Raw genomic sequence first — 144,179 nt, forward strand, 5'->3', positions numbered from 1 at the left:
TGCTTAAATTAGTGAATGGGCTTTACTTATTTTGTATTTATACACTAGAATATACATTGTTTTTAACAAATTTCTTCACATTCAAAATTTTAAAAAATAATAATTCATACTTATTTACACGTTTGTTTATATATATACTTTTTTTCTTAACACCATTCTTCTTTTGGCCCATTATATTTTAGTTATATAATGCCTTGGATTGTGGACTCATATTGAGTTTTGGGATTCATTGATTGCATACATTTATATTGTCTTTCTTTGCAGGTTTTACCTTTATCCCGACTTACCATTTCTCACAAACGTCCTCGATCATCTTCCTCTCGTGCTAAGCCACCTCTCAATCCTCTGTCAAATCCTCCATCAAATCCTCTTCTCATTCCAAATGAAACGACCATCGTGAATTCATTTTTTAATGAACCAAATCGTCACAATCTCTATTCACGATATCCCAACCATTTCGAATCTTATGCTCTTAGGGGTGAGCGTTTTCCTTCAATTTCGGCAATGAACGCCATAAATTTTAAATACCTACCCCTTCTCAAAGCTTGGAAATTTGACAGCACGTTCAAAGTCAAACACGTTGTCTATCACCAACTCATCCGTATTTTCTATTCTAATGCGGTTTGTGTCCAAAACGAAGCTCGTACTCACACAAAAAGTATTCGTTCCTATCTCTTGGGCGAATACATTACTCTTGATTCTGGCTCTATTGCCCGTGCTTTTGGTCTATAAAAGATCGGGATTGATAACGAGCGAGACACAATCCCTTCATCTTTAGAAGTAGGGAAGAGCACAAGCGTCATTAACTTTCATGAGAGGTTCATTCACTTGATTATCTCTTGGTGGTTTCGACCATCCGGAGGCAAGTATTCATCTTTCTAAAGCATTACCATATGGTGGATCCATTATTTTCAATAAAATAAAAGAATTAATCTTGCTCAAATCATCTTCGATGAACTAGTGAACACTATGAATCATATTCCTTCTAAGAGGGTTGAATATTTGATTTATGGTTATCTTTTTAGTATTTTCTTTATAAAATCCGGTCTTAATGTCGATCTTGATGCTGCTATCCACTTGGGTACCCCAGTCGATCTTACCTCTCTCCGCAAGTCAGGATGGGCTCGAGTTGGAGAAAATTGGGAAATGAAACCAAAAGAGACACTTGGTGCTAGTTCATCTCGAGCAATTCCAGCTCTAACTCCACCTCGGGAGGATGATTTTTTACATGATGTTGATGATCCCGTAAATCGAGTCCCCGACGAGCCTCCTAGCGCTGGTAGTGTGATGCCTCCCTATTTTCAATTCATGATGAAGACATTAGATTTAAGGTTTGCATTTATGGACTCCCACTTTTCTACCTTGGGGACTCAGGTGTTCGAGATGCAAGCAATGCATATGGATTCCCGATGCATCATCCAAGAATGATTGGACACGGTGATGGATAGGCTCGATGCTCTTTCTCGAGACTTTGCCTCTTTCTGTGCACCCCCTTTAGATCTTGATCCTTCGTCGGATGCTTGATGATTTTGCTTTGCTAGTTGCTTTTTCGTTGGTGTTGCAATGTTATACTTTGAACTTACATTTTTCTTTGAATTTCTTAGCCTTTGATATTTTGGACTTGGTAATACTTTTATGTTTTGGATGATCAGATTTATGTTTATCATATTTCACATTTTTTAGCCATGTTTCCACTTATTATGACCATGCCCACTATATTTTGGATATTAATTATGTTGACTGACCTATTTGATACATTTGTTCTTCTTATCTATATTCTATATCTTGATTATTCTTTATTGGATCTTTTTGATTTAACAAAAAGGGAGAGAAATGTTAAAGTAAAGGGAAGTATTTTTTCAAGTAAACTTGGGAGTATTTTTTTCAAGTAAATCTTAAAAGTTTTTAAATTTTTGTTATATCAAAAAGGGAGAGATTGTTGAAAACACTTTGATATTTTGATATACAAACAAAATTGTTAATTGGTTTTTACAAATTTTAAGATTATATTTGATTCAGTCATTCAAATATATAAAATTATTCTTTAAAGTTAAGATGTCAATTTTTACTCCCCACTATACTGAAAATTTGAGTCCTATACTGGAAATATTTTTGAAATAATTTTTACTAAGAGTTTCAAACTTTAATCGAGTCAAAAATGATTTTTAAGCATAGTAGTATTGATACTACTAGAACAATACCGATATTGTTCAAGAAGTATCGATACAGATATCGATGCTAAAGCGCAAAACAATGAAGTAGTATTCATACTGCTGAGGCAGTACCGATACTGTCAAAACATAATGCTAAAATGGTACCGATACCATATACGGTATTGATACTACTTAGTGTAGTAGTACTGATACTCTTAGTGATGGTACTGATACTCTTAGTGATGGTATCGATACTACCTTTTTGGTTTTGAGTCCGTTAAATTCCAGTTTACTAAAATGGTAATAATACTATGTACAATATCGATAATACTGAATATAATAGTACTAATACCCTTGTGACAGTATCGATACCGGAGGTTCCCAACGGTCAAACTTTTGTATTTAATGTAGGGAGTATCGATGCTGATAGACGGAGTACCGATACTACAAGCTTCTGGGCAGCATTTAATGCGGGAAACTGCCCCCAACGGCTCTATTCACTCCCACAACAACTCAAACGGTTGGAATTGATTGAGGGAGTATATAAACATGATCCCAAGTCATTTGTGAATATAAGAGACAAAAGAGAAAGTCATAAACAACAAATTTGAGCCAAATCAAGTCAACATTCTTGAATATTCTTTTTGCTTTCAAAGAACACTACCTGTACTCATTTGTATTCATTTCTCAAGTGTTCTTATTTGTTCTTGAATTGTGCAAACACATTCCTAGTGAGAATTTTATAAGTTTGCAATTTGTAATTTTCTCTTTAAGAAATTGTCTTAAGAATTTGGGGTATAATTCTTGAGGGAGTTGTAAGGTTACACCTTATCCTCAAAGGTAGATACAAGTTAGTGAATTTGTGGAAATCCTTAGTGTGGATAGCTAAGGTAGTGGATGTAGACTTTGGTTGATAAAGTCGAACCACTCTAAATTCTTGTATTCATTTGTTTAATTTTTTCTCTTAAGCTTCCACCAAATTTTTTTATTGCTAATTCATCCCCTCTTGGCTATTTCATCCTTTCGGTTGACTCAACACAATTTCTTAATTTGCCCAAAACTTCATACAAAATAATTTAATAAATCTAATTATTAAATACAAATAACCTCCTACATCGTACAAATAAGAACGCTAGAAAGTAAAAACAACAACAAATTTCATTAGCAGATTTGGAAGAAAATAATCTAATGAGAGGTTTTGAAAATAAGTTGTGTGAAATTTTTGAAAACAATATTGTTTAGTGCTTTAAAGAAAAATTCATGTGAAAATTCAACAATGGGAAGTTTGAAAATATCCTCATGGAGGTTTTAAAATATCACACGTGATGTTTTGAAAATATAAATGCGAATTCCTTAAATTTCTCCTTAACAAAAGTTTTAACCAATGGTGAAACAATGAGATTGATGGTAAAATCGGTGAGATTATCAATTTTCGATTCAATTAATTTAAGGGTTTAATAATTAATTAACTAAATTTATAAATATTGTAAATTTTATTTTCCAAAATATGGTTCAGCCATTTGATTCAAATAAGCCCAGAACAGAGAGGTTTGAATAAAATTCTCCTTTGGTGATATCATTAAAGCAGGCGAGAATATTCATAAAGACTAGTATTTCAGGTTTTGACCAATCACCCACCAAAATTCAAGTTCTTCCTTTCTAACAAATGATTAACAAAGAGAGATAACCAATCACCACCAAGGCTGGCATAGAAGGAAACATGAACTACTCCTAGAAAACCATGCCACATGCGCTTCACTGTGCTTCGCCCTACATATTGAAATCCATTGACCAGAAACAATAGCGCGTTGAGTCTCCTAAGCTGGATGGTTTCAAGAAATTTCTTGGATTAAAACAATTATTATAATTCTGACTACTTTTCTCCTCCTTCACTTGGAACATCTACTTTTCAAAAATGGGTTTGGAACGACGTCATCTACAGTTCTGCCGTGTCTTCCACGAACCAAACGCTCACTTTATTTTCTGACCTGGCTCACCATAAATACGTGTGTACCCTCCAATCGAAGTTGAAGCAATCAAGAGTTGCCTACACACTTCTTTGTTATTAATCACTCATTTCCATTCTCAAAGCTAGAAAATGAAGGTTAGATTTCCATCTTTGCCTTTCTCTTTGCTTTTCAACACGCACATAAACATAGAAAAGCATGAAAGCTAACGACAACTGGTTTTGTTTTTTTTGACAGAAAGTTGTGCTGAAATTGGATTTGCACGACAACAAATGCAGACAAAAGGCCATGAAAACAGCCTCTGGCCTTTCAGGTCTGTATATTCGGTCCTAGTTTCTTTCACTTAATATTTTTCAAAACTAACTTGCATACGCTTAATGTTGCAGGGGTTGAATCAGTTTCCTTCGACACGAAAGACCAAAAATTGACAGTGATAGGAGACATTGATCCAGTGAAGGCAGTGAGCAAATTAAGGAAGCTTTGTCATGCTGAGATAGTTTCGGTTGGACCAGCAAAAGAACCAGAGAAAAAGAAAGAAGAGCCAAAGAAAGAGGAGCCCAAGAAAGTAGAAGAAAGTAAGAAAGATGCCCCAAAAGCACCTTCAGCTTACCCCTATCCGATGGTATATCATCCTCAAATGCCCATATATAACTACGCTACAGTGCCCGATTACTACAGTGGCGGTAAATATGTTCAGGATGAACCAGCTGGTTGCGTTCTCTGCTAGAGGAAGATGATGAACAATATACTGATTGCCTTAACAGTGAGATGGGTATCTTTATAACATAAACATATCTTCATTTTATGTACCCTTAATTTGTAATTCTTATGTGCATTTACTCTTTTTAAGACAAATAGAATCAGAACATATTTTTTTGAACAAATTTATGAAGTTAAATTATGATTCTCAGTTCTCAAATGGATCACTATGAGAGCTACTTTTGTTAGTGTTTCAAAAAGCAATTCCCTAAGCAGATTCTTCTTAAGTGTACAAAAGGTTAAACCTCCTACAATATGTAGCGGAGATAAATACGTGTTGATCGTGTATAATTTTATACATAATCAATAAGTAAATAAATAAATTAGATGATTAAATATTGCTAATTTTATACATCATCAATAAATACGTGTTTTAAAGAACATAGGATGAGATCAATCAGGATTCAGATATTAATTGATAGCCAAGAGGTTGTTTCACAGACATACGCATCGATCCTAGCTGGTAAGCCGAGCCGCGTCTCTGAAAATGGTGAAGCCCAAGAGGAGGATGAAGAGGACATTGATATCACAAACGAAGACATCATAACTTGAACTCGTTTTGGGCTCCCATCTATCTAGTTCTCAGATCGAGCGTACAAGCAAATGGAAGCCAGTATGACCAGAATAGTTGTGCTGAAGCTTCCAGGATGAAATATTGGCTTGAATGCTCTTACAAATAAAGCTTATGCGCTCTCGCTCAACCATTTACGCTCATGGATCTCAAGAATGATTATTTCTTAGCAAGGTTTCAACTGGATGAAGACTAGAGAAAGGTTCTGGCTGAAGGACTTTGGATCATATATGGCCAATATCTGGCAGTCCAACCATGGACAATGGATTTTAGTACTTCCCAACCCTACCCCACTACGGTCATCGCTTGGATCCGATTTTCAAGACTCCCCGAGTATAAAAAATTAGCTGACTCTATTCCCATATGTAATGGGGTAAGGGGGAGGTAGGGTAATAGGCTGCTCCCCGAGTATAAGTATAAGAATTTAATTTTGATGGGCATTGGCAAGCTAGTGGGGTAGGTGGTGAAATTAGACTTCCATAAAAATACCTGCAATAGAAGACGATTTGCCCGATTGGTTGTGTACGTGAACTTGAAGCAACCCTTCGTGTCTCGAGTGGTCATTAGAAACAAAATCCAAATTATTGAATATGAAAACCTCCCACTCATTTGCTTTTCATGTTGGAGATTTGGTCATATGAAGGAAACTTGTTCCTTCTCCAGCCTAGAACAAAACGACAGAGATAACATGACTATAGACCAAAACTTGAATCCTCATGTTGCCAATTCCAGTAGAAGCATACAGACAAACTTGACCACTAACAACTCTAAACCGGTGAAGGAAGAATTGTACAGTCCTTGAATGATTGTTAAGAAATGACACCGGCAACCACTTGTTGGAACAGAGAAAAATGGAAACTAGCAAAGATACCACCAATTTCAGCTCCCGATTATAGGCGTCGAATGAGGATCTCACTTTCAAAGGAAAGTCAAAGCAATCTCCAAGAGAGAAAAAGCTAGGAGAGAATAGTGAAGATGTTGCTCTCATAATCTATTCTAAAAATAAAGAGATCCCCTATGAGCTAGCCGTACCTCCCCTTTCTATTGGTAAACCGACGACCAAAACCTGAGGCAAAAATCACGCTCACCCCAAGACCACAAATTGCTAACACAACTTACCATTCACAGAGACCAAGAGGCAAACAAATAAACCAACTCGTGAGGTAGGTCCCAAGAAAGTCCAAATAACAGGACATAGACCTGTGGAAAACCGTTCCCCATACTTAGGCCCACATGGAAATCCATGCATGTACTCGACGTTAATGTACCTCTTCAAGCTGCCACCTCCACGACTCTCTGGAAATGATCATACTGTACCTACTGAAAACTCTCTAGGTGTAAAAGGGCAGGTTCTTCAGACGACCCTTGATCCCAACTTACACAAGGTGGTTACTTCCCATTTGAGCTCCCTTTCGTCGGATACCCCCCTTGAACCATCAAACTTCTTTAGTGTTCACCGCGGGTGCAAAGCTAACAAGATTATCGTAAAGCTCTGTTTTGAGTTCTCTTCCAAGGTGAAGACCATTGGATTCTTAGGAGGAATCTGGATCTTTTGGAATTCTTCTATTTTGGTTAACGTTTTGGCAACTCATCCGCAATATATCCATACAAAAGTTACTGGTACAAATGGTCTTTCTCCCATTTTGGTAACCATTGTCTATGGTAGTCCTGACAGGTATAAACACAAAGCTCTTTGATGGGATCTTAGTGGCATTCAAATTGGTAACGGCATCCCCTGGATTTTAGGTGGGGACTTTAATGCCATTCTCTCAAGCTCAGACAAGGCAGGAGGTAATCGTAGAGGAATGAGGTGTAGACATTTTTCAAGAGTTCTTACACCAACACAATCTTATGAATCTTTTCTTTAAATGAAATCGTTTTACTTGGAATCGTGGAAGGACCTTTTAACGCTTGGACAGAATGGTCGCCAATGACAATCGGAACATAATAGCTCCTATTGCAACTGTTTATGATCTTCCCTGCTTAAAATCAGATCATAGACATATTCTACTTCGTTCCTCAAACATGTCGAACAGATCTGTGTCGAGACCGTTTCTTTTCTTGCAGGTTGGACAAAGCATCATAAGTTCAAATCCTTTGTCAGAGATAATTGGTATGCCGAGTGCAATATGCATATTGCTATTAATAATTTCACTGAGGCTCTTAGATATTGGAACAATGATGTCTTCGGCCATATTATTCAAGAGAAGAAAAAACTCAAAAAGGAAATAAAAAAACTCAAAGCAAATATCCTATGTTCAAGCGATGATGGACAAGAATGCTAATGAAAACCTTCAAGCTGTGGATATTGACTTGCAAACCAATTTGAAGGAAATCCTTGGTCGTAAAGAATTATTATGGAAACAGAAGTCAAGAAACACCTGGTTGGAAAAGGGTGACCGAAATACGAATTTTTGTTACAAACGTGCTCTCTCTAGGAAGAAAACTTGCAAAGAGTGTTTTTATCATTTCTCGACTATGTATTTTCAGCTCTTTAAAGCCAAAGTGTCTGATAAGAAAATCAAACGTGCTCCTTTTGATATCAATTTGCTCAAGTCTTCGGGTAAAGATGGACTCCATGCTCTTTTTATTCAAAGCCAGAGGGATACAATGGATAATTCGGTATGCAACTAGGTTAAGGATATCTTTGATGGTAAACCGATGAAGCCAGAGCTTAATAAGGCTATTTTGGTTCTGATCCCAAAAGTCAACAGTCCTAAATCTTTCTCTGACTTCAGGTCAATCAGTTTGTGTACTGTTCTTTACAAACTGGTGACGAAAGTTATAGCTAATAAGTTCAAAGGTATTTTTTTCTAAAATTCCGCCCTCATTCAATCTAGCTTTATTTCCAGTCAGAACACTACAAACAACATTTAAATAGTGCAGGAGGTCATTTACTCTATAAGAGAGAAGAAATTAGGGAAAACTAAATGGATGACTTTGGAAGTTAATCTTGGGAAGGCCTACGATGGAGTTGGGTACGGTTTCCTCTCTGATTACATTTCGGATATGGGGTATCCGAAGAATATTCATCGTATTCATGGACCCAGTCACTTATTTTTCTTTTTAAATTTTCTGGAATGACTCTCTCTCGGATCAATTCAACCCTAATAGAGGTACTCTCCAAGGGTGTCCACTCTCCGCTACCTCTTTGTTCTTTGCATAGAATGTCTGGGTCAAAGCTTTCACTGTGCCTGGGACGTCGACCTTTGGAAATCGATTATCCTCCCCTATGGGGGACCTCACTTATCCCATTTATTCTTTGCTGAAAACTTGATTCTTTTGTACAAAGCAACAAAAAGTTAAGCGAGCCATGTTGGGCAATCCTTGAAATGAACCCAAGTCGAGTTGGTAAATAATACAAGAAGTTTAAAACAAAAACAATAATTATAGTAAAATCATAAAATGCATAGAAACCTCCTTAGAGATAAAAATGACTAAAAAGCCTCGAGTGTTAAATGACTAAAATAGAGGAACTTAATGAACTAATAGATGTGAAAGACTAATAAACCCTTGCAACATTTTAGATTAGAGAATGAGTGCGATATTATCAGCTAGTGAGGGATGACCTCACTTAAGTGTGACGAGTTATGCTAGTGTGTAGCTAGGCTACCTTAGTTGTCCTAATGGGACATTGTTAGTGATGTGTGACCTTTGGGCACTTAGATATTCATATGTAGTTTTATCAATATAGTACAAAAAATATCCTTAAAGTTTGGCTTGATTACTATGTGAGGCCGAGCCAATGCTTCAGTTGAGAATGAATTATACCGAGGCTATGTGATTATCGGGTTTCTCTCTATGATATACTTGAATGTTTTGTGAGATTAAGAGATCGTTCAATAGCTTAATGGGAATTTTAATGATGTTATGTGATTACAGAGTTCCCTTAGTTATCTAGTATCTGATAGCTATATGAGATCGGATACTAGAAATGTATCATATGTGATTACCGATGTTTCCATTTGTGGAGCACCGTCGTCATAGGATTTTTAGTATCTCTTCTCGAGTATTATACTGTAACTTTTAGTGGGCATGGGTATTCATAGGACCCTTACTTATGTTTTTGGATTATCAAACTTTGAGTTGTATTACTTGATATAAACTATGTGTCACGGAGCTCCAATTTGTAAAAATGTTTTTATAACTATCATGCATGTCTATTTTGGTACCATATTGTACGTTTTAAAAAGAAATAAAAAAAAGTTTTTCTTAAATCAATGGTTGCCCTAGAAGCCCATATAGCGCTGTAGGCCTATTCAGGTTTAGGATGTTACATTTATTGGTATTAGAGCTTAGGTTGAGTCCGTCTTAGGATCTAGTGGTTGGGTATAGTGAGATGTCAGTGAATACATGGCCTTAGTACTGAAAGTACTTGTATAAGTTTGGAATCCTGATGGTTCTTCCTTTTTTATCTATGTTGTAGAAAATTACGATAGAGGATAGTTTCGAGCGTAGTCTCAATGATAGGATGAAGAGTTGTGCCTTTCATCCTGATAACGTCAGTGATGAGTTCTTGCCTAGGGCAAAAGATCATAGGGTCCTATTAGGTACGGGAGTTGCAGAGGCGACTTTCTTTAGAGGTTTAACATCCATTCATAAGAAAATAGTAGACGTTACTCCTAAAGCTCAGACTTTTTAGTCAGCCACCCAATGAGTATAGAGACTGAGGAGGTGTAAGACAGTTGACTTCTATGGTTCAGGCGATGATGATATGATTTTGGCCGATCAGTGGTTGAGAGAGCCCATGAGGACCTTGAGGCAGCTTCACCTTACCCCCGAGGGTAAGCTAGAGAATGTCACCACTTTACTAGTGAAAGATTATAGAGATGGCTTTACAACTAGAGGTGTCTACGTGGGATCAGTTCCTAAGCAAGTTTAAAGGCAAATATATTGTTGAGACACATATGGATGGATTAATAATGCAGTTCTCCTAGTTGGTTCAAGGAGATTGTTCAGTGTATGAGTACGAGAGAGATTTTCTTCGGTTGAGTCGTTATGCTCCAAAGCTGATTACGAATGAGTCCTTGAGGTGTGTTACTCGAGGGACTTCATAGTGAAATTGATGCTCAATTAGCAACAAGCTCTCCTAGAGTGTTTTTAGAGTTAATACGGTAGGCTAAGGTTGTGGAGAAGGTGCAGAGCATAAGAATGAGCTTGTCAGGTGAGACTAGCACTTTGAGTATGAGGACCTCAGTACTAGTATAATTGTCTTAGCTAGTGGCCAAGAGGGCCAGAGATTCTCGTGAGCAGAGGAGAGTGATGTCAAATCAGTCACTCCAACCGAGTCAAAGGTCAAACGTATGGTCATGTAGGAGACCGTTAGCTCCACAATCTATGGCGAGCTTTGGAAGCTCTGATAAAGTATTGTGATATTTAGAGTGAGAGCATTTTGGCAAGAAGCATCGAGGGAGATATTTTAGACTATCTAGGAAGTGTTATAGATGCAGATCTTTCGAGTATATGGTGAGGGATTGCCCTAGTTCGGATAGAAATGTCTCAACTTAACCTAGCGGAGTGATCCTAGTAGCTCAACATAGAATAGAGAATACACAGAGAGGTGTCAATGTTAAGCTTGGACAGAAGAGTGAGTGAGCATATCGACCTGTTTCTGGTTCGACTGTCCGTGATCCAATATGTCGTATCTTCGTAAGGCCTAGAGAGGATGCTGACAACGCGAATGGGATGTCAGGTATGTTTTTAACTATTTCAATTTTAGTGTTGCACTAGTACTCATGACTACGTGCATTGTTTTGGTGTCATGTGAGCTATATGGGAAGAATATTCACTTAAAGTATCTTGACGCGAGGATCTAAATGCCTAGTTGGTTGGCCTAAGTGGAATATACAAGGTTTACCTTAGATATTCTTTAAGGGCTTGGGTCAGGCTCGGTAGCTGACATAAGGGAAGTTGTTAGTATGAATGTTACTTTGACCTTGGGTTACGAGTCCATAGATACTTGAGAACCGTATGAGAATCGGTGATTATTCCTTGTTGAGTTGAATGTCAACTCTAAGAAAATGTTTAGTCGTAGAATACTCCACCCTTGCATATTCCCTAGAGGCACATCCATGTGGGTTGTCAAAATTAGATATGCGACTTTGTGGACACCCGAGTTTCTCTAGCTAGTATGAAAATCATCTTGTTTTTTTTGAAGTATTCATATATATCTTAGTTAGTGCCAAGGCACTTCAGTTGCTAGCCGGGCGCAAATGCCCTAAGTACTCACGAGGAGTAAGTTAGCTAGGTGTACATTCTAATGAAGTAGATCAGGATCTCACCCTATTTACTAAGGGTACTATAGGTATAAGAGTGGGGTGTAAGTCTCGATGGGCATTGAACCATCCGACTACATCGTGACGCCTTATTATGTGAACAATACATGGTTTAGCTATGTAAACCAAGCCTTATCTTTGGTGACTTTGTGTTGGCATGTGATCACGAGATATGTACAACACTTAATGGTATGTAGCGTCATGTAATACCATGGATTTTAGTGCTTGATACTAAAGGAGACTAAGTACTTAAAGTGTTGTTTGACTAGCGTTAATTGTCATCGAGTAGCGTAGTTGTGGTAAGCAATTGTGGGTACAAGATGTAGATTCATAGAATACTTAAGTTATAGTGTGTTGAGATAGTTCTCCACTCTGTGATGCATGCTTTCCAGGAGAGCTAGATGATGTTAGTTTCGCTAAGCAAGTAACTAATTTTCAGTTGTGATTACCTTAGATGCAAGATCTAGTGAGAAGCGCATTTGTAAACTGCAAGGAAAATGAGAATGGATTCATATTGAATTAGTGTTGTGTAGCGGAAACATATAGATTAATGTATAGAAAGTTAGGAATTGTCAACATATCTTCAGTAGAAGACATCGAGATTGTGTATGGAAAGTGTATGTTGGATCTCAGCATGTAGTATGATGAGTTACCTATGTTAAGTAAGTAAAAGAGGCTATAGAGTGGTTTAGTACTTTAACTAAATAAAGTAGAGTTATCCAGTGAAAGGTTTAGTGGGTGCAGACGTGTCGTGGAAAAGAGTTTGTCCTTATGAAATGTTCCGAGCGTTTAGTGTTAGACAACAAGAATAAGATTCTTTGGCTTTATGCGTCTCAAAGGTTTTAACTTAAACTTCGACATAGGTTATGTCCCTTGGAAAAATCGTAAATTGATTTTGTGATTTTTCGAGTTGCATGTCATATTACGGGGACTTCTTCCCTAAGGATCATATTCAATAAGGTTTAGGATCTTTGAGGCTTCTAAGTGTTTGACCTAATAGCAGTCCGTTATTCTATCCAAATAAAATTTAAGGAAGAAATTTCTTATAATATAACACCCTTAACTCGTATACATCCCCGAATATGAGTTAAAGATGTCACATTATATTTACAACATTCTACAGTTCAAAACCAATACAAATTTGAACCTTTAAAATTTCTCCAATTTATTCATTTCAATAAAATAATTTAAATCGTGTAACAACAAAATATAATATTTAAATATTCAAATCAACATTAGTTTTAGGTAGCAATTTGACAGTTTAATGTTATTTCATATTATAAATTAAACTGCATAATTTAAAATCCATTTTGATAGCATATAATTATAATTACTAAAATATTATTCATGCATTAAAATCCATTTGTACTAGGTCCATATTATTATTATTATTATTATTATTATAAAAAACAATTTAATCTACTATAATTAAATAATAAAACCAAAACACATAATATGCATGCCACTAATAAGTCAAAAGTAAGCATCAGAGGATTTTCATACTGATAGTGATGGTAGATCTGATTATGCTCGGTGATGCTTGCAATACTCTTTAACCCACTTGCTTATCCTTTTATTTACCTACTCTTGAAAATAATCACATGCTCGGAATAACTTAGTGAGACATTATAAACAACTAAGGTGTTATTAAATATATAAACTATAATATAAAACGAAACAATATAATTTATTCAAATAAAACACTTGAATTTCCAAACCGACTTAAATAAGCCATTTTCCTCATCAGTAAACCTGTAAAAATCAATATCTCATGATTTTTTAAAATCATGACAACTGAAGTCCAATCACAATAATTAAAATAAATATTCATTTCCATTCGATCACATATTCAGTATGTTGACACTTCAAATTTATAGCCCAATGTATATCTGAAGAGAATGCAAGATACGTGAGTCAGACGAGTGTGCACAATATGCACTTCAGGTGCCTCATCAATAAACTGTAATATGCACTCCAAGTGTAACACCCCAACCCGTATCTGAACCAGATACGAATTCGATGTGTCACATTGACTTTTCAAACTCTTTGTCTTTTTTAAAATACGATTAAAACATGAAAAGAAAAACAAAACTTAATAAATCATAGTTAAAATACATATAATAGCATCTATACTTTACATTTATGGTCATGCCAACAACATTTCTGTGACACTATAACATACTATTCACATTTCTCTTATCTGAAAATCTGCAAAGATATGTTGTCCTGCCAGTGCTTACTCGGCTTACTCCTCGCATACCCTTGAACCTACATGTAAAAACACTCACAAGCTAAGTCGTTGACTTAGTGAGGCATTATGAGTAATATAAAACAATAAAACATTTATATAAATTTACAAAAGAAATGTTTAATTTTACAAAACACCACAAGTCTTATAACTTATAACATCTCTTATTAAACACTTATAAATTTATACTCATTTTATTCTTGATTATACATTTCATATCATTAACAATATAGACTTTTAGACAATGTACACTTTGATAGTTATTTTTAATTTCATATAAACTATATATAACTTATACACTTTTCATTTAATATCCATTTGTTTAATTGGCCCAACATATATCATTGAGAACTCAAGGTATGTGAGTACATTGAGGTTTTACACTAATGTTGTCACCACAAGTCACATAATTTGCACCCAAGTGCCACATAATTTTGACCCTAAGGACCGCATAGAATATTTCTCGAAAGACCACGTAGAAATGTCCTGAAGGACCACATAGATTGTCCCGAACGACCTTGTAGAACCCTCGACTCATGGCATGCCAACTATGTCTCTAATTCTCATACATATACCTTGGGCTTTAACTTATAATTATTTTTTATTTTTACTATTTAAAGTATGTCTTATTCTCTTAGTGTTCGATCACAAAGGGTATCTTCGCGTAGAACTTTTTCACTTATCATATTCACGTAGAACCTTTTCACTTAGAACATTATCATATATATATATATATATAACATTTTCAAATATAACACTTTTCACGTAGAACAGTTTTATGAAACATTATCCAATTCTATCATTTATTCACATAGAACTTGTTCTCATAACATTTATTTTCTCATAGCATTTATTCAATATTTATCATATACTCATGGTTTGTACTTATTTCATATTACATATCATATTCTACTTATCAATTTAATCATATAAAGCATATTCATATTTAACATAATAACGTATACTCATAACATTTTTCTTTGGTCAAGAACATTTGAGATTGGCTCATCGCAAGCCATTCTCCAATCATAAATAGAATAAGTAAATAACACTCACCTTCGACTCACGTAAGTTCTAAAAAAAATCCGTTTCTTTCAATCCCATACTATGTTGATTTCTTCGGTACCGTTGTGATCTAAATCTACACATAGACATTTCCCATATCAATACCAATCTCTGCTAACATTTAACCTATTAACACTACATAAATGGAACAAAAGACTTTAGAATTTCAAGTTTCAAACTTAAAAGTATCAATACTTCTCTCTTATGAAACTTATATCCCCTTCAGTACCGATACCATTTTGGCATTCTGTAATTTCGATTTCAAATACAATATCGATACCTTCCTCTTGGTATCGATATCACCACCTCAGTATCGATATTGATTGAATCAGTATTGATATTGTTCATTCGATTCATATTATTTCTTGCAATTTAACCTTATAGTATCAGTACTGTTCTTCCAGTACCGATACCCTTACCTAGAAACCACTTATTTAACTTCGAAAATTACCCAACTTCCACTTAAATCTCTTACCCTTTAACTCTATTTATAACTTCAAACTCATTTACACTTATTCCCACTAACTTATCTCCATTAAAACACCTTTAACATAAAAAATCTACCATATAACTCTTGGAACTAAAAAGCATATCAATTTTTCAATCATGTTTTTAATCCTTCCTAATACTTCTAATCCCTTAATTAAACCCTTGAAAAGTCAAATATATCTTTAAAAATCCAAATATAATCAATTTCAATAAATTCTCTTAAAAACTCATTTTACTAAATCACCATTAACTCCTCACTCCTTTAGCTTCTATTTATCTTTAAGCATCCTTAAGTTTCTATACCACCCAAGTATTAAAACCCAACTTAAAAATGAAAGAAAAACCAGCTTGAAAGGTAACTCACCTTAGCATGGAGTTTCACGGGGAAGAGGGGAAGAAGATAAGAGAAAGCTTCTAGACTTTTTCTTTCTTTCTTTTAATCTCATTTATAAAGCCAAAGACCATTATGCCCTTTTATTTTTCCATCTTTGAAAATAAATCCTACACAAAAATTCCCAAATCAGTCCTTGAACTTTTTAATTTATCAAAATTAAACCACTAAATTTTCAATCTTTACACTTTAGTCACTGACCCGATGTTTTGGATGTTACAATTCTTCCCCCTTAAAAAATTCGTCCTCGAATTTTCACTGTACAATAGATGAGAAAACTATCTTCTCAAATACTCTCGACTTTCCCCTGTTGCCTCTTCCACTTTGTAACCTCTCCAGAGAACTTTAACTAACAGAATCATCTTGTTGCTTAGTTATTTGACTTCATATACTAAAATTGGCACGGTTCTTCCTCATAGGTCATAACAGATAAAACTTTTAACTCTTCTGACACTATTATGTATTCTGGACCTTATTTATATATTATGATTATTGAATCATGAAAACACTAATGTTCTTAAATAATCCTAACATTTTCTCTGATTTTTTAGTTTATATTTGACCCCACTATTACTCAATCTTTTAATTCAAATCAATTTCATGATGTCCTACACTTTCTTCTACGAAAACTTCATATGAAGCTAACTTGATAACTTGTTAAACTTGCGGACATGTCACTCATTTAAAATCAACTCAATGAGAACTCTTTTTCATGTCATGCAACCATTCCACATACTTTAAATCTTTAATTTCTCCTTTTTCTACTTATTCTATATTTGACAAACACTAAAATTTATCTTTCTTTTAAAGACAATCATATACTCAACACTTCTCAAAGTATAAATTATCTTATAACTTTGTCATACCCATTATCATATTAACCTGCCATGTTGCAACTAATAAACACTTCATCAATCTCCAGATAATTAATCCACTTTCTGTCTTTACACTCATTCACATACATTTGACTTTTGAGATCCATATAGATATAATATCATTCATTACGTATATAGGGGTTCCATTACAACAAAATCTGCAAGTACTACTAATTCAAGATTGTAATTCAGATATTTTCTTACTTAATTCTCTAATTGCTTTGCAGCAAAACTAGAACTTTTCCAAATTCTAATCGTACTAACCTTGGAACTTATGTCAATATTCCGTGTACATCTTAACATTTTCGTGATACTTATCCATTCAATTAAATAATATATCCGTCCTCAATAATGTTTTCAAAGAAAATATAAGTATTGACTATATTCTTATCATTCTTTAGAATTCATTCGACTGTTTTTCGAACTTCTTTACTATACATATTCTTATCCTCTTAACAGAGTCTACATGGCAAAGAAATGCAACCTTAAAGAATCCACACTTATGCTTGATCAACTTAGTATACAATTTTTCTCCTGATCCTTTAAGCTTGATCACACATGACTTAACATAAATTTTAAAAGTTGAATAACTTGATCAGACCAACCAACTACCCGCAGATGGACAATTGCGCCAAAATTTGATTAAATTAGTAGACCTTGCTCAAATAATTCCAAAACCTTGAGGTAAACCTTAATCCCCTCAGATACAATTAATACTGGCACTCTATGTAGTCTAATTGTCTCCATAAAAAAAATTAGTTCAAATAGGAATGTAATGTGTAGTCTTTGTTACCTGCTCCATAATTACCCAGATTGAATCTTTTTATTCGATGACAAAAGTAACTCAGTTATGAAATCCATCGAAACTCTTTCTCATTCTACGAAGAACTGAAATTTGTTTACTTTCATTCCAAATTTATTTAACACCTTATTTCCAACATGTCAAGCTTATCAGTTACACCTCTATAAAATCCTTTATCACACTTGCCTCTCTAAACCGTTCACTTATATTCCTTATGTCTTTATCTCTTTACAGAGTGAAAATATTTCTTATTTCTTTATTATCTTAACATAACCTATACTCTTAAATTTTCCTTGATTTTCTTATCTTATCCTGAATATGTACTTATATATTCATCCTTTATTCTAAAAAAATCTTGAACTTTCCTCTGCCTTTATTGTACTATCTTTTTCTTCCAACAGACAACCAACGTTTAACATAATATATCACTTTCCATATCTTTCTTATTAACGCTAAAAGTCTTAACCTTTTTCTTTGTCTTACTTTTGACTTTGTAATTTGACCACTTCAGGTTCTCTTATTTAACTCCAATGTAGTCACTCCAATGCTTTTACCATCGTCTTCAAGCAAGTACAATATTTGCTAACTTTTACTCATAACTCAAAAACTTTCCTTCTTTATTTAAAAAAACTTACTTGTAACATAGATCATCTTTTTTCTTATACCTCAATATTCTTTTCATATCAATAGGAGAAACGAAATCTTAATACTTGTACTCATTACTACTTGCCTAATTTATTGCACCTACTTAACTTTGATAGTTTACCCTACTTGTATAGACACTATTATTTATTAATCCTTACATTTCTCTACTTGAATCTTAAAGAACTAGATTCAAATATGCACCTAATCATTTAAGATACTCTTTCTACTTCAATTTGTACAATTTCTAATGAGTCTTCTAATCCAGTTTATAGAATTTACATTTAAATCGGACTTCTTATTGATTAACAATTTCTAACTTGTTATTCCTTTAAAATCGTTTTCAATTGTCCTCTATAACACTACAATTACTTTTACTACAGATCTTATTATTACTTATCCTGCATTTCCTTGTTTCTTGCAATCCAAACGACTATTTCCTTTCCTACTAATAACTTGCTTAATGGGGAGGAATCTTAGAGAATTTTTCCATGAATATTTTGAATAATCAAAGAACTCCAACATATTTTGAATTCAAAATAATTTTTTCACTTCCAGCCAATCATAACTCGTACTTATTTTATATTTTCTACCATTTCAACATTAACTTGTTTCTGAAGTTTAATCATTAATTAAGATTCTACTTCATGTATTTATTTTATCTTACCAATCTATTTGGCTTAACAACCAAATATATCTAATATGCCACCATAATTATTTTAAATCCCCAGAAGAGGATACTTGTTCTTCTCTGCTACTTTACTTTATGGACTATAATCCATCCATAATTTCATATCTTATCTTTCTTTCTACTTCTTAACCTAGAGATAATTCATATAACCCTTATAGATACACAATTAGATACTCACTAGCAGTGAAAATATCTTTTAACTTAACTATGAAAGTTTGAGTATCCTCCTTATCCCTTAAGAAGACTTAACAATCCTATAACCATAACTTCATAATAGTTACTTTTAAAAATTCTCGTAGGGAGCCTCTTTACTCTTTTTATCACATATAATATATCATACACATGCTTGACCTCTTAGCAATGAGTCCACTCCATCCAACTTATTTGTTCCAGAACAGTGAAGACTATTCAACCAAATTTTCTCGTCATTAACCAAAGTTCGGCAAAAATAGAACCTTCTTCAGCTTCATCATTAAACTCAAATACTCCTAAACTTTTAACTCTTTAACAACATTTATTCTAGTAACTTAAAGAATTAAACGATTGAAATTGCTTCAAAATCACATTCATCATTCGAGAAGTACTCTCTAAGGCGCTTGTTATTCACTTTATTGTATTACTACTTCTCTTATTAACTTTAATTCTCGCTTCACTTCGGAAGACCTCTTAGTCTTACATCTCTTAATATCTAATCACTGAACTATACTAGCAAGGACATCATACTTATTACACTATCAGATCAGAGATACTTATTATTTCGTTGACATGTATAAACTAAACATTTTTTACAGTCGATCAATTGGTTTTCAAAAACTTGACTCAACCTAGGCTCTGATATCATTAAATGTAACACCCCAACCCGTATCTGACCAGATACGAATCCGAGGTATTACATTGACTTTTCAAACTCTTTGTCTCTTTTAAAATACAATTAAAATATGAAAATGAAAACAAAACTTAATAAATCATAGTTAAAACATATATCAAAGCATCTATACTTTACATTTATGGTAGATGCCAACAATTTTTCTGTGACACTATCACATACTATTCACATTTCTCTAATCTGAAAATCTGTAAAGTTATGTTGCCCTGTCCGCGCTTATTCTGCTTACTCCTCGTATACCCTTGAACCTACGTGTGAAAACACTCACACGCTGAGTCATTGACTTTGTGAGGCATTATGAGTAATATAAAACAATAAAACATTTATATAAATTTACAAAAGAAATGTTTAATTTTTACAAAACACCACAAGTCTTATAACTTATAACATCTCTTATTAAACACTGATAAATTTAAACTTATTTTATTCTTGATTATACATTTCATATCATTAACAATATACACTTTTAGACAATATATACTTGCATAATCATTTTTACTTTCATATAAACTACATATAAATTATACATTTTTCATTTAATATCAAATTGTTTAATTGGCCCAACATATATCACTGAGAAATCATGGTATGTGAGTACATTGAGGTTGTGCACTAATGTTGTCATCACAGCTCACATAATTTGCACCGAAGTGCCACATAGTTTTTTCCCGAATGACCACGTATAATTTTTCCCGAATGACGATGTAGAAATGTCCCGCATGACCACATAGATTGTCCCGAAGGACAGCGTAGAACCCTCGACTCTTGGCATACCAACTATACCTCTAATTCTCATACATATACCTTCGGCTTTAACTTATAATTATTTTTTATTTTAACTATTTAAAGTGTCTTTTTCTCGTAGTGTTCGTTCACAAAGGGTATCTTCGCATAGAACTTTTTCACTTATCACATTCACGTAGAACCTTTTCACTTAGCACATTATCATATATATATATATATATATATAACATTTTCATATAGAACACTTTTCACTTAGCACATTATCATATATATATAAATATATATATATCATTTATTCACATAGAACTTGTTCTCATAACATTTAATTTCACATAGCATTTATTCAATATTTATCATATACTCATGGTTCGTACTTATTTCATATTACATATCATATTCCACTTATCAATTTAATCATATAAAGAATATTCACATATAACATAATAACATATACTCATAACATTTTACTTTGGTCAAGAACATTTGAGATTAGCTCATTGTAAGCCATTCTCCAATCATAAATAGAATAAGTAAATAGACTCACCTTTGCCTCACGTAAATTCTAAACGAAATCTTTTTCTTTCAATCTTTCGTACTATGTCGATTCCTTTAGTACCGTTGCGATCTAAATCTACAGATAGACATTTCCCATATCAAAACCAATCTCTGCTAACATTTAACCGATTAACACTACATAAATAAAACGAAAGACTTTAGAATTTTAAGTTTCAGAGTTAATAATATCGGTACCCCTTCTATAGTACCGATACTTATCTCTTATGGTACTGATACCCCCTCAGTATCGATACTTATCTCTTATGGTACTGATACCCCCTCAGTATCGATACCATTTTGGCATTATGGAATTTCGATTTCAGATACAATATCGATACCTTCCTCTTGGTATTGATATCACCACCTCAGTATCGATGTTGATTAAATCATTATTGATATTGTTCATTCGGTTTATATTATTTCTTGCAATTTAACCTTATAGTATCGGTATTGTTCTTCCAGTACCGATACCCTTACCCAGATTAACTTCAAAAATTACCCAACTTTCACTTAAATCTCTTACCCTTAACTCTATTTATAACTTCAAACTCATTTACACTTATTCCCACTAACTTATATCATTAAAACCCCTTTAACATAAAAAAAATCTACCATATAACTCTTGGAACTAAAAATCATATCAATTTTTCAAACATGTTTTTAATCCTTCCTAACACTTCTAATCCCTTAATTAAACCCTTGACAAGTCAAATATATCTTTAAAAATCCAAATACAATCAATTCATTTAAAAACCCATTTTACTAAATCACCATTAACTCATCATTCCTTTACCTTCTAATTATCTTTAAGCTTCCTTAAGTTTCTATACCACCCAAGTATTAAAACCCATCTCAAAAACGAAAGAAAAACCAGTTTGAAAGGTAACTCACCTTAGCATGGAGTTTCACATGGAAGAGGGGAAGAAGATAGGAGAAAGCTTCCACACTTTTCATTTCTTTCTTTTAATCTCATTTATAAAGCCTTAGTAAAAGATATTTTAAGATCCTTTATGCTAAAAGACAATTATGCCCTTGTATTTTTCCATCTTTAAAAATAAATCCTTCGTAAAAATTCCCAAATAAGTCCTTAAACTTTTTAATTTATCAAAATTAAACCACTAAATTTTCAATATTTACACTTTAGTCACTAACCCGAAGTTTGGGATGTTACACCAAGTACCTCATATAATTTGCACCAACGGTGCAATATATAATGTACACGAATATGCTATATCAAAATCAATTAACAGTGATCACTTTACCTCATGGCATGTTAATTGTACCTAGGGCTCTCTATGCAATATGCAATGTGCTTTACTATAAAACCATACCATTTGTATATCCAATATATCCAATCAGTAACATTTTCAAACACCATTTACCAAAAACAGTGCGTTGGACAGTTCATATCCTAAAGTATATCATAAATCATTTTAGTAAATATTATGGAAATATTTCATACTTTGATTCAAACCATTCTTTAAATAATCTGAGGTTGACTTATCGCAAATCTTCCTCAATCAGTATAATTAAATAAATAAAATGCATTCACCTTATTTGCCTCACTATCAAACCTTTACAATGATATTCTTTTTAATCACATACTTGATCCTTCACTTTTGACTCGACTCGATCACAAGACTTATCGCAGTCTAGATAAAATCAAGCACAAACCACAATATTCAAAATATATGTTAGTATTATACTAACATAATCCAAATCTAATGATATAATCCATAAAATATAATTTGATACTTATTCGATATAAAATCACTTCACTATTCCATAACAACTACAAGATTTCCAAAATGACACTTCAATTCACAATATTTTCATATTCATCAAGTCACTTAACTTTCACAAACCCTGCATTTTAATCACCATTTATGAATTCTTTTAGAATTCATACGAACCTTTTCCAATTAACTCAATATGGTCATTCACCATTTTACTTATTTCAAATCAAACACTAAAATTTCCATCATAAAAATAATATACTCAATCTAGTAATTTAACATTTACAAAGTTGCGTTTAAATTCCTAATTTCCTAATCCATTCGAATTAACCACCAAACTTCACCAACTTTTGCGTTTTGATCCAAAACAATATTCAAAATTAAAATTCAGCATCCAAGTAATAATTTCCAGCATTAAACACTCATAATTTTTTATTTACACATCAATGTCATGTAATTCTAAAAACTTGCAAAATGGTCCTTTTACTATCACAATGTTCCAAATTGATCCAAATCAACTTCCAAAGCATGTAGATTTCATCTAATATCAATTATATGCCCTAGGAAATTTTTTAATATTTCCCCCTTTTTTTAACCCTTTTGTCGAATCTTCATTAAGCAACAGGGCTTGATTTTCAATCAATTCCAAGTATGAATTCAAGCTCCTATGGTTATATTCATGCAATTACAATCATTCTAACATTAAATTCAATCAAAATTCAACCAATTTCCATGAACCCTAGCTATGGCTGAAACTTATACATGCAATTCTAGATATTTTAATCATCACACATGTTTGGAAATTAATCTACAACATCAATAACATAAAAATTATCCTTTAATTCTTCAAAATTCAATATGTTCTTCACCCTAATCATGAATTTCATCATCCAAGCATGTTTTCCATGAACTAATTATACGAAATGATAGAAAATTACAAGTAGATTAATTCTCTATCTAATAGCTTAATCCAAAAACCAACCATAGAAGTTTAAAAATAAAATTGAAACACTCTCTCTTACCTATAATGGATTTCATGGATGGATGAGGAGGAAGAATCTGAAATTTTATTTATTTTTCCACAAATATCTCATAATACACTTGGCTTTAATCTAATACAATAGAATTTAAAATTCAATAAATGTGAAATTATCATTTTGCCTTTAATGAAACATGATAAATTCAATTTGTCATTGAAGTAACTTTCATTTTAATATTCCAAATTCAAAGATGAACAAAAAAAAATGACTTTCCACCTTTCCTCATGCAATTTTTGAAAATTTGCAACTTAGTCACTAAATTCACAATTTTAGTTTTACATGGAAAATCGACCTTAATTCCACTTATACATGTTAAATTTCACTGTTATAAATTATGAAAATAATAGCTCCCATATTTTTTTATCATCTTTCAAAATTTCGTAAAATTCTGATTCAATCCGATTATCCGAATTCCTATTAGACTTTACTACTTTAGAGCTTTTACTACAAATCCCGAATCAAAATTTCGATTCTCATGAAAAATTCAATTTCTTAATAAAATATTCATTTACAGTCCAAAATATATAAATTTTAAAAATTATATTTTTGGTCCCTAAACTTCTACAAAGTTATACTTTAGCCATTAAACTTTTAAAACTTATATTTTGGTCACTAGCCAAAAATTTAGGGTATTACATTTAAGGAGAGGAGATTTGTAATAGCTCAAACTCCAAGCTAGTAGTTTTGGGTTGACTCAAGAGATATGTGGGCCTCGTAGAGTTTGTAATTTAAGTTGTTGGGTCAAGTGGTGCTTAAATTACTGTAAATTAGCTTCGATTGGCCATAAAAAAAGGATTTTTACATAGTAAAAAAATAAGGAGTGACCAAACGTGTATTTTTTTTTGAAAAGATGATAAACCTTTTATCTTCCTTCATTTTCTTCTCTTTATTTTCTTCTTTCTCATTTTCTTCTTTCTCATTTTCTTCTCTCTCGTTTCCCTTTCTAAGTGCCATAGCTAAGAGTAAGTTCCTTAAGCCTTTAATGCTTTTTTAAACTTAAGATGCATCCCTAATCCCTATAGAAATATTTTTTAAAGATACAAAACCTTGGATTTCTTATTTGCTAGAGAAAGTGTGTCACACCCCGATTTTAAATGAGAATTTAAACCATTTTTTTATTTCAATTAAATAACTAAATTGATATTTTTTTTTAAATTTATGGGTCAAAGTATGAATTATAGGAAGTTCAGGGACCTGAACTAAATTTTCCATTTTTATACCCAGTGGAAAATAAATTTTCCCCTCGTCGGTTAAAACCCCAAAATTTTCCTACAATTAGCTAAAATCCCTAAACCTCCAATTCCCTTCCTTATTGACTCCTTTACCGGCCAAATCCACCACCATCTGGCCACTCCAACTCGAGCCACCACCACCAATAGACTCATCATTGAACGATGATCATAACCCGACCCCTAGCCCGTTGTATATCGTTGCCGTTCGCCGTGGAGGAGCCAAGAAAAGCCCATCAATAACCCCGTCGTCGAGTGAATCTTCCACGATTTCGGCTGCCTTTGGCGTTGTCTTGCCTCACTGCTTGCACCATTAGATTCACAATCATCGTGCGCTCAAAACCCAATCGGTTTTGTTCACTGTTGAAGCGCCATCGCCGCTCACCGGTGTGGGTAAGTTACCAATCAATTTTTGGTAAAGTTGGTATGGTTTGATGGTAATATTGGATTAGTTTTGGGTGTAATTGAAGCCTTGGTTGTGTTGGGAGTGATCGACAGGTGGAATTGGACCCTGTCACCGCTACACGCGTCGTCATGCCCGGCAGTCCGCGTGGGGGTCTTCGCTCGGTCCAAAATATTTCTGGAACCGGTCCAAGCAGAACCGACCTGCCTGCCCAACCCGAACCGCTTTGACCCGACTCATTGACATTGGTCAGAGTTGACCGTTGACCGGTCAGACCATTGACTTTTTCTAATCTGACCATTGACCGTTCACTTTGACCAAAAAAAGCCAAAATTTTTGAAAAGCCTTATTTTATGTTTTTTGACGTTCTGAGTCCGAATCTGAAGTCTGTTTTTACCAAATTCAAACCCGAAAGCCTTCGAATTAACCCGTAAACCCGAAAAAGTGCATATTTATTTAAGTGATTTTATTCAATTAATTTAATCGAAGGGTCAAGGACTAATTATTGTTATGGTATGTTAAAAGTACTCGAGGATCTCCTGACCATTCGACTGCTCAACCTGATTCCTCCTGATCCGTTCGTCCGCGAGAGCCCGTGAATATTTGTATAGTTTTGTAACCCTGTTAATTATTCAGGTTAGAAAATTATTCCAAATATGACCCCGTCTAGTCGAAGAGCCTAGTGAAGTTGATGCTTGATAATTTTTTCATGACTAATTTCTTTTTGCGAGGTGTGTTCCTTGTGTGCAATATAACTGTTTTAAATATCTATTTGAAATTTCATGTGCACATGATTGTTTTCTCTTATTTGAAATATAATGTTTGATATGATTTGACTACTGTATAATTTGCCTGATTTGAAACTTGATTCCTAATTTACTGAAATGTAAAGCATGATTGCCTGACTTATGATTTCTGGTTACTATTTTACTTAACTGATTATTTGTTTGAACTTTGATTTACTGTTACCACTAGTTACTATCTGAAAAATGTTTTTATTCGGGGTACTCTGAGATCTGGTATGAATACTCTGCAGGTTCATTCGTTGTTGGTAATTCCTTGTATAGGTTCAACCCCGACTAGTAATTCTTTATGGATCTAAAGCGACACTTGGGTAAACTTTGCGGCCCCGAGATTTTTCTTGGGTAGGCCTCCGTGGCCTTGAGAACTTTCTTGGGTAGGCTCTCTGGCCCCAAGGTACTCCCTTAGGTTATGCAGTTCTGGGAATTAAATATGGTGTACAGTTGGAGGGTGATTATGAAATTTTAAACTAAAAAGGTTTTTGATGTTTTAATAAATGTGATCTGCACTGATTTTAAAATCTTAAATGTATGTTTTATTTCTGCACTGTTGGGACACACTGAGCCCCTAGCTCACTTTTCAAACTGTTTTACCCCCTTTCAGATACTCTTGGATAGGCGCTTCGTACCAGGCACTTAGAGGGTCGACATATTTAGTACAAATCATTTTATTGTAGTGTTTCTATCTTCTGAACTGCATTCAATTACGGTGACATGTGCCTTTATTTTGAATTATTTATCTTTTTATAATATTTATTGCTTTTGCTACTGATATTCGATTTATTGTGCTTCAGATTTATTACATGTTTTATTTTACTTAGTCGATTTTAGTTTTATACTTACGAGTTGGTTTTTTATTGTTATTTATTATACTTTTATAAATGTCATTTGTAATAAGATTTTAAATTATTGAATAACGTTTTTGGAAAATGTTTAAATTTTTTTTAATATAATCCGTTAGACTTAGTCGAAACGCATAGGCTGGGTCTAGGGTGTTACATTTTAATGGTATCAAAGCTTTTGGTTTTTAAAACATCGGACTATGAATGGGTTTAAACTGAAAATACGATTTTGAAATGTTTTACAAAACAAGTCACAAAGGCCATGTCACCAAATTTTTACGAGTTTAATTATGTTCGGGACTCCAAGTGCCAATCTAACCTTAGGCTTTATCTTCTGTAGTAAACTCGAGATACACCAAGATGAGAGTTAGACGTAGTTTTCGACCTGGCCATGGGCAAGGTCAAGCGACTAGATTTGCAGACCCGGTAGATCTCATGTCTTCGATAGATGAGTGTCTAGATCCCCTACCTCCAATAGATGATCCTACTCATGTAACCCCGATGGATCTACCTCCTTCCTCTAGTATTGGCTTGACTACTCCGATTAGAAAAGAGACCATTACTGAGCCCGAGTCTACTAGAGTTGTATTAGATAAGAATCTTGGATGTTAGTTTCTCCAGTTGATTCAGGGATCGATTAGAGATGCACCGAGGTCCTCATCTCTCAGACTCTTATTACAAATGGAGTTAGGACATTTAGTGGCTCTACTAGTGGAGCCCCGACTAAGGTCGAGAATTGGCTCTGTGATATTGAGCGACGCATGGATCAACTAGGATTATATCCGCATCGATGTTATTTAGGAGCAATTTCTATGTTGGACGGGAATTCCTACACCTGGTAGGAGTCTGTGGTCAATAGTGTTTCGGTCAATCGTTTGACTTGGATTTCTTCAAGGAGCGATTTAGGAGCTGTTTTTTGGGAGAGTGTTATCTAACTCATAGATGACTGTAGTTTCAGGATCTGATTCAGGGAGATATGACCATTTTTGAGTACGAGATCGAGTTCTTGAAGTTGTTAAAGTATGGATTCAATCTGGATGATGTACTCGGTATTGTTGTCAAAAGAGCGAAATATAAGGAGGAAGTCGAGGATTCTGCATCTAATAGTGATAGGGTAGATCGAGATCGATCTAGGAGGCCTTCTGGTCAGTCTGATCCTATTACACGCCCTGATAAGAGGACTCGTACTGCCGCTTTTCAGAGGAGTCGTTATGGTTCAATGCATGCGTCATCTCCTCCTCTATCAGTTAGTCGAGTCGATTCATCAGGTTTCACTCTGATACTGAGTTGCGAGCACTGTGGAAATCGACGCGGGGAGAGTGTCGTAAGAATATGGGTATTTGTTTTCGTTGTGGATCCAGTAAGCACTTTCTAAGGAATTGTCCACATCCAACTCCTATCGATCAAACACATTCTCAGACTCATATGCATTCTCAAGCCTCTGTTCAGACTCCAGCTAGGAGACATAGTCAGGGTAAGAATTCCAGATTTGTTTCTAGGGTCGACAGTAGATCCCAATCGCAGAGTAGAGGACCAACTATTTCTAAGGCTCAACAGCCTGCCCTTGTTTATGTTACCCAAAATTTTGGTGATCGAGTTGAGCCCGAGACTTCTGCAGGTATATTTATTGTTAATTTTGTTTCCTGTCATACATGTCTTATAATACCCTTTCTAAGTTCGAGTTTCGTATCTTGAGACCCTTCAGACTTCTATTTTAAGGCATCAAGACCCTATTTTTGCTCTGAGTATAGTGAGATTATATGTTATCGTCAATAGAGTAATTAACCTTTGTCTTATGAAGAACCCTTAGAGACCCAGTTTCGAGTTCTGTTTGACTCTGGTGAATTTCGAGGACGAAATTCTTTAAAGGGGAGGAGAGTTGTCACACCTCAATTTTAAATGAGAATTTAAACCATTTTTATTTCAATTAAAGGACTAAATTAATAATTTTTGGAAATTTATGGGTTAAAGTCCAAATTATAGGAAGTTTAGGGACTTGGACTGAATTTTGCCATTTTTATACCTAGTGAAAAATAAATTTTCTTTTTCTCCCGATCGGTTAAAACCCTAAAAATTTCCCCCAATTAGACCAAATCCCTAAATCCCCAATTCATTTCCCTTTCGACTCCTTTACCGACTAAATCCACCGCCTTTCGGCCACCCCAACTCGAACCACCGCCACCAATAGACTCATCGTCGAATGGTTATCATAACCCGACCCCTAGACAATCGTGTATCACCGTCGTTCGCCATGGAGGAGCCAAGAAAAGCCCATCGAAAACCCCCGTCATCGAGTGAATCTTCGACGATTTTGGACGCTTTCGGCGTTGTCTTGCCTCACCGCCTGCACCATTGGATTCATCGTTGTCTTGCACTCAAAACTCAATCGGTTTTGTTCACCGTTGAAGCATCGTCGCCGATCGCCGGTGTGGGTAAGTTACCAATCGGTTTTTGGAAATTTTGGTATGGTTTGATGGTTATATTGGATTAGTTTTGGGTGTAATTGAAGCCTTGGTTGTGTTGGGAGTGATCGGTCGATGTAATTGGCCCCTGTCACCGCCGCACGCACCGTCATGCACCGATATTACGTGTGGGGGTCTCCGGCCAATCCAGGAATTTTCTTGAACCAGTCCAGGCATAACCGACCCGCCTGCCTGACCCGAACCGCTTTGACCCAACCCGTTAACTTTGGCCAGAGTTGACCATTGACTGGTTATACCATTGACTTTGATCGGTCTTTCGTTGACTGTTGACTTTGACCGAAAAAGTCAAAATTACTAAAAAGTCATATTTTATGTTTTTCGACGTCCTGAGTCATATTATGAAGTCCGTTTTTCCAAATTCAAACTCAAAAAACCTCCAAATTAACCCGTAAACCTGAATAATGCATATGTATTTAAGTGATTTTATTCAATTAATTTAATCAAAGTGTCAAAGAATAATTATTGTTATGGTATGTTAAAGGTACTCGAAGATCTCCTGACCGTTCGACTACTCGACCCAGTTTCTCCCGATCCGCTCGTCTGCAAGAGCCCACGAATACTCGTATAGTTCTATAACCCTGTTAATTATTTAGTTTAGAAAGTTATTTCAAATATGACCTTATTTTGATATGGCTTAGGTTCCAGTTCAGTCGAATAGCCTAGTGAATTCGGTGCTCGATAGATCTTCCAGACTGATTTCATTTTGCGAGGTGTGTTCCTTGGTGCAATATAACTGTTTTAAATATTTGTTTGAAATCTCATGTGCACATGATTATTTTCTCTGATTTGAAATATAATGTTTGATCAGATTTGACTATTGTATAATTTACCTGATTTGAAACCTGATTCTTAATTTACTGAAATGTAAAGCATGATTGCCCGACTTATGATTTATGGTTACTATTTTACTGAACTGATTATCTATCTGAACTCTGATTTACTATTACCACTAGTTACTATCTGAAAAATGTTTTTATTCGGGGTACTCTGGGATCTGGTATGAAGACTCTGCAGGTTCAGTCGCTGTTAGTAATTCCTTGTATAGGTTCAACACCGACTGGTGATTCCTTATGGACCTAAGGCGACCCTTGGGTAGGCTCCGCGGTCCCGAGATTTTCTTGGGTAGACCTCCGTAGACCCGATAACTTTCTTGGGTAGGCTCTCAGGCCCCAAGGTACTCCCTTAGTTTATGCAGTTCTGGGGAACTGCATAGGGTGTACGGTTGGAAGGCTATTCTGAAAATTTAAACCAAAAACTCTTATAATGTTTTAATAACTGTGATCTGCACTAATTTTAAAAACTTAACTGTATATTTTATTTTTGTATTGTTGGGACATTCTAAGCCCTTAGCACACTTTTCAAATTGTTTTACCCCCTTTCAGATACTCTTGGATAGGCATTTCGTACCAAGAACTTGGAGGAACGACATATTTAGTACAGATCATTTTGTTGTAGTGCTTCTATCTTCTGAACTACTTTCAATTATGGTGACATGTGCCTTTATTTTGAATTACTTATCTTTTTATAATATTACTTCTTTTGCTACTGGTATTCAATTTACTATGCTTCAGATTTATTACATGTTTTATTTTACTTAGTCGCTTTTAGTTTTATACTTATGAGTTGGGTTTTTATTTCTATTTATTATACTTTTATAAATTTTATTTGTAATATGATTTTAAATTATCGAATAACGTTTTTGGAAAATGTTTAATTTTTTTAATGTAATCCGTTAGACTTAGTCGAAATGCATAAGCTGGGTCTAAGGGGTTACAAAGTGGGGGTTCAACAATCAAGTCTTGGAGGAGAGTGGTAGGTAGGTAAAGAAGCTTTATTCTGTGTTTCTAGCATCAAGGTAGTTTATTTCTATTCCTTTGTGGTGTTAATGCTTTCATAATCATGAATATTTGTTGAGATTTTGGTATTTAAGCATTTTAAGGTTTTTATTTGAATCATGTCATAGATATTTTTTATTTCTTATATTGTGTTTTTAAGGTTCTAGATGACACCAAGTAACTTCCCTAAGCTTTAGAACATGATTTAGGACCAAACTAAGACCTTTGGAAAAATTTGAGTATTTTCCAAACTTAGATAAGATAGTTATAGGTTCGAGTATCGGTATTGGATGAGCAATATCAATAATGGATGAATTAGGATGATTTCTGGGGAGTATCAATACTTAGGGGATGAGTATCGATACTCAAGGGGGTATCTATACTTGACTAGGAGGTATCAATACTTCAAGTAGGGCATCAATACTACTTGTTTTGGATGGTTAAATTTGACTTCATTAAGGCCTGTAAGAGTTAAAGATGACCCGTAATGGTGGGCTTAGTCCGTGAGGAACATAAATGGTAAAAGGTTCCTTAAAACACTTTTAGGAGTTGGTTACGATCGAAGTAACATATTGACGTAATACTTCCAAATGTATTCAATTAAGAACATATCGAGTAATTAAGAATGAAGGATCACTATAGAGGATGTATCGATAAGTGGTATGATAAACTAATCAAATTATGTACTAGCAAAATCGGGTACCATGTGAATGTCAATGAATCGAGGACATATAAGTCGTCCATTCAATTCAAGGGTAAATCAAGGAAAAATGTGATATGAGCGACTAGAGTATCGCTACCTAGAAATAAACCCAAGTTAAGTATTGGGCTAGTAAATAATATAGAAAGTGAACAACAGAAATATTAATTATCATAAAATCATGAAACACATAAATACCTCCTTAGAGACAGAAATAACTAAAATAAATCGAGTGTTAAATGATCAAAATAAAACATCTTAATAAACTAACATATGTAAAAGACTAATAAACCCTTGCATAACGTTCTAGATGAGATAATGAGCGAGATATCAACTAGTGAGGGGATGACCTCACTTAATTGTGATGAGTTATGCTAGTGTGTAGCTAGGCTACCTTAGTTGCCCTAATAGGGCAATGTCAGTGATATGTGGCCTTTGGGCACTAATATTTGCTTGTGTAATTGCATCAATATAGTACATTAGATATCCTTAAAGCTTGGCTTAACAGTTATGTGAGATCGAGACAATGTTTTAGTAGAGCGTGAATTATACTGAGGCTGTGTGATTACCAGGTTCCCCTCCATGATCTACATGAATGCTTTGTGAGACCAGAAGATCATTTAACCAGTTAGTAGGAATTTTAATGACGTTATATGATTATAGGGTTCCCTCAATTGTCTAGTATTGGATATCTATATGAGAACAGATACTGATGGTGTGTCATGTGTTGTATTTAGAGAATGCACAATAGTCATAGATATTGAGGTTAGAGACCCAATAGAAGTATACTCATGGTGAGGCCCTTAGCAGTGGACTAAAGGAAGAATGAAACTCTTACTTTAGTAACAAAACAATTGAACCTTAAGTAGGTAGCACTTGATTATGATCATGCTTGTACCTATTGCTTATTAACATGCCTTCTAACATGCTTATGTTTATGAGACTCGTAATGTTGCTCTAGATTAGCGATTATACTACTATTATTTGTAAGCTTAGCGTTTTGATGTTTCTATTCACATGTCAGTAGTTGAGCCATTTTTGGAGCACCGACGCGGTAGGATTTCCAGCATCTCTTCCCGAGTATTGTACTATAGTTTTTAGTGGGCATGTGTATTCATAAGTAAGGATTATCAAACTTTGATTTGTGTTATTTGGCTTAAACTATGTTTCATGGAGCTCTAATTTATAAAAGCTTTTTTATAACTGTCATGTATGTCTACTTTGGTATCATATAGTATGTTTTAAATGGAAATGAAAATGGTTTTTTGAAAATAAGTGGTTGACCTAGTAACCTAGTGTAGCACTTTAGGCCCATTCAGGTTTAGGGTGTTACATGACTTATAATCATGATTGACCACTTAATTTAATGTCATATTTTATGATAACAATATACATTAAATATGTGCCCATAATAATGTATTTTAATCCAACACCTGGACCATAGCATCATTATGATGTGGATATTGGCCTTTAGGAACCGATGGTTCTCTCTCATAGTGGCCCATCTCTCTCTCATCTATATTTTGCTGATGATTTGGTTCTTTTTTGCGGGGTATATTTCAACCAGGCAAATCTTCTCAGAGCTACTTTGGATCAGTTTAGTAGATTTTTGGGACAGAGCTAATTTGAACAAAACAAAAACTTTTCGGTGAATATCAAGGATCAGCGGGTTAATGGGCTTTGTTCTTTACTCGAATTTCAACGATCTACTGTCTTAGGGAAATAATTATGCATGCCTCTCTTCCACTGACGAGTCACAGAAAACACCTTTCAATTCATTATTGGCAATGTTCAGAAAAAACTCAGTCGATGGGTAGCGAAAAAACTTTCCCTGGCCAAGAGAGTGACTCTGGATAAATAAACTCTTCTTGCAATTCCAAACTATTTTATGTAATTTGTCATGATTTCTAAGGGGTTTTTAATCCAATCGATCAAATAGCGTGACACTTTATTTGGGGGTGGTACACATGACACGCCTAAAGCCTCTCTTGTTAAACGGGGAACTTACTGCCAACCCACCAAGCACGGGGAGCTAGGAATCTGACCTTTGAGAGCCCAAAACGAGGGTTTTCTCGTTAAATCGGGTTATAATTTTCTTATGCACTCGGAATTAGGGTTTAACATTCGATCGAGTCGAGTAAAAAAATTTAAGTTATTCGAATTGACAAGTCGTATTTTTCAACTCGAACTTGAATTTTTTTTAATCGAGTTTAAGAAATTCCTGTATAGTTATTCGATTTTCTATACTAATTTTATTATAATTATTTATAGTATTATGGCTATTATTTGTTCCAATTTTTTGACTTTATATATATTCCATATTATATTATTATTTAATATATCAAATACAATATAAAATTATAAAATATATTTATTTGAAGAAAGTATTTTGAGAGTAAAACATTGATGAGAGTATAAAAGAGTCAATGAATTGAAGGGAATAAAAAATTCGCAAACAATTATAGTCAAAAGATTAAATTTAGTAAAACGCAAAGTTAAGGGACTAAAAAACGAGTACATTTTTAGTTAAAAAAATAAGAATTGAAGTTACATATGTATTCTTTTGTTGTATATTAGCATGCGGTTCAAATTTGATAAAAAAAAGACCTAAAATAAAGGATAAATTGAAGAAATAAGAAAATTATTAAAAATTGAGGAATTAAACTGAAAAATAGAAAATTTGTTATCAAAAATAGGAATTGAAAGTACATATGTATTTTATGATGATTTAGGAGCATGTGGTTCAAATTTGGTAAAAATGGACTTAAAATGAAGGAGAATTTAAAGAAATAATAAAATTAGGGACTAAATTGTAAAACTGTCAAAATACTTAGTCAAATTTTGGATTTTTTGAGTGATTCGAAAATTCAAAATTTCAACTCGACTCGAACTCGAAAACCGATTTGAACTCGAAAACCGATTTGATAATTCGAGTTGACTTGAATAACTCAAAATTGAAAAAATCAATTTTTCGAGGCGAGTCGAATTTTGTTCACCCCTACTCGGAATCCCCATCGGTTTGAATTGTTCACTCAAAATACAAGATCACGGAGATGCTGCTAAGACAAATTGAAGCTAAAATGGATCCTTCATCTGGAAGTCTCGCTCTCGTGTTTCGAAATGTATTTAAGACAATGTGCGTTGGTCCATAAGTGATGGAAGAGCAACCAACTTTTGGACAGACTCTTGGATACCGGGCGTTACTACCGTTACGGACTCTATCAGACCAGAGATTATCCTGAACATTCAGGCTAATGTTCGTGATTTTGTGACCAACGAAGGTAATTGGAACACAAATCTCATGCACAAAGTTTTAGAGGAAGAAACCGTTCAACGTATCCTAAGAGTCTCGATACCATCTGATAAGATGGGCCAAGACCAACCTACGTGGCGATGGGAACAATCGGGGATTTGCACGGTTAAATTAGCTTTCGTTCACCTTCAGCATGATAACTGGGATGCTGAAGACAACATATGGAGGCTGGTTTGGGATTATGATGGCCCAAAACGTATTAGGCAGTTCATTTGGTTAATTCCGCACAAGAAGCTAATGACGAATGTTGAACGTATGAAGCGCAACCTCTCTTCTGAGAATCACTGTCCAGTTTGTGGAACGAGAGAAGAGTCAGTCATACATGTGTTGCGTGATTTCTACCTTGCACATTCTATTTGGACTCAACTTATTCTCCAAATCTTCTACAGACAATTTTTTTTCCTTCCCTAATTCATGATTGGTTAATGTCCAACTTGGTTAAAAACGCAGGCCTTGATTGCAATGATTTTTATTAGAGACATATGTTTGGGACCTAATTATGGAAGATTTGGAAACAACAGAATAACTTTATCTTCAACGGCTAAATATGCTCATCGATGGAATGGACCCCTCATCGTTCATGAACTTTCAAACTTAACACAGATAACAGTGTTAACATAAGGACGATGGAGGCTACAGGTGGTGGTATCTTGTGGGATAATAATGGTAATTGGTTAAATGGTTTTTGCAGGAACATTGGTCGATGCTCCGTTCTTCAGGTTGAGATTGGGCTCTGTGCGATGACTTGGAAACATGGGGTGTGGAATCTAGCAGTTGAAGTGGACAACACGGAGACAGTTCGTATCCCTAATTCACAAGCAATGGGACATGAAGCTGCAATCATTAGAAGGGTTGGAAGCTACTTTAATTTGCAATGAAATATCACGGCGGTCCATGTGCCTCGCGAAGTCGATAAACTAGCTCATGTTATGGCTGAGTTTGGGCATTGTAAAACGTTGGGATTATTCGTTCTTCAGGATCGTCCTCGTGAAGTCCAAAGTATTCTAATGGTTGACGATGAGAAGACTGCCCGGAATATGTTGAAACAGTTTCCACCTCTTGTAACAAAAAATGTTTATTTTTAATCAAAATTAAAAAGTATTAGAATTTAATTCAATTAACAATTAAGAATTTAAAAAATACAAGTAATTCGATAATGCATATTCAATTCAATTATTAATCGAACTAATCATTTTTACACTCTAATTTTAATTTACTAGATGGATAAACTAAGCTGCAATTTCAGCTTCTTAACATCATTTTTTTTTCATTCTCTATCTTAAGCTGCAATTTCATTTAACAAATATATACAACAAATGTAGAAGTATGTTGTTTATTAGATGGAAAATGAATATAAAGTAAACAACATTTCATTTGCTGAGGCTCTTAATTTTCCCTAACAGGAAAAAAGAAAAGTTGAAGTTGGAGAGTTGAATTGTATTATGATGTATAACCGTTTAATTTAAGGTTTAGGAATGACAGAACATGAACGCAACAGAAAGTGTGATAAAAATACGATATTTTTAGTTGGACTAAACTTAAAATGTTTTCTTTTTTCTAACATTTTCTGGTGCGTTCATTTTCTTCCGTTCTTTAACTTTAAATTAAACGGTTGTACAGCAGAACTTCCCGCAATTCAACTCTCCAACTTCAAAAATATTTATGATTTTTATCACATTTTAATTCTGTTGCGTCTATTTTCTGTCATTCCTTAACTTTAAAATAAACGGTTGTACAACCGAACTTCCCGCAACTCAACTCCCCAATTTCAAAAATGTTTATAATTTTTATCACATTTTTTATTATGTCAATTTCTTGTTGTTTCTTAATTTTAAATCAGACAGTTGTTCCTCATATTTGTCCATTGAATTGCACATAAAAATCGTAACTATGATTTCTACCACAATCATCATAGATTTAAATAATGATATGCTATCATAATAATAATCGTTACATAATAAAAAAAATTCATTCAAAATCGTCGTACTACTTACAATAACTGTAAATTACACAACTATAAATATAATCTCAACCATAATTTAAATCCCCGATTACCGCTGCTCATTATTTTCCTCTTTCCACAGTTCAACCCAGTTGCGTTGAGCTTCTTCCAATCCCAGCAACGAATCCTTCCTCTCCGAGTCCCAACTGGAAGACAACGTCCCATAAGCAATCCCAAGCGTCGATGCCCCAAACGTTAAGAGTGTAGTCAAGAACGGCAGCCACAACGGCACGTCCCACAAGTTTCGGTCTTTGGCTTCGCCAAACAGGTGCAGTAAAGCCACACCAGTGGCCATCGGAACTCCCACTGATACCAAAATCCTGCTTATCATTCTCTCGAACACTACCTGGGGAATTTCATCGTCCTCACTGTTGTTGTTTGAGCTCTTCTCGGCTGCATTATCTTTGACTGGCGGTGGTGTGGCGGAAAATGCAGTTTCCATGGTGGGTTTTGTTTCTGGGTTTTGATGATTGCAGGGTGGATTGTTGCGGTTCTTGGATTCCGCAGAGATGGCTTTGGAAGGAGAAATTGTTGGGTTTCTGAAGAGAGTAAAGTATTCATTGTTTCTTTCAAGCTTCCTTCCAACCATTTGATTTTTAATCTTCTTATAACATAATAATCACCACCTCATCCAAAAAATTGAACGGTAGTGCTTTCTCTTATAGTTTTCATATCAGATATTTTGATTTTTGGTTCTATATTTGATGAGTAAAGTTTGTGAAACAGATGTCATTTAAATATAAAATTATATATGGAGTATGCTTTTTAAAAACAAAAAATTTATATCAATTCCAAAATTGCCTTAATAATGGACATGGGTGTTCACTCAACCCAGTGGTTCTGATTTGCTTCAATGTCCAAGAAAAAAAGAGATTATCACTTTTTTCTCTCTCTCAATAATTTGGTGATACAGATATATTTGCTTAAAAACAATGTTTTATATACAGTTAATATAATTAAGTTAAACATTAGCTCAAACTCTTTCTTGTTTCAGTTTTTCCAAAACAATACATTGTAAATCATTTAACGAATATATGAATTGAGTAGTGGTTTAGCAAGTTGGTACTATTTTTAGGACTTGAGGAATCTAAGACCTACACTCAAATTTTGTTGTTTTCTCAACCAGTTAGATAATGGCATGTGTTAGTCTTATATAATGATACATGACACTAGAAAATTAACCACGAGTAATAACAAAACAAAAACTTAAAAGTTTAATGACTAAAATGAAAATAAGAGGTAGGTTTGGAGACATGTTTGTAGTTTTATAATTTCGATTACGAGAGTGAACTCTTTATAATTAGGTGATAAACTTAGTTTACCCTGTATTATATTACACTTGATCAAGGAAAGAAGATCGAAGGAAAGAATACACCAACAATCCTTACCTAAATGAACAAGTTCCATTTGATGGAGAAAGAAAATAAAACATATACATTAGATGGCTGACAGCAAAGGTTTTTTTTTTTTTTTTGGTTTTTGTACTTTGAGCCTGCCATATACAAAAACCATGGAAGAACGGTAGACGAAATGACACAGAATTATGTTGTACAGGGAGACAACTTGAGCATTCATTTTGATGAGCCAGTTTTCAGTTTTTTTGGCCTCTGATGGCTCCTTGGGAACAACAAGTCGTTAAGTTGTCTCTCAGCACTATACTCTGAAGTGGCCTGCAAAACCCCAATTCAATTAAACCAAGGTGCCATACATTGAACAAGTTCCAACCACAAAAAAGGAAAGGTGTGTGCGTGTGACATACCCGGGCATTAAATGCGAATCTTAAGGTTTCAATTTGGGTTCCACGGCAAGATCTCAGCACAAACCCAAGGGAATCCACACTGATAATAGCTACCTCCTATAATTGTTTGCAAACAAAATGAGTATTAGCTAACCAAAAAAGAAATGATACTACGTATGCTAGATAGGTTCCTCGTATAACCCTACCTTCCAAGGAAAGATGGTGATGGATAGGGACGGACGAGTGATTTTATGTTCGACGAGCGAAAACAGATTATCAATAGAAAACACAAAGAACATACTTAAATTATATGAGACAGTCAGCCCCTCCGTCCATCCATGGTGATGGACAGACAGGTTATTGGGGGGGTATATTAAAAAAAGGGGGGGGTCAATTTTTATGCTCCAGAACCTTAAAATTTTCACACAACTTAGAAGAGTATAGTCGAGTCAAACATGGTAGCTATAGAAGAGCATCAAGATAGCAGACTTTAACAGCTCAGACGATTTCACAACCTTTGAATTATTTCTTTTTACCTCTACTTGAATACCCTTGCATCTCAAACAGAGTGATTTGAGTGCTTGTGTGGTCTTTTCTCCACCGGCTTTCAAGCGAGATATAATCTTGGAAGCTGCGTGTGCAATAGCATCAGGTTGAGCTTGCTTGAAGTCTTCTAATTCAACATCTGTCTGGAGAGTCAGCAGAAATCAATTATCATCCTGAAATCTTATATGGTGGAAAAAGCCTAAAAAGAAAATTAAATAAAAAAAAGTGAATATTACTAACGGCAATAGCAAAGGCATGTAGAAAAAAAGCATATGTTTTGTCACGTAAAAGTTGATGCAAAAAGTAATATGAATATAGCAGGCTGTATCATAGAGAACTTTTTTTTTTGATAAGTGGAGGCCTCGTTAAAAACCCCCTTCATGATTGAAGAAACACCAGATGTTCTTTTATCAGCGGAATTAGGAAAAGAGTGCCTCAAAATTCATTAATAACTGAAAATTTACATAATGTTTAAAACAGCAAGTCCCTCTTACAAAAATAACACGAAACACTCAAACAAAACATCCTAAACTCAACAACATAACTAACCAATACTAGTCTTAGCTAAGTTATCAGCCTCTAAATTAGCTGTTTTGTCAACCCATCTAATAACACCCTCCAATTCTCTTAACAAGACAGCAATAACCTTCACTAGATTTAGATAAACAACAGGACATCTATCTAAATTCTTTACCCATTCCACTGCTAGTTTACTATCAGATTCAACAATCCACCGATTCTTGAACCTCTGAAGAATAGAATCAAAGAAAATTAAACCCCTCTTAATGGCTAACAGCTCCATCAAAATAGAACCTGGACCCGCAGCCTCTTGGAAAGAACCCTTCATCTTACCAACCTCATTCCTTAGTAAACCACCTATACCACTCTTTCGCCAATCTCCACAAACAGCTGCATCCACATTCAATTTTAAAAAACCCTTTAGAGGAGGAACCCAAGACACGATTTTATGAATCGAATTTCTGGAAGAATAGCATAAATCTCCAATAGAGGGATCGCTAATGAGAGTCCTTAGAAATATAGAATCAAAGAAAATTAAACCCCTCTTAATGGCTAACAGCTCCATCAAAATAGGAGAACCTGGACCCGTAGCCTCTTGGAAAGAACCCTTCATCTTGCCAACCTCATTCCTTAATAAACCACTTATACCACTCTTTCGCCAATCTCCACAAACAGCTGCATCCACATTCAATTTTAAAAAACCCTTTGGAGGAGAAACCCAAGACACGATTTTATGAATCGAATTTCTGGAAGAATAGCATAAATCTCCAATAGAGGGATCGCTAATGAGAGAGTCCTTAGAAATAGCAACTTCCTTGAACTTAGCTAAGAACCAGGAAGCTAGTCTGAATCTAGCCATGAAAAAAAGCTCAATCTGATCTAAGCTCCTTCCTTCAAACACAATGGCATTTCTGAATTTCCAAATAGTCCAAAGAACTACTTCCGGAATAAAGGACCAAATAGAAGAATAGAGCACCAAATCATTCCAAGCTAGTAAAAAACTTTGAGCATTATCATGAAGAACCGAACTAAGTTTCCAAAAATTCAGAAACTTATTCCATAAGGACCACACCACCATGCAGGAGAAAAATAAATGGGAGGCAGATTCGATGTCTCTTTTACAGAAAGGACAAGAATTGTCAACAATCCCCGAAACCCCTCGTTTTTGTAATTCAATCTTTACTGCTAATTTTTTGTGCGCTACCTGCCACATAAATGTTTTCACTCTTGGAGGCACCAACCCCTCCAAATAAATTTCATCAAAAAATTCCCATCAGCCGAAACATGATAACAAAGCTTCATACAAGATTTTACAGAAAAAATACCTTCCCCATTCCCTCTCTATGTCAGACCATCTCTAGACTCTTGGGAAAGGCTAATATTATGAATGATAGCCAATAATTCTGAAAACTGAACCAGCTCCCAATCACACAGATTTCTTCTCAACTAAACATGCCAAGACCACCCTGCTGATCGAAACTCACCATACTCAATTAAGACTCCATACTTATTCAAAGAAAGAGCAAATAATCTCGAGAAAACAGCCTTCAAAGAAGAATCTAATGCCCAACTATCAAACCAGAAACGGATACAGTTCTCATTACCCACTTTGACTTGAAACAAGCTTCGAAACTTAACCCCAAACTGATCTTCTTTAAAATGGTTATTGACCACCGATTTCCAAAGCCAATAAGCATTTGTTGGATATTTGATATTGAAAAATAGAAGATTTGTGTTCAAATTATATTTGGTACAAATCATCTTCTTCCAAATAGAGAACCTTCAATGTTTCAAAAAAGGAGATAAGCCTATACCATATTGACAAAATCCTGGACTTAGTAGCACTTAAATTATTCCGAGAAATGATTGTTCTATGTCGAAAAGATGTATCAAGCAAACCATATATTTATAAAAGAATGTCTCTTGATTACAGCTATAAAAAATACACATCAATCACCAGCACGATTCCATTTGAGAAAAACGAGACCATAACCATTGCTAATATCTCACACACATAACATAGATGTTCATACGTTAATCAAACCAAATTTACAGGAGGAAAGGAATGAGAACCACTGAAAATAAAAGCCTTTTACAAACCTGATGTCCATGTGCTGTGATTAGCTGAATTTTAATCATCTCTAATTTGTAAAACGAAGACCTGTTTGTTGAGATTTCATTTTTCTCTGATTCTTCTGATGTTAAACTATCTTCTGATAATTCTGATTCATTTCTGCAACCATTAATTATGTCAAGATCTTCTACTTTGTATCCCTCAACTTTTGCATCCTGACTTGTAGCAGAATCATGAGACTGATTGGTAGACGTATGCTTCTGAATTTCAGAATGTTCTTCAGTGAAGGCAGGGCTTAGAAGACCTTGAATAACTAAACCATCCGAAGGCTGTTCCATCCAGTCTATAGGATCATCTGATGCAACCTACAAAACATAAATAAGAGAAAACCCATTAGGAAAATGTCATCAGCACAAACCATGCATAACAGATATTTTCTTCTAGATACATATGTAACCATGGGGTTAGGTACTTAAACTCAAACTTGATACATGTTAGTAAATGCTATATAGCTATGAACTTGGATTTTAATTCAAGTCGTCTTCCTAACACTTCTTCCAGACAAATTTGCATTTAGTATTAAACATGAGGTACTATTACCTCAGTCAACTTTTTGGCAAAGTACATAGGATGGGATGAACGCATTGTCTCCAATTTTGCCCAGTCTCCAAGCGTCCCATCAGAGTCATCTTCATCAGCTTCATCTTCAAAAGCAGCAATCCACTTCTACAAACAACAAATTAATATTTGAAACAAAAAGCTAAATTCATCTTCATATTCGACCGCTAAATCCATGCATAAGTTAATTTGAAAGGAAAAGCGATAAGAAGGGAATTGGTCAAACCTCATCATAATCTTCATCATCATCGTCATCATCATCATCATCTTCAATATCAATATCTTCATCGTCAATTTCCTCAATTCCAAAATCAACTTCTGCTGGACCTGACAACTCAATTTCCTTCATGATTTCTGTAGTGTCAAATCCTATAATGACTTGCTGCAACTCAACTCAAAATGATGCCCATTTGCAAGTTAGAATGATGTAGTAGTTAAAATGTTAGATGAAGGATATTAAATAGAATATGCAATACAAATCTCAATAATCGGTTATGAATTGGTTACATGGAAAAACAACACTAATGTCAAATTGGAAAAGCGAAAACTGCATGCAAGATCTAAATAGTCTTGAGACATGCAACCAAGTCATGCATTAGCAAAATTGCCCGAAAGAAAAATGTTGCATACCACAAAGTTATTTTCTACATTAAGACTTTGCAAAATATCTTCATGACTTTTCACGTGCAGGTATACATCTGCAAGGCATCAGAGAAAAACTTCAATTTGTCAATTGAGGCTGTCAAGCTCAAATACTTGAAACAGGAACAGTCAACTTACTTCCATGCTCATCGGTTGCAAAAGGCAAGTCTGGCCACATAATATTTTCATGAACTTCACCATTGATCATCCCCGAAAACATAACTGTTGCTTTATTATTCACCTGAAAATGACATAAAACGGCCAACATTAGCCATTCAAACATGCTGAATAGCAGGAATCAGAAGCATAAGAGCACATATTTCAAATGTTAACCAAAACAAAATGCATAAAAGACATCTAATTTACCATTCTTCAACAATAATAAACAAGAATACCATATACAAACATTTTATTTACATTAAAGCCATTCCTATGGAAGTTGATTCCATAATCAACAACGAATGCAATACCTCAATGATCGTCCTAGAGGTTTCTGCAGCTGTGAGTGTCGCATCATCACTATTTTTAGACTTAGACTCACCAATCTCCTCAAAAGGATGGAAATTTGACCTTCCATTCTGGTTGGCAGGATCAGATGCTGAACCTAAATGCTCTGCTGTTGCTCGAATGTTGTTCTTTACCCTTTTTGAAAGGGACGCACTATTTAGCCTTCCAAATCCATTACTGCAAAAATAACTCTTAGGTTGTGCTTGGCAAGATGGAAAGCTAATCGAAAAGATGGAGAGTTGAAGGAGTAAAAAAAGTAGAAGATGGAAAAAATATATTTTTCTTTCCATTGGTTGTTTGGCAGGAAAGATGGAAAAACTGAAAGAAAGAAAGAAAGAACGAATAAAAAACTTCATATTCACTGCATATCATGAAAAATGGTAATCTTTTCTATTTTTTCATACCTAACACTTAAAATTTTATTTTGTTTCTTCTTTTTCATTCTCTTCTTCAATCCTTCGATTTTTTTAACTCAACCAAGCGCATACTATAACTATTTTTCTTTATCTCCACACATTTTACAAAAACTTTTGAAAACCCTGAAGGAAAAAGGGGTAAAAAACTAATTTTCCCCTTACAGGAGACTGCAATCAATTTATGATATCTTGCAGAATTTGACAATTCTTTTCTTTTGCAGTCTAAAAATGAATTACTAGGGGAAAATTTAAAATCACAAGAGAGAAGAAAAATCTAACAAGTAATTACTAAAAAGGAAGACATAAATTAAACTTAGTACCAAGTCACGTTTAAGCCGCCACCGCAAAACAGCCGGCGAGAGGTGACGTTGCAACTAGTAACCTCACCAGAGCTGCAGGTAGGACGAGAATCTACCCAAACAGAAAATGCACAACATACACCAAAAAAAGGTTAAGTCTCTGTTTGGCAGCTAAGAAATTGCAAGAAAACTTAAATAAAAAGCTAAACATATTGCAACTCAGTTGAGTTGAGCTGAGCCGCTTCATTAAAAAGCTATCTTGAGAAGCCGTAAACAGTATAAAAACTTCATTACACAAAAATGTAAAAAAAAAAATAGAGGAGGTGAAGGATAGGGAGGAGAGTTACGGTGTAAGGCGGAGGAGTACAAGAAATTTGCAGCGGTGGGGAATCGGACGGCCATAGCTGATTCTATCATCATCATTTCAAAAAGGGAAATTAATTGGGTTCGTTGTGACTCGCTCTCCTGACATATGAGAGAGTCAGTGAGGGGCCTTTTTGTTTTGTGATGCACAAAGCGTTCCTTCCCCTTCGAAGATGAGGTATGAATGTGTGCAGCTCATCTGCGGCGAATGAGATTTTGTATTTTCCGCAACCTTACACGTGGGAAAATTTGATTGGATATTAAATTTTATATAAAGTTTATCTGCGAAGCGAAAAGACAAATAAGCCCAGAAACACTTAAATGACACCTTGTTTGGATAACAGAAAAATCAGAAGGAAAAAAAAACGGAACAAAGGGGAAAATTATCTTCTATCTACGACATTGAAGCTATCTCTTGGGACTTAAACATCGAACTCCTAAGCCGGTAAGCCTCTCCCAGTCTCCGTCTCTTTTGATTAATTGTTTTTGGTTGCTGAGAAAATGCTGGAATAATCTTTTTTGCTTTTTTTTTCAAACAAGAAAACTGCTTTGTTGACGGTAATTGATGTTATCGTAATTAATCAATGTTTCTTCTTATTCTTTCTGGTTTTGCGTTATGCCAGGATGCTTTGTTGCAGATATGCTCTGCCACTTATTACTAAAAGATTGGAATCAGTTAGAATAACCCAGAGACCTAGGAATACCGTGGTACGTTTTCAATTGAAACTTCAGTATTATATGAATGTGTGTATGCTATTTTTAAAATTTAATGGTCCTTATGATGAATCATTATATCTCAAATGATTTTCAGGTATGCGAGGCTAAAGGTCCAAGGCCTCGATATCCTCGGGTATGGAAATCAAGGAAGAGAGTTGGGACGGTCTCAAAATCAGCTAAACTTGTTGCTTGTGTAAGTTGTTCTTGCTTTTACTATCTTATGTAAGTTAGATATTAGCAAAACAAATATCTAGTTGGTTGCTGATTTGGGAATGAGTGAGTTAAGCTGAGTTTTTCATGGTAGAGTGAACTTGTACACGAAATGATCTTTGTGAATTTGATTCTTTCTATGGCAATCTTGAGATATAGTCATCTATTATTGGCCATCTTGAGATATAGTCATCTATTATTGGCCATACTTTTGTAGGTAAAGCAACTGTCAAATGTCAAGGAGGAATTTTACGGGGCTCTCGATTCCTTTATTGCGTGGGAACTAGAGTTCCCTCTAATTATAGTGAAGAAAGCATTGAAGATCCTTCAGAACGAGCAAGAGTGGAAGAGAATAATTCAGGTAACTACCTTTTCACTTCAGATTGTTTTTCAAATATCTCTTTAATTTTATCCTTGCTTTTGGCTTTCTACATTAAAAAGAGATTAGTCTAGGAAAGTGTACTTTCACTTGTAGGTTATAAAATGGATGCTAAGCAAAGGTCAAGGAAGAACGATGGGAACATATTTCACCTTACTGAATGCTTTGGTGGAGGATGGGAGACTTGAGGAGGCTGAAGAGCTCTGGGCCAAACTGTTTTCTGATAATTTAGAAAGCACCCCGCGCATTTTCTTTGATAAAATGATTTCAATTTATTACCACAAGGAAATGCATGATAAGATGTTTGAGGTATTGTATTGTATTGTCATCTCCTTCAAGACGCTTACTGTGATGATGTGCTTTATAATAATTTGAGTGTATAGGTTAGTGTTTTCTTTTATCTTCCATTTATTTCTCCGAGTAAGCAATGTACTGCATATAGTTTTGATCTGAAGTCTGGTTTTATATTCCCTTGAAACACCATATACAGAGTTGAGATGGTTTGTGAAAATGAAAATAGGTATTGGCACACCTTAGGGTAGAGACTCCTGTAATCCTGTAACTTCAAATCTGCCATCATTCTTTTTTCTTTTTCTTTTTCTTTTTTGTGTGTGCTTTTCCTTGTCAATATGATACATAGCAGTTATCATTTCCTCTTGTTTTAAATCTTCTACTGACCTAAAACTATAATCAGTTTGGTTTTAGGCACTAGTTAATTATGCATTTATAATTCCTGACTTGGTTTAGGCTCCATTCCATTGGTGCTTTTACTCTATGATATTTGTATTTTGTTGTAAGTTCAATTTTTTTTTTGGTTCCCGACTTTCTAATGGAAAGAACAAAAGGAAAAAGCATCAAACAAACAGAGCTTTAGTGATTTAAGTTTTTAAATATGTTATAACCCTATGAGTGAGTGATGGATGTTCTAAACTTCTTCATGCCTTCTAATCTATCCAGTGTGATACTTTTATAGGTATTTGCTGACATGGAAGAGCTTGGTGTCAAACCAAGTATATCAGTTGTTTCAATGATTGGAATTGTCTTCCAAAAGTTGGGCATGTTGGACAAGTATGACAAATTAAAGAAGAAATATCCACCTCCGAAATGGGAATATCGGTACATCAAAGGAAAGCGTGTCAGAATTCAAGTAAAGCAGCTACAGGAATTTGATAAAACTGCCAAAGGCATCACTGAGGACAAGGAAACTGAAGAGATTTCGAGTTTAGAGCATGAGGAAGTAGAAGCAAGTTCAAATAAAGTAAAGCAGCTACAGGAACTTGATAAAATTGCCAAAGGTGTCACTGAGGACAATGAAACTAAAAAGAATTCAAATTTAGAGAATGAGGAAGCAAGTTCAAATAAATTAAAGCAACTACAGGAAGTTGATAAAATTGCCAAAGGTGTCACTGAGGACAAGGAAACTGAAACGAATTTGAGTTTAAAACATGAGGAAGCTGAAGCAAGTTCAAATACATTCACCACTGAAGCTAATATATAACTTCTTGATTGATCGATAATCTTATATCCAGCAAGCCTTGGCCTTGACAGTTAAGTGCAGTACATTTGATCTCAGCAGCAAGAGAAGGGAAGGTATATGACAAGCCTTTCTCATATCATGTTATTTTGTATCAGCACTCTTTATCAGGTTAGGTTTGTCCAGGGCTTCATGTAAACATGCACAAGTTGTAGGAGGGTAAGAATTCTTTCTTCCTTTTCTCATACAGACAACTGAAAATTATTTGATGAAGCTGATGATTGAATTCGAGATACATAGTTGTGAATGGTGACTTAGCTTTCTTGTCGGTTATTCATGGTTGATACGGATGCCATATTTTATAACATCAAATTGAAGTGTAAAGAATACCATTGATTGAGTCTTAGTTTCCTTGATACATAAATTTATTTGTGGGGTGAAAATATTGTAATGGGTTGAGAGTTTAGTCAAGCATTTTACTTTAAGAAGTAAATATATTTGATATCCGTTGGAGTGTTAAAGGAGGCAAATCAGGGAAATAAGGCTGATTATTAGAATGTCGTACTTAAGTCGTGCTTCACCGTATTTCTAGTTCCTGCAGGGCGAGTTTTTGGTACAAATGTATTGTTGTGTTGCATGACTGACCCGCTATCGTCTTGCAACTACTTAGGTCTTTGATGCCTTAGTCATTGGAAAGGGTGATAGGATGCCCATGATTCCATGCTGCATGATTATTTTAGTACACAAATGGTAAAGCATTTACCCAGGTGAATATCAGCCTTTTTTTCTTTGTCTGTTCATTGAATCTCTGACAATTAAAGAGCAAATATGTTATAGCAGTTGCCACAAGTTAAATCGGTTCCTAAGATAAAAAATTGGAGTGGTAATGATATTTGTTACTTTAGTGATTAGATCAAGTATTGTAGTGGTTAGATTGCAAAAATGTGATAAAATGTATTTGAATTCAAAATTAGCGGAACTATAGGGGGAATGGAAAATGGTCATCAAATATATTAGATGTAATGTATAACATGATATGTATAGTTAAATTGTTTTATTTTTAAATAAAAGCATATTTAAATAAATAAAAAAATGTATAGGAACTCCTCTGATGTTTGATGAAAATTCTACTTATTTGCCTATAGTTAGAGGGATATGATCCGTTTACATTATGTAAAACGCTTTAATTTTACATTGATTTATGATCTTTGAATGGATATAAATGGAGGGTTGAGTTAAAACTTGGTAAATTCACACCATACACCTCTTTACTTTTATTAGGAAAAATCTTCACATTCATCTAATAATTTTAAATCAGTTTAAAACTAAAGAGTTTTATACAATATAAATAAATTTTAATTAGAGAAATAACTACTTATCCCAACAACGTGTTTGTGTTGAGGAATATAGGAAATGAAGGTTAAAGAAAGTGAATGAAATGACTTCTTTTCATTGTTTGTATATAATTTTTTATCCAACAAGGAAAAGCAATGTTCAATAACCTTCATTTTCTCTTGCTTTTCCTTATTTTTTGTGATAACCTTGTTAACAACTCTTTTATCACTAAATTGATCTCCAAGTAATACAACGCTATTAACAGTAGTTATGAATGTATCAGAATATTGTTTGGACTCACTTTCCTTCATCTTCAAGTTCATTGATAAGTTGTTACTATCTAGTCTACTGTGAACCTTAGAATTCTTCTTTCAGCTTGTCCGAAGCAGCGAGTCTCACAAGCCATGATCCTTGTGAAGATCACATTAGAAACTTCATTATGTATTTCTTGGCACGCTCTTCACTGTGTAAGATTGGCTCTCTTTAAGACTTCCCATAGGTCATTCTTGAAGATCACTATGAAGAAAGGCATTCTTATGTCTAAATGATATAAGAACTAGTTGTGAAGCAGGTAAATAGATGAAAAAAATGAACAAAACAAAAGTTTACCTATCCAAGTAAGTAATCTAGGCCATAAGTATGAGCATAGCCTTTTCAACAAGTGGGGATTTAAGTCTAGCCATTGAAACATCGGGATTTGTTTTTATGACAAAGACCTACTCGAATCCAACCATCTGTTTGCGTACAGTTAAATCTACCAAATCCTATGTGTGACTATCATCAAGAGCCTTAACCTATTCCATTGTAGCATCATACCAGGGATGCTTTAATTATATTAGGAGAGCCTAAGAAGGCACTTAAAGATATAGATGACAATGATAGGTGGTCATAGGAATTAGGAAACAAAGTTGAAAATGGAATAAGCATGTTGAGAAAGTGTGTAATACCCCGAAATCCAGGTCAGTAGTTTGGGTCAACCTGAGACCTTTAAGTCAAGCCAATTAGACATCCCAAGATAGTTGGACAAGTTATATAGGTATTGGGCTTAAGTAAGGCCCAAGAGTTAAGGGTAAATGATGGTTTTAAGTAGAGGTAAAAAGGAGATGGCCTAAAAATGTAGCTTACTCACTCTCTACTCTATGGTAGACATCATGGTGCAGCTGAGGGTTCTACATCTTCGGAACTCACACACCCCGCTAGTCTACCGAGAATGTGACCCCTGGAATCTCTGTATCGGACACCACACTCTCGACTAGCCCACTCCTTGAGTGTCGGACCTTGCGGCCAAACTAGTCAACTTTAAGTGCCTTGCGCACTACCTAAGGATATCCGAACGGATTATATATTTTCGTCTATGCTATCTTTTCTAAAGGAACTCGGGTTTCCTAGTCGTTTCCCGAGCATTCAAACAAGGCTAGTATTATTTGATCTTACTCTATTCTTGTTTCTACTTTGGAAAAAAATTCTTATCGTTCTCACTTGTAGTCTTATTTGATGATATAAAGAAATGTTGGGATACCTCGAGTCTAATTCCCTCAACAACTAACATTTTTTCCCAAAACATACTGAAAGTATCGATACTCCTGTAAAAGTTTTGATACTTTATATAAGTATCAATATTTTTAAACATTTTGTTATGTCCAGTTTCGAAACTTTGCCCCAAAGTTTCGATACTCTAGAAAGAGTATTGATACTCTTGCCTAGAACTAATTTGCCCAAAACGAAGAACAAGTATCAATACCATCTCTATAGTATCGATACTCTACCTGCAGAAGTCATAAAACAAGTACGAAAAATTCTACTTCTCAATCCCAAAGGCCTTAGTGAGGTCCCCAAACATGCTTAAAGTTTTATTTGATCAAAAGGGGTCATAATAGATGCTTATTAACATGCTCATAACATCAAAAGAACAATCTACCATGGAAATTGTTAAACATGCTTTAAACTTAACTTTCTTATACATCTTAACTTTCCATGACCTACACTTGGTATAAGAAAGCTATAAGTGTGTTACCTGGCCTTCTTGGTTGCTAAACCCCTCTTGAATCAATTAGGATTCACCTTATCTTCATCCTTTGCTTTGAAACTCTTTTTCACCTCTTTAACTAAACCAAGCAAGGAAATGGATTACTACTCAACTATAGGTTAGATTAAGCTTAAATACAACTCAAATATACCCAAAAACAAGCTTAAAACACTTGATTTCTCTCAATTCTCAAAAACCCATTTTCTAAAATCTTACCCAAAACTAAAGATTAAGGGCTTAGAATGAAGCTTAAGGGATAAGGAATATGATTCTTACCTTAGTTTCGTCAAATTAGGTTTGAGATTCAAGAAATTTCTATCTTTTTGTTTTCTCTTGGGAAAGAAGAAGAAATGAAAAGAGAACAGGAAAACTAAGAGATATTTTTTGTGGAAGGTTATAAACCCCCTTATTTAGATAGATTTAATGAGTACCTTCCACCAAAAATATCTATTATCTTTCCTCTTCTTTTCTCATTTCTTCTTCTTTCCCAAGAGAAAACAAAAAGATATAAGTTTCATGAATCTCAAACCTAGTTTGACGAAACTAAGGTAAGAATCATATTCTTCATCCCTTAAGCTTCATTTCAAGCTCTTAATCTTTAGTTTTGGGTAAGATTTTAGAAAATGGGTTTTTGAGAATTGAGAGAAATCAAGTGTTTTAAGCTTGTTTTTTGGTAGATTTGAGTTGTAGGAGTTGTATTTAAGCTTAATCTAACCTATAGTTGAGTAGTAATACATTTCCTTGCATGGTTTAGTTAAAGAGGTGAAAAAGAGTTTCAAAGAAAATGATGAAGGTAAGGTAAATCCTAGTTGATTCAATAGGAGTTTAGCAACCAAGAAGGCCAGGTAACACACTTATAGCTTTCTCATACCAAGTGTAGGTCATGAAAAGTTAAGATGTATTAGAAAGTTAAGTTTAAAGAATGCTTAGCAATTTCCATGGTAGATTGTCTTTTGATGTTATGAGCATGTTAATAAGCCTCTATTATGACCCCTGTTGATCAAATAAAACTTTAAGCATGTTTGGGTACCTCACTAAGGTCTTTGAGATTGAGAAGTATAATTTTTCGTACTTGTTTTATGACTTCTGCAGGTAAAGTATCGATACTATATATATGATATCGATACTTGCTCTTTCTAGAGTATCGATAATATTGAGAAGTAGAATTTTTGGGCAAATTCGTGAGTTTCTAGGAAAGAGTATCGATACTCTTTCTAGAGTATCGAAACTTTGGGTCAAAGTTTCAAAACTCCCATAAAGTTTAGAAACTGGGCAGAAAAAAATGTTTAAAAGTATCAAAACTTTTGCAGGAGTATCGATACTCTTGGGCTAGTATCGATACTTTCAGTCTATTTTGGGCAAAAGGTTAGTATTTGAGGGAATTAGACTCGAGGTACCCCAACATTTCTTTATATCATCAAATAAGACTACAAGTGAGAACGATAAGAATTTTTTTTTTCAAAAGTAGAAACAAGAATAGAGTAAGATCAAATAATACTAGTCTTGTTTGAATGCTCGAGAAATGACCAAGGCACCCGAGTTCCTTTAGAAAAGATAGCATAGACGAAAATATAGAATCAGTCCGGATATCCTTAGGTAGTGCACAAGGCACTTAAAGCTGACTAGTTTGGGCGCAAGGTCCGACACTCAAGGAGTGGGCTAGTCTAGAGTGTGGTGTCCGATACAGAGATTCCAGGGTCCACATTCTCAGTAGACTAGCGGGGTGTGTGAGCTCCGAAGATGCAGAACCCTCAGTCGCACCATGATGTCTACCATAGAGTAGAGAGTGAGTATATAAGTATACTCACTAAAGTAGAACATAGCATACCAATAGACCAGATAGCAGTAGACTTGATAGCTTGAGCATTTCAATGAATTGCAGTTAGTGTGTTTTAGTCGTTAGTATGACGCTGAGCTACAGATGTTTCCATGGGCAGGTTAGTAGATCAACCAGTTAGAGAAGAATTAGAGTGATCGAGTTCCAGATCCAGTGCAGAGCATAGTACGTCATACAGTTTCTTAAAGTCCATGTATATTCATAAACCTAGTTGTAATGTATTAAGTTATATAAAATTAGTTATGAGTGGGTCTGTATATTTTTTAAAAGTATTTATTTATTTTGATAGCTCTCTGCTGTAAAAAAGGTTTTATTATATCATTTTATGGTTGGTTTTATTAAAATGTTTGCCTTAAAGTCAGAGAAGTAGAAGAGAAAAAGTTGGTTAGTCAGTCCAGTGGTTTTGTGTGGCATCCGAATTGGGAGACTGTGTGTTGTATTGGTCTAGGGTGTTACAAAGTGTCCTTACCATTTGTCTTTACCAAGACTAATTTACAGGTCAAGATCATTCGGGGAAGAGATTCATGCCATGTATCAATAGTCCTCCCCCCCCCCCCCCACACACACAAAAACAAATAGACTCGAATAACCAATGGTTTTCTTAGAGCACAAGGAAAAACTTTTGAACCATTCACAGAATGATTACAAGAGAAAGTAGGAGATATGAGGTGATACACTAACCCCTCTTTGTCTGTCACTTCGTAACATACAATATTGAACACCATCTCAAACATCAGAACAAACTAATTCAATAGCAAATCCAACCCTTTTATATTAGCTCAACATGCTACGATGGTATTTCGTAAAACAATGAGACTAAAGAAAATTTACTAAATTGTTGACACCACTTGTTGAAAACATGTAAAGACAGATATCCCAATTGACGATGTGCTTTAAATGAAGAATCGATACTTGATAATGCAATTGGTCTTAGAATCCATGTATCAAGAATGTAGTAACAGTAAATTACATGTCGTTTACCAATTATCTCCTTTGAATGTAGATTCCTGTTTTGTATTTGTTTTTTATTTTTGGCAATAATGCTTCGTATGACCTGGTTCCTTGTAGTAGTAGAAAAAAATTTCATTGTTTCCAGTAGATTTTTCTCCCATTTTGTTTATGTGCACACAATTATTCCTCATCCATCGGAAACCAAACTATTAGGCTGTTGAACAACCACAAAAGTCTTAGCGTGAACATCCCAAAATCTGGATTAAATTTCTAAATAAATTTTTATCATACCTTTTGTGAATAAGAAACTGAATTTTAGGCTAAATCTAAAAAAAATATGAATCTAGGAGTGATGTTGGAAATTCTGAGGAGCTTGGAATGCTTTAAGACAAATTTGGAAATACAGAGATTAGTTTGTAAATTCTAACAAAATTAAGGATCAAGTTGAAAGGAATCAAAATTTAAGGGCGAAACCTAAAGTTGGGGGGGTCCAGTCCATGAACCCTAGTAATTTTCAACCCTACTAAACTATAATGTATCTTTGTCTTTGAAAAGTTATGACATAAACCAGATAAGTGGAAAAAGTAAGTACTTACTAAAAAGAGTTGAAAAATTAAATAATATATTCGGAAGACCTTTTTAGGAATATCGCATAAAGTTTAAATCATAGCATAGTAGCCCTTGTATTATATTTCAGATTGCGTTTTAATTAATATTATTATTTGTCATGAAATTAGGGTGAATGCAGATTATAAACCTCGAATATACATCATTCTAATTCATTATTCACTTTGCTTTATAATTTTTTCATTCAAATTACATTCGATCCACAAAAATGTTTGAAAGGTTATAGATAGGGTTGTTCATGGACAGTTAATCGTACTGTTTAGCCTAAATAGTCGGTTAACCGTTATTACAGTTATAAGATTTTTCTAACCGTAATCTAACCATTAAAAAACGATTAACCGCTAACAGTTAACAGTTATTAACGATTCGGTTACAGGTTAACCTACAGTTAACATATTACAATTATTTATCAATTTTTTTCATAATTCATACTACAAAAAGTATATAACTTAACACATACTTACATCGATGTAAGTGAATAAAATAAAAAAGTGTAGCACTTAAAACATACTTACACATATGTAATTATGTACATCTCCAAATTTCTTAGTACCTAATAATAAACACATAATTATATTGGTGCAAGTATTTTTCTATATTTTTAAAGAAATAAAAAATTAAAAATGATAAAAATATATATATATTAAATTATTTATATATAAATTTTATTATATATATATATATATATTATAAATAATAGAAAAATATTTTAAGTTATTTATGTAAAAATATAATAAATTAAAAATATAATTATAAATTTAATTTATTAACGGTTAACCGTTAGTTAACCATTTATCAAAATTTGTAATTGTTAATTATCATTTTTAACGGTTTGGTTAACTGAAATCGTTTAATATTAACGTTTTAGTTAATTAACTTTTAAATATAACAGTTATACCGGTTAATGGTTACGGTTAATGATTCTGGGTTTTTTGAACACCCCTAGGTATAAATAAGCTCATTGAGTAATATATATATATACTAAAAAATAAGGTAAACTATGCATATAGTATTTAAACTATCAATTTTGGTCTGTTTTAGTACTTAAACTTTCATTTTTTTCAAAATCATACCTAATGTTTAGTTTTTGTTTCATTTTAGTAATCCGCCATTAAAAACTTAACGCGTTTAATACCTAAACTATCAGTTTTGATATGTTTTAGTCCCTAAACTTACAATTTTTCAAAACTTAACATTAAGTTTTTAACTGGTACTAAAATGAAACAAAAACTAAACGTTATGAATGGTTTTGAAAAAAAATTAAAAGTTTAAATGCTAAAATGGATAAAAAACGATAGTTTAGATACTAAACGTATAGTTTACCCTAAAAATAAATCTGTTGATATAAGGACTGGGATTGGATGATATAAGAAAAGCATATGATAGTTTGTTACCAACTGAAATTAAAATAAATTGTGCCATCAATGTATATCAGCAAAACAGTATAGATTGAAGTTAGCGGGTGGTTTTGATAAAAATTTGCTCATTTTCTTTAAGCAAAGTTTCAGCAATGTTACTGCAACGGTTGCTGTCGAAAACTTTGGGTGGATCCTCTTCCTTTGCTTCATCAATGTCACCTAAGGGAATAACATCCTCTTCCTCTTCTTCATCAATGTCATTTAAGGGAACAAGATGCAATGTTAAACGACCATTGGATCGATGAGCCTTCAAATACTCACGCTTCTCTTTTCTAAGAATTAACCTCCCATCGTCAGTGTAATATCTTTTCAGAACCATTGGCATGCGAGATGCTCCGTTCTCGATGCGACAGAGCCACGATATCGGCGGAGGAAACTCTCTCTTCTTCACCCTCCTCGGACATGGCTGTTCCCTCTTGCCGCGGCTTTCTCCGCAAACCTGGTTGTCGCTATAGAAATCGAAGCAACTTTCCATGCCAATGTAATCACCAAGGATACAATTAGAAGCCGGTGATGGGGAAACAAAGCTTGAAGTCATCATGCAGAAATTGCAGTGCTTTTCGGTTTGGCTCTTCTTCGGACATATGGTTAAGGCTTCGATACCCAACTGCAATTCAATTTTAAAAAAATTAAATCAAATAAATACATATAATGAGCACAAACTAAACAACCTCATTAGTAGTTGAAGGATAGTTGTTATTCCTAGACAGGTTTTGGGTTCGAACACAACGTCTACAGAGAGTGCTTGAGCATTCATTGTCAAATGATTGAAATTCTTTTAAGCATGTATTATCATAAAATCATCCCATACTAATAAAAAAAATATTAAGAACGAGCAACGAAGCTCACAGAAATCAAAAGCTCAGTCATGGTAGTTTGGGCATCGCTGGAGGCAGCTGGGAATAGTTTTGTAGAAGCATCAGTATTCATAGAAGACTTCTCTTCCATGAGAAATATCAAAAGAAAAAATTGAACGTAGGGCTATAACAATGAAAAAGATTTAGAGATTTTTCTAAGTGTTTGTATTCATTGATAGAACAGTAAACATTTATACATTAGTTTGTTGTGAAACAAGAAAGATAAATTTCTGTTACTTCAGTTTCTTGTCGAACAAGAAATAAAACCCTAAATTACTTTTTTCACAAAAGGAAATATATTTATATTGCAGATCAGTTATGAATCTCGGGAATCAAAAGAGAGAGAGATATGTGATAAAGTCCTTTAATATCATCTAATCATCACTATGTAAAGAAAAAAATTTAATCATCTTTTAAAACTTGTATATTTATTAATTGAAAAAGTTCCACAACAAAACATTAAACTTATTTATCAACACATCTCTTTATTAATGTTATTAAAATAAGTTATTAATAAGGGCAAATTTGAGAAGGATTCTAGCAATGAAACAAAAAGTGATTTTCCTTTATGAACGAGTCAGTCAAACACTCAAAAGTTGGTTTAAAATAATAGTTAGAAAAATCAAGGAGATTTATTTAATTGGTAAGTAGCTTGATATCGTTTAAGCAATGTTTCAAGTTCGAATCCTTCTGTATACGGAACATCTCTGCTGGGAGAATCACCCACCAAAATCAGGCGTGCAATTCAGATCAGTCCAGATCAGTCAATACTAAACCTTAAAACTGGAAGACAAAAAAAAAGTAGTTGGAAAAGTAATTTTCAACCTAAACTCAAATTCCTAACTTTTTATTCTGGAAAATCACTTTTGGATGAAGTTATATTTTATTTTCAATTATTTAATTTTAATTTACAACATATAGTTTAAAAATGAATATTTTTATTTTTTCAAAGTTATTTTTAACAGTAATTCTAAACAACTAAATTTTAAATTATATTTTTTCAAAAATAAGTTTAAAATATTTTTCACAATAATTTTTGAAGTCACTTTTCACAAGCAGTATCAAATTGGATGACATTGTCTTTAGTGATATGCAATTTATTAGTTTAGTTTATATATACGCATAAGTTTATCTAAACTTTAAATCAAATACAAATATGAGTAAGCATATTTAGTCGGTTAGTCAAACTGTTTATCATATTTTCTTAAGTCGTTAATTCTGAACCAACTAAGAGCACATCTCTTCCTTCTCTTAGAATCCCTTTTCCCTTTCTCTCTTGGTAGGATTAGGATTAGATTTAGATTTTGTCAAAAAAATAAAATACAAATATTAACTTATAAGCATATTATAATGATTTAAAAAATTATTTATTTTGCATAAATCAAGCGACCACAATAGTAAAAGAATTGTTGTTATTCTTTGAGGTATCGAGTTCGAGCACTAAAATTATCAGGGGTATGAACATTCAATAACAAATGATTAAAAATTATTTTTAAATAGATATTATTTTGATCTTACCATATTAATAAAAATATTATTTATTTCATTATTTTTTTATATGATTCATTACTGGTTGACAATTCACCAAGGCTGTTTAAATAGTTAGGATTGAATATATAATTTTGGAGCATCGTAGTGTGTGATAAAAATACACCTAAATGTAGTATTTATGATTATTTTTTAAATCTATCAAATGCAATTTTTTTTGGTTAAAAAGGAAAGCTTATCAGCTAACAACGATGTAGTTCCCTCTTCCAGTACATACTGGCCAACCTGTGTGGTGATTCGTGGAGAAGATGCACTTCGAAATCCCCAGGGATGTTATCTTGTCTAGGATGTCTGCTACTTGGTTTTCTTTGCAGAGGACATGTCGATATTGAACAGTCCAACCTCTCTTTTCGATATTTCGGATATGTAACTTGATGGGTGGTGAGCCCTTGTGCCTGTCATTATTTATCAGTAGGTGGAAAGCTTCTTTGCTGTCCGTTTCAACTTCTAACTTTGAATTGCCTTTATCCCGGGTGTTCATCGTTCCTATGTAGACCTCTCAAAGTTCTGCTTCTACTATCGAGCATACCCCAATGTATTTGTAGAAACCAACAATCCATTTTCCAAGGGTTATGATCTCTTATAGCTCCTCTACATGTTGTGTTACCGTTTGTTGTGTTTCGCCATGCGTCTGTATTGGATTTGTACCATCCGACTCGTGGGTGTCCAAATCTGGGGACGTGATCTTTTGCTTTATGGGATGCATGTACAATTTTTGGTTTGTCTGCATGGCTTTACTCGTCCTCAGTTGGAGTCTTCGACTTCTATCTATGATATTTCCACTGTCTGCAGCTGCACACAGAGGGCATTTGTCATCATTTGAGAGGTGTCTACGCTTTCTATCCGCATTCTTCATGATTTTATTCGAGTAGATCAGTCACATGAATATTTTCACCCTTAGCATCCCTTTGTAATTTTGTATTGTTTTCCACAAGCTCTCGTTTTGTTCTACTGTTGGTCCTCGACGAATACCGTAAGCGTTTTTAATAGAGAATTGGTGGTCGCTGCTCGCTCTTCATCCTATTGAGTCATTTGTTAACTCTGGCATTGGCCCTTTTATTGCAGCCACTCGAAGCAATATGTGCATTGGAATGGGGTGCAGATATGATCTTTTGCTATGTAATTGCATCTCTTGTTTAGATGCTAATTGTTTGATTATTTCTGTTGTCTTTTGTTATTTTTGAACAAATAATTCCTGATGGGTGCAGATATGATGTTTTGTCAACCAAAATTGAGATTCGACTGCTGAAAGCTGAACCAATTCAATGGCAATCTCTTGAATTCAGCAGGGAAGTTGCTGTTCCCCAAAGGGTTAATGTATCTTCAGTTAAATTGATCTGTTTCATGTTGTCTTTATTACTAGATGTTAAACCATGAGACAACCAAATGTGACACCAATAAGGGATGAGCATTCGATCGAGTCGAGTCAAAAAAAATTCGCGTTACTCGAGTTGAAGAGTCGCATTTTATAACTCGGACTTAACTTAAAATTTTTCTAAGTCGAGTTGAGTTGTTCAAGTTTCTATATAAATTTAATTATAATTATTTATTTATAGTACGGATTTATTCTAATTTTTTGACTTTCTCTAACCATAAAAGATATATATATATATATTTCTTCATATTCTTTTCACATTACAACACAATGTTATTTAATATATCACATACAATCTAAAATTATAAAATAGATTTAAAATATTATATTCCAAAGAATGTATTTTGAGGATAAAATATTAATAGGAGTATAAAGGAGTCAAAGAATTTATGTGAAGAAAAAATTTATAAACAATTATAGTTAAAAGACTAAATTGAGTAAAATGCAAAGGTAAACGACTAAATTAAAAAATGAGAGTATAGTTTTAGTAAAAATAAGAATTAAAGTTACATAGGTATTTTATAGTGGTAGGCGAGCATGTAATTTAAATTTGATAAAAAAAATGTACTTAAAATGAAAGATGAATTGAAGAAATACGGGAATCATGCAAAATTGAGTGACTAATTTAAAAAAATAGAAAATTTGTTATCAAAATTGGAATTGAAAGTACATATGTATTCTATGATGATTTAGGAGGATGTAGTTCAAATTTGGTGAAAACTTGACTTAAAATGGAGGAGAATTGAAGGAATGAGAAATCATGGACAAAATCGCAAATATGTCAAAATATTCATCCAAAATTTTGTTTTCTCAAGTTACTCGAAATTTTGAAATCTCAATTCAATTCGAACTCAGAAATTGAATTGAGTTGACGGAAATTACTCGATTTGAATAACTCAAAATAAAAAAAAAATCAATTTTTTTAGTCGAGTCGAATTTTATCCACCCTTACCTCATGACAGCCGGCCAGTCGATGGCAACATTTTGTCGTTTGATATGTCGAATCTTAATAACCCACTCATGATCACAGAGCTCTCAAATTGCGTCAACCAAAGCATTGCCAGCTAAAGCCTCAGACAAGTTGTTCTAAATTTGTCACCTCGAAATTATAAGTTTTCAGAAACACTACTTCACCAACTAGACGATTACAACGCACAAGGACATCCTCTTTTTGCACATAGTCATGATAGAAAAGAACGCTTCACCAATACGTCTAAAGATGAATAGGCCAATCACTATTGGACAGTGAGAACATACCTTAAAGGCTTAAGTTCTGCAGGAACCAATCCTCAAAAGGAAGCGTAAGGAATTCCCGTAAACGTGCCGGTTGTATCACCCTTAGCTAAACGGACATCGCCATTTTGCAACCATGTACTGTATGGTCAACATCCTCTGCTCCTCTACCACAAATACGATAGATATCGATACTCGACAAACGGCGACGGGCCTTTCCACATTCGTTAGAAGGCGATCCTGAATTGCTAACCATAAGAAGATTCATACCCTTTGTGACACCTCAAGCCTCCAAATCACTTTCCAACTGAGCTGGTTATCTTCATTCCCCTTTTGTCCCAAAGACAAATAGGCTGATTTGGTTGTGAATCTCCTATCTATCTCTCACCGCCAACTATGAGAGTCAGCACCCAAATGATTAATTGGTGAGCCAGCGGCCACAACACGTTGCACAATGTGGCTTAGGAGGGCAGTTGAGATTTTATCCCAATCCCAGGCTCCTTGGGTGAGGCACATGTCACGGACAGAAGTTGGATTTGAGGAGTCCGAGCCAATGTAGGAGAACACAAGTCGGTCCTCATCATCTAACCAATAACCATACCCAAAATTTGTTGTTTGACCATTCTAAATGTTCCAGGAGATACTTTCATTAAAATCATTTCATGCGCATTGCAACCCCTCCAAAGCCATGAGCCACTCACATGACTTAAAGCGCTCCTCCCACTTGTATTTAGGACGAATAACCTATAACTATAATTTATCAGATCTAGATATCAGTTGAAAACCGACTTTCACCAAGAAGGCTCTACTTTAGCGATGCAAGTTTTGCAACCCCATTCCCCCATTCTCAATTGGCTTTTGTATTTCTCCTAAGAGACAAGAGGAATATCGCTATTTTAATTATTCGAACCCCAAATGAACGTCTAATAATTTTCTCCATCTCCCCACATAGACCTTTAGGAAGCCATGTATATTGCATGCCATACACCAATACAGCTTGCAGAACAACCTTTGCAAGCGTAATTATACCAGCAACGAAAGGGTTTTCGTCGCCCACCCTGAGACCGTTGATTCATCCCGTCAAATAAGTAAGAATAAGTAGTTTTTGTAACTCTACTATACAATAAAGGAACTCCAAGGTATATGCCCAAATCATTGACCACCTCAAAACCAAAGCTCTAAGCAATGTTATTTCCCATACTCGAAGCATAACACTTGGAAAAACATATTTGGGTTTTCGACATACTAATATGATTCCCATATTCTTCACAAAAATGATTAAGAACCTCCTTAATAACATCAACCTAATTAGAAGACGCCTCCACAAAAAGAGCTAAATCATCTGTAAAAGAAAAAAAAGGTGCGACACCAAGACCATCACGTTAAGAGGCAAACTTGTCCTCAATCTCTCATCTCCGTCTTATTCTCAATTGTCCGAGTTAATCTATCCAAAAAGATACAACGATAAGGGATCTCCCTATTCGGTCCATCTTGAAGGTTTAAAACAATTATTAAGTTCTCCATTCCAAACTAACTTGACACAGATCCAACACACGGCATGATCCGTTCAATGAATTTCACAGGTAATCCAACCACATAGAATGTATCTTCAATGTAATCTCATTTCAACCGGTCATACGCTTTCTCAAGGTCAACCTTGATAGCGATCCAACCTTTCCTGCCTATTTTCCTAGCAATCGAGTGAATTACCTCATGAGCAAAGATGATATTGTCTGTGATTTGTTTGCCCGGAACAAAACTCGCTTAGGTATTGGTCACCTATTTCAGAAGAAACGACTTTAACCGACAAACTAGAAGCTTGATAATAATCTTGTATAACATGTTGCACAAGCTAATTGGCCTGAATGGACTTAAAGTGGTACGATTATTAATCTTCAAAGTTGGTTAACCCACCATCTAGATCTCCATCGAAAAAAACGTTTAGTAAAATGGAAAACTAACCTTCCCACCATATGCCAATCCTTTTGAAAGAAAGCTGCTAGAAGACCATAACACCTAGGCCTTGAGGCATACTATACTTGAATCATCCACATTTCAACCTCACTATACTTGAAGAAATCGCACTCCCTACCCAAAACGTTAATGAATCGAGGCTCAGGAGTAAACAAAGTTTTAAAGAAGTCAACAACCAGTCTTAAGACGATTCGGATCACGACACCAGTTGTCATCTGGAAGCTTAATCAATCCTATCATGTTTTGCTTACGACGCATAACCGTAGAAGTGTGAAAGTAAAACACATGTTTATCCCCCTTCTAAATCCAAGTATTCCGAGCCTTTTGATGACAAAGGCTCTCCTCTTGAGTGAGAACTAGGTCCAATTCTCTTTTGAGCTCCACCTCCAATTCCACAAGGTTAGCATCCTCGTAGCTTTCAAGTGCCTTCTCAATACCTTTGATTCGAGCAATGAGTGGAGATTTTTGCCTCATAATATGCTCAAGAACCTGGAAGCTTGTCGGAAATTCAAATTGTTATCGTGGATTTTCCTTTCCTCCTTTCAAGTGCTAACCGATAGATTCTGAAAATCCAGATGATCACTCCAAGTCTCAAAATACCGATAAGGACGAGGTTGAAACTCACGCCGACTATTACCGAAATCAAGTAATATCGGATGAGGATTGCACCCAAGTTTCTAAAGATGAACAATCTCAGAGTGCTCAAACAACTCGTACCAGACATACACATCAGTCCAAGCGTTGAGAGAACATGCCACGTTTCTAGGTAAACTTTTGGCCTTTAAAACTCATATCGATTAAACTTGAATCAAATATGAACTCGCAGGACATTTAGCACACATCATTTCGTCTTTGAAAATAAAAAAAAGTGAAAAATATGAAAACATTCAGTATTTCATTAAAAAAAACATGATATTTAGATTTTTAATTTAACTTATACAAATTTAAATCATTCTAATAATAATTTTTTGATTTAGTGATATTTGAAATCCTCAAACTTTTGTAAAAAAATCAATATGGACCCTAAATTTTTTTTACACTCAATGTAGTCCTTAAATTAAAATTTTTAATAATTTAATTTTATAGTATTTTCATATTTAATGTAATGAGTATCTTTATAATTGTTTATATTTTATATTTTTAATCTAAATATTTTTTAAATTAAATAAGTCCTCAAACTTTTTAATAATCAATTAAGTCCATATAACACATCATCGTCCATCGAGTACTACCACAACAATATAGTTAACTGTCACATTAAAATTATAGGTTACCATGTAAGTTTATGAACTATCATATAAGCATAATGTTTGATTCTTCTATTTAAAGGATCAAATTAATTTTTTCTAAGTTTAAGAATCATATTTGGTGTAAAAAATATTCAGGGACTACACTAATTATTTTTCTCAAAAGTTTGAGGATCTCAATTACCGCTAAATATATTTTGTATGTTAATGACACTTTTTTCTGCTATTGTTTATAACAAAATTTTGTGTATTTTTTAAATTTAATTGATGTCCAATATGAATTGACATTATATTTTTATTATAAATTAAAATAAATTTTGTTTTATGAATTTTTTTTATCAATTGTATTGTTTTATATTTACATAATTCACATGTTAAATTTATGTAATGAATTTTTTAATAATTATAGTTTAATTTAATTATTTAATAGCTATTTGTTTATTTATATTTTAAAAAATAGATACAACATATATTTTTACTATTTAGTTTTTAATTAAAATTTTTATTTATATTAACCAAATATGCAAGAATCAAACGAACCCATATTATCTCAATTAAAATGAATCATGCCATCAATTTAATTGATAATTAATAAGATATGATTTATTTAATGTCACAATAAAAATTTAATAATTTAATTAATAAAAATTATATTTGAAAATAAAACCATATTAATTTAGCCTTATTATTGTTATTATTAAAATGTGACTTAATATAAAAAAAGTGATCAAATTATATTATTTTTCTCATTTATGTATTATATTGTTTTTCTCATTTATGTGTTTACATTATTTTTCGATCAATTTATATCTAACGTTAAAAACGTTATCATTTTAAGTACCCGATCATAGTGATCATTAAAAAATTATGTTAAATGAAAATTTTCACGTTCTAATAATTTAGAAAATTTTCATTTAAAGTAAAAAAACTCAAAAATATAATTTCTTTTGAAAAAACTCTAAAAAATTCAAAAATCTTAAAAGAGCCATAGAACTTTGAAAATCTTTATTCTAGTCCTTAACCCAAAGTCAATTGCCGTTGTGGGCCGTCCCACCGTCGGCAAACACCCACCCACCGTGGACAGAACACATTACCGGCCACCCATCCCTCACCTGTGCAAGACCAAACCATTTGATACTAAACCCATGTGCTCACAAATCGCAGCAAAACCTAGGGAAATTAATCACACCCCGCAGCAAATTCCAAACCCCGTCATTTAATCTCACATATGACTGATAAAGAGTTTATTATCTTAATCCTTTCTTTCTATAAAATTCATCGGTGGAGCAAAAAAAATTGCTTTCCATATCGAACCTTACTCTCCCATTAACTTTAATATTTTCTGTTTAGTTTTTGTATTTTCATTTGGTTTTAATATAATAATTTTTTAAGCTTTTTAAATAAAATATATAAAATTGTTAAAATATGACGTGTGTATTTGATGAAATCTTTTAACTGTCGTCAGGGGTGTGGCTGGACGGCGCAAACTGCGCGACCGTGCAGGGCTCCAAAAGGGCCTCAAAAAAGTATATATAGTGGCGTTTTTTCAATAAACGCCACTATAGATGGACCTATTGCGACATTTTTTTCAAAAAACGTCACTATTATTGTGCAGGCCCAAACAAGCCCAAAAAAAGTATATATATAGTGGCGTTTTTCCAATAAACACCACTATAGATTGACCTATTGCGTCGTTTTTTCAAAAAAAGCCACTATTGTTACCCCGAAATCGAATATATCTAAAAAATAGGGCTCTTTTATAAGAATTTGTACAGGACCCCCGAAAACCTAGCCACGACCCTGACTGTCGTCACAATTAAAACACTGAAAATGATAACCAAAAAATAATTTATGCACATAAATAAAAAAATGATAGGATTTGAATATGCCTCGTAATAATTATCTATCTTGTAATAATTATCTATCTTATTAATAATAATTATCTACCTTATTGTATTAACACTCTTTCGTAAAGTTTGGTAAGTGTAAATAGGGGTGCTTATCGAGCGAGTCGATTGTGAGTTGGGCAGTGCTCGTTAAAAAAATTTGCTATTTGACTCGTTACTCGTTAAGCTCGACTCGTTGCTCGTTAAGCTCGACTCGTTGATTGTTAAGCTCACTAAAAAATTTACCTTATTTTTTAACTAAAAAAAATTACTAATACTGTATGAGGATATTAGGGTTGGGTTTTTTTGGTATTAAAATAATGTTATTAGTTAATAATATTTTATTATTTATTAAAAAATAATAGATTAGTTAACTTATTATTTTTTATTATTTATTAATAAATCAATAATTATTATTTAGATTTATTTTTTAAATAAAATAATTTTAAAGTAATTACTAAAAATATATTTTAAAAAATTAATGAGAGTGAACTTATCGAGTTGAGTTTAAGCTACGAGCTGCTCAACTTAAGCACCCAGTGTAACTTTTTATTCGGCTGTTCCAATCTTCACTTCTACTTGGTAGGTCAAGTTTCGGATTGTTAGCTCTGAGACAAAGCATAGATTGATCATAGAATAGGATCATTGCAAAAGGAAAAAAAAAAGAATGCAGTTCTTTGGAGGATCCGATATCAGGCGGCGGGGAACAATTCCCACGTGATCTTCGTATTCAATCGAAAAGGAGTGTGCTTGCTTTACAGGGAGTGGAATCGCCCCCTCCACACTCTCAACCTTCAACAAGATCACAAGCTCATGTTCGGTCTCCTGTTCTCCCTCAAATCCCTTGCAGCCAAAATGGATCCCACCTGGTTTCTCTTTCTTTCATTCTTTCTTTTCCGCTTAACTTTTTCGAGTTCATAATTTTTGAATTGTTGATGATCCGCAGCGCCGATAAGGGATATTTAGGGGTCCCTCAGTTGCCAGGTCAAGGGTGTTCTTTTCATAGCTTCCGTACTAATACCTACAAGCTTAATTTCATGGAAACTCCTCCTCGTATTAAGGTCTGTTTTTTCTTCCTTTTTTCGCCTACTCCGTTATGGTGGTTCAACTAATATACGCTGGTTTTTTTTTTTCATTTGAATTTAACGAGAAAACTCTGGTTCGATCAGGGAATTTGAAATTCAAAATAGTGATGATGATGAGATTAAATAATGTAAAACCTAAAATCTGTGAGGGTTTTGCCCCAACATTTCTACCCTGTTGCACTAGCACTTAAGTTCAATACAAAATCTTCCAAGAATTCAGATCATATATACTAATATATATATGTATCTAAGTTCTTCTATAGGGTCATATCTCGTATGGCTGAACATTGTATTACTGTGCTTATTTCTCAAATCTTTAAGGCTAAAGCTGCTGTTTGATCAATTAAAATAATTCGATAGTAGCATCAAAACTACCCAGTATTTCGTTTTTTCTGTATGTTTCTTACAGCATTATTACTGTCGTAAACGGTTTTCGTCCGGGAACGAAATTTTTAATTTGGCGGGAAAAATAACACGAATAAATAAATGATTTTATTTTAAAAAATATTTTGGGAGTCGCTATTGACCTTTTGGGTCAGGTAGGTCAAATACCTAAAAACAATCTTTTAAATTAGTTTTGAATAAAACATAATTTAAAAGATAAAATTGATCTGCATATAACCAAAAAATTTTAATAAAAAATGATTCGTGGTCGATTACGTTTAGGGAAGGATTAGCACTCCTATAACGCCCAAAATTTGGTACTCATTAATTATAATTTGTCTCTATTATTATAAATTTAAATATTCAAAAATATATTTAATCTATAATTATGTCATTTCAAATTTACTAGTATAATTATAAGGAAATTTATTAATTTTTATATAAATAAGATATTTATTTATTTAGAAATATCAGAAAATAACTTCTAGGTGCTTTACGATAGCTCTTTTCTTCGATATTAAAAAATAAATATAAAAAAAATATTTCTTAAAAATAATATATTTTATAGGATAAAGACTTCTAAGTGCTTTAAGACAGTCCTTTTCTTTAATATTATTAAAATATGATTATTATTATTATTTTATATAAAAAATAATTCATATAAAGATTTAATAAAAAGAAAAATAAAATAAATAATTATTTATTATATATATATTTGTAATAATAATACTAATAATAATAATAATATATTACAAATAAACATATAAAATTAAATCAACAACTAAAATAAATGAAATTAAAACTATATAAAAATGATTAATAATTTAAAACTATTGACTAGATTAGAATATATTAAAAATAAATATCTAATTCGTAATTAATTATTTATAATTTCAGTGGCTAAACATGCTATTCTACCCCTTTTATTAATTTAGTGACTAGATTAAAATTATATTAAATTCGTATATCAAATTAAAAGAAATTAAAACATGTTATTCGGGGTTTAAAATATTAATTAATAAACTTATGAGGGCTAAATCGAATATTTTCCTAACATATATATATTTACTGTAAAGGACTAAACTAGTATAAATTAAAATGGGAAAACCAAATTATAATAAATAAAACATACTATAATGATCAAATTGCAAGTTTTTAAAGTTACAGTGGCTGCGGGAATAGTTTAGCCGTGCGTGAAATTACACAAAGGCCCTCACCAAAACTACGTCGTTTTGGTGAGGGTATTTAAACCCTGTTATAGCCGGCCCTAAGGGCCATTTTCTCATTTGTTCTTTCTTCTTCTCTCTCTAAACTGAGAGAGTTTAACATTCTCTCTCGCCTCTCTCTTTAAATCCCTCATCGGAGGGATTAGAGTTCCGGCCGGCAACCGTGCTCCGGTGCCGACCACCACCTCCGGTGGCCAGAAAAGAAAAAAACCCCTCAAAAGATAGATCGGTACTACCTAAAACCGATTTAGATATCCGTTTCCTTTAAATAGTCTCGGATTTACGTAGATCTTAAAAAACTACCTTCGATTTTTGATTTTCCGATGACGTTTAGAGTTATGCTCGGTGGTAAGTCTCTCGGTTTTTTTCTTTTCTCTCGGTTTGTATTTGCTCTCGGGTTTTTGCTTGCTTTCTGTCTGTTGATTGTTGTATGCTTGCTGGGTTGATGTCCTTCTCTTTGTTGCTGCGTTGGTTGTTCTCTCCGTCTCCTCTGTTGCTCTCTGTTTTTTTTCTTTTCGCAGGTATGGTGGCCATTTTTATAGGCCACCACGGTGATGGCTTTAGACTGGTTAAAGGAGTAAACTTTGGTGAGTCACCGAACTTGTGGTGACTCACGGAAGAATGGGTCGCGTGGACGGCTGGAATGACTCTTCTGGGGGCTTCGACAGGCGTCGTGGCAGCTGCTGAGGACGGCGGCGTTGTAGTTGAAGCACCTGGCAGTGGAAACGTTGGTAGCATCGGTTGGACCACCTGGCAGCAAAGGATAAAGCGGCTGCTCATCTTCCCAACGGCGGCTGGCAGCTTGGGGAAACCTTAGAAGGGTTAGGGTTTCTCAACCGGGTTGGGTTTGCATTTCTTTGGGCTTCAGGATTTGTAAATGGGCCTGTAAAAATGTAATAATAATAAATTATTTATTTAATAATAATAATATAATATAATAATAATATTAAAACAAAATAATAATAATAAATAAAACTAATGAAATAAAAAACTAGTGTCTTCAGCTGCCCCTCTTTGTTCATTCTTGTGTTAACGAGAATAGGGGAAAGACGAAAAGACAATAAGTTTTTTTTTTCATTTGACTTCACTTGATTATGATGGAAATGTTGAACAAGTTCTTCTTCTTTGGGATTAGTTATTCTCATTATGAACTTTTCCACTGGGGATAACAATTTATCTCATTCTATAATGCAATCTAGCAAAGAGTTGAACAAATTCTTCTCTTTCAGATGAGTTCTTCTCATTATGAACACTTCTGGTAATGTTGATGCTGATCTATCTCCTTCTGTGATAGAGTCAAACAAAGGTTGAACAAATTCTTCTTATTATGAACTTCTTCTTCCTCTTCAGATAAGTTCTTCTCATTATGAACTCTTCTCTGGAAAAGTTGATCCATCGAGTGATGAATTCAAACAAAAAGTTGAACAAATTCTTATCATTATGAATTTCTTCCTCTTTCTTCAGATGAGTTATTCTCATTATGAACTCTCTTTGGAAAAGTTAATCCATCAAGTGATGAATTCGAGCAAAAGGTTAAACAAGTTCTTCTCATTATGAACTTCTTCTTCCTTCTTCAGATGAGTTCTTCTCATTATGAACACTTTTGGAAATGTTGATCCATCAAGTGATGGATTTGAGCAAAAGGTTGAACAAGTTCTTCTCATTATGAACTTCCTCTTCCTTCTTTAGACGAGTTCTTCTCATTATGAACTTTTTCTGGCAATGTTAATCCATCGGGTGATGAATTAAAGCAAAAGGTTGAACAAATTCTTCTCATTATGAACTTCTTCTTCCTTCTTCAGATGAGTTCTTCTCATTATGAACTCTACCTGGCATGTTGATCCATTAAGTAATGGATTCAAATCTTTGCTAAAATCTTTGAAGTTCCTGTCAAATATTCAATATGGATAAAATGAATGAAAATGCACCTATTTTTGCAAATGCCTAAATATGATGCATGAATATTAAGTTCATCTTTATTTGATTTCAAAGTGGTGAACTCGGTCTTCCTTCACTTTGGTCAAAATGTCATTTCAAGCTGGCATTTCTGATTTGGAAGAGCCATCTTTGTGTCTTCATTGCTTTATTTGCATCAAAGTCTCAGAAGAAAATGTTTCATTTATGGAACTCTTGCCATAGTCAGAACTATAACCTTGATGCCTCATTTTGTCTTGGATAAAGCCAACTTTCTTTGCTTGGACTTGTGCAGAAATTCAATAAAGATTTCATCTTTAAAAAGAGAATCTATCATCTTTTAAGAGTATAGATGTAGATATGTCAAACTCTGCAGAGATTAATTAGGAGAATAGAGTCTGTTCTGATTTGACTCTTGAAACACATCACAAGAAGGATTTATCCTAATTCCTTTCATGTCTTCATATCTAATCAGATCTTGAATAAGGCAACTTGGACCATATCATGTCGAGATGTTTAACAACATCCTATCGTTCAACATTAGTTGGCTCCACTAGTTTCTTGTTGTTAAAATTTCTGCTTCCCTTCAATGGAAAGAAATATTCATCATGTCTCACTTCTGAACTTGGGGTTGAAGAAGACAAACTTCATATTGGATCCATAAATGGAAATACCATATGATTACAACATTGGTTCAGTACCAGAATAACTGGTTTGTAAAACATTTGACAACACATTCATCATCTCATGTGGTATCTGCTCAGATGTTTGTAAAGTATTTGACAAACATTCATCATTTCTTGTGACTTCTACACAGATTTCTGGTCAGTGAAGCTCTTTGCACAGTGTTCAAAGCTTTTTTATGATGTCACAAGACCTCTTGAAAATAAAACTTAGTGGGAATACAATTGGAATTCTGGTATGACCAAAAAATTGGTCCAATTCACAAGATATGCTAGTATCGAATTGAATAAGAGATACCAACTAATCTTGATATCATCTTGGGCAAGGGAAAGTGTAATACCGATCATGTTTTCTTCCATAATGAGTATTGTAAGAAATGAAAACACATCAGCTATAAGAGTGAAACGCCCATGATAAAACCAAAATAGATGAAAACTCCGTTCACCCTAGCTGGCAATGATAACACCAATAACAATGGGAGTAAGGGTAATGTAATCTGAGCCTCTTTATTCAATGTCATCAAGCAAACAACAACTGATGTGAAAAACAACTTCGTAACCTCAACATTATGGTTGAAACTAACTGTCAGGAATCTCAAAGAAATATTTTCAATCATCACCGACACACAAAATACAAAATTCAAAGCCTAGATTTTGAGGAATTGAACCCTGGATCGACTGGTTTGCCTGAGGACCATCTTTATTCATGCAACCATGATGTAGATTAACAAAGAACACGCTGTCATGTGATACATGGTTAAGAAGATTGGGTATTTCAAACCATACTTGCCGAGTAAATATTTGTTCAACAACAAGACCCTGATATAACTACCTGATGAACGAAGTAATTATGTATAGATAGCTTGACTGTCACTGTTTTACCCTTTTCATTCTTCATATCTTTCTGTATTATTGGAAATATTTTCTCAAATCAATGATCTTTAACACATGATGATATGGGCCTTCAACATGTCCTAACATTGCTGATACGAACGTTCAAAAAATGCATCAACAGTCCTAATTCTGATTGAAATGGGCTTTCAGCATGCCCCGATATTTGCTTCTTGTTAATCTGAGCCTTCAAAATGCCCCACATGGATCTGTCTGAAGGAACCTTTAAAATGGCCCAAAATTTGCTGATACAGATGATAAAAGTGTGCTCAACATTACTTCTTGTTGAGATGAGCCTCCAAGAATGCCCAAATATTCATATTGTTGTGAGCCTTCAAAATGCCCCAATATTATATTTCTGGTTGAAATGGGCCCTCAAGATGTCCCTCTAGATCTGTCTGATTCACTCTCAATGTCTGTTTGACTGAAATGTCATGATCCCCACGAGGTTCAATTTTGACAATGAACTGTTGTAGGTACTTGTAGCTTTATTCGTGCCCCAAATCTATTTATCTTGAATACTCTCATTCTGGTGTCACTAAACAGTAGTATTGTCAAGTAACTGGAGAAATTCTCTTCATATTGTCACAAACTTAAGAAGTACTCAATCATTCTGACACAAACGTCTGAGATATGTGTCTTCTGAATGAGGTGACCATTTTCTGTATCTGGAGGGATTTAGTCAGACAGAGCAGTATAAATAGCTTGGTAATTCATTCCAGGCTGACATAGTGAACCTTGTTTTCAATGAAGGCTATTTCTGGAATATACTTTTCTGTGGGAGAGAAACCAATTTATGTGAACAGTAATCTGATGCAATAACAAGACTACATATACAGTGGTACAGGCTTTTGAAAAATCTGCACCTATGCAACATGTTGATTCTGATAACTACTCATCTGATTATGAAGTGATCTTTCAAGATGATTTCAAAAATATTGATAGTTCTTCTGATACCGAGGAAATCCTGAATTCTGATTTTGATGAGGAGAATAAACTGTTATACTTGACGAAAATGGTGTACTCAGAGGCTGAGGCTTCAATAACCATGGAGAGATGTGGTCCAGATTCATCAATTGCAGAGTTGACAAATTTTATATGTGCTGCTCAAATGGCTAAGTCTGCTGACGCACTTCTTCCGGTAGAATATAGGAAACCATTATGCAATGACTCCAATTACAAGCAAAGGCGAAACTCGGCTGTGATTTTTGGAAAAGGAAGCAGCAGAGGAAGCTTTAAAAAGAAGCTTCTTAATGAAATCGATCATGCAGTTCATCTTCCAAATCCAATGATTGGTTTTGGGGTTTCTACTGAACCAGATCAGATAACTCAAATAATCACTTCCAGAAGATGCTATTGGGTCTCATTATTTCTACTATGAGAACATGAAACTTGCTCCAGTTGGTGTTTGGACCGAAATGTCACGGTACTCATACGATGCAGAGCCAAAATTTGTAGATTCAAAGTATTTTTGTGCTGCTGGAAAAGGGGCTACATTCATAATCTGCCAATTGAGAACATATTTCCTCTTATTCCACTTCTTCCACGCACCATACATGATTATTTTCCATTGAAAAAGAAATGGTGTCCTTCATGGGATCCAAGAACAAAGTTAAATTGTTTGCAAACATGTACATGAAGTGCCAAAATGACAGAAATGATTTGTAAGGTTCTTGAAGCATATGATGATGAACCACATTCGAGTATCCAGAAGTATGTTCTTGATGAGTGCCAAAAATGGAATCCGATATGGGTTGGAAGGAATAAATTTGCTCCACTTGAACATGATGAGGAGGAAATGCTTCTAGATTTCCCTAAAAACCATACACGAGGATCTGTATAGAGACATGCTCCATGGTGGTATCAATGTCATGTCTCTTTTCTCTGGGATCAGTGGTGTAGAGGTTTCCTTCTACCTGTCTTGGCATACCTTTGAAAATAGATGCGCAAGAACTGAATGGTGATCAGTTAGAGCAATTGATGAGTAGATTTGGCGGATTCGACCTGGTTTTCGGTGGCATTCATTGTAACAACCTTACTGGAAGAAATAAACATCATCGGGGTGAACTAGAAGATTTCTGTTGGTGCATTTTCTTGGAATGACTGCTACAGTGACTGTCTCTTTTGCTGTTTCAAGATATTCACTGCTATATCTCACTTTTCCCGAACCATGGAAGGGTTTAGTTGATGGTAAAACTGGTTATCTTTACTTTTGGAATCCTGTAACTAATGTTACCCAATATGAAAGACATACAAGTGTAGAATCTGTTCCAATGTCTTATTTAAGTTCAACAATCTTCTGAATGACATAATGGATGTAATCCTGACAAGGAAAATGATCTACATGGAAGAAGTAGCAATGATGTACCAAGACTTGAGAATAGTATCACAGTATAACCAGAGTGAAAGTGGTGACTTGTTCATTCCCATAATACACTTAATGGGACTTTTGACCCTGTGATTGGAGAATCTGCTAGAGACATGGATTGTTGGTTGGGGAAAATAATTAGTCTGGTCGCCTTTAACATGAGATAAGTGATAATATTTCTTGATGAATTGCTAATGATATCACATGAGAGCGTTACAAGTTCAATTCTCCAAACTTTCTGGCTTTTTGGACCACTTGCTTTCAAGAAAGTGCGATACTTCATCATCCTAGTCTCGTTTTTTTCTACAACAGAGGTAGAATAAACAACAACTTGCTTCAAAGACCTTCCTCATTTGAGACTGTCCTGTTTGAAAATGTTTTTCTCCTTTCTTTATCGAAGAATTTTGTAAAATGTTGCCTATCACAGGTTCACAATAAAATCAACTCATAAGCATGAATTCAAAGAATATCAAAAGAATCAACAATTCTTTAATGTTTGAGAATTATAGTTCTTTGACAAGTATCAAGATTTGATTTGGTTTCAGGATGGCTTTCCTATTTTCTATGGTTACATCTATTTAAGATGTCACTCATCTATTGCTCTTTATGAACTTTTTCACATGCCTCACTTTGAGGATTTGGTATTTTAACCGAATACGTACAAAATGACGCAACTATGATTGCCAATTACTAGACCTTCTAAAGTCCTTCCATTTCAATTCTCTGGAATTTTTCATTTATACTCATCTAATCAAAGTAGTGCGAAAATATCGGTCTAAAAATGAAATTTCTGAGTGCTTGTGTGAAGTTGACTATAACAGGTGTTTCGTAACTCCCTTAGTCCATTTGTTAACACATTTTCCATTTTGGCTAGCTGAATTCAACTTTATTGTATATAATAATATAATCACCTTTATCAGGTTAATTGAAACTTATCCATAAAGCCGGGGCGATTAACCAATTGCTATAGAGGGACAGTTTTATTGCATATAATAGTATAAATAGATTAGCTGAATATTATCCATAAAGCCGGGGTGATTAACCATTTGCTCTAGTGGGATAACTCAAGCTTTATTGTATATAATAATATAACATAGGTATCCAAATCCAATTTCTTAAGCTTGTTAAGAAGAACCTGTTATAGTCTAGGTGTTTTAGTGGAATTCAGAAAATCTCTTCGTTAGAGTTCAATTCCCAAGCAATTGACTTAAAATAGATTTACCTATTTGTAAAAATTATGTTCATCATCGAACGTCATCAATAGAAAAATATTCTAATCGGTTTTGTAATGTAATACACCAACGATGCCCCATGTTGTACGCTCCTATATATAAATACCAAGCCTTTTTGTAATTTCTTTCAATAGGAGTAGGCTATCTCATATTTGTAATAGGATAGTGTTTGGGTGTATTTCTTCTGAGGTAAGGTTAATGGTCCTTGTTTTTCTGGTTTTCAATCCTGATATTCTGTCAAAGATTATAACTCTAATCATGAAGAGATTTTTAATCCAGTTGATATTCAAAAAACTGCAATATTGCAAAATTGACTCAATGCTCATAACCTTAATAAGCAACACAAATTTATTTATTGTACAAAAGGTGGAGAAAGGAACAAAAAACAAGTTTAAATAGGATGCTGAAAATAAAAAAGTACTACAGTGGTAGATAATAACTTCCACTTGTTTATTTAACTTGCATCTATCATTCCTCGAATGTTGGGTGTCTACTTGGCTCAGGAATCTCATCCTTATTTGTCCCCCATTTCTTGTGTCAAGACTCCCTTGTCAACGAGCATCTCTATTTCTTTTAACAATGGCCAATAATTCCCTGTTGAATGCCCAGATACTCCCAAGTGAAAATTACAGAAGCTATTTTGATCATAGCAATGGGCATAAGGCTTTGGTGATATTTTCACCAATCTTGGTGTAATGTATTGACCTTTAACCAAATGAGGGTACAGATCTGAGATAGATTCTTGAAACACCTTCAGACTTTTACTCGCTAGAGAGATTATCACTTTTTTTGATCGTTCTGAACGAATAAATGCTCTCTTGTGATCGAGGGGTTTATGGAAGCTCATTTCAGCTATAACTGGGGTAGTATTAACCAGATTCCTTAAGTTGCCCCTTACTTTACTAGTTTTCAAAAAATATGATATAGGTATCTTAGGTGTCTTCTGGGTTATTTCTGCTCCATTCTTTCTTAGAACTATGGGCCATTCTCGAATTACATCCATGGAAGTCTTTTGATTCTCTTGCGCCCGATATTCTTTGCAGGATTTGGTCACATTAGTCTCTGTTGAAGCAACGATTTCTGGACATTGAACCTTCACCCCTTCTTTTACCTAATATTTTTGAATTGCTTGCTCTAAAGGATCTTGGAAATTTCCCTCAAGGTTACCAGGAACCTTATCTGAACAATTTGAAATTCTAGTCTGATTTATCCAAGGAACCTCCTTATAGGTCCAATTCTCATTTGGAGGTCACTGTGGTGGAACAAGTCGTGGAGTAGTTAATTGGCTAAGAGCATTTTTGAATGCAGTTTTTCACTCGAACAATGGAAGGGGGAAATTGAAAACCCTGCACATTCTTTTTCTTCTTGACCACTTTATAAGGTTTGGCACCATGTTTAACTGAATAAGTCCTCATTATATTAACCTCAGTTTCTTTCTCGACGTCAGTATTGTCAGAGCCACTTATCTTGCCATTCTTGATAGCTATTTCGATCATTTCTCCAATCATGACGATGTCAGAGAAATTATTAGTGGCAACCCCTATCATGTGATTAATATAGGGAAATTTTAATGTACTGATGAACAAAGTAGTGAACTCCCTTTCAGTCAATGGTGGATTCACTTAAGAAGCGACGTCACTCCATTGTTGTGAATATTGTTGAAAGCTTTCATTGCACTTTATATTCATGTTTTGCAACATCATTCGATCAGGGGCCATATCAACCATGTGCTTGTATTGATCCAAAAAGGCTTGAGCTAAGTCCCTCCAAGAACGTATTTGAGTACGTTTTAGCTGATTATACCATTTGGATGCAGACCCAGATAAACTGTCTTGGAAACAGTGGATCAACAATTTTTCATTCTCTACATAGCCAGTCATATGACGAAAGTACATAGTGATATGATATTCAGGGTATGTGGTCCCATTATACTTCTCAAAACCTGGAATTTTAAAATTTGGCGGGAGAACTAAGTCGGGGACCAAGTTCAGTTCTTTGGCGTCAAACTCATAAAATGACTCAACCATCTCTCTAGAAGTAATACAGAATTCATTTGGATTTAACCCAGAAGCAGTAAGACAGTCAGTGGGGAACGAAACTCCAGCCTGATATTGTTGGTTCTTAACAGTGAAGTGAACTGGTGATTGGATTTCCTGACGTACAGAGGTGTGCTCAGGAATGTGAACAGGTGTAATACCCAGAGGATTTGTGGAGTTTTCAACAAGACTCTTTCTAGCAGTCAAATGTTTCTCAATCATTTCTTTCATATTGTTCAGTAGATCGATCTAAGAATTAGCTTCGATTTGTGCCAACTTGCTCCTCAATTCTTCCTGCATCTCTTTTTGCTCTATCTCTAATTTGGATAGCCTATCTTTAGTTTCTTTAGACATTTTTCTTCTGTTGTGCTAAGCGTTCTTGCGACAAGGAAAAACCAAGATCACTTCGGTTGAAATCCTTATTTTAATGAATGAATGTTTTAATGTATTATGACATAAAAGTGCAAAGATGCCAAATGCAAATGCAAATGTAAAAACGTAAATGTAACAATAAAAATGCAAATTGTGTAATACAAAAGTAAACATAAAAGTATGAATGAAAATGCAAAGATGCAAAATGCAAATGCATGTATGAAAAGGTGTTACTCAAGAGTGATCATCTTAGAACAGATTTCATTGAACACAAAAGTTTTCGTGCATCAAACAAAACTTTTACATGTAGGGGACATATTTGATTCCTATCTAAAACTTTACATATATGGGATAACTTTCCCTCCTAACTTCTCTAAAGCCAAGTTAGTTTCTATTCATGCTCAAAAGTTGAGTTATCAGTCTGCTTTAATTCCTCGTAAAGTCAGGTTGGTTTATCAGTTTATGGGTCATATTGCTTGTCTAGACTGCAGCTTCTTCCATGACATTTTGGTGTTTCTTCATCTTCTGTATCACTTCTCGGAGTTGCTCATTTTCCCTTGTAAGAGAACCTTTCTGTCCAAGAAGTTCTTGGATTAGATCTTCATATATGTTGCAGTTCTTTTTCAATTTGGTAACCCCTGTTATCCACTCTTCTGGGGTATCTCCTATGCCAACATTTTGAAAATCTTGACTGATCTTTTGGAAATCTTCATGCATGGTTTCCACTTCTGTGCTCAATTTCTTGTTTTGGTCATTCAAGTCCTTCAAATAACATGCTTGAGCTTCATAAAAACCTCCTCTACTTTGAATGCCCTGACTGATACTCTTACCATAGACTGCTTTTGGTATCAATCTGGCAGGATCTTTGTGGAGTACTTTTGGTATTAATATAATAGGATCTCTGTGTGCATTGCTTGCTTCTATCCTCGGAGTTTCCTCAGGATGCCTTTCCTTGGCCGCATCATATTTTGTTTGATCATAAAACTTTTTGTCCATTTACGATTTCTTTCCAATTTGATGAACAGTCTTTCAAGTCAACACCTTTTGGTTATGCCATGATCATGTAATGCAAACGAAAGAAATCAATATAAACAAGTTAGAGCAAAAAAAATGTATGCAAAATAAAAATGGGAAGGGAAAAAATAAATTGGTTAGTACCAAGAAAGATTCTATCTATCAAGGTATATAATGTATCCTAACCTCATGCTTTCTAGTTCCATGCTTTGTTTGGAAAAATTAACCTAACTGCATGATTACTAGTTCGTATGCATTTATTCAGAGAGAAAAATAATAAATTAAAAGCTAAAGCTTATTTCTCCTTTGTGTACACTTACAGACAGAGGTTCAGTACTGTCTTAGATCAGGAGAATTTTTAGGGTTCATTATATGCAGGATTTTGGTTCTAAGGGTAAAGGTACTCGAACTGTCCTTGTTGATGCCCCCTTGGACTACCAACCCTCAATCCTAGTCCATCACAGACTTAAGCGGACTGAGTTCAATTCAAGGGGACACATTTCTTTATGCCTGACACGGAGAATAAATTCTCACGAAGACATAGAGCATATGAACCCCGAAAGCTACTTGCTAGGTCTGACACAGAGAATAAATTCTCACGAAGATGTCGCTTTCACTCCCACTTAAAAGGGACAAGCTTGATTAAAAAGCTTATGTTATGCAATGCATGTGTTTGTGTGTGAGGAGAAATGTTCAAACCTCTGACAGACAATAAATAATAAAATTTAATACTTGATAAATAAAATAAAACATTAATAAAATAATATAAATATTATGAAAATAATAAATATATATAAAAATTTTGAAAAGAAAGAATTAAAAATTAAATATATGAATTTTTAATTTTTAATTTTCTAATTGATAGAGACAATTAATAATTGGTTTTAAAGTTTGACCAGTCCCCAGCGGAGTCGCCAAGCTGTCGTAACCGGTTTTCGTCCGGGCACGAAATTTTTAACTTAGCGGGAAAAATAACACGAATAAATAAATGATTTTATTTTAAAAAATATTTTGGGAGTCGCCATTGACCTTTTGGGTCAGGCAGGTCAAATACCTAAAAACAATCTTTTAAAATAGTTTTGAATAAAACATATTTTAAAAGATAAAACTGATCTGGATATAACCAAAAAATTTTAATAAAAAGGATTCATGGTCGATTACGTTTAGGGGAGAATTAGCACCCCTATAACGCCCAAAATTTGGTACTCATTAATTATAATTTGTCTCTATTATTATAAATTTAAATATTCAAAAATATATTTAATCTATAATTATGTCATTTCAAATTTACTAGTATAATTATAAGGAAATTTATTAATTTTTATATAAATAAGATATTTATTTATTTAGAAATATCAGAAAATAATTCTAGGTGCTTTAAGACAGCTCTTTTCTTCGATATTAAAAAATAAATATAAATAAAATATTTCTTAAAAATGATATATTTTATAGGGTAAAAATATCAGAAAACGTACTTCTAAGTGCTTTAAGACAGTCATTTTCTTTAATATTATTAAAATAGGATTATTATTATTATTTTATATAAAAAATAATTCATATAAAGATTTTAAAAAAAAGAAAAATAAAATAAATAATTATTTATTATATATATATTTGTAATAATAATACTAATAATAATAATATATTACAAATAAACATATAAAATTAAATCAACAACTAAAATAAATGAAATTAAAACTATATAAAAATGATTAATAATTTAAAACTAATGACTAAATTAGAATATATTAAAAATAAATATCTAATTCGTAATTAATTATTTAAAATTTCAGTGGCTAAACATGTTATTCTACCCCTTTTATTAATTTAGTGACTAGATTAAAATTATATTAAATTCGTATATAAAATTAAAAGAAATTAAAACATGTTATTCGGGGTTTAAAATATTAATTAATAAAATTATGAGGGCTAAATCAGATATTTGACTAACATATATATATTTACTGTAAAGGACTAAAGTAGTATAAATTAAAATGGGAAAACCAAATTATAATAAATAAAAACATACTATAATGATCAAATTGCAAGTTTTTAAAGTTACAGTGGCTGCGGGAATAGTTTAGCCGTGCATGAAATTACACAAAGGCCCTCACCAAAACTACGTCGTTTTGGTGAGGGTATTTAAACCCTGTTATAGCCAGCCCTAAAGGCCATTTTCTCATTTGTTCTTTCTTCTTCTCTCTCTAAACTGAGAGAGTTTAACATTCTCTCTCGCCTCTCTCTTCAAATCCCTCATCGGAGGGATTAGAGTTCCGGCCAGCAACCGTGCTCCGGTGCCGACCACCACTGCCTCCGGTGGCCGGAAAAGAAAAAAGCCCCTCAAAAGATAGATCGATACTACCTAAAACCGATTTAGACCTCCGTTTCCTTTAAATAGTCCCGAATTTACGTAGATCTTAAAAAACTACCTTCAGTTTTTGATTTTTCGACGACGTTTAGAGTTATGCTCGGTGGTAAGTCTCTCGGTTTTTTTCTTTTCTCTCGGTTTGTATTTGCTCTCGGGTTTTTGCTTGCTTTCTATCTGTTGATTGTTGTATGCTTGCTGGGTTGCTGTCCTTCTATTTGTTGCTGCGTTGGTTGTTCTCTCCGTCTCCTCTGTTGCTCTCTGTTTTTTTCTTTTCGCAGGTATGGTGGCCATTTTTATAGGCCACCACGGTGATGGCTTTAGACTGGTTAAAGGAGTAAACTTTGGTGAGTCACCGAACTTGTGGTGACTCACGGAAGAATGGGACGCGTGGACGACTGGAATGACTCTTCTAGGGGCTTCGACGGGCGTCGTGGCAGCTGCTGAGGACGGCGGCGTTGTAGTTGAAGCACCTGGCAGTGGAAACGTCGGTAACGTCGGTTGGACCACCTGGCAGCAAAGGATAAAGCGGCTGCTCATCTTCCCAACGGCGGCTGGCAACTTGGGGAAACCCTAGAAGGGTTAGGGTTTCTCAACCGGGTTGGGTTTGCATTTCTTTGGGCTTCAGGATTTGTAAATGGGCCTGTAAAAATGTAATAATAATAAATTATTTATTTAATAATAATAATATAATATAATAATAATAATAAAACAAAATAATAATAATAAATAAAACTAATGAAATAAAAAAAACTAGTGTCTTCAATTACCATCTTGTTAAGTTTTGGAAATTTGTACATCTTTGACTCTGCCACACTATTTGACATTTTGTGTAGTTTATATTGGTCACTAATCCTAGGACTGGTGATCTTCGTGAAACAGTCAAGTATATTTATAACTTGTATGTTGAGTATTTTGCCAAGAACCCACTCTATACTCATGGAACTCCAATCAGGTAAACAAGCCCCCATTCTTTTCCAAGAATGTTTACATGCTTATCCTTTAAGGATTGTTCTATTGCTACATTCTTGTTGAATGCCGCATTATTTTACGTATGTGGTTCTCTGCTAACTCAAGTGTCTCACTATTTTGTTTTGTTGAATAAATAATAATGAATAATTGTACTTTCGAAGTTAATGTTTGTTTATACTACCATATGAGTAACAAGCGATTTATGACTTACTCTGTTTTGCGCCTGGAGCCCTTATCTTCAAGGGTTTCTATTTTGTGCTATGATGTCTTGGCTCGTAATTCTTCTTGATGTATTTGTTGTCTCTGATATTTGCATCCATAAAGGAGTAGGAAGATATGACTTTCAAGGATCTTCCAAATAAATGAAAAAACTTCAAAAAGTCCGATTATACATATATTAGGCACATGGTCGTATTTGAGCGCAAGTGACAAGTGACAAGTGACAAGTGACATTGTTGTTTAGGAACTTGCTTTGTTCATTCATGCTCCGGGGTTGATCCTACTAATTATTATGTAAATGAGCAGTTATATATATAATAAACTTGACTAAGATAATGAGCAGCCAATTAGGTAAAATTACATGTCAATGGTCCCTGAACTTTATGGGTAGCTCATTATTCAGATCACTGTAGTTCCATTTCTTGATCATTAAAACGAGAGGAACATCGGTAGTTGACTATGTTCTTTTATGTGAATGGTATTTTATTTTGGCTTGATACAAAATAAGTGCTCAAACTATACCATTTTTCCCAAATAGGTGTCTAAACTATTTTTTGACTTATCCAGGTTCCTAACGTTACAAATGTTACCCATTTAGGTGCTTGGGTTGTCAACGGTGTTAATTTTCGTCGTTAAGTGACACATGTCACAATATGGTAATTTTGAAAAAAAAATTTAAATATTAAAAATATTATGATATTTATAAAAAAACTCTAATTTTCCTTATATTATAAAATAGCCCCAAAATCCTAAAGCCTAACCTTAATCCGCCGTCGTCGCCCTTTCCGGCTACGACCACCGTCATTGACATAGTCCCTGCCATCCACTTACTCATACGTCATCGTAGTTTTCATCGATTGGTAGTCGGAATTGTGTGGGATCACAATTTTCATCCTAGGGTTTGCAGGTATAAAACTTTGATTCGTCACCGATTGGTCGTCGATCGGTCACGATTTCATGGGGGTTTTGGTCGCCAGGGGGAGGGGAGGTCGCATGGAGCTTCGTCGACGGCTGATAACTCTGTAAAAAGGCTATATTTAGGTATTTTCACTCAAGTTATTGATTGTCTAAAGGCCCATATAGATTCATTTAGATGCATTTAGGAACATGTAATTGCATTTGATGAATTTGTTTTGCCTTGACATCTTATTTTGTGAATGGTTCTATTTTATGGGAAATGTTTAGTTTGGATGTTGATGTATAGGTTTTAGAAGCAAGGGTGTGCAAAGGAACTTGCTGTGGCGAAGTGCAAATGAACGTGTCGTGGTATTTTTTGGTGCAGAAAATGACAAAAAAGGTTGAAGATATTTTCACACAAGGCCAGCTGTCCTTTTCACCACGTGTTCTCTGTTGTTAACTGTCTATGAGGGGCCCACTGCCAGCTTATGTACCACCTGTCTCATGTGGGAAGTATGACTTAGGGTACCATTAGAGTTTTGGCATAAAAACCTAAGTAAATTCCCTAGTATAAATAGAATATGACACCACAAAGAAAAAGGAGACTTTTCACAATCTTAAAATTTCTATTTGTGAGCTAAAGAGGCGGCTGAAAAGTTCTCTCTTTTTATTCCTTTATTTTTCCTCGTGGTGTTCATTAAACGAGCTTGAGGGAGTGGCGATCTTGGCATATGAGAGGAGCAACCAGCGCTAAGGCAGTTCATGGTGGCCGAGGAGCTCACAGCAATGCACGCTAGGAGTTTTCCTCCACCCTTCTGTGTTTCATTTCTATTTTTATTCGATGAGTTATATAGAACGAATTATTTTTATGGATGATTCGAATTTCACCATGAACTAAACCTTATTTGGTGGGGTTTATGATGGATGATTAATTGTTTTTCAATGAATGGTTGATGATTTTATGCTTATCATTTGTTTTGTTCATTGTTTCAAATTTCTTAAGGTTGTAGAAGGCATGAGAGTGATTATTTCTTGAGTATGATACTGATGCAGGGGGATCCGAGACAGATGATACTGAGCTGTCAGATTGCACCTTGATGGCGCTGAGATACCATGAATTGGCAGATCAGCGCAAAGGCGGGAATTGATTGTGCCATGTTCCTCATTGGGGTCGTTTTGAGTATGTTTCAGTCTTTTGGCCATAACTTTGGCTACAGGTGTCAGAATCGCGCATAAGACCCAATCCGTAAAGCTCTTTTCGACGCGCACGCTCTCCACATGAGATACGCTCCATGTGGCCTTTTTTTCAACCTCAAATTATATCGTTTTCCCCTCCGAATCACCATAATTAAATATTTTTTACTATTTATGGTAATATTTTGATTGTCAATTAGGAAGTCAATTTAAATTCGATTTAGGTCGGATTTTTTGGAGATTGCTTATTTTATTTCAAATTTCAATTTACAGTGATTTTCGGGATTTTGCTATTTTTGGCAAAATTTGAATAAAGACGATTTTTGGCTATAATAGTCCGGCTTGTGGACTGATTTTGGCATTGTTTGATTTAATAATATTTTATTAAACCATAGAGACTTTTTTCTCTAGATTTTTTTGGGTGAATTTTCTCTTGTGAATCATCTGTTGGAGCGCTTGCAGGATAATCACTATTCTGTCTGGCGTCAGTTGGTATCAGAGCTTCAACATCTTCCTGGGAAATTTCACCAGTTTCAATGGCTGGAAGTCGTGGTCTTCGTGAGCAGGTTCCGAATGAGGAAGCCCAACGCCGTGATCGCAACGTTCAGGATGTGATGATTGCGGATTTACAGAGGCAAGTCGTAGAATTAACCCAGCGCCTGGCGGCGCAGGATTTCGAGGATCGTGAGGCCTCTGATCACGATACCAATTCCGCTTTCGAAAACCCATATCATAATCGTGCTCTATTCCAGGAACACCGTGGTCGGGAAGAGCGTCATGGAGACCTCGGTTTTTGGGTCGATCTCCCTGAGTTTTCTGGTATGTTATAAGCTGAGGGATTCGTGGATTAGATTAATGAAGTAGAGCGTATTTTTGAATATAAGGAAGTCCCTGATCGTGTAAAAGTGAAATTGATCGCCATCAAACTCAAGGGCAGAACATCTGCGTGGTGGGAACAGTTGCGACGTTCACGAGAAAGACATGGCAAGGCCAAGATCATTGATTGGGAGAAGATGAAGAAGAAGATGAAGGGTCACTTCCTTCCCTTTAGCTACACGCAAACCTTGTTTCAGCGACTTCATGCATTGAGGCAGGGCGCACGATCAGTCGAAGATTACACGGAGGAGTTTTACCAATTGGTCGCCCAGAACGATTTATCTGAGACGGAGGAGCAAATGGTGGCGCGGTATTTGAGGGGTTTATGTCAGCCCTTACAAGATGTCCTCAGCCTTCATTCACTGTGGAGTGTTTCGGAAGCTTACCAGCGTGCACTTGTTGTTGAAAAATAGTAAAACAGGAGACCAGTGATCAGGAATGATCACAACAGTCGACCAGTTCGTCCTCAGGATTCCCGTCCTGCTCAACAGCCACCGCAGGGTAATTCTAACCCTACTATTAGATGTTTTTGTTGTGGTGAACAAGGGCATAGGGCGACTGATTGCAGGAAGCCTGCTAGTCAAAAGGGCAAAAATTTGTTGATTGAGGAAAACGCGGAAAACGAGACTGAGGAGATTGGCAAACCCGTGTATGATGATGATGAGACTGGTGATGTGCTGTATGGAGATGGTCATGAGACTCTGGTCGTTTGTAAGAGTCTACTTACTCCCAAGGGCGATTCAGGGGACGATTGGTTGAGAACCAATATTTTCCACACGACTTGCACAGTTGCAGATAAAGTCTTCAAAATGATCATTGACAGCGGCAGCTGTGAGAATGTAGTGTCCGAGGAGGTTGTCCAGAAATTACAGTTAAAGACGGACCGTCATCCTAAGCCATACAAGCTGTCATGGCTAAATAAAGGCAGTGAGGTAACAGTTGATAGACGATGCCTCGTGTCTTTTTCAATTGGTAGAAAATATTTTGATAATGCCTGGTGTGATGTTGTGTCTATGGATGCGTGTCATATATTGTTGGGTCGACCCTGGCAGTATGATCGCAGTGTCATTCATGATGGACGGAAGAATACATATTCCCTTAGCATCAAGGGAAAAAAGATTGTGTTGGCACCCCGGCGGGAAGGACACACTCCTACCCCAGTAACCCATAATACTACTCTTCTTTCTATGTCCAGGTTTTTAGATGAGATTGAGCATGGCAACGTGGTCTATGCCTTACTACCTTGCGAGAATAATGCAGTAGACGTGGATGCAGATTTACCAGTAGAAGTGCAGCGGCTGCTAGCAGAATTCTCTAACTTGATGCCAGAGGATCTTCCTCCTGGGCTACCACCTATGAGGGATAGTCAGCATCAAATTGACCTTGTTCCTGGGTCAAATTTGCCAAATCGAGCAGCATATCGCCTCAGTCCCAAAGAGGCTGAAGAGTTGCAGCGACAGGTTGAAGAGTTGTTGGAAAGGGGCTATATCCGAGAGAGTATGAGCCCATGTGCAGTCCCTGCTCTGCTAGTGCCAAAGAAAGATGGTTCTTGTCGTATGTGTGTTGACAGCCGAGCGATCAATAGAATTACAGTTAAGTACCGGTTTCTAATTCCACGTCTAGATGATATGTTGGATCAACTATCTGGTTCTAAGGTCTTCTCAAAAATTGACCTTAAGAGTGATTACCACCAAATCAGAATAAGACCTGGAGATGAGTGGAAGACGACATTTAAAACGCCACAATGGTTGTATGAGTGGATGATCATGCCTTTCGGGCTATCCAATGCGCCCAGTACGTTCATGAGATTTATGCATCAGGTCTTGCGGCCTTTTATGGGGAAATTTATTGTAGTTTACTTCGATGATATCCTCGTTTATAGTCTGACATGGACTTCACACTTCGATCACCTCCGTGCTGTTTTTGAGATGCTGAAAACAGAGTGCTTGTTTGTCAATCAAAAGAAGTGTTCTTTCTTCACTACTTCTGTGACTTTTCTTGGTTTTGTTGTGTCTACTGATGGTGTTCATGTAGATCAGTCAAAGGTAGATGCAGTCTTGGAGTGGCCCAGACCAAAGACCTTACATGACATCCGAAGTTTCCATGGCTTGGCGTCTTTTTACCGCCATTTCATTAGAAATTTCAGTACTCTGATCGCCCCTATCACAGAGTGCCTCAAGGGGCGTGATTTCCAGTGGTCCGAGGAGACAGAGGCTAGTTTTCAACTGGTCAAGCAGAAGATGACCGAGGCTCCAGTTTTGGCACTTCCAGATTTTGACAAAGTGTTCGAGGTAAATTGTGATGCATCTGGCATTGGCATTGGTGGTGTTCTGAGTCAGGCAGGTCATCCGGTTTCTTTTTTCAGTGAAAAACTATCGGGATCAAAGAAAAATTATTCCACTTATGATATGGAGTTCTATGCCATAGTTCAGTCCCTGAAGCATTGGCGTCACTACCTAGTATAGAAGGAGTTTATTCTGTTTACCGATCATAAGGCCTTGAAGTACATCAATGGACAACACAAGCTGAGTAGACGTCATGCCAAGTGGGTGGCATACTTGCAAGAATTCACTTTTACGCTGAGGCACCAAGCAGGGAGTTTGAACCGCGTCGCAGATAACCTGAGCCGTCGTACCTTACTTCTCACCACCATGAGTACTAAAGTTATAGTCTTTGAGACGTTCACAGATATGTATGCAGTTGATCCTTCCTTTGGAATGATATTTCAGGAGGTAACTGAGGGTCACCGTCATGATTTTGTTTTGCATAATTGGTATCTGTTTCGTGGATTACATTTGTGCATTCTAGATTGTTCATTGAGGCAGCAAATTATAAGTGAACTCCATAATGAGGGACACTTTGGCCGAGATAAGACCTTGGCCCTTATCTCTTCTGACTTTTATTGGCCCAAGTTGATTAGTGATGTGGCCCATTATGTGGACCGTTGTTATGTGTGCCAGCGATCTAAGGGAGTTCTCACCAATGCGGGCTTGTACACTCCCTTACCTGTTCCTGAAGCTCCTTGGTTCGATGTCAGCATGGATTTTGTACTAGGCTTAGCCCGCACCCAAAGGGCCTCGGATTCTATCTTTTTTGTGGTTGACAGGTTTTCCAAGATGGCTCATTTTGTAGCTTGCAGAAAGACTATGGATGCTGACCTGATTGCCCATCTCTATTTTAAGGAGATTGTGCATTTACATGGTGTTCCTCGATCCATCACTTCAGATCGTGATACTAAGTTCATCAGTCATTTCTGGAAGAGCCTGTGGGGGAAACTAGGAACGCAGTTGAATTTCAGTAGCGCCTACCACCCCAGACGGATGGCCAGACCGAGGTGGTGAACCGAAGTTTGGGAAACCTCTTGAGGTGTTTGGCAGGAAAGAAGCCGAAGCAGTGGGATTTGGCATTGCCTCAGGCAGAATTTGCCTACAACAGATCAAAAAATAGAACCACAGGTTTAAGCCCATTTGAGATTGTCTATGGTCAGAACCCATCCGGGGTGCTGGACTTAGCCCCTATTCCAAGTATAGGTCGTTTCAATCCTAAATCAGATGAGATGGAGAAGTATCTTCGGGGTATCCATGAGCATGTGAAACAAACCATTCAAGAGAGCAATACCAAGTACAAGACTCGGGTCGACAATCATCGTCGTCAGGTACTTTTTGATGTTGGTGATTTTGTTTGGGTTGTATTAACTCGTGATCGTTTTCCTGTTGGTGAGTATAATAAGCTTAAGGATCGGAAGATTGGACCTTGTGAGGTCATGCAGAAGATCAATAATAATGCTTACAGGTTGCGCCTTCCCAGCCACTTGAAGACTTTTGATGTTTTTAATGTGAAGCACCTGAGTCATTGTTTTGTGGATTCTGATGACAATACTCTGAACTCGAGGACGAGTTCTTTCCAACCCGGGGTGACTGATGCAGGGGGATCCGAGATAGATTATGCTGAGCTGTCAGATTGCACATTGATGGTGCTGAGATACCATGAATTGGCAGATCAGCGCAAAGGCGGGAATTGATTGTGACATGTTCCTCATTGGGGTCATTTTGAGTATGTTTCAGTCTTTTGGCTATAACTTTGGCTACAGGTGTCAGAATCGCGCATAAGAACCCAATCCGGAAAGCTATTTTCGACACTCACGCTCTTCACATGAGCTACGCTCAATATGACCTTTTTTTCAACCTCAAGTTCTTCCATTTTCCCCTCTGAATCACTAGAATTAGATATTTTTTACTATTTATGGTAATTTTTCGATTGTCAATTAGGAAGTCAATTTAAATCCGATTTAGGCCGGATTTTTTGGAGATTGCTTATTTTATTTCGAATTTCAATTTAGAGTGATTTTCAGGATTTTTCTATTTTTGGAAAAATTCGAATAAAGACGATTTCTTGCTATAACAGTCCGACTTGTGGACTGATTTTGGCATTGTTTGATTTGATAATATTTTATTAAACCCTAGAGACTTTTTTTCTCTGGATTTTTTGGGCGAATTTTCTCTTGTGAATCATCTGTTGGAGCGCTTGCAAGATAATCACTATTCTGTCTGGCGTTAGTTGGTATCAGAGCTTCAACATCTTCCTGGGAAATTTCACCAGTTTCAATGGCTGGAGGTCGTGGTCGTGGTCGTCTTGAGCAGGTTTCGAATGAGGAACCCCAACGCCGTGATCGCAACGTTCAGGATGTAATGATTGCGGATTTACAGAGGCAAGTCGTAGAATTAACCCAACGCCTGGCGGCACAGGATTTCGAGGATCGTGAGGCCTCTGATCACGATACCAATTCCACTTTCAAAAACCCATATCACAATCGTGCTCTATTCCGGGAACACCGTGGTCAGGAAGAGCGTCATGGAGGCCTCGGTTTTCGGGTCGATCTCTCTGAGTTTTTTGGTACGTTACAGGCCGAGGGATTCGTGGATTGGATTAATGAAGTAGAGCGTATTTTTGAATACAAGAAAGTCCCTGATCGTGTGAAAGTGAAACTGATCGCCATCAAACTCAAGGGCAGAACAACTGTGTGGTGGGAACAGTTGCGACGTTCAAGAGAAAGACAGGGCAAGGCCAAGATCATTGATTGGGAGAAGATGAAGGGTCACTTCCTTCCCTTCGGCTACACGCAAACCTTGTTTCAGCGACTTCATGCATTGAGGCAGGGCGCACGATCAGTCGATGATTACACGGAGGAGTTTTATCAATTGGTCACCCGAAACTATTTATCTGAGACGAAAGAGCAAATGGTGGCGCAGTATTTGGGGGGTTTACGCCAGCTCTTACAAGATGTCCTCAGCCTTCATTCACTGTGGAGTGTTTTGGAAGCTTACCAGCGTGCACTTGCTGTTGAAAAACAGTAAAATAGGAGACCAATGATCAGGAATGATCACAACAGTCGACCAGTTCATCCTCAGGATTCCCGTCCTGCTCAACAGCCACCGCAGGGTAATTCTAACCCTACTATTAGATGTTTTCATTGTGGTGAACAAAGGGCATAGGGCGACTGATTGCAGGAAGCCTGCTAGTCAAAAGGGCAAAAATTTGTTGATTGAGGAAAACGCGGAAGACGAGACTGAAGAGATTGGCGAACCAATGTATGACGATGATGAGACTGATGATGTGCTAGTCAAAATGATCATTGACAGCGGCAGTTGTGAGAATGTAGTGTCCGAGGAGGTTGTCCAGAAATTGCAGTTGAATACGGACCGTCATCCTAAGCCATACAAGCTGTCATGGCTAAATAAAGGCAGTGAGGTAACAGTTGATAGGCGATGCCTCGTGTCTTTTTCAATTGGTAGAAAATATTTTGATAATGCCTGGTGTAATGTTGTGTCTATGGATGCGTGTCATATATTGTTGGGTCGACCCTGGCAGTATGATCGCAGTTTCATTCATGATGGACGGAAGAATACATATTCCCTTAGCATCAAGGGAAAAAAGATTGTGTTGGCACCCCGGCGGGAAGGACTCACTCCTACCCCAGTAACCCATAATACTACTCTTCTTTCTATGTCCAGGTTTTTAGATGAGATTGAGCATGGCGACATGGTCTATGCCTTACTACCTTGTGAGAACAATGCAGTAGACGTGGATGCAGATTTACCAGTAGAAGTACAGTGGCTGCTAGCAGAATTCTCTAACTTGATGCCAGAGGATCTTCCTCCTGGGCTACCACCTATGAGGGATATTCAGCATCAAATTGACCTTGTTCCTGGGTCAAGTTTGCCAAATCGACCAGCATATCGCCTCAGTCCCAAAGAGGTTGAAGAGTTACAGCGACAGGTGGAAGAGTTGTTGGAGAGGGGCTATATCCGAGAGAGTATGAGCCCATGTGCAGTCCCTGCTCTGCTAGTGCCAAAGAAAGAAGGTTCTTGGCGTATGTGTGTTGACAGCCGATCGATCAACATAATTACAGTTAAGTATCGGTTTCCAATTCCCCGTCTAGATGATATGTTGGATCAATTATCTGGTTTTAAGGTCTTCTCAAAAATTGACCTTAAGAGTGATTACCACTAAATCAGAATAAGACCTGGAGATGAGTGGAAGACGGCGTTTAAAACGCCACAAGGGTTGTATGAGTGGATGGTCATGCCTTTCGGGCTATCTAGTGCGCCCAGTACGTTCATGAGATTTATGCATCAGGTCTTGTGGCCTTTTATGGGGAAATTTGATGTAGTTTACTTCGATGATATCCTCGTTTATAGTCCGACATGGACTTCACACTTCGATCACCTCCGTGCTGTTTTTGAGATGCTGAAAACGGAGTGCTTGTTTGTCAATCAAAAGAAGTGTTCTTTCTTCACTACATCTGTGACTTTTCTTGGTTTTGTTGTGTCTACTGATGGTATTCATGCATATCAGTCAAAGGTAGATGTAGTCTTGGAGTGGCCTAGACCAAAGACCTTACATGACATCCGAAGTTTCCATGGCTTGGCGTCTTTTTACCGCCGATTCATTAGAAATTTCAGTACTCTGATCGCCCCTATCACAGAGTGCCTCAAGGGGCGTGATTTCCAGTGGTCTGAGGAGACAGAGGCCAGTTTTCAACTGGTCAAGCAGAAGATGACCGAGGCTCCAGTTTTGGCACTTCCAGATTTTGACAAAGTGTTCGAGGTAAATTGTGATGCATCTGGCGTTGGCATTGGTGGAGTTCTGAGTCAGGCAGGTCGTCCGGTTGCTTTTTCACTGAAAAACTATCGGGATCAAAGAAAAATTATTCCACTTATGATCTGGAGTTCTATGCCATAGTTCAGTCCCTGAAGCATTAACGTCACTACCTAGTACATAAGGAGTTTATTCTGTTTACCCATCATGAGGCCTTGAAGTACATCAATGGACAACACAAGCTGAGTAGACGTCATGCCAAGTGGGTGACATACTTGCAAGAATTCACTTTTATGCTGAGGCACCAAGCAGGGAGTTTGAACCGCGTCGCAGATGCCCTGAGCCATCGTACCTTACTTCTCACCACCATGAGTACTAAAGTTGCAGGCTTTGAGACGTTCACAGATATGTATGCAGCTGATCCTTCCTTTGGAATGATATTTCAGGAGGTAACTGAGGGTCACTGTCATGATTTTGTTTTGCATAATGGGTATCTTTTTCGTGGATTACATTTGTGCATTCCAGATTGCTCATTGAGGCAGTAAATTATAAGTGAACTCCATAATGGGGGACACTTTGGCCGAGATAAGACCTTGGCCCTTATCTCTTCTGACTTTTATTGGCCCAAGTTGACTAGTGATGTGGCCCATTATGTAGACCATTGTTATGTGTGCCAGCGATCTAAGGGAGTTCTCACCAATGCGGGCTTGTACACTCCCTTACCTGTTCCTGAAGCTCCTTGGCTCGATGTCAGCATGGATTTTGTACTAGGCTTACCCCGCACCCAAAGGGCCTCGGATTCTATCTTTTTTGTGGTTGACAGGTTTTACAAGATGGCTCATTTTGTAGCTTGCAGAAATACTATGGATGCTGACCAGATTGCCCATCTTTATTTCAAGGAGATTGTGCGTTTAAATGGTGTTCCTCGATCCATCACTTCAGATCATGATACTAAGTTCATCAGTTATTTCTGGAAGAGCCTGTGGGGGAAACTGGGAACGCAGTTGAATTTCTGTAGCGCCTACCACCACCAGACGGATGGCCAGACCGAGGTGGTGAACCGAAGTTTGGGAAACCTCTTGAGGTGTTTGGCAGGAACGAAGCCGAAGCAGTGGGATTTGGCATTGCCTTAGGCAGAATTTGCCTACAACAGATCAAAAAACAGAACCACAGGTTTAAGCCCATTTGAGATTGTCTATGGTCAGAACCCATTCGGGGTGCTGGACTTAGCCCCTGTTCCACGTATAGGTCATTTTAGTCCTAAAGTAGATGAGATAGAAAAGTATCTTCGGGGTATCCATGAGCAGGTGAAACAAACCATTCATGAGAGCAATAGTAAGTACAAGACTCCGGTCGACAATCATCGTCGTCATGTACTTTTTGATGTTGGTGATTTTGTTTGGGCTGTATTAACATGTGATCGTTTTCCTGTTGGTGAGTATAATAAGCTTAAGGATCAGAAGATTGGACCTTGTGAGGTCGTGCAGAAGATCATTGATAATGCTTACAGGTTGCGCCTTCCCAGCCACTTGAATACTTCTGATGTCTTTAATGTGAAGCACCTGAGTCATTGTTTTATGGATTCTGATGACACTACTCTGAACTCGATGACGAGTTCTTTCTAACCCGGGGTGATTGATACAGGGGGATCCGAGACAGATGATGCTGAGCTGTTAGATTGCACCTTGATGGTGTTGAGATACCATGAATTGGCAAATCAGCGCAAATCCGGGAATTGATTGTGACATGTTCCTCATTGGGGTCGTTTTGAGTATGTTTCGGTCTTTTGGCCATAACTTTGGCTACAAGTGTCAGAATCGCGCATAAGACCCCAATCCGGAAAGCTCTTTTTGACGCGCACGCTCTTCACATGAGCTACGCTCCATGTGGCCTTTTTTTAACCTCAAATTCTGCCGTTTTCCCCTCCGAATCACTAGAATTAGATATTTTTTACTATTTATAATAATATTTCGATTGTCAATTAGGAAGTCAATTTAAATCCAATTTAGGCCGGATTTTTTGGATATTGCTTATTTTATTTCGAATTTCAATTTAGAGTGATTTTCTGGATTTTGCTATTTTTTGCAAAATTCGAATAAAAACGATTTTTGGCTATAACAGTCCGGCTTGTGGACTGATTTTGGCATTGTTTGATTTGATAATATTTTATTAAACCCTAGAGACTTTTTTCTCTGGATTTTTTTGGGCGAATTTTCTCTTGTGAATCATCTGTTGGAGCGCTTGCAGGATAATCACTATTATGTCTGGCGTCAGTTGGTATCAGAGCTTCAACATCTTCCTGGGAAATTACACCAGTTTTAATGGCTGGAGGTCGTGGTCATGGTCGTCGTGAGCAGGTTCCGAATGAGGAAGCCCAGCGCCTTGATCGCAACGTTCAGGATGTGATGATTATGGATTTGCATAGGCAAGTCGCAGAATTAACCCAACGCCTGGCGGCGTACGATTTCGAGGATCGTGAGGCCTCTGATCACGATACCAATTCCGATTTCGAAAACCCATATCACAATCGTGCTCTATTCCGGGAACATCGTGGTCGGGAAGAGCGTCATGGAGACCTCAGTTTTCGGGTCGATCTTCTTAAGTTTTCTGGTACGTTATAGGCTGAGGGATTCGTGGACTGGATTAATGAAGTAGAGCGTATTTTTGAATACAAGAAAGTCCCTGATCGTGTGAAAGTGAAACTGATCGCCATCAAACTCAAGGGCAGAGCATCTGCGTGGTGGGAACAGTTGCGACGTTCACGAGAAAGACAGGGCAAGGCCAAGATCATTGATTGGGAGAAGATGAAGGGTCACTTCCTTCCCTTCGGCTACACGCAAACCTTGTTTCAGCGACTTCATGCGTTGAGGTAGGGCGTACGATCAGTCGATGATTACACGGAGGAGTTTTACCAATTGGTCGCCTGGAACGATTTATCTGAGACGGAAGAGCAAATGATGGCGTAGTATTTGGGGGGTTTACGCCAGCCCTTACAAGATGTCCTCAGCCTTCATTCACTGTGGAGTGTTTCGGAAGCTTACCAGCGTGCACTTGCTATTGAAAAACAGTAAAACAGGAGACTAGTAATCAGGAACGATCACAACAGTCGACCAGTTCGTCCTCAGGATTCCCGTCCTGCTCAACAGCCACCGCAGGGTAATTCTAACCCTACTATTAGATGTTTTCGTTGTGGTGAACAAGGGAATAGGGCGATTGATTGCAGGAAGCCTTCTAGTCAAAAGGGCAAAAATTTGTTGATTGAGGAAAACGCGAAAGACGAGACTGAGAAGATTGGCGAACCCGTGTATGACGATGATGAGACTGATGATGTGCTTTATGGAGATGGTCATGAGACTCTGGTTGTTCGTAAGAGTCTACTTACTCCCAAGGGCGATTCAGAGGACGATTGGTTGAGAGCTAATATTTTCCACACGACCTGCATAGTTGCAGATAAAGTCTGCAAAATGATCATTGACAGCGGCAGTTGTGAGAATGTAGTGTCCGAGGAGGTTGTCCAGAAATTGCAGTTGAAGACGGACCATCATCCTAAGCCATACAAGCTATCATGGCTAAATAAAGGCAGTGAGGTAACAGTTGATAGGCGATGCCTCGTGTCTTTTTCAATTGGTAGAAAATATTTTGATAATGCCTGGTGTGATGTTGTGTCTATGGATGCGTGTCCTATATTGTTGGGTCAACCCTGGCAGTATGATCGCAGTGTCATTCATGATGGACGGAAGAATACATATTCCCTTAGCATCAAGGGAAAAATGATTGTGTTGGCACCCCGGCGGGAATGACTCACTCCTACCCCAGTAACCCATAATACTACTCTGCTTTCTATGTCCAGGTTTTTAGACGAGATTGAGCATGGCGACGTGGTCTATGCCTTACTACCTTGCGAGAACAATGCAGTAGACGTGGATGCAGATTTACCAGTAGAAGTACAGCGGCTGCTAGCAGAATTCTCTAACTTGATGCCAGAGGATCTTCCTCCTGGGCTACCACCTATGAGGGATATTCAGCATCAAATTGACCTTGTTCCTGGGTCAAGTTTGCCAAATCGACTAGCATATAGCCTCAGTCCCAAAGAGGCTGAAGAGTTGCAGCGACAGGTGGAAGAGTTGTTGGAGAGGGGCTATATCCGAGATAGTATGAGCCCATGTGCAATCCCTGCTCTGCTAGCGCCAAAGAAAGATGGTTCTTGGCGTATGTGTGTTGACAGCCGAGCGATCAACAGAATTACAGTTAAGTACCGGTTTCCAATTCCCCGTCTAGATGATATGCTGGATCAACTATCTGGTTCTAAGGTCTTCTCAAAAATTGACCTTAAGAGTGGTTACCACCAAATCAGAATAAGACCTGGAGATGAGTGGAAGACAGCGTTTAAAACTCCACAAGGGTTGTATGAGTGGATGGTCATGCCTTTCGGGCTATCCAATACGCCCAGTACGTTCATGAGATTTATGCATCAGGACTTGCGGCCTTTTATGGGGAAATTTGTTGTAGTTTACTTTGATGATATCCTCGTTTATAGTCCGACATGGACTTCACACTTCGATCACCTCCGTGCTATTTTTGAGATGCTGAAAATGGAGTGCTTGTTTGTCAATCAAAAGAAGTGTTCTTTCTTCACTACTTCTGTGACTTTTCTTGGTTTTGTTGTGTCTACTGATGGTGTTCATGCAGATCAGTCAAAGGTAGATGCAGTCTTGGAGTAGCCCAGACCAAAGACCTTACATGACATCCGAAGTTTCCATGGCTTGGCGTCTTTTTACCACCGATTCATTAGAAATTTTAGTACTCTGATCGCCCCTATCACAGAGTGCCTCATGGGGCATGATTTCCAGTGGTCTGAGAAGGCAGAGGTCAGTTTTCAACTGGTCAAGCAGAAGATGACCGAGGCTCCAGTTTTGGCACTTCCAGATTTTGACAAAGTGATCGAGGTAAATTGTGATGCATCTGGCGTTGGCATTGGTGGTGTTCTGAGTCAGGCAGGTCGTCCGGTTGCTTTTTTCAGTGAAAAACTATCGGAATGAAAGAAAAATTATTCCACTTATGATCTGGAGTTCTATGCCATAGTTCAGTCCCTAAAGCATTGGCGTCACTACCTAGTACAGATGGAGCTTATTCTGTTTACCGATCATGATGCCTTGAAGTACATCAATGGACAACACAAGCTGAGTAGACGTCATGCCAAGTGGGTGGCATACTTGCAAGAATTCACTTTTATGCTGAGGCACCAAGTAGGGAGTTTGAACCGCGTCGCAGATGCCCTGAGCCGTCGTACCTTACTTCTCACCACCATGAGTACTAAAGTTGCAGGCTTTGAGACGTTCACAGATATGTATGCAGCTGATCCTTCATTTGGAATGATATTTCAGGAGGTAACTGAGGGTTACCGTCATGATTTTGTTTTGCATAATGGGTATATGTTTCGTGGATTACATTTGTGCATTCCAGATTGTTCATTGAGGTAGGAAATTATAAGTGAACTCCATAATGAGGGACACTTTGGCCGAGATAAGACCTTGGCCCTTATCTCTTCTAACTTTTATTGGCCCAAGTTGACTAGTGATGTGGCCCATTATGTGGACCGTTGTTATGTGTGCCAGCAATCTAAGGGAGTTCTCACCAATGCGGGCTTGTACACTCCCTTACCTGTTCTTGAAGCTCCTTGGTTCGATGTCAGGATGGATTTTGTACTAGGCTTACCCCGCACCCAAAGGGCCTCGGATTCTATCTTTGTTGTGGTTGACAAGTTTTCCAAGATGGCTCATTTTGTAGCTTGCAGAAAGACTATGGATGGTAACCGGATTGCTCATCTTTATTTCAAGGAGATTGTACGTTTACATGGAGTTCCTCGATCCATCACTTCAGATCGTGATACTAAGTTCATCAGTCATTTCTGGAAGAGCCTATGGGGGAAACTGGAAACGCAGTTGAATTTCAGTAGCGCCTACCACCCCCAGACGAATGGCCAGACCGAGGTGGTGAACCGAAGTTTGGGAAACCTCTTGAGGTGTTTGGCAGGAACGAAGCTAAAGCAGTGGGATTTGGCATTGCCTCAGGCAGAATTTGCCTACAACAGATCAAGAAATAGAACCACAGGTTTAAGCCCATTTGAGATTCTCTATGGTCAGAACCCATCCGGGGTGCTGGACTTAGCCTCTATTCCACGTATAGGTCGTTTCAGTCCTAAAGCAGATGAGATGGCAAAGTATCTTCGGGGTATCCATGAGCATGTGAAACAAACCATTCATGAGAGCAATACTAAGTACAAGACTCGGGTCGACAATCATCGTCGTCAGGTACTTTTTGATGTTGGTGATTTTGTTTGGGCTGTATTAACTCGTGATCGTTTTCCTATTGGTAAGTATAATAAGCTTAAGGATCGGAAGATTGGACCTTGTGAGGTCGTGCAGAAGATCAATGATAATGCTTACAGGTTGCGCCTTCCCAGCCACTTGAAGACTTCTGATGTCTTTAATGTGAAGCACCTGAGTCATTGTTTTGTGGATTCTGATGACACTACTCTAAACTCGAGGACGAGTTCTTTCCAACCCGGGGTGACTGATGCAGGGGAATCCGAGACAGATGATGCTGAGCTGTCAGATTGCACCTTGATGGCGCTGAGATACCATGAATTGGCAGATCAGTGCAAAGGTGGGAATTGATTTTGACATGTTCCTCATTGGGGTCGTTTTGAGTATGTTTCAGTCTTTTGGCCATAACTTTGGCTACAGGTGTAAGAATCGCGCATAAGACCCCAATCCGGAAAGCTCTTTTTGACGCGCACGCTCTTCACATGAGCTACGCTCCATGTGGCCTTTTTTAACCTCAAATTCTGCCGTTTTCCCCTCTGAATCACTAGAATTAGATATTTTTTACTATTTATGGTAATATTTCGATTGTTAGTTAGGAAGTCAATTTAAATCTGATTTAGGTCGGATTTTTTGGATATTGTTTATTTTATTTCAAATTTCAATTTAGAGTGATTTTTTGAGATTTTGCTATTTTTTGCAAAATTCGAATAAAGACGATTTTTGGCTATAACAGTCCGACTTGTGGATTGATTTTTGCATTGTTTGATTTGATAATATTTTATTAAACCCTAGAGACTTTTTTTCTCTGGATTTTTTTGGGCGAATTTTCTCTTGTGAATCATCTGTTGGAGCACTTGCAGGATAATCACTATTCTGTCTAGCGTCAGTTGGTATCAGAGCTTCAACGTCTTCCTGGGAAATTTCACCAGTTTCAATGGCTGGAGGTCGTGGTCGTGGTCGTCGTGAGAAGGTTCCGAATGAGGAAGCCCAACGCCGTGATCGCAACGTTCAGGTTGTGATGATTGCGGATTTACAGAGGCAAGTCGCAGAATTAACCTAGCGCCTGGCGGCGCAGGATTTCGAGGATCGTGAGGCCTCTGATCACGATACCAATTCCGCTTTCGAAAACCCATATCACAATCGTACTCTATTCCGGGAACACTGTGGTCGGGAAGAGCGTTATGGAGACCTCAATTTTTGGGTCAATCTCCCTTAGTTTTCTGGTACGTTATAGGCCAAGGGATTCGTGGATTGGATTAATGAAGTAGAGCGTATTTTTGAATACAAGGAAGTCCCTGATCGTGTGAAAGTGAAACTGATTGCCATCAAACTCAAGGGCAGAGCATCTGCGTGGTGGGAACAGTTATGACGTTCACGAGAAAGACAGGGCAAGACCAAGATCATTGATTGGGAGAAGATGAAGAAGAAGATGAAGGGTCACTTCCTTCCCTTCGGCTACACGCAAACCTTGTTTCAGCGACTTCATGCGTTGAGGCAGGGCGCACGATCAGTCGATGATTACACGGAGGAGTTTTACCAATTGGTCGCCCGGAACAATTTATCTGAGACGGAGGAGTAAATGGTGGCGCGGTATTTGGGGGTTTACGCCAGCCCTTACAAGATGTCCTCAGCCTTCATTCACTGTGGAGTGTTTCGGAAGCTTACCAGCGTGCACTTGCTGTTGAAAAACAGTAAAACAGGAGACCAGTGATCAGGAACGATCACAACAGTCGACCAGTTCATCCTTAGGATTCCCGTCCTGCTCAACAGCCACCGTAAGGTAATTCTAACCCTACTATTAGATGTTTTTCGTTGTGGTGAACAAGGGCATAGGGCGACTGATTGCAGGAAGCCTGCTAGTCAAAAGGGCAAAAATTTGTTGATTGAGGAAAACGCGGAAGACGAGACTAAGGAGATTGGCGAACCCGTGTATGACGATGATGAGACTGATGATGTGCTGTATGGAGATGGTCATGAGACTCTGGTCGTTTGCAAGAGTCTACTTACTCCCAAGGGCGATTCAGGGGAAGATTGTTTGAGAACCAATATTTTCCACACGACTTGCACAGTTGCAGATAAAGTCTGCAAAATGATCATTGAAAGCGACAGTTGTGAGAATGTAGTGTCCGAGGAGGTTGTCCAGAAATTGCAGTTGAAGACGGACCGTCATCCTAAGCCATACAAGCTGTCATGGCTAAATAAAGGCAGTGAGGTAACAGTTGATAGGCGATGCCTCGTGTCTTTTTCAATTGGTAGAAAATATTTTGATAATGCCTGGTGTGATGTTGTGTCTATGGATGCGTGTCATATATTGTTGGGTCGACCCTGGCAGTATGATCGCAGTGTCATTCATGATGGACAGAAGAATACATATTCCCTTAGCATCAAGGGAAAAATGATTGTGTTGGCACCCCGGCGGGAAGGACTCACTCCTACCCCGGTAACCCATAATACTACTCTGCTTTCTATGTCCAGGTTTTTAGATTAGATTGAGCATGGCGACGTGGTCTATGCCTTACTACCTTGCGAGAACAATGCAGTAGACATGGATGCAGATTTACCAGTAGAAGTGCAGCGGCTGCTAGCAGAATTCTCTAACTTGATGCCAGAGGATCTTCCTCTTGGGCTACCACCTATGAGGGATATTCAGCATCAAATTGACCTTGTTCCTGGGTCAAGTTTGCCAAATCGACCAGCGTATCTCCTCAGTCCCAAAGAGGCTGAAGAGTTGCAGCGACAGGTGGAAGAGTTGTTGGAGAGTGGCTATATCCGAGAGAGTATGAGCTCATGTGTAGTCCCTGCTCTGCTAGTTCCAAAGAAAGATGGTTCTTGGCGTATGTGTGTTGACAGCCGAGCGATCAACAGAATTAAAGTTAAGTACCGGTTTCCAATTCCCCATCTAGATGATATGTTAGATCAACTATCTGGTTCTAAGGTCTTCTCAAAAATTGACCTTAAGAGTGGTTACCACCAAATCAGAATAAGACCTGGAGATGAGTGGAAGACGGCGTTTAAAACGCCACAAGGGTTGTATGAGTGGATGGTCATGCCTTTCGGGCTATCCAATGCGCCCGGTACGTTCATGAGATTTATGCATCAGGTCTTGCGGCCTTTTATGGGGAAATTTGTTGTAGTTTACTTCGATGATATCCTCGTTTATAGTCTGACATGGACTTCACACTTCGATCACCTTCGTGCTATTTTTGAGATGCTGAAAACGGAGTGCTTGTTTGTCAATCAAAAGAAGTGTTCTTTCTTCACTACTTCTGTGACTTTTCTTGGTTTTGTTGTGTCTACTGATGGTGTTCATGCAGATCAGTCAAACGTAGATGCAGTCTTGGAGTGGCCCAGACCAAAGACCTTACATGACATCCGAAGTTTCCATGGCTTGGCGTCTTTTTACCGCCGATTCATTAGAAATTTCAGTACTCTGATCGCCCCTATCACAGAGTGCCTCAAGGGGCGTGATTTCAAGTGGTCTGAGGAGGCAGAGGCCAGTTTTCAACTGGTCAAGTAGAAGATGACCAAGGCTCCAGTTTTGGCACTTCCAGATTTTAACAAAGTGTTCGAGGTAAATTGTGATGCATCTGGCATTGGCATTAGTGGTGTTCTGAGTCAGGCAGGTCGTCCGGTTTCTTTTTTCAGTGAAAAACTATCGGGATCAAAGAAAAATTATTCCACTTATGATCTGGAGTTCTATGCCATAGTTCAGTCCCTGAAGCATTGGCGTCACTACCTAGTACAGAAGGAGTTTATTCTGTTTACCGATCATGAGGCCTTGAAGTACATCAATGGACAACACAAGCTGAGTAGACGTTATGCCAAGTGGGTGGCATAATTGCCAGAATTCACTTTTACGCTGAGGCACCAAGCAGGGAGTTTGAACCGCGTCGCAGATGCCCTGAGCCATCGTACCTTACTTTTCACCACCATGAGTACTAAAGTTGCAGGCTTTGAGACGTTCACAGATATGTATGCAGTTGATCCTTCCTTTGGAATGATATTTCAGGAGGTAACTGAGGGTCACCGTCATGATTTTTTTTTTCATAATGGGTATCTGTTTCGTCGATTACAGTTGTGCATTCCAGATTGTTCATTGAGGCAGCAAATTATAAGTGAACTCCATAATGAGGGACACTTTGGCCGAGATAAGACCTTGGCCCTTATCTCTTCTGACTTTTATTGGCCCAAGTTGACTAGTGATGTGGCCCATTATATGGACCGTTGTTATGTCTGCCAGCGATCTAAGGGAGTTCTCACCAATGCGGGCTTGTACACTCCCTTTCCTGTTCCTGAAGCTCCTTGGTTTGATGTCAACATGGATTTTGTACTAGGATTACCCCGCACCCAAAGGGCCTCGGATTCTATCTTTGTTGTGGTTGACAGGTTTTCCAAGATGGCTCATTTTGTAGCTTGCAGAAAGACTATGGATGCTGACCGGATTGTCCATCTCTATTTCAAGGAGATTATGCGTTTACATGGTGTTCATCGATCCATCACTTCAGATCGTGATACTAAGTTCATCAGTCATTTCTGAAAGAGCATGTGGGGGAAACTGGGAACGCAGTTGAATTTCAGTAGCGCCTACCACCCCCAGACGGATGGCCAGACCGAGGTGGTGAACCGAAGTTTGGGAAACCTCTTGAGGTGTTTGGCAGGAAAGAAGCCGAAGCAGTAGGATTTGGCATTGCCTCAGGCAGAATTTGCCTACAACAGATCAAAAAATATAACCATAGGTTTAAGCCCATTTGAGATTGTCTATGGTCAGAACCCATCCGGGGTGCTGGACTTAGCCCTTATTCCACTTATAGGTCATTTCAGTCCTAAAGCAGATGAGATGGCAAAGCATCTTCGGGGTATCCATGAGTTGGTGAAACAAACCATTCATGAGAGCAATACCAAGTACAAGACTCGGGTTGACAATCATCGTCGTCAGGTACTTTTTTATGTTGTGATTTTGTTTGGGTTGTTTTAACTCGTGATCGTTTTCCTGTTGGTGAGTATAATAAGCTTAAGGATCGGAAGATTGGACCTTGTGAGGTCGTGCAGAAGATTAATGATAATGCTTACAGGTTGCGCCTTCCCAGCCACTTGAAGACTTTTGATGTCTTTAATGTGAAGCACCTGAGTCATTGTTTTGTGGATTCTGATGACACTACTCTGAACTCAAGGACGAGTTCTTTCTAACCCGGGGTGACTGATGCAGGGGGATCCGAGACAGATGATGTTGAGCTGTCAGATTGCACCTTGATGGCGCTGAGATACCATGAATTGGCATATCAGCGCAAAGGCGGGAATTGATTGTGACATGTTCCTCATTGGGGTCGTTTCGAGTATGTTTCAGTCTTTTGGCCATAACTTTGGCTACAGGTGTCAGAATCCCGTATAAGACCCCAATCTGGAAAGCTCTTTTCGACGCGCACGCTCTCCATATGAGCTACGCTCCATGTGGCCTTTTTTTCAACCTCAAATTCTGCCATTTTCCCCTCTGAATCACTAGAATTAGATATTTTTTACTATTTATGGTAATATTTCGATTTTTAATTAGGAAGTCAATTTAAATCCGATTTAGGCTAGATTTTTTGGAGATTGCTTATTTTATTTCGAATTTTCAATTTAGAGTGATTTTTGGGATTTTGCTATTTTTGGCAAAATTCGAATAAAGACGATTTTTGGCTATAACAGTCCGGCTTGTGGACTGATTTTGGCATTGTTTGATTTGATAATATTTTATTAAACCCTAGAGACTTTTTTCTCTTGATTTTTTTGGGTGAATTTTCTCTTGTGAATCATCTGTTGGAGCGCTTGCAGGATAATCACTATTCTATCTGGCGTCAGATACTTAGTGTTCGAGAGAAACTAAGTTATAGATCCTTAGTGTTCGAGAGAAACTAAGGGAATATCACCATTAACAATGTGTTTTAGATGATAACTAGAGTCTAATCCAACTTAGTGCTCGAGAGAAACTAAGTTGGATTTCAACGACTAATAGGAGTTGAGCTTAATCAATAGTTTAGATGTTGATGTTTCAGGCCAAGAGGATTTGATGTGGCATTCTAGTCTGTCATGTTTTTTTACTAGAGATAGCATAGGGACACTCTTAGTGAACTCTGTCGAGCAAGTGATCCATAACAGTTTAGACCATTCTTAAAGGTGAGAATTAGGATTCCTGAGTGACCCCATCAATCATTCCCATAGTAGCTTGTTTGTGAGAGGATTATAAAGTCATTTTAGTTAATTTTCAAGTTGTTATTTTACCTTGCCTTGACATTTTTATTCAAATTGCCATAATATTTTCATCTACCACATATCCATCACAATTCAACATCACATTTCCTCAATACCATCCTCATACATTTCAATGTGTTACGGTATTCTCATTTGTGCATATCACCACACTAACTATACTTTGATAATTTAATTTTCGTGCTTTAACTTAACTTGCAATTTCCTCCAATACTCATGGGAACGACACTCACTTACTTTTTATTACATGTGCGACTGTGTATACTTGCACATATTTTGCGTTCAATTTATAGTACTCACAGCACGCAACAAGTTTTTGGCGTCTTTATCGGGAATTGGCAATTGAAAGTTTTACAGTTTTGTTATAGCATTTTTATTTTACTTCTTTATTTCTAGTATAGTTTTACTTGTTATTTTCTTTGTTTTTCTTTTTCAGGCTTTGCCATTGCTTATCCAGAAGGTTCGTTGAAGAACATCTTTATCCTCTAGTACATGAGATTGAACAACTTTTCAGAGAAAGAAGACGTGTTCAACGTGCTAATAGAGCTATGAACAACGATCAAAACCAAGGCGTTCAGCAAGTGCAAGATCCAACAGATCTAAATGTCGCTGCAAATCGAAATGCTGGAATTGTACCCCGACCTAGAGCTAATCGAGATCACTTTACTTCTATTTTGGATGATCTCAATCCAGGCATTGTTATTAGTCATGTTTAACATGCTGAATTCTATAAGACAATTTGGGGGTATGCTTCAGGAAGATGTTAGGCAACACATTCGTGCTTCTTGGAGGTGTGTGATGCTTTCAGGCAACAAGGAATGCATGAAGATGTATTGAAGCTTAAATTATTTCCCTATTCTTTGTGCGGCTGAGAAATAGCTTGGTTGAGTGGAGTTCCATCTGGTTTGATAGAGTCATGAGCTGATCTATGTAAAAGTTTTTTGTTGCGGTATAGTCTGCCGAACATGAATACTCAACTCAGAAATGACATAGAAATGACCTAGCATATTTTTGTCAAGTTTATGACGAGTCTATGTATGAGTGTTAGGATCACTACAAAGGATTGCTTCACAAGTGTTCTAATCATGGATTTCAAGATTAAACTCAAGTTGTAATGTTCTATAATGGAGTCAATGCACCCATCAAGATGATGCTAGGTGCCTCGATAAATGGCACATTGCTAGACGAGTCACCTGAAGAGGCATTCGACATTCTTGATAGGATTGCCAACAATGACTACCAGTTTCCTTCTTCAAGGCTTGGAATAGGGAGAAGAGCACCAGGGGCATTTGAGCTAGATATTAAGGATTCAATGTCTGCTCAACTCTCAACTATAAAAAACATGATAAAGAATATGCAACGTTCCAATGAGGTGAAAGAAGTGAAATTGGCCAATTTAGTATTCCTATTATGTCGTGGCAATCACCAGGAGAGTTTAACTGAAGCAACAACAACAACAACAATTCCTACTTCAAAACTTATAATATATGATGTCGTAGTATCTAAATTTTTCGTAGGGAAATTAAGGAGCAACTAATGCTAGTCATCAATCTCGGCAGCAGATTGTTAACAAGCCCCAAGGTTTTCAATCGAATATGTCTTGGCATAATTCCAAGAAGGGGTAGCGTCTTCATCTAATACTAGCTCATTGGAGGCTACCATGCAAGAATTTATAACAAGCACACGGACTATGCTGCAAGAGCATTCTTCAGTCATCCAAGGGAGGATGAACATGCACAACTACATCTTTTCATCGTTATGCGTATTATCATAAACTCTCTTTGGCCTTCTTCTCCATACCTTGCAACATATCTCAATTCAGTCTCATTTTGTTCACATGCTTGTATTGTTCAATGAAAGACCTAGTGAAATCTCTCCACGACCTGATGTAAACTTGGGTCAGCTGATTGTGCCAACAGACTGTCGAACCCATCAAACTCTCTTGGAAGTAGTGAATCAAGAGTTGATCGTTCCCTACATATCCTATCATTTTTCAGTAGAACAATGTGATGTGAATAGAGAGACAATTGTTCCTATCGAATTTTGCAAAGTCCGGGATTTTGAACTTAGAGAGGAAGATTAGGTCCGAGACTAGCCTCAGGTCTGAGGCATCGATACCGTAAAAATTTTCTTTCTCTTTTATCGTCTTCATTTAGTCTTTTAACTACTTTGTCTTATATTTTGTCTTTTTGGACTTATCCTCTTCGTAAAAGTTTGGTGATAATCTTCGGAATTGTTCAGAGGGTTCATTACAAAAGTTTGTGCCCTTGTGATGGAAGAATCCCACGGGTATGCCTGAAAAGTTTCAGGCGTGATCATCAGCTTTGCGCGGTTTTCTCTTCTATTCCTTCAGATATCTTATCCCCTTGGATGTTTATAAGGTTTAATTCTACCAACCTAGCCACAATATGGTCAACCAAAGTATTTTAGATTTTACCAATAGAGTCCATGGTGATCTTGTGATTTTGGTTTAACTTGTCTTCCAAATCTTTTGTAGCTTAGCAAGGTTATTATCGATTTCCTTTAGTCTGGTCTCCATTTGTCTTGCTTTAAATCAAGTGTTATATGGATGTGGTGGGTCTAGTGCTTATTCATTTGTGAACAAAACGATAGTTATTAGTCATTTATGTTCTAATACCGAATATATATTAAAAAGTTAGTAGAACTAAAATGTAGGATGTATGATAACTGTATGAAGATTTTGAGGCATTGATCTAAAAGTGTCTATCATAATAAATAACCTTCATTCGGACAAAAATGTTATTACAGTGGATCAAAAACATTTTAGAGGTAAACTTGAGTTAGATATTCTAAACTCTAGAAAGTCTAGTAGTGGATAGACTTCGGGCTATATATACACATCTTTAGGCAATTGGAAATGAAATAAGTTTACACGGAGTGCGTTGCGAGGGTTAGGGATGTATGGGTAATGTGTAATATTCCTACAGCGGATAGACTTCGGGCTATAGGTGACCTTTAGGCGATTGGCAACGAAATAAGTTTTTATCTGTTACTGCATGTAAAAAGGAATTAAGAGAGTTTGTTAATGAGGGTTTGCATTGCTCCTTCTCTCGTGGTGAACAAGATGAGTTTATGTGTACTAAGGTTGAATTTAAACCGCATCTCGATAAGGATGAACACTTTTGGGTGCAATGATCACGTGTTAGCTGGTTAGCTCATGACGACCGGAATACCTATTTCTTTCATGCTCAGGTCTCTGGCTGATGGAAGGGGAATAATATTCGGGGTCTATTTGATAAAAATGGGGTTTGGTAACATGATGAACAAAAGGTTAGACATATTATCATTTCCTATTTTCGACTTCATTTTACAACGTCTAACTTGGTGATAGATGAGAGTATTTTAGAATCAATTACTCCAATTATTTTGGATGATATTAACGACATTTGTCACCCTTTCACACCTACTGAAATTGTCTCTGCTTTTAAGGATATCCAACCAAAGAAAGCTCCAGGTATTGATGGACTCCCAACTAGTTTCTTTTAGCTCCATTGGAATATATTGGGTCAAGGCATTGTAGAGTTGTGTTTGGCTCTACTTAATAGATCTTGCGATATGAGACTAGTCAACAAAACTGTTCTGGAACTTATCCCTAAAGTTGATGACCCATAGTGAAGGAAACAGCTTAGGCCTATGAGTCTTTGCACAGTAGTGTACAAGATTGTCGCAAAGGTCTTGGTGAATCGCTTGAAGCAGCGTATGTCACTTTGTATCAGTGAAAACCAGGTGGCTTTCATTCCGGGCCGTCAGATCTTAGATAACATACTAATGGCTCATGAATTAATACATTATCTGAACTCATCAAAAAATAGCCCTGACTAAGCTGCTGCTTTGAAGCTTGATATGGAAAAGGCTTATGATCGGGTAGAATGGCCTTTTCTACATGTAGTGATGCTTAAGTTGGGTTTTTCACCTTCCTGGGTTCATCTCATCATGTGATGTGTTGGATCTATGACATTTACTGTACAAGTTAATGGTTCGTTAACCTAGGAATTTAGCCCATCTCGTGGACTTCGGCAAGTAGATCCATTGTCTCCTCTTTTTTATTTCTCTTCTGTACACAGGGGTTATCGGTGATGCTCTTGGCTAAGCAACGTAGTGGCTACCTGAAAGGTATCTAGGCTAGTCAAGCGAAACCTCAAATTAGTTATTTACTTTTTGTAGATGACAGTCTGATCTTCCTCAAAAACTCCACCTATGAGGCTAGATGCATTGTGGATTCCCTCAGGCTTTATGGAAGATTATCCGGGTAAAAGGTTAATATTGGATAAATTCGTATTATATTTTAACCATCAGACATGTGCTCGACATCGATAACAAATCCCGGCTATCCTTGCAGTCAATGAAGCATATGATCTTGGTCATTACTTATGTATGTCGCTCATTGTTGGTAAAAACAAATTGACTGTTTTAGGTTTTTTACGAGACAAAGTAGCTAAGAGGATTCTTGGGTGGCCTAAAAAATATGTTTTCCTTTAGAGATCGAGAAATTTTTCTTAAGTTTGTTGCTTAGGCCCTTTCCCGGTATGTTATGTCATGTTATTTTCTCCCAGACTGTCTTATTCATGAGTTGATTGGTACCATACGTCAGTTTTGGTGGTCGGGGAGAATTTCAGAAAGAGGATGGAACCTGGTGACTTGGAAAATGATGTGTTAACCTAAGAATGTGGGTGGTTTGGAATTTTGTGATATGCAAAATTTTAACCTTGTACTCTTGGATAAATAGGTTTAGCGGCTTATTAATGAACCGAATTGCCTCTTCCCCAGGGTCTATCGCTCTAAATATTTTAAAAATGGTGATATTTTACATGCAAAGCTCCGAGATATGAGTTCTTTTGCGTGGAAATACTTGCATCGCACTTTAGCTGCTATGTCTGAATATTTATATAAGAAAATTGGGATTAACATCTCAACTCGAGTTCACAAGGATGCTTGGGAAGGTTCATCTAATATTACTCTCTCTGGTATTTACGTGGATAACGAGGATAGGCTTGTTAGATGTTGTGAGTTTATGCTGCCGGGTGTGGCTAGGTGGAATGAGGATTTGGTCCGCCAAGTGTTTCTTCCTATCGATGCAGCTCAGCTGCTTCGCGTTCCCATTGCACCTACCTTTGAGGATAAGATTGTCTGGGGTCATCATGATACAGGTATCTACTCGGTCCGATCAGTATATTCCTGGTTTCAAAGGCCTCTGAATGTGCAGGTACCTCCCTCCAAAGTTTGGAAGATTCTCGCAAAGTTGCTGCCTTGCTGGTGCTCCCAAAGATCTGGATCTTTGCGTAGTGAGTTGTTCATGATACATTACCGGTCTGAGATAAACTTCGTGCAACAGGTCTTTCAGCTGGTTGTTGCCCCCTTTGTTCGGTTAAGACTGAAATTATTCTTCATGTGGTACGATCTTGCTTAAACACGTAGAATATTTTACGTTCTGCTAGTTTTCCACAACGCATTCTTTCTAGCACTGGTGCTACCACTATCCAATGGGTTGAGGAATGTCTGCTAGTGCTTGGTTTGGAACAGTTTGGTAGCTTGATTATCTTGTTGTGGAACGTTCGGAATGGTCGAAACTTTGTGGTACATGATGACTGCAGACAGCCTTCTTGGCTGGTGATCCATAATTCCAGGTTGTTGCATAATGATTTCTTGGCCGCTATTCAAAGCAAGGCAGATTTTAAACCTTTGGGTGTTGTTTTCAGTTTAGATGAGCTTGTCTCGATCGTCTTGGGTTTTAGATGGAAACCTCTCATGCAGGAGGTGATCAAGGTTAATCTGGACGGCTCTTTTGATGTTTCTGGTGGTCTCGCGGCTGTGGGTGTTATTACTCGAGACCACTTCTGTAGAGTGTTGGGAGGTATATGATTGAAAAAACGCCGCTAAATACATGTTTTGCTGTATTGCAATGATCCTACTTGGGTTGAGGTTTATGTTTTTTCGGCTGCTTTAAACCTGGTTTAGGATAACAGAAGGTCGACAGTCCAGTTTGAATCTAACTGTGCCTCATTGGTTAACAAAGTGCTTGGCGAGGACGATGATATTTCCACCATTGGTTTCTACCTACAGCCGCTTAAAGCTTATTTTCTGTCTCTACAGGGTTTCTATATATCTTTATGTCAACATTCTTGTAACGTTGTAGCTTACACGCTTGCCAAATAGGTCATCGATACGGCTAGCTTAATGTGTTTTAACTCGGTTTGTCCCGAGGTAACCTCTTCGGAGGTTTTACAGGATGTAATGTTGCTTGGTCATTAAAGTTTGGGTACTTTTTCCCCTTGTAGGATGACACCTTTCAGTGTTGTTTGGGAGGAGTTTTTAATGACGCTCGTTCTTCAAAAGAAAAAGAAAAAAAAGGCAATACTTTGAAGCAATACATCTCAAATCGATAATTGTAAACTGTTATCCAATATAGTACTTGATTATAGTGACCGATTGTGTTCAAAGAAATAATTTCTCCATTTAAATACAATTTCAGTTACAACATATTCTGTTATATACAACTTAACAGATTCATTTCAACGTATAATATTACAATACAGTGGGTTTTATGAATTACAGCCAATGATGTTAACTTACAAGAGAAAATCGCCTCAGTGACCAAAAATACCTTATAATATTACACTTGTTTTTTATGAATTACAGCCAATGATGTTAACATTCTATATAAACTCTTATCATAATCGGTTCCGATTTTATTTTTCTTTCTTTTTAATCCGTAAACCCTAATTCCTTAATTCACAATACTACAATCTAGGGTTTCAAGAACATACTTCTCAACGATATCAAATTGCAATTTTGAGTTTTGTGGGAACTTTTTGCTTCAATTACTCGGAGGGAAAACTGTTTTCAGACAAGAACAACGTTTTTTTCTTCTTCAAATTTTATGGAAAGGCTTCATTAACCGGTTATGTTATCTATATTTAATCTATATTTTCCCTAAGTATCACTATGTGTATATAATATTGATACTTTCTAGCCTTTTTATTTTCCAAGTATTTTAAAAATTCAAAAGTATCGATATTTATAAATGTATCTATACTTGCCGATAATATAAGTTTGTCAGTTAACTTTTTAATATTTTTTCATGTTTTCAACCTAAAATATTATGATTAAGTCAACACTTCTAGTTGCGCCCAATCCGTTTTGTTAAGTTTCTTATTAAATTTTTGATCGCACCTGGTCTGCTATTTCTAGCCTTACATTAGTCTACATTTTTGTAGACATCTCTGGTGGTTAAGCTTTTACAAAATATAATAAATTGAGATTTAAGTTGCATCAAGAGCATGAATTAAATGACTTTAATGATTAAAGAATATTAACATTATCTTTTATGACTTAAGTTATTTTACGATTATCTTTATATTATTAAATCTTGGCACAACATATAATGTAATCTTAAGAATAATTGATTAGATATCTATTATTTTGATTATTTGAATTTGAATTTATAAATTGTAAATATTTTTAAAAAATATTTATTTTTATCTACAAATTATTTAAGTATTTCTATTTAAATATAAATTAAATATTATTATTTATCAGATATTTTAATTTACAAGAAAATCTAAATTAAAACCTTTAAATAATAAGTTGAATAAATGAATCTAGAACAATCCAAATATGCTAAAATTTTGGATGATCAATGCTTGAATCCTTTTAAATGGAAGCACAATGAGCCATCGTCTATAGGTGGTAGTGAATACGTCAAGAGTGAGGGTGGGATAAGAGTCGTAATTTGAGGTGTAGGGTTCATAGTATAATTTAGAGATTTAAGATTCGAGAGTATAATTTAAAATTTTAAAATTTATTTTTTATCATAATCTTATATGATGTTAAAATATTAATAAATTATGACATGTCATATTATAATAACAATCAAATAATATATATCACTGTAGAGGGCCTAAAAGAACTAATATATAAGTTGAACATCTAATCGGCCACCCTACTAAAAAAATCCTAAAAACCTAGTTTTATTCCTATTGGTGTGTCGTTCATCTCTTTTCTTTTTCGACTTTGTTGATCGGTGGCGGCGTCAACTTTAATGTTGGTTGCTGACCATCAATATTCTTTATTTTCTTTTTCTTTTCTATATGCATCTTTATTTTCCTTTTGATTTTCAATAAGTCTGCTTGTGTTGCACGTTTTTCATCTGCCTTTATGACACATTTTCTTATGCTTTTTGACCTGTTTTTTGTTCTTTGACCCTTTTTATTTTTTTTCTAAGAGTTGATTTTACATCGCCACGACTAATAATATGTCGCTTATCTAATATCTAGTGAGCTTCCCTGCTTTGGACCCTCGAATTGGATTTGGATACCCAATTTGCATTCGTAGATAGTTTTTCACATCGCTCGAGTCTGATTTACGGTTTGTCAGTGGTCTGTCAATAGCTTGATCACCTTTTGTGATTCGTTTGTTGATGCAATCAGATATGTTTGTATCTATCTTTGGTCGAGTTTCTTGGTTAAATTTAATCTTTCTTTGTATGGTCATTGTCGTAACCGGTTTTCGTCCGGGCACGAATTTTTTACTTGGTGGGTAAAGTGATGTGAATAAATGGTTTTTAAAATATTTTGAGAGTCGCCATCGGCCTTTTGGGTCAGGTAGGTCGAATACCTAAAAATCATCCTTTAAAAGAGTTTTTAAGAAAACATCGATTAAAAGATAAACGGGTCTGCGTTTTAACCAAAGATTCATTTTTTAATAATAAAAAGGGATTCGTGGTCGGTTACGTTTAGGGAAGGATTAGCACCCTACAACGCCCAAAATTGGTACTTTATTAATTATAAATTGTCTCTATTATCATAAATTTAAAAATTCAAAAGTATATTTAATTTATAATCCTATTATTTCAAAAAATATTATGGAAAAAATTATTAATTTATATATATTTATAAATAAAATATTTATTTATTTAGAAATATCAGAAAATGACTTCTAGGTGCCTTAAGACAGCTATTTTCTTCGATATTAAAAAATAAATAAACAAATAAATAAAAAATTAATATATAATTTATAAAATAGGATATTTATTTATTTAAAAATATCAGAAAATGGACATCCAGTTGTTTTAAGACTGTCCTTTCTTAATATTGAAAAATAAATAAATATTAAAACAGGATTAAAATAAGTTAAAAAAATTAAATAAGATTTTAATAAATAAAATAAATATTATAAATATATATTTATGGCTAAATAATAATAGTAATAATAATTAAAAGTAAACATATAAAATTAACATATAACTAAACAATGAATAAAATTAAAACTATATATTTAAAATAAATAAAATTTGTAAAAAAATAAATAAAAATTGAAAATAGTGACTAAATTATAACCTAATAGAATTAAATACCTAATTCATAATTAATTATTTATAATTACAGGGATTAAACATGTTATTTTACTCATTTATTAATTTATGGACTAAAATAAAATTATATTAAATTCGAATGTCAAATTAAAATAAATTAAAACATGCTATTCATATTAAAATATTAATTATTAAAATTAAAGGACTAAATCTGTTATTTACCCTAAATATATATATATACAGATAAGGATTAAAATAATATCAAATAAAATTATGAGACTAAATTAAAAAGATCAGAAAATAGTTCCAGTGACTAAATTCCAATGTTACAAATATATGAGGATTGCGGGTATAATTTACCTATTTGGAAAATTACACATGTACCCTTCCCAAAACGACGTCATTTGGGGAGGGTTTTAAATACCTAAACGGCCGGCCCTTTTGGGCCATTCTCTTCATTATTTCTCTTCTCATTCTCTCTCTAACTAAGAGAGTAAAATGCTCTGGCCTCTCTCTTCAATTCCCTCATCAGAGGGAAGAGAAATTCGGCCGGCAGCCGCGCTTTGGTGCCGACCACCACCGTCGGCCACCGTCAATGGTGGCTGGAAAATTATATCTACCCCAAATTAAAGCCCGGCTCTCCCTCGTCCTAAATCTAACCTTTGTTTCTCCTAACAACCCTTAGATTTTCCTAGATCTAGGTTTTTTTACCTTCGAGTATGGATCTCCGCTGTGGGCTTAGATGAGGTGGTAAGTTTCTTTCCTCTCTTCTCTTTTATTTTTGTTTCTGGTTGCTGTGTTGTGGGTTCGCTCTGTTTTGGGTTTGCTGTTGGTTGCTCCTTCTCTGTTCTTGCTCGTTGTTTTTTTTGTAGTCCTCCTTTCTGGTTTCTGTCTCTTCTCTTCCTCTCTATCTCTTCTTTTGCAGGATTCGATAGCCATTTATAGGCCTCGTCGAGAGGCTCCTCGGACCGGTCCAAAGGATGAAAGGCTCGGTCAGTCACCAAAGCTATGCTGGTGACTCACCATAGAGGCGACGTGGACGGTCGGTGTCATGGCAGCAAGGCTTCTGGAGTGTTCGTCAGAGGCGTCGTGGCAGTACTGAAGTGTCGGCAACGGACGTGTGGCCTTCTGGAATCAACGGCGGTGGCTGAGGACTTCTGGAGGCGGCGGCAGCAACAGTAGTGCTAGGGTTTAGAAACCCTAGCTGAAACCTTAAATTGGTTTAGGGTTTTCTTTTGGGTCTGGGCCGGTTCTGGTTGGGCTTGGGATTTGGGCTTGTAATTATTTTTTTTTAATAATAATAATAATATATATAATAATAATAATAATAATAATAATTATTATTATAATAATAATAATATAAATAATATTCAAATGAAAAAAATGAGTATCTTCAGCTGCCCTTTTTTGTTTATTCTTGTGTTAATAAGAATAGAGCAAAGACGAAAAGATAATAAGTTTTTTTTTTCATTTGACTTTACTTGATTATGAAGGGAATGTTGAACAAATTCTTCTTTGGGATTAGTTCTTCTTATTATGAACTTTTCCACTGGGGATGACAATTTATCTCTTTATGTGATGTAATCTGGAAATGTTGATGCTGATCTATCTCCTTCTGTGATAGAATCATGCAAAAGATTGAACAAGTTCTTCTCATTATGAACTTCTTCTTCCTTCTTCAGATGAGTTCTTCTCATTATGAACTCTCTCTGGAAAAGTTGATCCATCGAGTGATGAATTCGAGCAAAAAGTTGAACAAATTCTTCTCATTATGAACTTCTTCTTCTTTCTTCAGATGAGTTCTTCTTATTATGAACTCGCCCTGGCAATGCTGATCCATCGAATGATGAATTCAAGCAAAAAGTTGAACAAATTCTTCTCATTATGAACTTCTTCTTCCTTCTTCAGATGAGTTCTTCTCATTATGAACTCGACCTGGCAATGCTGATCCATCGAATGATGAATTCAAGCGAAAAGTTGAACAAGTTCTTCTCATTATGAACTTCTTCTTCCTTCTTCAGATGAGTTCTTCTCATCATGAACTCTTTCACTGGGGATGCTGATCCATCAAATGATGAATTCAAACAAAAGTTTGAACAAATTCTTCTCATTATGAACTTCTTCTTTCTTCTTCAGATGAGTTCTTCTCATTATGAACTATCTCTGGAAAAGCTGATCCATCAAGTGATGAATTCAAAAAGTTGAACAAATTCTTCTCATTATGAATTTCTTCTTCCTTCTTCAGATGAGTTCTTCTCATTATGAACTTTTTCTGGAAAAGCTGATCCATCAAGTGATGGATTTGAGCAAAAGGTTGAACAAGTTCTTCTCATTATGAACTTCTTCTTCCTTCTTTAGATGAGTTCTTCTCATTATGAACTCTTTCACTGGAAAAGCTGATCTATCGAGTGATGAATTTGAGCCTTTGCTAAAATCTTTGAAATTCCTGTTAACATTTAACATGGATAAAATGAATGAAAATGCTCCTATTTTGTAAATGTCTAAATATGATGCATGAATGTTGATGCAATCTTTATTTGACTTCAAAATGGTGAACTCGGTTTTCCTCCACTTCATCATTTATTGCCAGGGTCACCTCTGGATATCAGTGTAGCAACTTATGCTATCAAATTTGCATTTCTGAAGAACCATTTGATCAACTTGTATCTTTATGTCTTCTTTGCTTCATGAAAGTCTCAGAAGAATTGTTTCATTTGTGGAACTCTTGTCGTAGTCAGAACTATGATCTTGATACCCTATTTTGTCTTGGATAAAACCAACTTTCTTTGCTTGGAGTTGTGAAGAAATCCGATAAAGCTTTCATCTTTGAAAAGAGAATCTGTCATCTTTAAAAAGGGAATCTATCATCTTTGAAGAGTGTAAATGTAGATATGCCTGACTCAGCAGGGATTAATTAGGAGAGTAGAGTCTGTTCTGATTTGACTCTTGAAACATATCATAATGAGAATTTATCTCAATTCCTTTCATGTCCCCACATTTAAATGGTTCTTGAACAAGGCAACTTGGATCATATCATGCCGAGATGCTTAACAACAACCTGTCGTTCAACCTTAGTTGGCTCCACTAGTTTCTTGTTGTTAAAATTTCAGCTCTCCTTCTACGGAAAGAGATCTTTATCATATCTCAACTTATAATCTTGAAGTTGAAGAAGACAAACTTCATCTTGGATCAAAAGTGGAAACCATATGATCACAACATTGGTTCGGCATCAGAATAATTGGTTCGTAAAACATTTGACAACACATGCATCATCTCATGTGGTTTCTGTTCAGATGTTCGTAAAATGTTTGACAACACATTCATCCTTTCCTGTGGATTCTGCCAAGATTTCTCAATCATTGAAGCTCTTTGCCTAGTGTTCAAAGCTTTTGAATGATGTCACAAGACCATTTGAGAACAAAACTCAGTGGGGATACAAGTGAAATACTGGTATGACCAAAAAGTTGGTCAAATTCACAAAATGTACTGGTGTCGAATTGAATATGAGACACTAATTGATCTTGATATCATCTCGGGCAAAGGCAAATGTGATACTGAGCATTGTAGAAAGTAGAAACACTTCAGCTATAGGATCCATGTACAGAAAGATATTCGTAGAATTCTTGCTTCTGGGGATGAAACGTACATGATAAAACCAAAATAGATGGAAACTCAGTTCATCTTGGCTAGCAATGATGATCCCAATAACAACGGGAATAACAGTAATATACGTGAGAGTCAAGTCTCCCTTTTCAATGTCATCAAGTAAGCAAAACTGATGTGAAAAACAGCTTCGTAACCTCAACAGTATGGTTGAAACTAACTGACAGGAATCTCAAAGAAATATTTTCAATCATCACCGACACACAAAATGCAAAATTCAAAGCTGAGATCTTGAGGAACTGAACCCTGGATCGAGTAGTCTACATGGGGACCATCTTTATTCATGCAACCGTGATGATGTAGCTTAACAAAGAACACGATGTCATGTGAAACACGGTTAAGAAGATTGGGTATTTGAAAACATACTTGCTGAGTATATATTTGTTCAACAACATGATCATAATGTAACTGCCTGATGAACGAAGCAATTATGTATAGTTAACTTCACTGTCATTGTTTCACCATTTTCATTCTTCATATCTTTATGTCTCATTGGAAATATCTGCTCAAGTCAATGATTTTTAACACATGATGATGTGGGCCTTCAGCATGCCCCATCATTTGCTGATACGATCATTCAAAATGTTATTCCAATTTCTGATTAAAATGGGCTTTCAGCATGCCCCAACATTTGTTGACGTGAATATTCAAAACGCGTTAATATTCCTGATTATGATTGAAATGGGTTTTCATCATACCCCAACATTTGCTTCTTGTTGATATGAGCTTTCAAAATGCCCAAATATTCATACTAACGTGGGCCCTCAGAATGCCCTACGTGAATCATTTCTGTCTGAAATGGGCTTTCGATATGCCTCAACATTTGCTAATACAAACGTTCAAAATATATCAATATTCCTTATTCTGATTGAAAGGGGCTTTCAGCATGCCCCATATGGATCTTTCTGAAGTAACCTTCAAAATGCCCCAACATTTGCTGATACAGATATTGAAAGTGTGCTCAACATTATTTCTTATTGAGATGAGCCTCCAAGAATGTCCAAATATTCATATTGTTGTGATCCTTCAAAATGCCCCCCAATATTCTATTTCTGGTTGAAATGGGCCCTCAAGATGTCCCTCTAGATCTGTCTGATTCACTCTCAATGTCTGTTTGACTAAAATGTCATGATCCCCACGCGGTTCAATTTTGACAATGAACTGTTGTAGGTACTTGTAGCTTTATTCGTGCCCCAAATCTGTTTATCTTGAATACTCTCATTCTGATGTCACTAAACAGTAATATTGTCAAGTAACTGGAGATATTCTCTTCATATTGTCACAAACTTAAGAAGTACTCAATCATTCTGACAGAAACGTCTAAGATATGTGTCTTCTGAATGAGGTGACCATTTTCTGTATCTGGAGGGATTTAGTCAGACAGAGCAGTATAAATAGCTTGGTAATCCGTTCCAGGCTGACACAATGGCTTATCATCTTTCAGTGAAGGCCATCTCTGAAATATACTTTTCTGTGGGAGAGAAACCAATTTATGCAAACAGTAATCTGATGCAATAGCAAGACTACATATACAGTGGTACATGCTCTTGAAAAATCCACACCCATGCAACATGTTGATTCTGATAACAACTCATCTGATTATGAAGTGATCTTTCATGATGATTTCACAAATATTGATAGTTCTTCTGATATCGAGGAAATCATGAATTCTGATTCTGATGAGGAGAGTAAACTGTTATACTTGACAAAAATAGGATATTCATAGGTTGAGGCTTCAATAACCTGGAGAGATGTGGTTCAAATTCATCAATTGCAGAATTGACAGATTTTATATGTGCTGATCAACTGGCTAAGGCTATTGACGCACTTCTTATGGTAGAAGATAGGAAGTCATTATGCAATGATCCTAATTACAAGCAAAGGCGAAACTTGGGCTATGATTTTTTAAAAGGAAGAAGCAGAGGAAGTTTGAAAAGAAGCTTCTTAATGAAGACGATCATGCAGTTCATCTTTTAATTCTAATAATTGGTTTTGGGGTTTCTACCGAACCAGATCATATAACTCAAAGAACACTTCCAGAAGATGCTATTGGGTCTTCTTATTTCTACTATGAGCAAATTAATCTTTCAAATCCAATGATTGGTTTTGGGGTTTATACCAATCCAGATCAATTAACTCAAAGAACACTTCTAAAAGATGCTATTGGGTCTCCTTATTTATACTATGAGAACGTGGCACTTGCTCCAGTTAATGTTTGGACTGGGATATCACAGTACTTATTCGATGTAGAGCTAGAATTTGTAGATTCAAAGCATTTTCATGTTGTTATATTGAAAATAGGCTATATTCATAATCTGCTAATTGAGAACAGATTTCCTCTTATTCTGCTTTCTCCATGCACTATACATGATATTTTTCCATTGACAAAGAAATGATGGCCTTCCTGGGATCCAAGAACAAAGTTGAACTGTTTACAAACATGTACAGGAAGTGCCAAATTGACAGAAAGGATCCGCAAGGTTCTTGAAGCTTGTGACGATGAGCCACCTTCGAGTGTTCAGAAGTATGTTCTTGATATAGTGCTGAAAATGGAATCTGGTATGGGTTGGAAGGAATAAAATTGTTCCACTTGAATCTGATGAGGTGAAAATGCTTCTAGGTTTCCCTAAAAACCATACACGAGGAGGAGGATCTGCTAGAAACATGTTCCCCAGTGGTATCAATGTCATGTCTCTTTTCTCTGGAATCAGTGATGCAGAGGTTGCCTTCTACTGTCTTGGTATACCTTTGAAAACAAATGTGCAAGAACTGAATGATGATCGGTTGGAGCAATTGATGAGTAGATTTGGCGGATTCAACCTTGTTGTCGATGGCATCCAGCGTAACAACCTTACTGGAAGAAATAAACATCATCAGGATAAACTAGAAGATTTTTGTTGGTGCATTTCCTTGCAATGATTGCTACAGTGACTGTCTCTTCTGCTGTTTCAATATATCCCCCTCTTTTCGAATTATGGAACGGTTTAGTTGACAGTAAAACTGGTCATCTTCAACTTTGGAATCCTGTAACCAATGTTACCCTATAAAAGGCCTATAAGGGTAGATCTGTTCCAATGTCTTATTCTGTGCCATAAGTCCTCAAATTCAAATTCAGCAATCTTCTAAAGGACATAATGGATAAAGAAAATGATCGGCATAGAAGAAGTAGCAATGATGTATCAAGACTTGAGCCAACATCACAGTATAACCAGAGTGCAGGTAGTGACTTGTTCATGGCTCTATGATGTAATCTTCTAGAGAACATGAATTGATGGTTGGGGAAAATAATCTGTCTGGTGATGCTTATCACCCTCAGCATGAGATAAAATATATTTCTTGATGAGCTACTAATAATGTCATAGGGGAGTGTCACAAGTTCAATTCTCCAGACTTTCTGGCTTCTCAGACTTGCCTTAAAAAATGTGAAATGCTTCATATTCTGGTCTCGTTCATCTTTTCTACAACATAGGTAGAATAAGCAACAATTGCTTCAAAGACCTTCCTTATTTGAGACTGTCCTGTTTGAAAATGTTTTTTCTCCTTTCTTTATTGAAGAATGAAAGAATTTTGTAAAGTATTACCCCTTTGAGGTTCACAATATAATCAAATTATAAACAATAAGTTTAATGAATATCAATAAAATCACTACACTTTTAAATCATTCAAAAATCATAGTCCTATGGCAAGTGTCAAAATTATTGATGATTTGAGGTGTAGGTGGATTCTGGTAAAGTATGTTCTTTAAGTTGGTTCAGTATGTCGCTTCGGGCTTCCACTAACTTGAAGAAATGGTTGTTATGCTCATCTTGTAGAGATGCTTCGTTTCCAGAATCTCAGGAAAGTCTTTGGGATGTGCGGTGCTTCATTAAGAGCTTAAAATCGTTCTTATGTCGTTGTTGCACATTCATATTCGAGCCACCTTTCAGGTTTCAACTCGAATCTCCTTTGGTTCTAAGATGTTATTTAAAAATTTATTTCTTGAACCCTCCTTTTATCATTTTCATATCATGCATTAAAGATTTTAAAAACCAATTTTTGCAAATAAAAATCAATTGAGAGGCGGAATGAAATTGAAGATATTCTCTTAGATGCCTTCAATCTTGCTTTGCTTGACTTGGATCTACCTTGCTGGGAATTTTTCCATCATCTGGATCCCTCTAGACTGCCAAATTTTGGATTCATTTCCATTTTTTCATATCTTCATCATTTATTGCTCTTCTTGTTGAATATGAATATCTGAATTAATTGTACTTGATCCATCTTGTAACTTGAGGCTCCCTGGAGTCACCCATCTTGATTCAATTTCTCCCCTTTTTCTTTTTCCCTTTTTTTCATTTTTCATTTTTTCATTTTTCATTTTTCCTTTTTCATCTTTTTTTCTTTTTTTTCTTTCTTTGCTGGATTTTTCTTTTTTCTTTATTTGCTGGATTTTTCTTTTTTCTTTCTTTGCTGGATGAGTATAAGACTTCAATTGCTTTGAATACCTCTTTTTTCTTTTTGTCCTTTTTTCTTCTTCAAGTATAATATTTCTTGACAGAATCTAAGTTTATTTGGTTTCTCAGAACTTTCTCATCCATTTTTGCCAAGATCAACGTTTCTCCAGAAAAAGGCCTTCTTTACAACGTATGGCCCTTCCCAATTAGGCATCCGTTTCCCCCGGAAATCTTTATATATAGGAAATATCTTTTTCATCACTAGATCATCCTCTTGGAATTCTCTTGGATGTATTTTCTTGTCCATTTCTAATGCATTTGTCATGGTAAATAGCTTTCAATTGATTCATCAATAAGGTTTAATTGATTAAATCGAGCTTAGATACATTCAGTATTCTCAATTTGTCCTCCTTTAGGATACAAATATGGGATCAACTTCAATTGGTAATACTGTTTACATCCCATAGACTAAACAATAAGGTGTTGCCCCAATAAATGTTCGCACATTAATTCAATATGCATATAAGGCAAAAGTTAGCTTCTCGTTTCAATCTTTGTAAGCTTCAGTGGTCTTTGTAATGATCCTATTAAGGTTCTTATTTGCTCATGCAAATGCCCCATTTATATTTGGGTGATATGACTCTGAGTTTGCATGCTTAAACTGTGTACAAAGTTCAGTCGTCTCATACATAGAAGTCTTTGTGAAAAGATGTATCTCCAGAGGGATGAATATTCAAGATTAACTTTCATTTACATGAAAAAAATGTAATTAATGCATGCTATATTTATTTAAATCAATCATTTTTTCTTCTCTGAGTATGCTCCAATCACTCGAAATTATCTTCGATAAGCTGGTCCATAATGCCTCATCTCGTCTCCTCTTGCAGGAAGATTCACGGATAATTGAAAGTTTGGTTCTTTTGAGGTTATTTGGTTTATGGTGGTTTTGTGTTTGGAAGAACAAATAGGTTACTTTTGAAGTCATGTATATGGTAGAAGGTAGTATAATGAATCAATCAACTCTACCCGAAAAAGTAAACATCTAGAGTTGGTGTCTCAAAAACAAGTGGAGACATTACTTCAGAGTCTCAGATAAATGTAGCGTCAGGATTTGGTTTTGGTAAGGGTCGAGTAATTGGCGTTGAATGGGATATGGAAGATATAATTTTACCACTTGCCAAAGATCTATAACTCTTGAAAAATTAAAAGAATATTTAATCTACTTGATACTTAATAATCTAAAGGTTAAAACTTGATTCCTTGCTCATAACCATAAAAGCAACACACATTTATTTATTGCACAAAGGCGGAGAAAGGAACAAAAAACATATTCAAACAAGATGTTGAAAATAGAAAGTACTACAGTGGTAGATAACACTTCCACTTGTTTATGCATCATTACTCCTCTATTATTGGGTGTGTACTTGGCCCAGGATTTTTATCCTTATTTGCCCCCCGTTCCTTGATCGTTTCTTGTGTCAAGACTCCCTTGTCGACGAGCATCTCTATTTCTTTTAACAGTGACCAACAATTCCCTGTTGAATGTCCAGATACTCCCAAGTGAAAATTACAGAAGCTATTTTGATCATAGCAATGGGCATAAGGCTTTGGTGACACCTTCACCAATCTTGGTGTAATGTATTGACCTTTAACCAAATGAGGGTACAAGTCTGAGATAGATTCTTGAAACACCTTCAGAGTTTTTCTCGCTCGCGAGGCTATCACTTTCTTTGATCGTTCTGAACGAATGAATGCTCTCATGTTATCGAGGGGGTTTTGAATGCTCATTTCAGCTATAACTGGGGTAATATTAACCAGATTTCTTAAGTTGTCCTTTGCCTTACTGGTTTTCGGAAAATCAGATACATGTATCTGAGGTGTCTTCTGGGTTATATATGCCTCATTCTTTCTTGGACCTATAGGCCAATCTCGAATTACATCCATGGGAGCCTTTTGATTTCTTTTCCCATTTTCTTGTGCCCGATATTCTTCGTAGGATTTGGTTACATTAGTTTCTGTTGCAACAACGGTTTCTGAACATTGAACCTTAACCCCTTCTTTTATCTTGCATTTTTGAATTGCTTGCTCTAAAGGGTCTTGGAAATTTCCCTTAAGGTTACCAGGAACCTTAGCTGAACAATTTGGAATTCCAGTTTGATTTATCCAAGGAACTTCCTTATAGGTCCAAATCTCATTTGGAGACCACTGTGATTGATCAAGTTGTGGAGTAATTGATCTGGCTGAGAGCATTTTTGGATGCAATTTTTCACTCGAACAGTGGAAGGGAGGAAATTGAAATCCCCGCACATTCTTTTTCTTCTTGATCACTCTATAAGGTTTGGCACCATGTTTAACTGAATAAGACCTCACTGTGTTAACCCCAGCTTCTTTCTTGACTTTATTATTGTCAGAGCCTCTTATCTTGCCATTCTTGATAGCCATTTCGATGATTTCTCCACTTATGATGATGTCAGAGAAATTATTAGGGACAACCCCTATCATGTGATTAACATAAGGAAATTTTAATATGCTGATGAACAAAGTAGTGAACTCTTTTTCAGTCAATGGTGGATGTACTTGAGAAGCAACGTCTTTCCATCGTTGTGAATATTGTCGAAAGCTTTCATTGCACTTCATATTCATGCTTTGCAACATTGTTCGATCAGGGGCCATATCAGTCATGTGCTTGTATTGACCAAAAAAAGCTTGAGCTAAATCCCTCCAAGAACGTATTTGAGTACGTTTTAGCTGATTATACCATCTGGATGCAGACCCAGATAAACTGTCTTGGAAATAGTGGATCAACAACTTTTCATTCTCTACATAGCCAGTCATACGACGACAATACATAGTGATATGATATGAAGGGCATGTGGTCCCATTATACTTCTCAAAATCTGAAACCTTGAACTTTGGTGGAATAACCAGGCCAGGGACCAAACTTAGTTCTTTGGCATCAATCCCATAAAATGACTCAACTGTCTCTATAGATTTTATCACCTCTTCTATAGTTTTCAGTCGTTGAGTGAATTTTTCCTTCTCAACTGATTTGTTTAGGTCAAGGACCTCATTATTAATACAAAATTCATCAGGCTTCAACTCAGAAGTAGTAGGACAATCAGTGGGGAACGATGCTCCAGCTTGATATGGTGAGTTATTAACAGCGAAGTAAATCAGTGATTGAATTTCCTGGGGTACAGAGGTGAACTCAGGAATATGAACAGGTGTAACACCCAAAGAATTTATGGGGTTTTCAACAAGACTCTTTCCAGCGGTCTGGTGCTTCTCAATCATTTCTTTCATATTGTTCAGTAGATCGATATGAGAATTTGTGATATTAGCTTCAATTTGTGCCAACTTGCTCCTTAATTCCTCTTGTATTTCTTTCTGCTCTATCTCAAATTTGGCTAGCCTATCCTCAGTTTCTTTAGACATTTTTCTTGTGTCGTGCTGAGCGTTCTTACTTCAAGGAAAAACCAAGATCACTTCGTTTGAAATCCTTATTTTAATGAATGAATGTTTTAATGTATTATGACATAAAAAATGCAAAGATGCCAAAGGCAAATGTAAATATGTGAATGCAATAATAAGAATACAAATTGTGTAATACAAAAGCAAACATAAAAATACAAATGCAAAGATGCCAGATGTAAATATGCAAATGTAAAAATGTAAATGTAAATTATTTAAAATACCAGAATAGGACATCCAGTTATATTAAGACTGCCCTTTTCTTTGATATTGAAAATAAATAAACATTATAATTTAATTAACTATATTTTAATGCATGATGTAAATTTAAAAATGTAAATGTAAATACAAACGTAAAAATGTACAAATGCAAAATACAAATGCATGTATGAAAAGGTGTTACTCAAGAGTGATCATCTTAGAACAGATTTCATTGAACGCAAAAGTTTCGGTAGATCAAAAAAAAACTTTACATATAGGGATATATTTCATTCCTAACTTCTCCAAAGCCAAATTAGTCTATCAGCTTAAGGGACATATTGCTTGTCTGGACTGCAACTTCTTCCATGACATTCTCCTTCATCTTCGGTGTCACTTCTCAGAGTTTTTCATTTTCCCTTGTAAGAGAACATTTCTGTCCAAGAAGTTCTTGAACAAGATCCTCATATATGTTGCAACTCTTTTTCAGCTTGGTGACCCCTGTTATCCATTCTTCTGGGTACTTCCTAGGCCAGCATTTTGAAAGGTTTGACTGATCTTCTGAAAATCTTCATGCATGGTTTTCATTTCTGTGCTCAATTTCTTATTTTAGTCGTTCAAGTCCTTCAAATAACATGCTTGAGCTTCATAAAAACCTCCACTACTCTGAATGTCCCGACTGATACTCTTACTGTAGACTGCTTTTGGTATCAATCTGGTAGGATCTTTGTGTAATACTTTTGGTATTAATATAACCGGTTCTCTATGTACAGAACTTCCCTCGATCCTCATAGTTTCTTCAAGATGTCTTTCCTTGGCCGCATCATATTTTGTTTGATCATAAAACTTTTTGTCCATTTACGATTTCTTTCCAATTTGATGAACAGTCTTTTAAGTCAACACCTTTTGGTTATGCCATGATCATGTAATGCAGGCACAAAACAAAAGAAATCAATATAAACAAGTTAAAACAAAACAAAATGTATGAAAAATAAAAATGAGAAAGAAAATAAATAAATTGGTAAGTATCAATTAATGAAAAGAAAAATATTCTACCTATCATGGTATATAAAATTTCCTAACTTCATGCTTTCTAGTTCCATGCTTTGTTTGGAAAAATTAACATAACAACATGATTACTAATTCGCAGACATTTATTCAGAGAGAAAAATAATAAATTAAATAAATTAAAAGCTAGAGCTTATTTCTTTTTTGTGTACACCTATGAACAGAGGTTCAGTACTATCTTAGATCAAGTGAATTTCTAGGATTTATTATATGCAGAGTTTCAGTTCTAGGAGTAAAGGTACTCGAATTGTCCTTGTTGATGCCTCCTTGGGCTATCAAACCCTCAATCCTAGTCCATTACAGACTTAAGCGGATCGAGTTCAATTCGAGGGGACACATTTCTCTATGCCTGACACGGAGAATAAATTCTCATGAAGACATAGAGCATATGAACCCCGAAAGTTACTTGCTAGGTCTGACACGGAGAATAAATTCTCACGAAGACGTCGCTTTCACTCCCACTTAAAAGGGACAAACTCAATTATAGAGCTTTATGTTATGCAATACAAGTGTTGTGTGTGAGGAGAAATGTTCAAACCTCTGACAGAAAAATAAATAATGAAATAAAATACTTGCAAGTAAAATGAAATATTAATATAAATACTATAAAAATAATAAGTATAAAAAATTTGAAAAGAAAGAATTATAAATTAAATATAAGAATTTTTAATTTATAATTAATAGAGACAATTTATAATTGATTTTTAAAAGCCTGACTGTTCCCCAGCAGAGACGCCAAGCTGTCGTAACCGGTTTTCGTCCGGGCACGAATTTTTTACTTGGTGGGTAAAGTGATGTGAATAAATGGTTTTTAAAATATTTTGAGAGTCGCCATCGGCTTTTTTGGGTCAGGTAGGTCGAATGCCTAAAAATCATCCTTTAAAAGGGTTTTTAAGAAAACAACGATTAAAAGATAAACTGGTCTGCGTTTTAACCAAAGATTCGTTTTTTAATAATAAAAAGGGATTCGTGGTCGGTTACATTTAGGGAAGGATTAGCACCCCTACAACGCCCAAAATTGGTAATTTATTAATTATAAATTGTCTCTATTATCATAAATTTAAAAATTCAAAAGTATATTTAATTTATAATCCTATTATTTCAAAATTATAATTATGGAAAAAAATTATTAATTTATATATATTTATAAATAAAATATTTATTTATTTAGAAATATCAGAAAATGACTTCTAGGTGCCTTAAGACAGCTCTTTTCTTCGATATTAAAAAATAAATAAATAAATAAATAAATAAATAATATATAATTTATAAAATAGGATATTTATTTATTTAAAAATATCAGAAAATGGACATCCAGTTGTTTTAAGACTGTCCTTTCTTAATATTGAAAAATAAATAAATATTAAAACATGATTAAAATAATTTAAAAATAATTAAATAAGATTTTAATAAATAAAATAAATATTATAAATATATATATTTATGGCTAAATAATAATAGTAATAATAATTAAAAGTAAACATATAAAATTAACATATAACTAAACAATGAATAAAATTAAAACTATATATTTAAAATAAATAAAATTTGTAAAAAAAAATAAATAAAAATTGAAAATAGTGACTAAATTATAACCTAATAGAATTAAATACCTAATTCATAATTAATTATTTAAAATTACAGGGATTAAACATGTTATTTTACTCATTTATTAATTTATGGACTAAAATAAAATTATATTAAATTCGAATGTCAAATTAAAATAAATTAAAACATGCTATTCATATTAAAATATTAATTATTAAAATTAAAGGACTAAATCTATTATTTACCCTAAATATATATATATACAGATAAGGATTAAAATAATATCAAATAAAATTATGAGACGAAATTAAAAAGATCAGAAAATAGTTCCAGTGACTAAATTGCAATGTTACAAATATATGGGGATTACGAGTATAGTTTACCTATTTGGGAAATTACACATGTACCCTTCCCAAAATGACGTCGTTTGGGGAGGGTTTTAAATAGCCAAACTGCCGGCCCTTTTGGGCCATTCTCTTCATTATTTATCTTCCCATTCTCTCTCTAACTGAGAGAGTAAAATGCTTTGACCTCTCTCTTCAATTCCCTCATCAGAGGGAAGAGAAATCCGACCGGCAGCCGCGCTTCGGTGCCGACCACCACCGTCGACCACCGTCAATGGTGGCCGGAAAATTATATCTACCCCAAATTAAAGCCCGGCTCTCCCTCGTCCTAAATCTAACCTTTGTTTCTCTCCTAACAACCCTTAGATTTTCCTAGATCTAGGTTTTTTTACCTTCGATGTATGGATCTCCGGCTGCTCGTGGGGCTTAGATGAGGTGGTAAGTTTCTTTCCTCTCTTCTCTTTTATTTTTGTTTCTGGTTGCTGTGTTGTGGGTTCGCTCTGTTTTGGGTTTGCTGTTGGTTGCTCCTTCTCTGTTCTTGCTCGCTATTTTTTTTGTGGTCCTCCTTTCTGGTTTCTGTCTCCTCTCTTCCTCTCTGTCTCTCTTCTTTTGCAGGATTCGGTGGCCGTTTATAGGCCTCGTCGAGAGGCTCCTCGGACCGGTCCAAAGGATGAAAGGCTCGGTGAGTCACCAAAGCTATGCTGGTGACTCACCATAGAGGCGACGTGGACGGTCGGTGTCATGACAGCAAGGCTTCTGGAGTGTTCGTCAGAGGCATCGTGGCAGTACTGAAGTGTCGGCAACGGACGTGTGGCCTTCTGGAATCAACGGCGGCTGAGGACTTCTGAAGGCGGCGGCAGCAACAGTAATGCTAGGGTTTAGAAACCCTAGCTAAAACCCTAAATTGGTTTAGGGTTTCCTTTTAGGTCTGGGCCGGTTCTGGTTAGGCCTGGGATTTGGGCTTGTAATTATTTTTTTTAATAATAATAATAATATATATAATAATATATATAATAATATATATATATAATAATAATAATTATTATTATTATTATAATAATAATAATAATATTCAAATGAAAAAAAATGAGTATCTTCAGTCATTATATGATCTTAAGTTACTAGTTTATGTGATCTTAAGTTACTAGTTTTGTTTCAAATATGTATATGTATATATATATATATATATATATATATAAAGTTTAATTATTAAATTAAAAAATTAAAAGTAAAATGAGTAAAATAAGAGTGATAAGATAATTCATTTACTAAATTTACAATTTACCCATAAATATACAAGATTGATGGATAAAAAAAAGGTTTAATATAAAAATAAAATGCACAAACTATAATTTTTTCCTCTTTAGGTGTCGAAACTATCTTTCAGTCAATTCGTGTGCTTAACGTTATAGACATTGTCATTTTAAGTGTCTTGATCATAACGACATTGAAAAATTCCGTTGAGTGACACTTGTCACGTTATAATAATTTAAAAATTTTATTTAAAATAAAAAAAATTAAAAATATTATTTCCTTTTAAAAAGCTCAACTTTTTGAAAAAAATCTCAAAACTTTGAAAATATTTATTCCCATTTATTATACCCATGCTAACCATTGTTGTTTTTCATTCTTGTCATCGATCGAATCTCCATCCGATCGAATCTTCACCAATGACACAATCACTCGCCGACATAATCACCGACACTAGCCTTTGAAATCATTCCAACCGCTGTCATCGACTACTAATATTGAGTAAAGTGGGACAGAGAACTAGGGACGGACGTAGGATTTTAAGCTAAGGGGTGAGCTTGAACTTATAAAGTTTTGGGGGGCAAACTTGAATTTATAAAATTTTAAGGGACGAAAACAAATTTTCAATAGAAAATACATAGAAAAATCTAAAATATATGGTAATTTTAGATTTTTAGAGGGAGCGATCGCCCATATATATATGCTTCCCATAGGTCCATCCCAACGGAGACAATGAGTGAGAGGGAGAGAAGGGTTTTAGGGATTTTTTAAAAAATATTTTTATATATAATAAACTTTTTTATTTTTTTAAAAATAAAATTTTTAAAATTATCAAAATATGATATGCGTCCATTAATGAAATCTTTAATGGTGTTATAGTCGACATACTTAAAATGATAATATTTATAATGTAAAACGCTTAAATTGACAAAATAATAATAATTTAACTATTTGACTTATTTTTTATATTAAACCAAAAATAAAAAATGACTGGACGTGGAATCTTGCTGCTGCAGCTACAGTCAATTGAGTGTCCTACTTTTAAAATATTTTATCTTATGATTAGTAAAATTTATTTTTAATATTCTAAATTCAACGTTCAGACAACTCCATCTCTAAACTCACACATCTACGCAGTTTCTCGAAAGCTGAAATGAAAAGAAAAAAAAAGTTATTTCTTCTTTGACAAATCCATCTCTTCCAGTTTAGGTTTCTAGGGTTTATTTTAAATAGTCCGTTATGGTTTTTGCTTCTTAACTGGCGGTTTATTGGATGATATTAGCCAAAATTTTCTCTCTATTTTTCCCATACATATTAGTTGATTGGAGCTCAGATTCGCATATGTGATGTAAGCTCCTTTCTCTTTGTTGTTTTATTTTATGTTTTGCAATATTCGTTAGCCATTATATCTCAATTAATTACGGTGTTCGTTGGAGTTTGTATGTAGATCTGTTGGTTGGAACTTACTATTTGAGCACTTCTCAGATCGTAATTTCTTGTTTGGTTTCTGAGACAATTGGGGGAAGAAAAAGAAGAAAAAAAGTTAAAAGTATTAAATCACGTTGCCAACAATCAAAAAGTTTGAAATTCACACTGGTGTTTTTGGGTTATAATATACGGATTTTTGGAAATGTTTGTTGCGAATTGGTATTGAATTCAGTTTTTTTTTTCCAGTGTCAACACACCTATTCATCCTACTAAGATTCAAACTTATAAAAATAGGATATAATTTTACTAGGATTCAAACTCCTAAAAATAGGATAGAGTTCTACTATGATTTAAACTCCTAAAGATAGGATCCACAAGCACTATAAATAGCCATTGTAACTCACTATTGTAACACACGATTTACAGACAGGAGTTACACAAAAGGAACGCAAAAAAAATACGAGCAAAGAAAAAGTGATTTCGATGCTATTGTAAACGATTCGAAGTAATAAAGGTGAAAGCTTTTTTTATCTTTCGTTTGTTTCTCTTTACTCTTCACTTGCATGCGTTGTTAATCGTGTTTTCTTTGGAGAACCCCAAAGATAAATGTTTTAGCCGATGACCCAGAGGGAGTTTTTTTCGAAACTTTGATTTCAGATCTACGCTCATAGAGGCTATTTCGCAAAAACAAATTACATTTTTAGAATGAGAGTACGAAAATCTATCAAAAAATGAAAACTTTTTTATTTTTGCCGGTTTTAATCTTCAATGTTCTTTGACATTTACCCACTTAATTTACATTCTTTTCATTTTAATCACTTAATTAGTTTTTTTATATATATACATACTAGCTAATTTTATTTTTAATTTATCATTTTTTAATTTTTCTCTATTTATATACGTTATTATTAATATATATATATATTTATTTATTTATTTTCTTTGCATTTTTATTATTACTATTATATTTATTATTATTTTTACTATTATATTTTCTTTTTATTCTACTTATTTATATTATATATGTATATTTTATTTTATTATTATTATATATTTTTTTACTTTCTCTTTCTTTTTATTATTCTTGTATTATTTTTATATTATTTATTTTGTTATATATATATATATATATGCGTATGTTCTTTTTAAACTACTTATTATCATTATTAGTATTGTTACTATATATATATATATTGTAATTATCTTTATTTGGTTTTTTTTACCATTATATGTGTATATATTCTTTTCGTCATTTAATTTATTAATTTATATATATTTACTTTTTTATTTATTTTATATATATATATTATTCGTACTTTGTTATTATTATTTTGTTTATTTGTTTTATTTATTTTCTTTTTCTTTTTCTTTTTTATATATATTTTATTATTTGTTTTTTTTTACTTACTATTTTATCTTTGTTTTCTTCATTTTATCATTTTACTTAATTTGTTTTCTTTTCATTTTAATTTAATTAATTAATTTCTTACCATTTTATTTAACATGGCTTTTTTACTTTCTTAAGGGTACATTTTCAATCAATCAAATGTAAGTTTTGGATCGTTATTTTACCTTTTAATTTAAACTTTCAACTTTCTTAATTAAAGACAACTGGAAATTACATAGTACCGAAAGGGTGGTTCAAGGGTGTTAATCCTTCCTTGACCGTAACCGACTCCCGAATCCGACATATCACTGGTAAGACGCAGATCAGGTAAGAAATAAGATATCCGATAAACCCACTTTTCGTAAAGTAAATGATCGGTGGTGACTCCCAATCCATTTTTCAAGTCGAAGCCCAATTCCGGGGCACAACCGAAAGACGGTTGCGACAGCTTGGCGACTCTGCTGGGGAAAAGTAAGTGAGTCAGGCTAAGGTAATTTCACTTGTCTTTTTAACGAAAAGGGTAAGTTTAAATTTTAAGGTAACATTTCAATCCTTTTTTATTTACTTTTGATTATATTTTCGGGTAAATAGTTGTACTAATCGTTTTCTCGTGATTTCAGCCTTCAAATCTTTTTCATTTAAGGCTCTATACCCGAGCTATAAACCCTGTCTTAAGTGGGGGTGAAAGCGACGCCTTCGTGTGAATTTATTCACCGTGCAGGCATAAGGGAATGTGTCCTCTCGAGTTTAACTTAGTCCACACAAGTCTGTGATGGATTTAGGACTAAGGGTCTGGCAAGCCCAAGGAGGCACCAGCAAGGAGAACTCGGGTACCATTTTTAGAACCTAAACCGGAAAACCATGGAGAATTAGAGCCTACCCCAAAACCTTGTTTTAAACCCTAGGATGCTGAAATTATTTTCTACTTTACTTTCTGTTCAAAACATGTGAACTAGAAATTTATGCGGTTAGGACTTGTTCAAAATCAACTTGTGAGATAGAGATCATGTTCGAGTAGAAATAATAAGCATGTGGGATAGATATCATGTGGGGTAGGACTTTTATGATTGCTTTGATTATTATCTTTACCTTACTAACTCTTTTCATTTTTTTTCCTCTCTTTTATTTTATTTCCATCATCTGCATCATTCAAAAGAGGTGTTGATCCACCAAAAAACGTGTTCGTTAACCATAAATAATCTGCATTAATGGACAAAGGTGTTGTAATACAGGAGATTAAAAACCATGAGGTACGACTATGGTCCGAGAAGACTCAGAAAGAAAAGGGAGACAGTCTTCAAGGAAGTTATGTGTTAGAGCTTGTTAGCTATGTCTCTATCAACCTAAAATAGAACAATGTGCAAGAACTTCAAGACATCTGGGACAGTTGGAAGAATGATCGAAAATAGAAGTTCAGTCAGCGGTATGGTGACATTGCACTTTTGCTTCATGTTAAGACCGGTGAGCCCTTAATCAGAGCCTTGGTTCAATTTTGGAACCTGGGATACAGTTGCTTCACTTTTAACTAAGAGGACATGGTACCTACCATCGAGGAGTATACTACCCTACTGCACTGCGAAAACATCATACTAGAGAGGGCATATATCAAACACATCAAGAGTCAGCCTTTCAAGAACGGACTAGCTAAGATTACAGGGGTTGATGAAAAATGGGTGACTGATCGACTTCGACACAAAGGTAACGGGGAATGAATCGAGTGGATCCATATAAAGCAACTAATGAAGAACCACCCTGATGAATGGAAGACTATAGATCTTTTTTCACTGGGTCTGTTCGGTTTGATTATCTTTCCAAAGACCTTGGGGTGCATCGACGCAGCTATAGTAGAACTATTTGAACAACTTCCAAGGTGAGTCAACCCAGCGCCGACCATCTTAGCCGAGACCTTTCGGTCTCTTAATCATTGCAGAAGAACTAGTGGAGGAAGGTTCATTGGATGTGTTCACCTCCTTCAAGTCTGGATTCACAACTACTTCTGGAAGACTAACAGGGTTGCCTACCGCCGATTCAGCACTACCTATTCACCATTGGGAGAGTTCATCACTATGAAATGGCATGAAGGTGCTTCGAAGGAAGAATGGATGAAGGTCTTCACTCATCTTCAGGACCGAGATATTACTTGGAGAGCCTCCTGGTTGTTCCTCAGTGATGTTCTTTTCCGATTTGGGGATTCTGACGCTATGACCTTACTTGAAATTTGGGGTGTAGTTGGGTATGCTCCGTTGTTGGCACTTAGACAGTATGGGGAACGTCAGTTTATCCCAGCAACATACGGATTATCTACATCAGAGTTTGTGTATCACGGTGACAGTTATAAGAAGAGGATCAAAGAGGCAGTCGAGTCATGGAAGAAAGTATCCCGAATAGATGTCATGGCTGCCAGAGATATGCTTACTCCGGATTATATGGAGTGGCAAAGTTTGAGAAAGAATGATAGCATCCCGATGCCAGACTGTGAAGACACCCGAACCATGGAAGAACATTTTAAGCCTGTCCCTTCTGAACTTGAGATATTCAATGCAGAGTTTGAAGATGTGAATAATGAGCTGAAATAGAGAGTTAAGGAACTTGAAGCTAAACGTTATCAATGGAAACTAGATGCTGATTCTCAGAAAGATAGAGCAGACAAACTGGAAATGGAGCAGAAAAGAGTCTATTTTGAGCTTGAAGACTTGAGAAAGGGGTACCAAGATAAAGTCAAGGATAATTCCTGAGAATCCAACGCTTGAGAATCCAAATGGCTGATCTGGAGAAACAACATGAGAAAGATGGTAAAACAATAGCTTCAAAAAGCAAGCGAGTGAGCTTCAAATAGTGCCCTTCGACGGGGTTTGCAGTGGCGTTTCCGTTGGGAGAAAGCACAACAAAGGGTGAAAGCCAGAGACGCAGTCATCCGAGATTTCCTGGATCAAGTAAAGAAGGCAGCTCGCCATCTACACGGCCTGGCAAGGGAAGCTGGAGTGGTCCAACAAGGCATATAACCAGTGACAGATGAAAACAGAAGACTTGTCAACCTGCTGGAAGCTGTTCGGGGTCTAGAGGATTTAGTCCGAATGTACCTTTGATTATTTTTATGTCTCTTACAAGATAAAACATTTTTTTCGAAATAAGGATTATTTATAATAATGGGCACTTTTCTGGATCAATGCCTCGAACATTTCATGCAATTTTTTCATTTTGTGTTGTGCATCTACATTTAATTTTTAAGCATTTTCATAAACAAGAAATTTCTTCATGGAGGATTCGATGAAGTGGTTTTAACCACATGACACCAAATGGAAGCAAGATTGTAACATCAAAAGAAAAAAACTGAAAACAATACAGTGGGAGCCTGATCAACTGATTGTAGGACAAAGCTTACCAGGATGATCTAAGAAAAGAATCCCCATATCCTAAGGGCTACGATGTTGAAGCTGTTAGCTGTTACCACATAAGAAGCCCCAAACATTCCTCTGAAAACTGTAAGGCGCTTGCCGAAGAAGGGGGCATGGCATATACCATTTGCACTTAGAGGATTGTTTTGTTTGAACACGTCTTTGATCTTTCATGTTTGCTTAATCTTTTAAATGATTGAATTTATGCTGCTTTCTAAGGTGGAGCAATTGAACAAATTTTAATCTTTAGTTCTTCGAATATTAAAATGAATTAATGATTCTTTTAATTCTTCAAGAATTATAGATTTTTGACATATGGAAATATTAGACCTTTCTTACCCTGTCTCAAACCCCAAAATAAAATACCTTGATTCTTTTCCCAAAACAACTCGTGGTCATTACCAAAAGATGAAATTTTGACATTACCTCCTTTTGAAATTTTTGAACATTGCCTTTATCTTTTTGATACACTCATACCTTTCTTTGAGTCAATAAGATCACACCACTGTCTTTTTTAGACTCAAAAAATAACCTTTCTTACCATTAAAACCCAAGGCATTGAGTTGTTCATTTTAACATGAGCATTCTTCTAAAGAACCAACTTGGGGCATCTCGCGGGGAGCCTGAACATTGAGACATCTGGGAAAAAAGAAGAAGAATTCATTCGAAATAATTCTATCATACATTAATTACACTGTTTTCATGTGAATAGAATTAATCTTGAAAATCTATCCCCCTGGGATACCTCTTAAGTGAAGATTTACATGTATGAAATGATGAACGGCTTTCTTTCTTTATCCCTTCACAACAGGAGAAAAAAATATATCCCTTGTGTCCCCTTTTGAGCCTGTAGTATTTTTCTTTTGATTCAACCCTAACCAAGGATCACCCTCCACACTGGGGGGCAAGGTGGAAGAAATATGCTCACATGAGCGAAGACATTGATTCAGATGAGATACCAAAAGGTGAACCAGATGCCAAGTGCGAAGATTCAATCAGAACAAAAAGGGCAAAAACAAAAAAGAAAAGAAACAAAAAAAAAGAAAAAAAAAGAAAGAACAAAAATCAAAAAGAAAAAGGGTCAAAAAAGCACATGCAAAGATTCCATAAAGACAAATGGTACATCAAGCTTCAAACTATGAGATTAATCAAGCACAATCATTCCCGAATCACTGAATCACTTCACTCGAAGATCATAGAGCATCAAGAGAGAGAAACATTTTGAGCAAGATTGAAGGCATCAGAATGAATTGATCCTTGGTTCAACACCCTGAAACACTTGTTTGGGCCTATTTATCATTTTCTTTCATAACCATTAACCCTGGCCTACATTACGTGCCTTAAAAGTCCCTTCTAATCATACATGGATTTCTAAACAAAAGAGAATATCTTCAGATTTCATCTCGCCCATCAGGATTAATCTTTGTTTGCAAAAAACAATGTAATTAATGCATGGTAGAGAAAAATAACAAAGGGGGTTCAAGACGTAAATACTGAATAACGTCTTGAAACCAAAGGAGGATTCGAGTTGAAAACCTGAAAAGGTGGCTCGAATATAAAAATTGTGCAACTGAGGCGATCACACAAATTCCTTGATAAGGCATCGCACAATCCAAATATGACTATGAAAGCTGGGAGTCGGAGAACACTTCCAGTAGAGGAGCATGCAAGCTACCCCATCAAACCTTTGAGCATCAAATGCCAAACCTTTGAGCATCAAATGCCAAACCTTTGCCCAAACACAATAACCTGAGACCTTTTTATCCTTTCCTTACTTAACCATTTCCCAAAGATAGCTTTGATCTTGGCACGTGTCAAATAGCTATAATTTATTGAAGGATTAACATTGTAATTAAACATTTGATATCCAATGAACTCTAGTTTTATGATTCGTCTCAATTGTAAAACTGTGAAAGAGACAATATTTTCAAAACTTTTGATTAAACATTTTTCGAAACTCTTTATTGATATTTTTAGAACTTTAAAAATAAAAGAGAAAGAAAAACATTTTTTTTTCAAACAATACAGTCTCTCTGGAGTGGATCTTGGTAAATGACATGTGACTCTTAGACACAAAACTCATGCTCAGAATCAATGCTGAAGCAAGAAATAAGGAACATTTGGGGCATCTATGGAGATTCAACATCAAATATTGGGGCATTTTTGGATATTGGGGCATCATTTGGGGATTCAACATCCTAATGCAAATTATCAGGGCTTTTTCAGGAGATAAAATATAACCAATTCATGTTACATGCATCTTATGCATACATTTTAGAGCATCATATTTATCATTTTCCACATACATAATTTTTTGCAGCTTTTAGAGTCAAGTTTCAACTTCAAGACGAAGGATACTCGATTCAAAAGCATCTTTAAAGATTCATGTTGGTTGCTTAACTCAGCAGCAAGAAGCTACACTTCGACCAACTCGACAGATTGAAAGTTTCTCTCGAAACAACACAATTTGCTCGAGAGTGGATTTCAACTTCACGACGAAGGATATCTATCTCGAAGCCAAACATCCACGATTTCAAATCCACGACGGAGGATATCGTGTCACTCAAGACAACACAAGTTCAACTTCACAACGAAGGGATGGCTGGTTGGCAACAATAATTTTCCAATTTCAGAGCCAATTTCAACTTCACAGCGAATGATATTGGACTCCAGACAACGCAAGTTCAACTTCACGACGAAGGGACCGCTGGTTGTCAATAAACAATTTCCCAATTTCAGAGCCAATTTTAACTTCACAGCGAAGGATATTGGACTCCAGATAACACAAGTTCAACTTCACGACGAAGGGACCGCTGGTTGTCAATAAACAACTTTCCAAATTCAGAGCCAATTTCAACTTCACAGCGAAGGATATTGGACTCCAGACAACGCAAGTTCAACTTCACGACGAAGGGACCGCTGGTTGTCAACAAACAACTTCTCAATTTCAGAGCCAATTTCAACTTCACAACGAAGGATATTGGACTCCAGACAACGCAAGTTCAACTTCACGACGAAGGGACCGCTGGTTGTCAATAAACAACTTCCCAATTTCAGAGCCAATTTTAACTTCACAGCGAAGGATATTGGACTCCAGACAACGCAAGTTCAACTTCACAACGAAGGGACCGCTAGTTGTCAACAAACAACTTCTCAATTTCAGAGCCAATTTCAACTTCACAACAAAGGATATTGGACTCCAGACAACGCAAGTTCAACTTCACGACGAAAGGACTGCTGGTTGTCAACAAATAACTTCTCAATTTCACAGCCAATTTCAACTTCACAACGAAGGATATTGGACTCCAGACAACGCAAGTTCAACTTCACGACGAAGGGACCACTGGTTGTCAACAAATAATTTCCCAATTTCAGAGTCAATTTCAACTTCACAGCGAAGGATATTGGACTCAAGACAACGCAAGTTCAACTTCACGACGAAGGATATTGGACTCCAGACAACGCAAGTTCAACTTCACGACGAAGGGACCGCTGGTTGTCAACAAACAACTTCTCAATTTTAGAGCCAATTTCAACTTCACAACCAAGGATATTGGACTCCAGACAACGCAAGTTCAACTTCACGACGAAGGGACCGATGGTTGTTAATAAACAATTTCCCAATTTCAGAGCCAATTTCAACTTCACAGCGTAGGATATTGGACTCAAGACAACACAAGTTCAACTTCACAACGAAGGGACCGCTGGTTGTCAATAAACAACTTCCCAATTTCAGAGCCAATTTCAACTTCTCAGCGAAGGACTTGGACCCAAGACAACACAAGCTCAACTTCACGACGAAAGGGTGGCTGGTTGTCAATAAAATTTCATTCAGAGTCAATTTCAACTTCACAGCGAAGGATATTGGACTCAAGACAAAACAAGTTCAACTTCACAATGAAGGGACGGCTGGTTGTCAACAAACAATTTCCCGGTTCCAGAGCCAATTTCAACTTCACGACGGAGGATATTAGACTCGGAACAATGCTACTTACTTGGATTTCAACTTCATGAAGAAGGATATCCAATTTCAGGCTCAACTTCACGACGAAGGGGCCACCCGCGGTTTCAACTTCACGACGAAGGTAATCGTGCACACAAGCATCATCCATCTTTAGATTGGATTTCAACTTCACGACGAAGGATATCCAACTTAAAGAAGGAGTATCTGTCAACAAAGACCTTCGAGTTCGACTACGCTCAGCTCCAAGGCACATCATTTACAGCATAACTCAAGGCTAGAAGAGTTATCTGCCATCAAAATTATCGAGTTCGATTCCATTTAGCTCGATGACACATCAATCACACTACTTTCCGGTTGCAGTCGAGGTTTTCAAGTCGAGAAGATGACCTGGGTTAACCGTGCTTTAGTGACAAGTAACCATTTTCAAGCAAAAGCTATCTGTCAATGAAGATTTCTGAGTTCGATTCCGATCCAAGGTCTTTAAACCGAGAAGAAGACCGAAGGGCAACGAGAAGCCACGTGCTGATTCAAATTCCGAACTACGGCTTCAATTTCATATCATTTCAAGATGAACTCGGCTTCACGACGGAGGAGTCATCCGTAACTCAATTCGACAGAGAGTTATTGAAACATCAGAGTCAATTTTCAACTCCACCAAACGAAAAGTGTGTCTTTTAATCTTTGCCCTATCCCCATTACACGACTATGGGCAAAGAGGGACAGCTGTCAACACACTTTTTCGTCCTACTAGGATTCAAACTCATAAAAATATGATAGAATTTTGCTAGGATTCAAACTCCTAAAAATAGGATAGAGTTCTAATATGATTTAAACTCCTAAAGATAGGATCCACAAACACTATAAATAGTCATTGTAACTCACTATTGTAACACACGATTTACAGACAGGAGTTACACAAAAGGAACACCAGAAAAATACGAGCAAAGAAAAAGTGATTTCGAGGCTATTGTAAACGATTCGAAGTAATAAAGGTGAAAGCTTTTTTTATCTTTCGTTTGTTTCTCTTTACTCTTCACTTGCATGCGTTGTTAATCGTGTTTTCTTTGGAGAACCCCAAAGATAAATGTTTTAGCCGATGACCCAGAGGGAGTTTTTTCGAAACTTTGATTTTAGATCTACGCTCCATAGAGGCTATTTCGCAAAAACAAATTACATTTTTAGAATGAGAGTACGAAAATCTATCAAAAAATGAAAACTTTTTTATTTTTGCCGGTTTTAATCTTCAATGTTCTTTGACATTTACCCACTTAATTTATATTCCTTTCATTTTAATCCCTTAATTAGTTTTTTTTATATATATACATACTTGCTAATTTTATTTTTAATTTATCATTTTTTTAATTTTTCTCTATTTATATACGTTATTACCAATATATATATATTTATTTTCTTTGCATTTTTATTATTACTATTATATTTATTATTATTTTTACTATTATATTTTCCTTTTATTCTACTTATTTATATTATATATGTATATTTTTATATTTTATTATTATTATTATATTTTTTTACTTTCTCTTTCTTTTTATTATTCTTGTATTATTTTTATATTATTTATTTTGTTATATATATATATATATATATATATATATATGCGTATGTTCTTTTTAAACTACTTGTTATCATTATTAGTATTGTTTCTATATATATATATATATTGTAATTATCTTTATTTGGTTTTTTTACCATTATATGTGTATATGTTCTTTTCGTCATTTAATTTATTAATTTATATATATTTACTTTTTTATTTATTATATATATATATATATATATATATATATTATTCGTACTTTGTTATTATTATTTTGTTTATTTGTTTTATTTTTTTTCTTTTTTTTCTTTTATATATATATTTTATTATTTGTTTTTTTACTTACTATTTTATCTTTACTTTCTTCATTTTATCATTTTACTTAATTTGTTTCTTTTCATTTTAATTTAATTAATTAATTTCTTACCATTTTATCTAACATAGCTTTTTTACTTTCTTAAGGGTACATTTTCAATCAATCAAATGTAAGTTTTGGATCGTTATTTTACCTTTCAATTTAAACTTTCAACTTTCTTAATTAAAGACAACTGGAAATTACATAGTACCGAAAGGGCGGTTCAAGGGTGCTAATCCTTCCTTGATCGTAACCGACTCCCGGATCCGACATATCACTGGTAAGACGCAGATCAGGTAAGAAATAAGGTATCCGATCAACCCACTTTTCGTAAAGTAAATAATCGGTGGCGACTTCCAATCTATTTTTCAAGTCGAAGCTCAATTCCAAGACACAACCGAAAGACGGTTGCGACACTCAGTAATATATTTATTTTGTTAATAAGAAGCAAAACAACTAAACAGTGGATTACAAGGACGACCAACATAGGAAATAAAAAATCAGCCGACACAACCTATGAACCTAAAGAATCACAAAACTTAGCAAAATGAAAACTTCCTACATTGGTGATTGTCCTTTTATTATAGTTTCTTTTGTTTATATCGGTGAAGTAAAAATTGATGTTCTGCTTCGGTGTTCTGAGTTTTAAGAGAACTGGTTTCAGATTTATAATAATATCTGTTGTAAATCTTTTAGTGGCATGCATCTCGTGTAGTAATTAAGAAATTTGAGATGCCATGGTTTCTTTGTGGCATGATATATATTGTTTCAATCTATACGATGAAATTTTTTTGTTATAGAGGATAGACAAACATGTATTAACAGAAACAGATGCATTAATTTGCCATGAAAAAGGGAAAAAAAGAATGTTATGTTTGCCTGTATAAATACTCAAAGTAGGTATTCTGATAGTTGTTGAGCATTTTTTGCAAATGGTTAGAAAAACACCAAGTATTTAGTCTTTCTTCTGCACTCTAATTTTTTTAATTTGCGGATTATAGCTTATGCTGTTGGTTGTGAAGCTCATAGGATTCAAGCTCAAATTCCATACTTCTTCAAAGCCTTGATTGCTGGA

At 35.6% G+C, this 144,179-nt stretch overlaps 4 protein-coding genes, 1 long non-coding RNA gene and 2 pseudogenes across 7 annotated transcripts; 3 read left to right on the forward strand and 4 right to left on the reverse strand.

The window, feature by feature from the left end:
* The first annotated feature begins 4,236 nt into the window (after positions 1 to 4,236).
* LOC120125119 (heavy metal-associated isoprenylated plant protein 39-like) lies at positions 4,237 to 4,862 on the forward strand. Its single transcript, XM_039143612.1, has 3 exons — positions 4,237 to 4,257; positions 4,358 to 4,433; positions 4,507 to 4,862. The coding sequence occupies exons 1-3, from the start codon at positions 4,252 to 4,254 to the stop codon at positions 4,845 to 4,847; spliced, it is 423 nt and encodes a 140-aa protein (XP_038999543.1). The 5' UTR covers positions 4,237 to 4,251; the 3' UTR covers positions 4,848 to 4,862.
* LOC120125120 lies at positions 4,354 to 35,484 on the reverse strand. The gene is made up of 3 exons (XR_005516331.1): positions 35,474 to 35,484; positions 21,885 to 21,890; positions 4,354 to 4,462 (listed from the first exon to the last, which is right to left on the reverse strand). It is a non-coding gene; the product is annotated as an uncharacterized LOC120125120 (long non-coding RNA).
* LOC120125118 (pentatricopeptide repeat-containing protein At4g21190-like) lies at positions 33,343 to 48,291 on the forward strand. 2 transcript variants are annotated; one of them, XM_039143611.1, is made up of 7 exons: positions 33,343 to 33,346; positions 38,552 to 38,558; positions 45,842 to 45,926; positions 46,030 to 46,128; positions 46,363 to 46,506; positions 46,621 to 46,833; positions 47,498 to 48,291. In XM_039143611.1, exons 3-7 carry the CDS (start codon positions 45,843 to 45,845, stop codon positions 48,020 to 48,022), a joined length of 1,065 nt encoding a protein of 354 aa, XP_038999542.1. In that variant the 5' UTR covers positions 33,343 to 33,346; positions 38,552 to 38,558; position 45,842; the 3' UTR covers positions 48,023 to 48,291. The 2 variants fall into 2 exon arrangements, with proteins under 2 accessions (XP_038999542.1, XP_038999541.1); XM_039143610.1 differs by lacking the exons at positions 33,343 to 33,346; positions 38,552 to 38,558 and adding an exon at positions 45,558 to 45,663.
* Positions 37,546 to 38,071, reverse strand: LOC120124995 (annotated as a pseudogene).
* On the reverse strand, positions 38,980 to 45,371 carry LOC120125117 (uncharacterized protein At3g49140-like). Of its 2 annotated transcripts, XM_039143607.1 has the most exons (11): positions 45,203 to 45,347; positions 44,877 to 44,967; positions 44,104 to 44,317; positions 43,772 to 43,874; positions 43,622 to 43,689; positions 43,218 to 43,373; positions 42,974 to 43,099; positions 42,400 to 42,738; positions 39,771 to 39,923; positions 39,256 to 39,351; positions 38,980 to 39,166 (listed from the first exon to the last, which is right to left on the reverse strand). In XM_039143607.1, exons 1-11 carry the CDS (start codon positions 45,276 to 45,278, stop codon positions 39,068 to 39,070), a joined length of 1,521 nt encoding a protein of 506 aa, XP_038999538.1. In that variant the 5' UTR covers positions 45,279 to 45,347; the 3' UTR covers positions 38,980 to 39,067. The 2 variants fall into 2 exon arrangements, with proteins under 2 accessions (XP_038999538.1, XP_038999539.1); XM_039143608.1 differs by lacking the exons at positions 38,980 to 39,166; positions 39,256 to 39,351 and having other exon boundaries at positions 39,773 to 39,919; positions 45,203 to 45,371.
* A 7,938-nt stretch (positions 48,292 to 56,229) lies between the features above and the next one.
* On the reverse strand, positions 56,230 to 57,140 carry LOC120124996. Its single transcript, XM_039143525.1, has 2 exons — positions 57,042 to 57,140; positions 56,230 to 56,799 (listed from the first exon to the last, which is right to left on the reverse strand). The coding sequence occupies exons 1-2, from the start codon at positions 57,138 to 57,140 to the stop codon at positions 56,230 to 56,232; spliced, it is 669 nt and encodes a 222-aa protein (XP_038999456.1).
* A 9,839-nt stretch (positions 57,141 to 66,979) lies between these two features.
* Positions 66,980 to 106,547, forward strand: LOC120124998 (annotated as a pseudogene).
* The last annotated feature ends 37,632 nt before the right edge of the window (positions 106,548 to 144,179 follow it).

The sequence above is a fragment of the Hibiscus syriacus genome, unplaced genomic scaffold (genome assembly GCF_006381635.1).
Source record: "Hibiscus syriacus cultivar Baekdansim isolate YM2019G1 unplaced genomic scaffold, ASM638163v2 tig00110429_pilon, whole genome shotgun sequence".
Taxonomy (NCBI): Eukaryota; Viridiplantae; Streptophyta; class Magnoliopsida; order Malvales; family Malvaceae; genus Hibiscus; species Hibiscus syriacus.

Coding starts and splice junctions, on each gene's coding strand:
- LOC120125119 (XM_039143612.1), top strand. Junction 4,434..4,506: donor AACAGCCTCTGGCCTTTCAG/GTCTGTATATTC, acceptor TTAATGTTGCAG/GGGTTGAATCAGTTTCCTTC.
- LOC120124996 (XM_039143525.1), bottom strand. CDS start 57,140: ATGGAAGAGAAGTCTTCTATGAATACTGATGCTTCTACAAAACTATTC. Junction 56,800..57,041: donor TGACTGAGCTTTTGATTTCT/GTGAGCTTCGTT, acceptor ATTGAATTGCAG/TTGGGTATCGAAGCCTTAAC.
- LOC120125118 (XM_039143611.1), top strand. CDS start 45,843: ATGCTTTGTTGCAGATATGCTCTGCCACTTATTACTAAAAGATTGGAA. Junction 46,507..46,620: donor AGTGGAAGAGAATAATTCAG/GTAACTACCTTT, acceptor TTTCACTTGTAG/GTTATAAAATGGATGCTAAG. Junction 46,834..47,497: donor TGCATGATAAGATGTTTGAG/GTATTGTATTGT, acceptor ATACTTTTATAG/GTATTTGCTGACATGGAAGA.
- LOC120125117 (XM_039143607.1), bottom strand. CDS start 45,278: ATGATGATGATAGAATCAGCTATGGCCGTCCGATTCCCCACCGCTGCA. Junction 39,924..42,399: donor TCACAGCACATGGACATCAG/GTTTGTAAAAGG, acceptor CTGACTCTCCAG/ACAGATGTTGAATTAGAAGA. Junction 39,167..39,255: donor GATTCGCATTTAATGCCCGG/GTATGTCACACG, acceptor GGGGTTTTGCAG/GCCACTTCAGAGTATAGTGC.